This window comes from Leucopleurus acutus, assembly GCF_964270905.1.
Source record: "Leucopleurus acutus genome assembly, chromosome: 2".
Taxonomy (NCBI): Eukaryota; Metazoa; Chordata; class Mammalia; order Artiodactyla; family Delphinidae; genus Leucopleurus; species Leucopleurus acutus.
In genome coordinates, this window is record NC_139143.1 from 154,449,057 (window position 1) to 154,593,235 (window position 144,179).

A 144,179-nucleotide genomic window follows, 5' to 3' on the forward strand; every position below is an offset into this window, starting at 1 on the left:
CCGCCTGCCCCTGCCCCATGGTGCTCTCTCTTTCCCAAACTCTGGTTTCAGTTGGAATCTCCCCCACTGGCTCTCTCCTTGACTCCTTCCACCTCTTCTCCTCTTTCTTCTTAACTCCTCAGAGATGATGCTGGAACCGCAGACGTGGCATTCCAGGGTCAGGATTCCCAGCCGCCTCCTTTGTGGATACCCATCCTGGCCCAGCCTTTTCCAGAAGTACCTGCCTCAGTGATGCCCACTCGCCACAGTTTTCCACAATTGGGCCCTTGCCGGTCTTCATTTCTCAGGAATTTGCAGGGCTCCAGACTTCTGAGAAAGTCCAAAAAGAAATGGAAAAAGAAAAACAATTTCCCTATCCCCCAGCCACACATTTCTATAACCCACTCCAAACTCCTCTGCTATAAATGACTTAATTTTGACTGTTTTACAAGCAACTTGCCCTTAAAATGGTTGGGAGGAGATGGCATGTGAAGGGGTCTCTCCAGAGACTGAGCGAATCCTAAGCAGCAACATAGCCCACAGAGCCCCCCAGGCATAGCCCCTCCTCCCTCCCCTCCCACCATGCCCAGAATGCTCCAGGCTCTGAGAGCGTGTGGGGTGGGCAGAGTCCCTGCCTGGGTGTCAGAAGACCCAGACCTAGGCACATTTGCCTATGTTTCCTGAATCGGCCCTTCTCTGGATCTCAGTTTCTCCATCTATAGAATAGGGGTTTGGACTAGATGACCTTGAAGGACTAGTCCTACCCTGGACCACCTGATGTCTGGGCCTTAGGACCTGGACCTGAACGGAAATAAACAGAAGTCCATGCTGGGCATTGGATTGGCTGTGAAACACCCAGAGAAAAAGCACACGTGGCCTCAGGTCAGATTGGGGCTTACAGGAGGAGAGGATGGCCAATCAGCTGCCACTCTCCTACCTGAAAACTTTCCATGGCTCCCCATTGCCCTCAGGCAGAAGTGCAAACTCTTCACTCTGGCCCTAAAGTACCTTTCCAGCACCCTCCACCCATGCCTCACCTTGCACTTTATGAGCCTGAAACACCAAAGTGCTTGCTCTGATTTCATCACATGCCCGCTCCTCCCTGCACTCTTGCCCTCACTGCCCCCTTGGCCTGGAATACCCGCCCCCCACTGCCCTTCCCGTGAGTCCCAGTTCCCTTCTTAGCATCCATTCAGGCAGTACCATCTGTGGGAAGCGCTCGGGGTCCCCAGGATGCCCCACAGCCCAGCACTTATCTCCCAGCGCATGGCCTGGGAGAGAGTAAGTGTCCGGTGAACGACTGAAGGAGTGTGGGCACAGGAGGGAACGGGGAAAGCATTCCAGACCGGGTGTCCCACAGAGACAGGATGTTTGGAGAGAGTGACAAGGGGGATGGAAAGGTAGATTAAGATGAAGCTGGAGAAGACCCTCTACTCCTAAGAAGGCCCCCTTTTATAGATGCCTGAGGTGAATAACATCACACAGGGAGGAAAGTTCCAGAACTGGCATGCCCGCTCCAAAGCCCATATTCTTGCGCCTCCATTACAAGATAAAAAGTGAAGGTGGGAAGCAAAATCTCAGAGTTCTAGGATGTTTGAGCAAAAAGTGCTCTCTCTCTAACCCAAACAGACCCGTGCTGGGGACAGGACGGGACAGAGATAACCCCGGGCCCAGGGAAGTTAGGCCACTTGTCCCTGATCGCGCCGCACTCGGAGGTGGGGGGCAAAGGGAGGCGTTTGAAGGAGGAATGCTTTAAAATAATACTGGCAGCTAAAAATAGTGTAGGGCCTGGCCTGGCTGACTTAAAGGGGTCAGGTTTTATGGCTGCCCCCGTCTGCTTTTCTGGGATGGTACGGCTCAGCCTGCTCTGGTTATAGTTTTTCCATGAGCTCGGCTCGGATTTCCCCGTCCCAGCGGTGAGCCCGTGGGTCAGTGCCTAATTTTCCACCGTTTATCTTTCCCATTTACAATTTCCCCGCGTAAATGGCCAACCCCTTCAGTCCCCTGTGTTTCACACTCCAGGCCTAGAATTAGGGGTGACCAGGTATGCAGCCCTCCCACAGTTCTCCGAAAGCCCTAGAGCCATTTGTAAGGGCCATATGGTCAGGACAGGGCCCAAGGGACCTACTTTCTGTGTCCCACTGAGACACCCCCTCCACTGCTCCTGCAGCTTCAAGGATGCTGCCGCGTTCCCTCCTTCAGTCCCTCCTCTGCAGGCCAGCTCCACACCAAACCCTGTACCCTGAGCTAAGGAAACACATATGGCTATGGTACCACCCGCCCGCCCTCACAGCACCCACAGTCCAGGAGGAAGAGGCCGAGGAATGACAGCCCCTCCACACACAGAAGAGGCAGCAGGCACATGGGGACCGCAGTGGGCTCCGCTGGGGCCGTGTTAGCCTGGAGGGTCCGGCAGAGGTGTCTGCTCCGAAGCTTGCATGTGAGAGTCTGGGGCCCAGCAGAGAGGTGTGGGTTGGTATACCCTTGTCTCAGTCCACTGTTGACCCAAAGTCTGACCACAGGAGGGGTCCTGGTTGCACATTCCAGGTCTGGGCTCCATCTTCTCTTGGATCTGTTCCCAGTTGCTTCCTGTGTGACTGCCTCATCTCCCCAGAGCACAGAGGGTACAGGTACAGCACATGGCCTTGAGTTGAACAGCAACCCTAGCGACGTCTCTCTAGCCAACTCAGTCATCTTCAGGGAGGAAGGTGAAGGAGTGGAGAGAAAGTAAGGACCCTCAGGGCTGTGGGTTTAGCCCGCCTGTACATAAATGAGTGCAGACTGGGCAGATCAGAGGCTGGGTCACATGGACAGCTGCTCTGCAACCAGGCTGATCCCTGAGAGAGGCAGGAGTTGAGCTGCTCAAGCCCAGTTCCTGCCCCCCAAGTCCACAATCAGATATGTCCCTCCTTCCCCCACCCTACTCCCCAGGGAGCAGCCAGGAGAGGGGGCATCTTTGGGAGCTTAGAGAAAGTCTCAAAAGGAGGCCACTTGAGGATGGATTTGAAATTGATTAGAATCTACAGTAAACCTGGTTTATCGAAATCTTGAAAGAAACCAGTTTTGAAGATCAAAGTATCTGAACCGTCTTGCCTCCTTCCCAGGACATTCTAAAGCAAGAGCAGAGTGCCTCGCGTTCTTATTGTTTTCACAACCATTAACTCATCCCATTCTCTAGTGAACATTACTGTTCCATTGCACGGATAAATGAACTGAGGCTCAGTGAACAGCAGTCACTGTAGTTAGGAAATGACAGAAATAACAGAGCTGAGATCGAAACACTGATCTCCCTGGAAGCCCCTCTGCTTTCCGCACGGCTGCCCTGAAAGATCGACGTGAGGCCAAACTTGGAACTTGTTGGCTTGAAAGAGGACCCTGGCTGACCCACGGATGTGCATCTGGTTTCCCTGGGCTCATTTGAATTTTGCCCTCCACTCTCCCTCAGGTGATCTCAGCTGGTCTCTTGGCTTTAAATGTTGTCTATATGCTGATGACACCCAAATCTAAATCCACAGCCATGAACTTGAGGGCCATCGCCTTGGGTGTCTAACTGGCATCGCCCACTTCCCTATCCCACTCTTGATTGACACCCCCAACTCCTGCTCCTCCCCAGTCTTCTTGCATCTCAGGCAAAGTCTCCACCATTCAACTGGTTGCTCACCTGAAGATGGTCTTTCATTCCTCTGCCCCTCACACTCCTCATCCGATCCATCAGAAAGCTTTGCTCCTCAGAAACATATCCCCAATCTGTCTATGTCTCTTCTCCTCCACTGTGAACATCTCAGCCAAATCACCACCCTCTCTCTTCTGGACTCTGCAGTCGCCTCCCCATAGGGCTCCCTGCTGCTGTGATGGTGCACATCCTCCCCCAACGTGCTCCACTCCACGGCAGGAGCAGTCCTTACAAATGGAGATGGGCTCAAGCCGCACACTTGCTAAAAACCCTCCATTGGCTCCCACTGCAATTAAAACATAATCCAACCTCCTTGTGCTGGTCTCCCAGGCCCTATTGAATCCAGGCACCTGCTCCCTGACCTCATTTCCTTGCTTGCCCCCAACTCCCTTCTTTCTGATCCTCAAATGCACCAAGCCTGTTCCAACCCAGAGGACTTTGCAGTAGCTGCCCCTCTGCTTAGAATGCTCCTCCCCAAGATCATCCCATCGGCTCTATCTTTGTGAATGCCTTGTCATTCCTAAATGGACCTACCAAAATAGCCGCTCCCAGCCAGTCAGAGCTCTGCTGGTGTCTTGATTCAGGGGCTTGTTGTCTGTCTCTGCCACAGTCCCTGGCCAGAATGCACGTTGCCCATCTTCTTCTCTGCTCCAACTTTCTGCAGGTGTTCCCAGCACCTGCAGCAGGGCCGGGCCAAGGCAGGCATCAAGTGACCAAATGGATGAATGAATGCAGCAGCTCACACTTCACAGTGTGAGAACTCGATGCGCTGTTCTGAAGGAATGATCGCAATTCATACCTCCGTGCCACACACACACGTGCATATAACGTACGTAATATCCACAAAGAAACAAGGGCTTGTGAGTCAGAAATATTTACTAATGAAGTGACTCTGGAGGATTCTGTTATTCCTTCTGAACCTTAATTTCCTTATCTGAAAATGGGACTAATAATACTTACTGAAGTAGTGTGAGGATTTAATGTCTGTAAATCGCAATGTCAGTGCCCATAGAGGATGGGCTCACCAGATGGCATCTATCGTTATTATTTTTCGTTCTTATCGCACGCCTCTCGGATCCCTTGCCTCTTCAAACAAGCCCAGGGACTCTCTTACCTTCTCGCTCCTCTCATCATCCCTCACTGTGTGTTGCTTTCAAGTTAGAAAGGACCAGGATCAAGCCCTGACTCTACCACTTACAGCTTCACGCTCTTAGGCAAGTGTCTTGACATCTCTGACCTCCAGTCTCCTTTTTTGAAAATGGTGCTAATGATAGTCCTACCCCTAGTGGTGTGAGGACCAAATGAAATCAAGCAGGGAAGACGCCTAGCACTGGGACAGGTGCGTTGCTGGTGTTTGAAGAGTGACCACTGTCGTCATCTGTCCATACGTACCCGCGGGTGCACACACTCACACACGCACGCACACGACTCTGATCTTGGCTGGGCCAAGAGCTACCGATTTGAACTCTAGGGATGGAATCAATTAGAATTATTTTTAAAACCTCATCTGTTTTGATTTAACAGGAAGCTTCTGTTCAGTGAAATGCAGCATTAGTCAATGAAATATCAAAGGTCCTGGATTTCGGGGTCTGGCTGTCCATGAATGCTGAGCAGAGGCTCCCAGGTCCAGTTCTCATTTACTCAGTATTTCTCCCTAGAGCCGCTGCATCCTCGGTGAGCTCCAAGAGAAGAGGGGCTTGTCTGGCCCAGACCAGGGACCTCCGGCTGCTGACCCTGTGCCACACCCCTCTGAGCACTGAACATCCCTCCCCAGGGATATAATTACCAGTTACCTATGTTTGTCTCCCCTGATCCCTGCCCATATTGAGGACTAAAGCTATCTGATTTATATCTGTGACTCCAGTGGCCAACCTCATGCCTAACACAGGAAGGGCACTAGATGAAATATTTTATGGAAAACAAATGAGTGATGAGTGAACAAATGAGCAAATAATTTAGTTACACCAATAATAGTTACAACTAATATTTACTATGTCACCATACCATGTACCATGCACCATTTTAAGTGCTTTTTATATATTGACCCATCGAGTCTTCACAATAATTCCATGAATTAGGCACTCCTATTTAGCTCCATTTTGTAGATGAGACACTAAAGCACAGGAAGATTAGTAACTTGCCTACGGTCACACACAGGAAGTGCAGTAATTGGGATTCCAACCCAGGCAGTAGGGCCAGCACTCACTAACCTTACATTGTGCCACTCATGCATTCATTCATCACTCACTGGAGACCTCCATCCACTGTACCTGGCCCTGGGAGGAACTCTAAAAATGCACTGATGGATCAGATCCAGGTCTTCCAATGATGTCACAGCCTAGTGGAAGAATAACAGATGCAGAATGGGTAATTATGGCGGGGCAGGGACAAGGGTGAGTGTGGGAAATTTCCATGGCAGAGAGTCACACAGCCAACCCACCCTGGTCAGGTGAGGGAAGACTTCTTGGAGGAAGTGACCCTTAACTACATTGGTCAGACTTGGGAAGGGGAGAGGACGTTCCAAGCAGAGAGACTGTGTATGCAAAAGCGTAGAGGTAGGTAAGCATGGTGCAGTGTCCAGGGTTCTGCTGCAGGATTCTATCATTGGCTCTGTAGCCCAGCCGTCTCCCCCAGATTCTGCAAGTCTCTTTTTCAGACAATAATTCTAATACCATTCCCTTCCATGTGATTTCAGCATGAGGCATCATGGAATATAAGCAGAAAAAGCTAGTTTTGCAACCAGCTGTCTTTCGGTTCAAATCCTGACTCTGTCACCATCGGCCCCAAACACTCACTACATCTCCTTGCCAAGTTATTGGCAATACTTCACCTCTCAGAGCCTCACTTTCCTCATCTGTGTGATCTGGAATTAGTAATACCCACCTTGTAGAGTTGGTGTGAAGATTATCCACCACAGAATCTGGAACTCGGAAGGGAAAACAATGCCCTCTCCTACTTTCTGGTTTGTTCCCTGTCTTCCCCAGTGAGAGGCTGTCTGTTCCCCATCTACAATTCTGTTCCCTCAATAGGCGTGTGATATTTTCCATCGAGGAGTCTCCAACCTTATCCCCAGTTGCTGCTTTTCACTCCTGTGAGCACAGATGCGGCTGTGTGTGCCACACAGGTGAAATGGGCAGTGGGGTGCCTACAATGGCAGGGCAGAGAGCCCTCGCTAGGGCCTTGAGATCCTTGGTGACCATCCCCAAGTTGGGGACTCCCTCCACCCCCACTGATGATCCTGTTCTGTCGGGGCTCAGGTGAGGCCTGGGAAAGGTCCGTGCACTCGCCCCTCATCACACTCCCGGTATTCTCCTGCTGGAAACTCCCAGGGGGCTGACATTGTACTGGGGACCCCTTAGGACCTTGTGGTGTTCCATGAGAATGCAGAGAAATGTGATCAGAGTTGGAAGTGCTCAGCTGGACAAAAGACACAGCTGGCCTGGGAAAATGAAACAGTGCCATGAAGACGAACAAGTCAACTCCCCCAGAAGAGGAGATGGAGGTGTCGCCCACTGAGTGAGGAACAACAGATGCTCTCTGTACCCATCACGAGAGCCAGGAGACAGACGCAGACGGAGCCTCCCCCCTCACGCCTCACTATGCCTTCCCTTCCTCTCTCCTCTCCCCTCTTCTCTTTCTTCCTCACCTGTTCCTTTCACCACTTCCCTCCTTCTCTTTCTCAGCCCATCCCCAGCCGCTCACCTGCTGTGCACACTGGGTGAGAAGATTCCCCCTCTAGGTCCCATTTTCTCCTTTTGTAACTTGTAAATGAACACACACACATCCGATAAATAAGTGCTTTATTGTTTATTCCATTAACATTCACGGTATCTTGACCTTTCTCTTTTTTTTTTTGCGGTACGCGTGCCTCTCACTGTTGTGGCCTCTCCCGTTGCGGAGCACAGGCTCCAGACGCGCAGGCTCAGCGGCCATGGCTCACGGGCCCAGCCGCTCCGCGGCATGTGGGATCTTCCCGGACCGGGGCACGAACCCGTGTCCCCTGCACCGGCAGGCGGACTCTCAACCACTGCGCCACCAGGGAAGCCCTCTCTTTTTTTAAATATTTATTTATTTGGCTGCATCAGGTCTCCGTTGCCGCATGTGGGCTTCTCTCTAGTTGTGGCCCGTGGGCTTAGTTGCCCCACAGCATGTGGGATCTTAGTTCCCCGACCAGGGATCCAACCAGCGTCCCCTGCATTGCAAGGCAGATTCTTAATTATTGGACCACCAGGGAGGTCCCCGGTATCCTGATCTTTTAGAAGCCCCCAACAAAGTCAATGTTCGAGAGGCCTCATGGTGGGGTGGTGGATTGAACCATCCTAATTTATCCCATCTAACCCACGTTTGTGGGTCTGTGTGGAACACTGTGCCCAGCGCTTCACATGTTAACTCATAAAATTGAGAAAACGTCAATCGTCGTCATCAAAGAATAGGGTGAGGGTGAGGTGAGAAGGAAATTTTATTTGGTGCTACTTTGAGTTTATAGATAAATTTGGAGAGAATTAACAGCTATGTAATCCATCAACATGGTGTTTCTATTCTTTTATTAAGGTCTTCTTGTCTGGTCTTTTAGTAAAATTTAAATTTTTCTTCAAAAAGATCTTATACATTCTTAATAAATTAATTCCCAGATACATAATAGTTTTGCTGCTATTGTAAAAAAAAAAAAACTAAAGGTATCGTATACCCTATTATAGTTTCCAGTTAATTACCACCGTTGTTAAGGAACACTTTACCTTTTGCACTTATAACATAAAGCTGACATCAGAATGTGTAGAAAATAAGAAAAACGAACCTCCACATATTCACCATCCAGATTGGAAATAAAACAATACACATACAGTTGAAGATCTCTGGGCACCTCTCGCAACCCCGTTCCTCCCCCTCCCCACAGAGGTCATCCGATAGGATGAACGCCTACCATGCATTGTTATGAATGCGCTTACACATTATGCAGATATCCCCGCATGCATTATATAAAGTTCATATGAGGATAAACATTATAGTTTCATTTTGCCTGTCTTTAAACTTCATACAAATGTTATCATACTATCTATCCTTCTGCAATTGGCTTTTATGTTTTGCTTTGGTTTTGTTCAATACTGTGCTTGTAAGATTTACCCTCATTGATTTATGTAGCTCTGGTTCTTTTATCTTCACTGATATATAGTGCCTTCCAGTGTAAAGTTATACCACAACTTACTCATCAGTTCTGCTCTTGATGAACATTTAAGTTAAATCCAAATGTTTCTTACTCTTTCAGACAATGTTGTAAGAAATATTCCTGGGCATGCCTCCTTGTGTGAGAAATACACACACACACACACACACACACACACACACATATACACACATATATATACATATATATACATGTATATATATACATATATATACACATATATATACATATATATATGAAATGTGTGTATGTGTCTTTATCAGCTATTACCAGCTTGCACTCAAAGTAGTTTTACGAATTTACACTCCCATCTGCAGTGTATGAACGCTCCCATAGCTCTGTAATTTCTTCAGCACTCGAAATTATCGAGCTTCATGTTTTTGCAAATCTAATGTGTACATAATATATTCACAGTATGATTTTATTTTGCTTTTCACTAATTAGTAGTACCTATGAGCACCATTTCAAATATATATTAGCCATTCAGGTTTTCTTTTCTGTGAACTGACTCTTCCTATATTTTATTTTTCTGTAGGGTCCTTTGCATTATCTGATTGATTTGTAAGTCTTTTTATACACTCAGGATACTTTTTTGGTTATATGTGTTGCAAATATCCTTTCCCAGTCTGTAACTTCTCTTTTTACTTTGTTTATTGTGTCTTTTGAAGCACATAAATGTTTAAATTTTAATGTAGTCAAATCTATCTGTCTTTTTCCATCCTGTTTGTGTTTTTTTGTGAATTGTTTAAGAAATCCTTTTATATCCTGAGGTCATAAAGATATTCTCCTATATTTTCTTCTAAAAGTGTTAAGTTTTTGTTTGCCATATTTTCCCATATTGATTCTAAAATTAGTTTTTGTACAGAGTGAGAGGAGACAGTCCAATTTTAACTATTCTATGGAGACAACAATTTTCCCAGCACAATTGACAGAACTGTCCATCATTTTTCTACTGGCTTGAAACGCTCCCTCTATCATGTTAGTTTCCATATAATCAGGGGTCTGTTTCTAGTCTCTCTATTCTGACCCATTGTTCTATTATCTAAACCTGTGCCAAGTACTACATTTTTTCACTTATGAAATTTTTAAAATTTCATTATTTAATTATTTGAATAGGTAATACATTGATATAGGACAAAATTAAAAGGTGTAAAATAAAAGTTTCCCTCCCACATCCGTCCCCATCCCACTTCTAAACTTTTTATGTGTATTCAAGCAAATATAAATATGTAATCTTCCCTCCATCTTTTCATACAAGTGGTAATGTGCCAAATACACTAGATCTTTCACATAACACTAGATTCTGGAGATCTTTCCATGTCAGTACACTGAGAGTTTTCTTATTCTCTTTTACCATTTTATGGTTTCCTTTGTGTAGAAATAATGTGTGTACCATAGTTTTTAAAAACCATTCACCTAGAGCTTCCCTGGTGGTGCAGTGGTTGGGAGTCTGCCTGCCAATGCAGGGGACACGGGTTCGTGCCCCAGTCCAGGAGGATCCCACATGCCGCAGAGCGGCTGGGCCCGTGAGCCATGGCCGCTGAGCCTACGCGTCCGCCATTCACCTAGTGATGGATATTTAGGTTGCTTCCAATCTTCTATTACAACTAACTCTGCATGTGTCATTTCCTTTATGTACAAATCTGTTTTTAGAGTAGATTCTTAGAAATGGGATTGCTGGATCAGAGAATGTGATGGTTAATTTTATGTGTCAACTTGACTGGGCTGAGGGATGCCCAGATAACTGGAAAAACATTATTTCTGGGTGGTTTGTGAGAGTGTTTCTGGAACCCTGGAGATTAGCATTTGATTCAGTGACTGAGTAAAGAAGATGGCCCTCAGATGATCATGTGCAGGTGGGCATCACCCAATCCATTGAGGATCCAAATAAAATAAAAAGGTGAAGGAAGGGCAAATTCCCTCTCTCTCTTCTTGAGCTGAGATGTCCATCTTTTCCTGCCCCTGGTTCTTGGGCCTTGAGACACTGAGATTTAAACCAGTAGCCCCCTGGTTCATAGGCCTTCAGCCTCAGTCTGGGAATTATACCATCAACTCCACTGGTTCTCAGGCCTTTGGACTCACTGATTTCATACCACTGGCTTTCCTCGTTCTCCAGCTTGCAGAGGGCAGATTGTGGGGCTTCTCAGCTTCCATAAGCACGTGAGTCAATTCCTGTACTAATTCTCCTCTTATATATATGTCAATATATAAAAATATAAATATAAATATATATATAGGGGCTTCCCTGGTGGCGCAGTGGTTGAGAGTCCGCCTGCCGGTGCAGGGGACATGGGTTCGTGCCCTGGTCCGGGAAGATCCCACATGCCGTGGAGCAGCTGGGCCCGTGAGCCATGGCCGCTGAGCCTGTGCGTCCGGAGCCTGTGCTCCGCAATGGGAGAGGCCACAATGGTGAGAGGCCCGCGTACCGCAAAAAAAAAAAAAAAAAAAATATATATATATATATATATATATATAGCGAGAGAGAGAGAGAGAGAGAGAGAGTATTGGTTCTGTTTCTCTGGAGAACCCTAATACAGAGAATGTGTCCATTTGTAATTTGGATAAGTTCTTGACAGATTGCCCTCCATGAGGACTGTATCAATTTACACGTATGACTGTAGCTTCCTCTGTTTTGCCAACAGAGTATGTTTTCAGATTCCCGTATATTTATCACTCTGACAGGTTAAAAAAACAATACCTGGTGTAGTGTTAACCTGCATTTCTATTATTATGAGTAAGGTAGAACCTTTTCCTGGGACCCGCTTGTTCAGAGCCTTTGCCTATTTTTCTGTTGAGCATTTAGTTCTTTCTCAGTGATTTCTAGGACCACTTTATAAGTTGGGGAAATGAACCTTTGATAAAATATGAGTATCAAATGGTATTTCCCATTTAGTTATCTTTTTACTCTGTTTGCATTTGGGCATAAAGATCTCCTTAATGCAGTTTAATTTTTCTATTTTTTTCTCTAATCTCTTCTCTATTTTGAGTCACAATTTGAAAGATCTTCCCTATTTCAAGATTATAAAAGGATTCTCTCATGTTTACTTCTAGAATATTTGTGGCATTATTTTACTCTTAAATCTTTGATCCACTTAGAATTTATCATGGTATATGGTGCAAGGTATGAACCTAACTTTATGTTTTTTCCACATGGCCAACCGGTGACCCCAACTACAAGTATTGAATAGTTAATCATTTCCCCCACTGATTTTGGAGGCCAGTTTTTTCATGTACTAAACTCCCATATGTATATTCACTTCTATTTCTGGACTTTCTATTATGCTTGATTGGCCTGTCTTGCTATTCATCCATGCGTTCCTCACTATTCCAGTTACTGAGACTTTTAATATATTTTAATATCTGGCAGAATTAGTCCCTTGATATTACTCTTCTTTTCAGAGTTTTCCTGAATATTTTGTTTCTTTATTTTTTCACATGGACTTTGGAATCAGCTCGTTTGGATTTTTAAAAAAGACTGTTGGTATTTCATTGGGATGGCATTAAATCTAGAAATTAATTTCGAGAGAATGGACATCTTTATGATGATGAGTCTTCCTAGCTAAAAGCATGGTCTTTGCATTTATTCAAAAGTCTTCTTTGTTTCCTTGAAAGTGTTTCAACATTTTCCTTGTATAGGTCTTGCTCCTCCATGTTAACGTCATTACAAAGTAGTTGATTTCCTTGTTGTTGCTGTTGTGATTGTAATGACAATTGTAATCGTATTACAATATAATACAATTGTATTGTAATGTAATCTCCTTGTAAATGAGATCTTTTTATTCAGTGTATCTCCTTAATGGTTATATTTATACATGAAAGTAAATGATTCTTGCTTACTAACTTTACATATCCATCTTACTAAATCCTCTTACTCTTGGTAACAGTTTTTCAGTAGGTTCTTTAGGTTTTCCAGAACTACAATCATCTGCAAATAGTGATATCTTGACATGTTTTTACACCTCTATTTTTTCCAGCTTTTACACCTCTATATTTTTTCTTTTGTCCCATTGCATCATCTAGTGGTATTGGGGTCTTGGGGAAGCCCACCAAATAACACTTTTCTTTGCCCAAATTCTGAACCAATTGAAAGTAACACAGATGGAGGCCAAAATATCACTTTATTGCCTAGAACGTTTAGGTATTAGAAAATACGGCCTCTATCTGACTTACCCACTCATTTATAAGCAGCACTGGCCTGGGAGCATCACCAGCTGTATGCCATGGGCTTCGACATGTAGTGTTTTTATCAAAATTAAATTTCTAAATATTCTACAATTTTGGGGGTTTTTTTTCTCTTTGACCTAAGGCTTTGTTATTGTTGTTGTTGTCTGATTTAATTTCTAGGTGGAGGGACCCTTTGTTTGCTCATTTTAGAATTAAATTTCTAATTTAGACCTCTTGTAACCAGAGAATATTGTTCAAATTATTTTTACTTCTTGCAATTTTTCAAGGTTTTCTTTGTGGCTTAATATTAATTTTAATAAATATTTAATGGGCAATAGAATAAAATAGGTGGATTATCTATTTTAGAGTATACATTTAAAAATAATATTTAGTCTTCTCTATCCTTAATTATTTCTTATCCACTTGCCTCATCATGTACTAAGATTGCTACATTAAATCTCCTATTCCTGGTGTATTTATAGTTATTTCTCCTCATGTCCCCTATAGTTTCAGTTTTATAAATGTTGATGTTAATATTATCTTGTGCATAGATAGATCTTCCTAACTGTTATGGACAACACTTTCTGGTATTCACATGCTTCTGTAGTCCCCTCCCACTGTATACCGGGGTTGGACTTCATGACCAACAGAATACGGCAGAAGTGATGATACATGTCACTTCTGAGAATAGGTTATGAAAGATACCATGACTTTCACCTTGGGCTCTCTCTCTCTCTCTCTCTCTCTCTCTCTCTCTCTCTCTCTCTCTCTCTCTTTCTACCCCCACCTCACAGCCCCTCTCTCCACCCCACCCCCCTTCATCTCTCTGTCGTTTGCTATGTGGAAGCCAGCTGCCACGTTTGAACAGGCCCACGTGATGAGGAACTGAAGCTTCCTGCCAACAGCCAGGTGAATGAGCTTGGAAGCGGATCTGCCAGTACCGGGGAAGCCTTCAGCTGCCTGCAGCCCTGGGCCAACAGTTTGACTGTGGCTATTTCAGAGACTCTCAGCCAGAACCACCCAGCAAAGCTGCTCCAGATTTCCCAGTCTTCAGAAATTCTATGTAGTAATAAATGCTTATTGTTTTAAACTGCTAAGTTTTAGGGTAATCTGATATGCACCCATAGATAACTAATAAATATGTTCATTGTACATTGCAAACTTTACATGATCATTTGCTTGTCTTTGACTCATTTAATGCTTTTTGGCCTGAAGTCCTTCATGTCTGATTAGGTCTACTTCCTTTGTGCCTGCATTTGACTGATATATTTTTGCCAGAAATTTTGTTTTCAGCCTCTCTGAATGGCTTTGCTTTAGATGTGCCTCTCTTACACTGCATAGAATTCTTTTTCTTTGTGATTTAATCTGAAAATCTTTTTCTTTTAACAGATGACTTTGGCCTGTTCGCTAATGGATATGACCAATATGTTTAGTCTCGGTTTCTGCACATTGTCCAACATTAAAGTTATTCTCAAGTTCTTTACTATGTGATCTCTTAGCTTTATTTTGTGTGTGTGAAGTTATTCTGATAGCCAGAAAAAAAATTATTTTTGTGTTAGCAGTTACACTTATAACTTTATATAACTCCTTTGGTTCTCTATTTCTTTAAATAGCATCTACTAGCTGTCTCCTATGACAACATCTACTAGTTGTCTCCTATGACGACATCTACTAGTTGTATAATAGCATCTACTAGTTGTCTCCTATGAACAATGGTAAAAATTACTGTTGTGCTTTCTTCCACTTTTCCCTCCTCTCCTCCACCCCTCAATTTCTGTTAATACAATTATCATTTTAGTGTATACTCTGTGCAATTAAATATGCACATACTTCATTCGAATTTGTCAGCTTCAAAATATATGCTTTTACTGTCCGTTATAAAAGTTGAGACAAACAGCAAATACTCCAGCTCCAAACTTTTTACTCCTATTCCCCACACAGTTTATATCAGGTGTGTCATTTCTGTATTTTTAGAATGCAATGTATTTTGTTCTTCACAGTTTTTAGGTTTGTAGTCTTTTTGCTGTAATTTTCCTAACTTACTATTGATTGATCATCCTGAAATCATGCACATTTAAGTTGTTTGTTTATAGCCTTTAAAATTAAAGGGTTAATAATTGAAGTTCAGTTGGGATGGATATAAAAATCCTTAGGTTTCATTTTCTTTCTTTGAAGCTGTTATTTTCTTTCTTGCAGATGTTATTCCACTGTCTGATAACATTAAAAGTTAACTTGATTTACTACAAACAATAAATGCTGGAGAGGGTGTGGAGAAAAGGGAACCCTCTTGCACTGTTAGTGGGAATGTAAATTGATACAGCCACTATGGAGAACAGTATGGAGGTTCCTTAAAAAGCTAAAAATAGAACTACCATACAATAGAGCAATCCCACTACTGGGCATATGCCCTGAGAAAACCATCATTCAAAAAGAGTCATGTACCACAATGTTCATTGCAGCTCTATTTACAATAGCCAGGACATGGAAGCAACCTAAGTGTCCATCGACAGATGAATGGATAAAGAAGATGTGGCACATATATACAATGGGATATTACTCAGCCATAAAAAGAAATGAAACTGAGTTATTTGTAGTGAGGTGGATGGACCTAGAGTCTGTCATACAGAGTGAAGTAAGTCAGAAAGAGAAAAACAAATACTGTATGCTAACGCATATATATGGAATCTAAAAAAAAAAAAAAGGTCTGATGAAGCTAGGGGCAGGACAGGAATAAAGACGCAGATGTAGAGAATGGAATTGAGGACACGGGGAGGGGGTAGAATAAGCTGGGACGAAGTGAGAGAGTAGCTTTGACATATATACACTACCAAATGTAAAATAGATAGCTGGTGGGAAGCAGCTGCATCGCACCGGGAGATCAGCTCGGTGCTTTGTGACCACCTAGAGGGATGGGATAGGGAGGGTTGGAGTGAGATGCAAGAGGGAGGGGATACAGGGATATATGTATACATATAGCTGATTCAGTTTGTAGTACAGCAGAAACTAACACAACACTGTAAAGCAGTTATACTCCAATAAAGATGTTAAAAAATAAATGATTCTGAATGCAAAAAAAAAAGTTAACTTGATTTAGCCTGAGTCTATTCTAATCTTTCTCCCTCTTATGCATGACCCTGGGTTGCCAAAATATTCTTTATTGTTAAGCTAGAATAAACTTTCTAAGCTATGTGTGGTATTATCATTCTGGGTAAATATATAGAATCAAGTCAACTTTATTTCATGAAAAGCTTTCTTGAATTAAACCTTTAAATATTTATTAGGTGCTATTATTTTTGTTGCTTGCTTTGGGGACTCCAAAAGTACATAAGTTGAATCTTCATTATCTATTTTCTATATTAATCATTTTCTCTCAAATCCTTTTTTTAAATATCTTTATTTCTGTTTCATTTTGTGTGCTTTTCTCTTCTTTGTTCTCTGGGTCACTGTGTTTTTGTCAATGCCCATTCTCCTTTGTGCTCTTTCGAAGCCGTCTTCATTTCTGAATGACCTTTTTTTTTCTTCTACTCCTTCCTTGAATTTTGCCAGCTCATGTATTATTTTCTCCTATGACCTTGTTCTTTCTTCCCTGGGTTCTTTCGTCTTTGGTTTGTTGTTGTACTTCATAGAAACAATTGCTTTATTAAGATTTTTGAAATCCATGATGTTTGGTCACAATTTTCATCAGCTCTTTGGCAACCTTTCTCTGGGGAGAAGTCTTTGCCCTTTAATAAACTTTTGTGAGTATTTTTCTCTTAGTATTTTTGTATTGATGCTTTGTTAGATTCTTGTTACTACTCCTTATAATAGCACTAAAGATCCTTGTTAGCACTAAATGAGTTGGATTCAGCTTCTCCGGACTTTCCATTAACGGAAAGATGCGTTGCTCAGGGAAAAAAAGGGGTAGCAAGATAGAATTCCAGCGTGGCTGGTTTTCACAAGAACAGTCTTCCCTGCTGCCACAGAAACAAAATGCTTCCACAAAGGGGTTTATCCTTATGAATCTTTAGGTAGCACTGGATCCTCAGCTTTTCTCAACCAAATCACATCCAAGAAGGCTTTTCCCTTTAGCCCATTTCACTCCAGTCATTGCACCTGTTTTTGAAAACAGGAAATATAGTTTTTCTCTCTCTGGATATACCCCTTACCTTTAGGGAGAATATGTTTCCCTGGCTATCTCATCAAAGAAATCTTTCTCTGAGCTGCTTTCTCTTCATTTCCTCCTATTTATTTTCTTCCTAATCACAGCTTCTTTGGACTGTACTTACACATATTTGGGAGTCTTGGATAATACCTGTCCTCAAGTTTTGCCAAAAATAGAGTTTACTTTTTGATTCTTTTTGTTGCTTTTGGATGGTTTCTAGGAGAAGGAGAAAAATGCTGATTTACACAACCATATCTATTCCAGATGTACACAATGTCTTAATTACTAAGGTTTTAAAATGTCTTACTTTTTGCTAGGGAAAATTTAACTGCCTTATCCTTTTTCTTCGATTGTTTAACTGTTACTAAATCTTAACTTTCCATATACATTTTAGAATGACCTTTTTAAAAATTATACACACACACACACATGCTGTTGAGACTTTGATTTTAATTTCAACAAATGTATTATTAATTTAGAGAAAACTGATATTTTTATAGCATTGACTCTTCCTATCCATTAATATGATATGTCTCTTCATTTATTTATCTTATTTAATATTTTTAAATAAAAATTGGGGCTTTGGGGGTGGTTTATTTGTTTGCTTTACATTTTGTTCTTCCAAACATCTTTTTTTTTCAAATTGAGATATAATTGACATACAACATTATATTACTTTCAGGTACAATGATTCGATATTTGTACACATTGTGAAATGATCACCACAATAAGTCTAGTTAACATCGGTCAACATACATAGTTACAAAAAAATTTTTTTTCTTGCAATGAAAACTTTTAAGATCTATTCTCAGCAACTTTCAAATATGCGATATAGTATTATTAACTATAGTCACCATGATGTACATTACATCCCCATAACTTACTTGTTTTATAACTAGAAGTTTGTCTCTTTTAACCCTCTTCACCCATTGCATCCCCCCAGTCCCCACCTCCGGTAAACACCAACCTGTTCTCTGTATTTCTGAGTTTGCTTTTGTTTTGTTTAGACTACACATATAAATGAGATCATACAGTATTTGTCTTCTCTGTCTTATTTCACTTAGCATAATGCCATCCATGTTGTCACAATGGCAACATTTCTTGTTTTTTTAAATGGCTGACTATGTATATACATACACTACTTTTTATTTATCCATTCATCCATCACTGGGCCCTTGTTTCCATGTCTCTCCATTTATTTCGATTTTCTTTAATACCTTAAAATAAAGTTTCATAATTATCACCCTAAACATCTCTTACATCTTTTGTTAGATTTATTCCTAAGTACCTTATGTTTTCAGTTCACATTATAAATGCAGCTTTTTAAAAATTTCATTTTTAATACTTTGCTGTGGCATATAAGAACACAGCTGATTTTTGTATATTGATCTTATTTATATTCAGCAAATTTGCTGAGCTCCTGTTCATTTTAATAGTTTGTCTGCAGATGCTCTAGATTCCTGTATAGATCATTATATTCTATCATAATCGTAATCATCTGGTTTTTATTCTTTGTCTTGCCTTACTATTCTGGCTATGAATTCTAGTACAATGTCGAATAGAAGCAGCAAGAGCAGACATTCTTGACTAATTCCTAGTAGAAATCATTTTTCGGTTAAGAAATATCCTGTACAATAATAGTTTACTGAGAATCTTATCCTAAATAGGTACAAAATTTTACCAAACGCTTTTCCTAAGTCCATTGAGATAACTGTTTTTCTTTTTCTTTTTTTAATTAATTAATTTATTGTTTGGCTGCGTTGGGTCTTCGTCACTGCACACGGGCTTTCTCTAGTTGCGGTGAGCGGGGGCTACTCTTCATTGCGGAGTGTGGGCTTCTCATTGAAGTGGCTTCTCTTGTTGAGGAGCATGGGCTCTAGGCGTGTGGGCTCAGTAGTTTTGGCTCACGGGCTCTCGTGTGGGCTCAGTAGTTTTGGCTCACGGGCTCTAGAGCGCAGGCTCAGTAGTTGTGGTGCATGGACTTAGTTGCTCCGCGGCATGTGGGATCTTCCCGGAGCAGGGATCGAACCCACGTCCCCCGCATTGTCAGGCAGATTCTAAACCACTGTGCCACCGGGGCAGTCCCTTGCTTTTTCTTTTAATTTGCTAATATTTTAGATTGAGTTAGCGGATTTCAAAATGCTACATCATCTTTGCATTAATGAAATAAACATAACTGGTCACAATGTGTTATTAATAAATATTGCTTGATTTGGCAATTCAGGGATCATTCATCAATCTTATTTATGTTCACAATATCTTTTTAATACCTTTATTTTTGATATTTCTGAGTCCATATGTTTTATGGGTGTCTTGAGTAAATAGCACATAGCCAGGGTAAGGGCAGAGAATTGATTTTTTCATTTTTACCCAATATGACAATCCCTACCTTTTAACTGGAAATTTTAGTTCATTTACATTTACAGGGTTCCTGATATATTTGGATTTATGTCTACCACATTATTTTCTGCTTTCTGCCTTCCATGTTTCTCCTCTGCTTTTTCTTTTAAGATTTTTTTTGATGTGGACCATTTTTAAAGTCTTTATTGAATTTGATACAATATTGCTTCTGTTTTTATGTTTTGGTTTTGGGGCCATGAGGCATGTGGGATCTTAGCTTCCCTGACCAGGTATCGAACCCACACCCTTTGCATTGGAAGGCGAAGTCTTAACCACTGGACCACCACGGAAGTCCCCTCCTCTGCTTCTTTTTTAATATTCTCTTTCGGTCTTCTTTTGGATTAATCAAGGTTTTCCTTTAATTTGTTTTCTTCTTTACTGGTTAATAAGATATACATTTTATTTCTACTCTTTTTTTACTAGCTACCCTTAACTTTTTAATATGCATACTTTTAAAAAACTAAAATTTAAAAACAATTTTTAAATTAAAGTATTTTTCCCTCCCCTCCAACTACAGAAAGACTTCAGAATGCTTCCAATTAAATCACTCTTCCTCCCTTCTTAAATGACATTACTATACAGAATATGTGTTCTACCTTGATATTTTACCCCCAAATTGGTAATAATTCTTAACATTATACTATTATCGTTTGATACAGTCAGTGTATAAATTTATCTTCATATGTACTTTCCTTTTTCCAGCTTTTTTTTCATCACATTCCTTCCTTCTGGGTTCAATATCTTTCTTCCCAAATACGTGCTTTAGAAGGTCCTTCAGAAGATTTTTGGTGATAAACTCTCTCATATCTAGGATCTCCCCTTGTTTCTCCTCTAACAACTACTTGAACCTGACCCCATGCTCCCTATATCCCACTTTATCTCTTTGGGGACACTTACTATGTTTATTTTAAATTCTTGATCCTTCTGGTCCATTAACTGTCTTCCTCAGGTGCACTCATCTACATCTCAGAGTGAGGACTGGCAGGGGCTAGGGAGATGGAGTGCTCAGGGACCAAGCCATCCCCTGTACGTGTTATTATCACTGTCACTGGTGTTTTCTATCCTGCAGTGGCAACAGGATGGGCAGTGACCCATCAAGGACAATGTGAAGGAGACTCAAGTATGCCACGTAATCCTCTCCCCAGCCTGCCCCCCATCCATGGCTCCTGCACTCCCCTGCTGCAGTATTCTACCCATCCCTCACACCTCCAGGACCCTACCACCTTCTACATCCCCAGGGGGTCCTCACAGTTTTTATCATCTATAAGTAATCCATATCTTGCTGAATCTGTGGCAACTCCAAGGCTCAGTTTGGGGGAGGCATCCAGCATCTGGCCTTATTTTTTCATCTTGTCCGATATCAGGCTGTGTGTTTGGGTTTGTGTGTTCCCAGAATATCTATTCACACACATCTCCCCCAGTCAGTCAAGAGCTCCCTGAGAACAGAGGTCATGTCTGTTAAGCCCTTGAGCCGTCACATCTGACATAGACCTTGACACATCATAAGGAGATGGGGGAGCAACATTCTCAGGAGAGCCCCAGGTCTGCCACTTACTAACTCCAGGATTTCAGGAAGGTGAGTTTACTTCTCTATGTTTCAGATTTCTTGTGTATAAAATGAGAATTAGATGAGAACATGTATATAAAATAGTTAACTTAATGTTTGACCCCTAGGAAGCTCTCAACAAGTGATAGCTATTACTATACAATACTCAGAAACGTTTGTTAATTAAATAAATCGTGTATTGAGTGTCTACTACATGAAGAGAGCACCGCGAGGCCTTGGGGATGTTTAGAATATGTGTCAAGATTTCTGCCCTAAATAATTTGCAAGATTGTCAGAGACTAGGCTCATGACACGAGTAAGCAGTAATACACACACGGTTTCTAATAAAAGACTGAAACCCATTATCAATGGGTCCATGGGGTTGAGGAGGTAAGAGGCCTAAGTTCTCATCCCATCTGGTCACTCTCTTTCTCTGTGATATGACTTTGTCGTGTTCTACTTTGGGCCTCTTTTTCTCCCACTGGCAAAATGGGAAGCTGGATCCCAAGCATGACAATCTGAGCTCATACAAATCCACTGAATTAATCGCTCAACTCTTCTGCAGCTCCTTACAGGGATAAAGTACTAGATCAGACCAGAGTAAGTGATGAGTGAGTGTGTTCATTAGGTTCCCTACAGGAAGAACATGGCTCAACCAGAGGGTTAGTTGTTGGGAATTTAATGAAGGTCTATTTACAGAGGGGTGGGCAGGTGTAGAGGAACCAACATGGTATAGTGAAGTCTTGAGGGACAAGACTTTAGCATCCCTATCCCCTCAAGAGAGGTACTAGTGAGAGCTATAGCCATGGGAGAGGGGCTGCCTGACAGGAAGGGAAGCAATGAATACCCCAGCCTCCATCCCCAGCCCTCCGTTTCATGCTGGAGTCTTCCACTGGCTGAACACAAACTGAAGCCATGGGACAAGGGAGCCCAGGTGACGCAGTCCATAACGTCAGACTCCTGGGACACAGAGCAAGGCAGAGGATGGACTGGGGGGAGTCACGGAGAGGGTGGGGGATAAAATAACTAGCTCAGTGAGTGAGCATCTATTTATTAAATGCCTACTGTGTTCCAGCTGTACACACACTGGGTCTTTCATTCCCTTAGTAACCCTGTAAGACGATATCCTTGCCCAGCCTACAGATAGGAAACTAAGGCAGAGAACAAATACACCTGCCCAAAGGCACATAGTGAGTGAATGACAGAGCTGGGACTTGAACCTGCATCTATGTGGCACGAAGGCCCGTGCCCTTTCCAGCGCATCACGGCATCACCCCAAAGCCACGTGAGACCATGTGTGAGGGCTGCTGGGCTGAGAGACAGGAGCAGTGCCTGACTCCGGGACTAGGTCTGAGCTCTTTCTCCCTTGACAGAGATGCCCTCTGTGAAAGCCAGAACTTTCCCATCAATTGCACTGTCATTTGGGCCTTGTTTCTTTTTAAAGCAAAAACATGGATGAGAAATGGTCTCATGTGATGGTCTGCTTTCCAACTGTTGCCTTTTTAATCAACCCAAACCTCAGCTCTGGGGTCTTAAGAGGATCACATGTTTCTTGTATCTCTTTAGTGTCCTAATCAGGTCCCTGTTGGCTCTGCAACACATTCCCAACTCCCACAGCCCCCCACAAAGCCACAGCAAACCCCCCAAGAGGGCTGTCACCCACACAGAGCTGCACAACCCTCCAAAGTCAACCTTCCAAAGCAGGCTCCCAGGATCCACGTCATCCGACACACACCCAGCACGAAGTCCGACACACCCGACACTCCCATGCAGAGCACACACAGCCTGCACAAGCACGCGCAGGTATCACAGACACGCCTGCTCACACTGACCCACCCACACTCTGACTCACAGACACACAAGGCAACACCCACTCACACACATTCACCTTGAGTGATAAAACCCAGAAACCAGGGCCGCAGGCCCTGCAGCCAAACCTTCAAACTCCCTGGAGCGCAGCTCGGAGGCAGGCCTCGCCCATCTCTGAGCCCCGAGGACACACTCCACTGCCTGGCCTTTGAGGTAGAGAGACTTACAAGTTTAATGGCGGCTTTAATCACCTTTCGTTATAGACATTTTGGGGTCATGTGTTTCTGAACAAAAATGGAGTCTATTTCCTTTTGAAAATTCTAAATAAACATCCACGGGGGTTTCATAGCTTCCCAGAATAAAGGTTTTGCTCTGATGAGAAAAGCTGCAACGCCACCTCCATTCTCCAAGTGCCCCTGTGACCAGCGGTGCCCCACAGAGGGTCAGGGCTCAGCCTGTGCGCTGCCGGGATGATGGCACTCATCGCTCTGTGTCACGGATGAGCTCTTCAGGAGCGCGGTCCAGCACTTATTTGGTCAAAAAAGAGAAGGGGGCCCAGAGGGGGGACACGGCTGCCAAGGTCAGCCAGGCACTCTGTGAGGGCAGTGCTGTCAGATTGGGGGTGCAGGACCCTGGGGTGTGCCGAGATTTCCTGTTTGGGGAGGTGATGCTGGGTTGATGCTGAAGATTTCTCAGAGTGTCCTCATCTCTAAAACAGGGATCAGAACGGTGGTTATATCGGAGTGCAAATGTGATATATGTGCTGCATCAGGCGCATAAGGGCTCAGAAAGCGAGCGCGCACGCTCACATGCACAGCCCTCACTGCGGCAGTCACCACGCCCTGTGTCTTTGTGACATGCTTCACGTGGCTGCCACAAGTCTCCCACCAGACAGAGGACGCTGCCATCCCCACCATCCTGGGAGTGCAGGGGAAAGAGAAGGCCACCCGGGAGAGGGCCCCTGGCTCCAGCCCCCAGCCCCGCAAAGCGCACAAAGCACCGCCCTCGGTGACGGCAGCCGGTGTGACTTTTTCGTTTGAGAAGTAACGTGGCTTCCTGACGGATTTCAAGAGCAGGGGTCTGGGCTGTGGCCCCGCCCAGGCGTGACCACGGGGCCCAGGAAGAACGTCGGCGAGTGCCCAGGGAGGGTCGTCATGGGCCCGGGCTGGTCACTCGTCCCTGGGCTCCCCGCACGCCAGGCCTGGCTCCTCTGCACTTCTGGAGTCAAGCTGCTGAAATGACTGTCCATCCTGGGGCCTTATGGGCACTGTCAGGTTTATAATGACTCGATTTTAACGACCTCGGCTGTCGCGTCTACAGGCAGGGACTCTGGGGCTAGGAGAGTGTCTGTTGCCCACAGCGCAGCCAGGTAATATGGGCCAAGTCAGGAGGAAAGAGACAAACCAGGGTTCTGCCCCAAGGAGGGCAGGTGGGTGAGAGCATCAGACACTTGTCATGTGACACCGTAACCGCAACTATGACAGCGCTGGTCTGTGTTTTCTGTATCAGTGCCATTAAGGGCTGCACGGGCTGTGGACTAGTAAAATCAGCCATCACTTGGGAGTGGGTGAGAAATGCAAATGATTTACCCCAGACCTGCCAGATCAGGATTTGTGGGGCTGGGACACCGCAGTTTGTTTGAACAAGCCCTCCAGGGGATGCACACTAGCGGTTCAGGACCATTGTTCTATATTATCTCCTTTATCCCTATTTTCCAAAAGGAGAAACTGAGGCTTAAATAGATAAGGTCTTAAAGCGCGGAAGGAACAGAAACAACACTCCAATACAGATTTAACTGACTCCTCCCTCTCCCTTTGGTAATGTTGAGCTCCTTGGCTGAAAAGTGGGCAAGTGGGAGCCGGTCACCCTTGCCTGCGGTGGGCCCTCCTGCCTAAGCAGTCACCGGTGGCCTTGGTATCTGGCCTGTGGCTCAGAGTCTAAACCCTAAGCTTAACCAGGAGAGTCCACTGTTGGTGAGCTGGAAGGTGATGAGAACTGCGTGGACAGGCACGCGGAGGAGAGAAGTGGACCCACGGGGAGCCCCAAGCTGCACCTTCCCTGGTGCTCTTCTCCCTGGCAGATCTCCTGTTCTTCCTCAGATGCCAGGGGTGAAGCTCATCCCCTGGGCCAGCACACCAGAGCTACCCAGGAGCAGGGCTGTTCTGGCTCTTTTCTCTGTGCCCAGGGCGTAGCTCAGGGCCCAGCACCAAGCTGGTACTCCGTGAAGCTGCATGGTCAAGTAAAGCCGTGAGTGGCTAAATGGCTATGGAAGACATCATGGAAGGCCCTGCAGACCTCAAGTGGCATAACTATGTGGAGAAGTGGGAGGTAGTGGGAAAGGTGCTCCCGGTGAAGGCTGCAGCCTGGGGAACGGCAGTGTGAGACTGCAGGGGGTGTTGCTGCAGCTTCTCTCTGGGGCTTACAAGATAAGAAATTCAAAGGTAGGTTTGGCAGCCGTGGGGAAGGCCCGCACTACCGAAAGGTGGAGCAGGGCGGTGGGGTTGATTCTATAGGTGCTGGGGAGCCACGGAGGGCATTGGCACAGGGAAGTGGTGCGATCCCGTGGCGTCGTGGGCTGGAGAGGGGCGGGGCAGCGGCTCCTGTATCCCGAAGCCTATCTTGCACCACGCGCTGTGCCTGCTCCCTGCCCGAGGACCACCCATTTCATAGCTGAGGCTCAGGGTGCCCAGCCCAAGGGAGCACAGCTAGGAAGGGGTGGAGCAAAATTCACACCAGCTCTGCCCGACTCCGGAGCCCAGGCTCTCACTCCTCCCCTACTGCCCCATCGCTGAGCTGCCTCCAAGGGCGGGCTCCTCGTCACCCGGCTTGGAGATCATTGGGAAGCAGAGGTTTCATGCCTTCTGCCTGGAGTGTGAAGTCAGGGCTGGAACCCCAGCACTCATGGACACTCCCAGGCTGTGAGCCTCTTGGGGTGGGCGGTGGGGGGAGGGGCGGGTTGTATGGTGGAAGCAGGTGGTGCACATGCCCAGGAAAGGAAGGTCTGAGGCATGGAGGGGCGGAGGCGGGCTGAGAAGTGAAGCGTGTCCCCAGAGCCCTTGGCAGAACTGCGGGTGCAGGCGCTCTCCTGTCCTGACGCTGAGCTCTGAGGCCTGGACTTCCGGAGCCACTCTGTTCCTGGCGGGCAGAGCCACCTCTTCTTCTCTGCCAGGGAAGGGCCGGGCGGGCGTCCACTGCGGAGGAGCCAGCAGCGCGGGGTCAGGGGAAGCTGGTTTCCGCCTTTCAGAGGGACCAGAGACCTCAATGATTTCCTGGATTCCACGAGACAAAGAGACGTGAGAGAACGAGAGAGACAGACAGAGAGCCACGGAGACGGAGGACAAGCGAGGGGCCCGCAGAGACGGCCGGGAGAGGCTCGGAGGTACGCGCCGTCCGCACTGCGCCCCACGCCGCTCGGCTGCGCGGCAAACTGGAAACAGCTGCGGAGGTTTTGGGTTTCCGCCCGGCCTCCGCCCGGCCTCCCCCCGGCCCCTGGCGCGGGCCCACCCGAGCAGTTCCTCTTAATCCCGCTCTCTCTCGGGAAGCTGCGCTGTGAAAATCCTCGGCCCTGCCCGAGCAGGTCAGCCCTGGGCTTGCGGCGGCACGCCGGGTGGGAGGGCGCCGGCGGCTGCTGCTCCCCGGCCGCCCGGCCCTTCCGTGAGCTGCCGGCTCCACCGCGCTCCTGCCTGCGGGGCCTCCACTGCCTCATCCCATAGCCAGGCGGATCGTGCCTCCCACGCGGGGATCAGAGGGTCGTTGTGAGCGTTTAATGGAAAGTGCCCCAGGCGTTCCCTGGCACCTGGCGGGTGCTCCCAGAACCTTCACCGGTCCCTTTCTTGCAATGATGCGCCACCCCTAGGGGGCGCCTTTTTCTAATTGGCACAAAGATATCTTAAGGCTAGTGGTGGCTTTGCCTCCTCTTCTCGCTCACTCTCCCAGCTCAGTCCCCTGGAACACAGACCCAGCGGGCTTCCCCCAGAGGGCATGACTCACCACTCCAGCTCATCACGCACTTCTTGAGGCCCTACTGTGTGCCGTCCTGTGCTGGATCCCGCGCAGTACCTGCCCTCAGGAGCTCAGAGACATAATCTTGTTCAACTGGGTCACAGGGCTTTGCCTCTGGAGTTTGGAGGTCAGATAAGCCTCACTGTCCATTCTGAGCTCAAGATGAGAAGGCATCCAGGTTAATCCATCGTCCAGAGAGGGCAAGGGCCTTCCGCAAGGTCACACAGCAGGTCTGTGACAGAGCTGGGCCTCTGGGCCGTGCCTCCTGCCCTCCAGTCAAGGCTCTGTTTTGTTTTGTTTTGTTATGAGCACTGAGCCGTCTCCTTCACTCAGAGCCAAACTGGGATTGAAGTCCCTGCCCCAGCCAACAGCCAGGGCTGCCGCCAGCTCCAGAAGTCACTCACTCGGCGAGGCTTTCTGGAGTCCCTTTGCCCCCGCCCTGGACGCTGCTCCACGGCCGGAGCAGCACAGGTTGGGGCAGCACACGCGGCGGGCAGAGCCCCTGGCCAGGAGGCAGCACCACAGGGTCGACTAGGGCCCCCGTGTCCCTGCTGCGGACTGAGGTCAGCGTTAGTCTAGGAGGGAGGACCTCTGAGGGCCTTGGCAGCCCTGACACTCTGACCCCTCACCTCCGGCCCTCAACCCCCCAGCACCTTCCTGCCGCCCACATCAAATGAGTCTCTGCAGAACACTGCCTGTCAGAGAGAACGGGGTCACCAGAGAGCAGGTCCAGACCTCCCCGCCTCTGTATCACTCCTGGGTGTGCACACACAGCACAGAATCTCACAACACCCCACACGAGGTGACACACACGTGCACATTCACCTCACACACGCACACGCACAATCACTGCGTGCCTGTGCACGTGCGCTCTCACGCAATCTCCCACTCACCTATACTCAGTGTCACACACGTCCTCTCGTTCACACACACAACCTCACACTCTTACACACCTCTCCTGAGTACCCCCCGTTTGTCTCACTCTCCCTGGGTGCCCATGGCCAGCACGGCTAAGGGTGACCCTGGCAGCGTCTCCCTGCCATCCGCCCGGATTCCCAGCAGTGCCCGCGGCCTGCTCCTGCCTGGCCTTCTCCTCTCCGCAGGGGCCGGCCCTGGTGGGGATGGCTCGCGGGGACGTGTGGCAGCAGAGCGTGTGGCTAAGCAGGCCGGTCCCAGGCCAGATGCGGGCCCGCTGCTTCACAGCTCCCAGAACAGGAACTCATTGCTCCTCCACGGGCCGAAGGCTGGTGGCGTTCTTAGAGATGTCACCCACGCCACCCCCATCCCGCCCTGCCCAGCAACCTGCCAGTGACCCCCCAGCAGAAGAGAGGAATCACCCGCATACCTCCCCCCAGCCCTGCCTTAGACTCACACCGGCCAGTCCTCACTCATACCAGGGGGTCCCTCCCAAAACCTGCTCTGAGCATGTCACCCCTGGATCAAATGCCATTCCTGGCTTCCCTTCTGTTGCTGGGAAAACCCAACTCCTCTCTTGGATTCCATGCCTGACCCAGCCTCCTGCTTCTGCCTCAGCTGAGGCAGTCACCACCGCATTTCTCTCTCTCTCTCTCTCTCTCTCTCTCTCTCACACACACACACACACACACACACACACACACTTTCAAAAGCAGATTTATCATGAGGTTGGTGATGTCTAAGTCTCAGGACCCTGCACTCGCACCATCCTCTAAGATGCTCTTTTCTGGGGACACGGGAGGGAGGCAGCGGCGCCAGCCACACAGGAAGCGCTGGGCTCAGCGTCTCCACCTCAACACTGAGGATAACCCGCCGCGCGGCCTGCCTACCTTACAGAGCTGGTGTGAGGGCGTAGCGATGGCCTTTTGGAAACTGTAAAGTGCTGTGCGTGTGGAGGCATCACTTATTATGAGCAGCTGCTAGTAAGAACTTGTCCCTTAGACAGTCTCTCCCACGGACCCTGGGCCAGAGCAAGGACCCCGAAAGAGCCCAGGCTGTGCCGTTCCCTTGCTCAGTGACTTCAGGCGGGCTCGTCCTTTACACTCAGGGTGTCAGTTTCCTAACCAGTAGAGTAGCAGGATGGGCCTGGATGAGCTGTACTCTTCCTCCCATTCTCACCTTTGAGGGGTTCAGGGATCCATGTTGCAGGTAAGCGAGCCGTAGGAGCTCAGAGAATCCACTCACAAATTCACACCTCGCTTCCCGCGCGAGGCCCCTGAACTATTCAGCCGTAGACAGCAACTGTCCACCCCACGGCCCCTCCATGTGCAGGCTGGGGGCCAGGCACTGAAGCCGTAGCAAATGAACACGGTGGACACCATCCCTGCCCATGACAGCTTACAGTCTACCAGGCAAGAAGAGAAACTGAAGAAGTAAATTACCAGTGCACAGAGTATCATGAAAAAGGGCAGAAAGCGACTGGAGATTGTAACAGGCAGATCGCTCCCGTGTTGGGGGGGGTCAGGGGAGCCCCCCACCCCAGCCTCCCCGTGGCCCTGGAAAAATTACGCTCAAGGAGACCTGAAAGTGAATAGATGACTTAGGTAGGGGGAGAAGTAGGAGGGAAAAAATCCAGAAACCGCAGAGAAGGGCTGCGTGGCTGGAGATGGTGAGGATGAAGGAGTGGTGGAGGGGGTGCAACTGGACTCCTAGCTCTGGAGGTGGGAAGCTGAGGGAGAGCCTGTGCGCTGGGTTGTTTCTCCATAAACAGGAGGTCAGGGTGTCTGCTGGGACTGTTCAGGTTGGAACAGTCCGCTAGGACTGCAGCCTGCCTATGGGCCACTGAACCATGTAGAGTGCTCTGTTAAACTCTTTGCTTTCTACTCTCTCCCAGGCCCTGTACTGGGCACTGGAGCTCATGTGGGTTCTCTAAAGACTCCTCTCTGCTTGTTTGTTTTCTTTTGTGGGAGCAAGATTGGAGGTCTGGCCCCTTCAGGAACACAAGGCAGTAAAACGGTCCACCATGTGCAGTTGTACAGGTTGTTCACTGTCCAAGACACCCTGCCAAGGGGCTGAGTGGAGGCTGAAATTCAGCTCTTGTTCTGCTCCCCAAGCCATGTGCCCTGCCATGAGGCTGTGTCTTCTGCGGGGGAAAAAGAGGGCTCCTCTTTCTAATTTGCAAAGAGATACCATCCGCTCTCCATCAGCTGAACTATGAGTACCCTGGGCTGTGCCTGGGGCACTTTTTCTAATTCTCACAAGGTGTGTGGGCACCACCGGCTTTGGGAGCGAGTCAAGAAAGCTGAGATGTGCCTTCTTTTCAAAGATTCTAAGGAATGGGAAGGTTGGGCGTCAAGGCAGCTCAGCATCTCCCCCAGGAGAGAGGTGTAAGCACAGGCTGGAGGTTTTTCATAGAAAGCAAGCTAGTTGGTACCTAGGATGAAGGTCAAAGAAATATGAGCCTGAGAAATCCTCCAGTTTAGAGTTCTTGCTGTTAAAACTAGGAGGGACCACTAGGCCATCTTATTCCAGGCCCCCATTTTTCATGTGAGACATCACAGGACGAGAGGAGTCGTGTGGTTTCCCTGGAGTCACACAGCGGTATTCAAGACAGTGCTAGGCCTCCCAACTCCCAGAACTGAGTTTCTCCACCACACCCCCACCTGGCCCATCCCAGGGAATCCTCATGTGAGCCCCTCAGGGCAGGGGTGAGGCCCATCTCTTCCAGGGTCCCCAATACAGGCACACACACATTCATTAACACATAGGCATGCACACACACGCACACGCACACGCACGCGTGATTTTGGTGGCCTGGTGGTTGCCTCCAGCATAGGACAAGGGCCAGGCTCCCTGTTCACCAGACTGTAAATCTTGATGCCACTAAGTGGGCTCCAGAACCTTCTACACCACCCCCTAAGGAATTTCAACTTGATTTTGTTCTTATCTAAATATGTTCCTGTGCCTTATCTCACAGGAAACAAATTAGCACCCGTCCCAGGAGGCTGAGGGGCCCAGGGGACAGGCTGAGCTTCCCAAGGCAACACTTCCAAAACATGGGGGTCCCAAGGGATGGAAAGGATGAGACAGCCTCAGGCTTCTCACAGGCCACCAGCTCCCACCACCACCTCCTCCTTTCCCCAAACTGGACCCACACCAGTTCTCAACGGAAGTATGATTAATTGGGAAGGGATGCGTCAACTTAATGGGAGACCTGCAAGTTTGCAGATGGGCTTCTTTCTTGTTCTTGCTGTCACTGGTGTTTTTAAGCAATGATTTTTCTCCATCTCAGCCATTTTTCTCCATTCTCTTTATTTCTTTATCTCTACATTTCAGCATGTCTGGGAGGCTGGAAGAAAGAGGCCACTGCTAGTCAGGGTCACCTAACCCACAGCAGGTGAGACGCTGCCGACATACTGGCATGTAAGGAGGAATACCAAAATAGTGCATATGTGACTCATTCCTTTTCAACCTTTTTTTTGGTAAAATAACAGGAAACTACACAAAAACAGACCGTTCAGTGAATCATTATAAGGTGAACACACCTGTAAGATTAGCGAGATCAAGAAATAGAACAGTGCCGGCCGCCCCAGGAGCCCCTCTGGGTGTCTCATCCCAATCACAATCCTCTCTCTTCCCCAAAACTAACCACAATCCTAACTTTTATAACTATCACTTTCTTGTTTTTCCTTATAGTTTTATCACTCAAATGTACATCCCTAGACACTGTCATTTAGTTGTGCCCATTTTCTATATTTGGCATATCGCTTAGGTCTCTCCTAATCCCCAGCTTTCCACCTCCATCTCTTACTTTTCCTGACAATTCATCTGCTGAAGAATCCTGGCTCTTTGACCTACAGAAGGTCCACTCTGGAGTCTGCTGGTTGAATGCTCATGGTGCCATTCACCATGTGTATTTGTCCTTTGCCTTTCCTTCAAATCTGTGGCTGGATCCAGAGAGTAGATCAGGCTCCGGCTCCAACCTCTTTGGCAAGATGACAGGTGGGCTGTGCTGTTGCACCAGAAGCATATAAAGTCTGGCTGTGTCTCTTTCTGGAATTGTTAGCACCCATTGATGCTCAGTGCTGAGATCCATTCATTTGTTGGATATTACAAAATGGTGGGTGATACCAAACTCTGTCCTTTTATTGTAAATTCATTAGTTGGAACACTATTATTATGATCTATTAATAATTCCCGTCATTCAAGGTCATGGGTTTGGGTCCTTGAGGGGTGGGTGTTTCAGGGCTGGGGGAGGAGCAATGGTGTGACATGTTTAATCTCGAAATCTCTTTAGTAGCTTAGGATACGAGTCCTGGAAGTACCACAAAGGTGAAGTCCACTCCAACTACCCACCTAGAACAGGAATCCCGTCTACAGCCTCGCTAATAGTTGGCTGTTCAGCCCCTGCTTGCATACCTCATGGATCAGGAAGCTCACTACTCCCCAAGTCAAACCATCCCATCCTTGCCAAAATCTGGCTCTAAGAGGGTCCATCCTCCTGCTTTAGAACTGCCTCCGTGCACCCTCCCACAGTGGTCCCGCAGGGCAGGTCTGTTCCCTCTACCAGGGAATGGCCCTTCAAAGACTCCTCCTCCAGGAAGTCTTCCCAGCTGCTCCTCTCCCTCTTCCTCCTCTTCTGGCTGTAATTTCACATAAGATCCAAAGCTTTGGTGCTGTGATTGATGTTTGCTCGAAATTCCAAAGCAGGCTTATCTACAATTTTCAAAAGGCTGATGCTCATTTGGAGGCAATCAGGCCCAAGTGTCAAACACTAATGCTTCATCTCCCAGTCCGGTCTCACCACAACCTTGCTGCTGACCACAGCAAAAAAAAAAAAAAAAAAAAAAAAAAAGCTCATGGACCAGTCTTTCATTGTTTAACCCCCTCCACATCCACACCAAGAAGCCACATTTCACTGACACCCAGATATGAGACAGCAGAGATGGACAAGGCAGACAAACGACCTCTTCTCCCGGCGCTTGGCACAACCAGACAACACGAATCAAAAATAAAATTATCCCAACACACACACAAAAGGGGTCAAATTGTAAATGAAAGTTGCTTTTGAAAGGGAGGTCTTAAAGCCATCATCTTTCCTTATCCTCCCTTGCCCTCAGCCCCACATTCAGTTACTCACCAAATCCAGCCACTAGGTACGAGGAACGTCTCTGCAAACACCATCTAGTCTACACTTTTCCACTTGCTTTGCACCAGCTCTCCCACCAACATAGAATGCACTGTTGATCACCCATCAATACCTCTGTTAACACAAGCCTCCCCAGCCTTCAAAGCTCGGTCCACAGCCACCACCCAAGCACCTATCCTGGATCCTGACCCCCTTCAAAAGCAACCCTCTCTCCAGAAGACTCTCAGGGCTGGAGTTACGGAATAAATGAGCGGATTCACCAATTCTGGAAACATTTCTTACCCCCCCCCTTATGTGCCAGACACTATCCTAGGCACTGAGGGTCTAATAATAAAAGCAACAGACAAAAATCCCAGTTTATTATAGTCAGCAGTCAGACAGCGAGAGAACAAATTAGTAAGTTAGATGTAGCATATTAAGAAGGTGCTGTGGAGAAAAATAAAACAGGGAAAGGGCTTCTCCTGTGTTGGGGGAGAGAATGAGGGACCTGTCTACCAATGTGACATCAGAGAAATAGACTTGAAAGAGGGAAGGAAGTGGACCTCTGCAGGTATCTGGGCAAATGAATGAAAGAGGAAATGAATGAGTGAACAAATAATTCACTGAACACAGTGATTAATGAATGAGGGACTCACTGAATGAGTCAGTGAATGAGTGGACAAGAAGGTGGGGATTGTGTCTAGTTTATCTGTTATAACGAAGTGACACGAAGTGAAGTGGTCAAACTACACAGGCTGGAAAGAAACCACCAGCTATTTCTGTGACTTCCTAGAGCCCATTTAGGAGCTTGAAAATGTGTCTAATGAACTTGTAGAGTGGTTTCAAGGGCCTCCCTTCTTTTTAGAGGTCTCCAAGGGTTCTGCAAGCTACACTCAACGCGCTCACAGCCACGGGGGCTTGGCTAGGCTGACAGCGTGGGACGAGGGAGTACCTCCTTGGAGGAGAACACAGGGCAAGGCTGCAGACCTGGGTCCAGCTCCGGCTCCAGCTGGTCTCAGTGTCTATCTGAAAAATACTCCCAGCCCGCTCCTCCTCAGAATGCGGATGTAGGCCCCACGTGCCCTACCCGGGCAGCCACGCTCTAAGGCACACCAAGGACCAGGAAAGGGACGGTGCTGCGGGGCTCGTTTCTTCCATCCCAAGGTGAGGTGTGACAATGCACATCGGTGGGGCTCCCGATCGACTGCAGGAGGATTATTACTTAGGCTGGGCAGGGTCTAGAGTGAATATGAAGGATTCTGCCTCTGCACATCCCTGCCTGGTCAGAATTTTATCAGTAAGGACATAAAGGGCAGGCTGGAGACACTGAGGGAAGCCCAGAGTTGCAGAGAGATGAGCAGGGATGTGGGATGGCAGAATCAAAGGCACAGAGCAAGGACCAGGGTGTGGTGTGTCACGGGCTCAGCACGAGCCATACGAGGGCAGAGCAGGGCAGCACAGGACAGGGAGAGCATCCCCACCCCCAGGGAGGACAGTCACCTGGAGACAGGACAGCACATGGCTTACAACTGGGGGCTTTGAAGTCGGACAAACACAGATTCATATCCAAGCTTTGTGGCTTTTTTTTTTTTTTTACATCTTTATTGGAGTATAATTGCTTTACAATGGTGTGTTAGTTTCTGCTTTATAACAAAGTGAATCAGTTATACATATACATATGTTCCCATATCTCTTCCCTCTTGCGTCTCCCTCCCTCCCACCCTCCCTATCCCACCCCTCCAGGTGGTCACAAAGCACCGAGCTGATCTCCCTGTGCTATGCGGCTGCTTCCCACCAGCTATCTACCTTACGTTTGGTAGTGTATATATGTCCATGCCTCTCTCTCGCTTTGTCACAGCTTACCCTTCCCCCTCCCCATATCCTCAAGTCCATTCTCTAGTAGGTCTGTGTCTTTATTCCTGTCTTACCCCTAGGTTCTTCATGACATTTTTTTTTTGTTAGATTCCATATATATGTGTTAGCATACGGTATTTGTCTTTCTCTTTCTGACTTACTTCACTCTGTATGACAGACTCTAGGTCTATCCACCTCATTACAAATAACTCAATTTCGTTTCTTTTTATGGCTGAGTAATATTCCATTGTATATATGTGCCACATCTTCTTTATCCATTCATCCGATGATGGACACTTAAGTTGCTTCCATGTCCTGGCTATTGTAAATAGAGCTGCAATGAACATTGTGGTACATGACTCTTTTTGAATGATGGTTTTCTCAGGGTATATGCCCAGTAGTGGGATTGCTGGGTCACATGGTAGTTTGAATGAGCTACTTAACCTCTCCGAGCTTCAGCTTTCTCTAAAACGGGTACAGTGATGACTAACAGAAGATCAAATGAGACAACATTTATAAAGCACTGAGCATAATACTGGCACACAGCAAACATTCAGTAGATGATACTCATCATCATTAATATAGTCTAATATATTATTGATAGTGCTAACACATTGTTTGTTAATAAGTAACAAGATATACTATATTACAATGTTAATAATTATCTGAGTCAGCAATGTGTCGGGGCTGACTAAAAAGAGCTAATGTGAGCCCAGACTAAATTAACAGAGGTCAAGGGTGCAAAAGAAGGAGGGACTGGACTGGCTTTCCTTTGAGCTGGTTGGTTAGATCCCAGCTGATGGACTGTGTCCAATCCTGGCCTGCCTCTTGGCAGAACAGAGATAACTGGGATGGATGCAGAGGAAGCAGCTGGGATGTGAGGGGCTGGAAACCCATCCCGTGGGGAGTGGGTGCTGCTGAGCCAGCAGGAGAGGAAGCTGCAGCCATCCTCATCACCCCACAATCTCTAGGGCTGGCCCAGAGCAGATGAGACTGAAGCACCAGGTGGGGTCCCAGAGGGCAGATCTGGGGCTGGGAACAGAGAGGGAGCTACAAGGAGGCAAGTTTCAGCTCTGTGTGAGGAAGAACTTTCCTTCAGGTCAATGAGACCACTTCCCAGGGACCAGCTCTGTAGGGAGAGCGCTCCCCAACACCACAGCTACGTCAAAAGATGCTAAGAGGGCTTCCCTGGTGGCGCAGTGGTTGAGAGTCCGCCTGCTGATGCAGGGGACGCGGGTTCGTGCCCCGGTCCAGGAAGATCCCACGTGCCGCGGAGCGGCTGGGCCCGTGAGCCATGGCCGCTGGGCCTGTGCGTCCGGAGCCTGTGCTCCGCAGTGGGAGAGGCCACAATGGTGAGAGGCCCGCGTGCCGCAAAAAAAAAAAAAAAGATGCTAAGACAAGCCCTGCCTTACCAAGAGGGGGCTCTCCCCAGGAGAGAGGTTGGTCTCCATCAACACTTAGCCTGACCTGACAGTCTCTGACTCATGACACATCTGCCCTTGTTGGAATCTTGGGAGTATAGACATTACTCATCCATCCAACCATTCATGAATTCATCCATTTATTCATTCCTATATGTCTGTGGTCAGTGCCAAGGATATAGCAAGCATCAGCTCTGCCTTCCTGGGGTTTACATTCCAGAGCAGCAGCTCTCAAACTCTATATGCATTATTCAAGAAGGGACAATTTGAATAGCCACCTGCAAAAGAATAGAGTTGGATCCTTACTTCTCATCATATACAAAAATTAACTCAAATTGGATGAAAGGCCTAAATGTAAAAGCCAAAACTGTAAAACTCTTAGAAGAAAACATTAGGTAAATCTTCATGACCTTGGATTTGTCAGTGGTGAGAAAACTTGTCAGTGGTGTCTCAGATATGAAACCAAAAGCACAAGCAACAAAAGAAAAAATAAAAGACGTCATGAAAATATAAAACTTTTGTGCTTCAAAGGACACCAACAAAAGTGAAAAGACAACCCACAGAATGGGAGAAAATATTTGAAAATCATATGATTGATAAGGCACTTGTATCTAGAACACATGAAGAACACTTGAGGGAACTCCCCTGGCAGTCCAGTGGTTAGGACTCTGTGCTTTCAGCCACGGCCCACCCGGGTTCAATCCCTGGTCAAGGAACTTAGATCCCATAAGCCACATGGCACGGCCAAAAAAATAACAAACACACACTTGAAACTCAAAAATAAATAACCCATTTTAAAAGGAATGAAAGATCTGAAAAGATATTTCTCCTAATAACATATACAAATGGCTCACAAGCACTTAAAAAGACATTCAACATCATTAGTCAACAGGGAAATGCAAATCAAAACCATAATAAGATACCACTTCATACCCAATACCATGCCCACAATCAAAACGTCAGATGCTAACAAGTGTTAACAAGGATGTGGAAAAATCAGAACCCTCATGTACTCAGGTACGAATACAAAATAGTACAGCCACTATGGAAAGCAGTCTGGCATTTCTTCAAAACTTTAAACATAGGGTTATCATTTGACCCAACAAATCCACTCCTACGTATAGATCCAAGAAAAATGAAAACATACGTCCACACAAAAACTTAAACATGAATGTTCATAGCAGTATTACATCAAATATACATCAACAGATGAACAGATAAACAAAATGTGGTATATCTTTTCAGTGGAATATTATTTGGCCGTAAAAAGTAATGAAGTACTGATACATGCTACAACATAGATGAACCTTGAAAACTTTATGCAAAGTGAAAGAAGTCAGATACAAAAGACCGCATATTATAGGACTCCATGCATATGAAATGTCCGGAATAAGCAATCTATAGAGACAGAAATTAGATTCATGGTTGTTTAGGACTGTAGGAACGGGTGAGGTGTTCTGAAACAGATTGTGGTGATGGTTACATCACTCTGAATGTACTAAAAAGAACTGAATGGTATCCCGTAAGTGGGTGGATTACTTGATACATGAATTATATCTCAATAAAGCTGTTACCAAAAAGCAATCACCCAAGGTATATTCTGCCAGAGCTACAGGCCCATAGGATTGGATTTAAAGCTGCCTGGGGTGGGGTCTGAGCATCAGTGGTTTTAAAGCCCGCCCCCCAGGTGGTTCCAATATGTAGCCAAGGTTGAGAACCACTGGTCCAGGGGAACCAATACCTCCCATTTCCTGAAAGTCCACAAGCTGCCTTACCTTCACTACCTCGTGCCGTCTTTACAACCATATCCCACAGACGTGACAGGTGCAACAGTCTTTTATCCATAACTCTGAAATCCAAGAAGCTCTGAAAAAGGAGAACTCTTCCATAAATTGGCAGAAATTCATTTGGCGTCAAAAAACCCGAGCTGAACCTACATGAAGCTATTTATGGTCTTTATTAATCCTACTTAATGTGAATATCCATACATTTCACTGCAGAAATCATCACCTGTTTGCTTACAGGCCGCTCTCCTTACCCTGCTGGGGGTGTTTAATAAAGCATAATGTACACAACAGCACTTTCTAAAACGCTGAAAAATTCCAAACTCCAAACCAGATCTGGACCCAAGCATGTCAGATAAGGGACGGTGGACCTATACGTGTTCCCATTTTACAGAGAGAGGAAACTGAGTCTGAAAAAGGCAAAACAACCTGTGTGAAGTCCCAGATAGAGGACTCCTACCTGAATCCTTCCTTGCAGCCAGGAAGACCCTCGGTCCCTTGCCTGCATCCTTCCCTGCTCTCCTTCTTGGCCCACGGACACGTGGGGACTCCTGTTTGCCCAGACATGTGGGCGTCTGCTGCTCCAGGCCCATCTCCAGCCAGCTCCTGGCAGGGCCTCGCCCACCACACGAGGGGCCTGCCCCGCCCGAGCAGGAGCTGGAGCCGGAGCCTGCTTTGTAATTTGCTCTGCCAGCCCGCCCTCCCAGCTGCAAACGGAAAATCCGAGAAGGTGGTCTGCTTTTCTGGCAGATGTCAGCCGCAGCCGGCCAGGGACAGGGTAGCTGCTAGGTTGGAAACACATTTTAGTGGAATTAGCAGAAAGGAAAAATGTTAATTCTGCAACAATGAGACCCTGCCGGCAAGAAAGAAACAGAGAAGACAACAGATTGAGGGTTGCTCCTTCCATGCTTCTTCACCCACCAGTGGCATTTGTTAATGTAATTAATGACAATAATTTCAGAACCAAAACCAAGGCGCCAAGAGATGGTGTGAATTGCCTGAGGTCACACAGCAAGGACACAGCTAAGCAGGACTGGACCCAGCTCCTCCTGATTCTGAAGATCAGCTCTTTTCCCCCACCCCACACACAGAGGGTCTTTTTAGCCAAAAGTCTGTAAAGAAGCTGAACCACTTCTTTCCTCAAGTCAGAGTTATTCAGGGCAAGCAGTAGGGCAGCTTCAATTCAGTTTCCTGCCTTCCCTCCCCTTTTGTATTGGGACTGCCCCCCAGGCCATGTACTCCTCTGCAGCTTGTCTCTCAAGAAGCTTCAGAGATGGGTTAATTAGCCCATTTCACAGATGAGAAGACTGAGGCCTGCAGCACGAAAGTAGTTGCACCAGGCCACAACCCAGGTCTTCCTCCTCTCTGTGTGATCCTCTGTGTGGCTCTTAGCTGGATGCCAGTTTTCTGCAACTCCACAGTGGAGAAAAGCCTACTCTGGGAGAACCAAGATCCCTTTCTTTTTGTGGACAGAGGGACAGCCTAAGACCATAGGAGTCACGGGAGGGCACTGCTGTACATGGACTCACTCATCACTCATTCGTTCAAACACCCTGGACACACCCTTCTCTGAGCTCCAGCTAGACACTAGAGACACAGCAGAGGATCAAAAACATTCCCTGACTCCTGGGAGCTCAGAATCTACGTGAACAACCTGCAAACCCACCGTTCCATACCCAGTCCGGTGCAAGTTGCAGTGGTTCATCTAAGACCCAGAGGAAACCCAGAAGGAGCCCCCCAGGCTGCCAGCAGGAGTCAGGGAAGGCTTCACAGAGAAGGAAGCATTTGAGCTGAGAGTTGAGGGATGAGTTGACGTTGGTCAGGTGCACAAGCTGGAGAGAGGCTGCCCAGGCCCAGGACACAGCATGTGCCACAGCCCAGAGGCGGGAGAGGTGATGGGGACCCCTAGGCAGATTGTGGTGTCCAGAGCATAGAGTGAAACCCTGGGCCCAAGACAGAACCAAAGTCTGGGGACCATCTCCTCCCTCATTTGGCCATAGAGAGTCATGGCCACAAGGACCTTCCAGGAGGGGCAGGTTTTGAGGGGGTGGCTGTTCATTCTAGGGCACCAACATCCTAAGTAAATGGCCCCACCAAGGAGAAGACCCAACCCTGAGCCCCGAAGTCTGGGCAGCCTCTGTGGCTTTGGACCAGCCAGTGACGACTTCTCTTGGTCATTAATCGCAGCATGTGCTAATGTTTGATAAATTGCCCAACAGTTGCATTAGCTAATTAACTCCCCGAACAAAACCAGAGAGTTCATCTGTTTTTATAAGACGCCCAAGAGCATCCTGGGAACAGGCACGGTGGTCGTGAATAAAAGAGAAACATTCATTTATGGTAATTGGTTTCAGCTCCTCACTTGGCTGCTTGTCCTGACCTAAATGTATCCAGTTGTTCCCTCTGCCTTGCTCTGGTTTGGGGGTCACTCCTAATGGTTTAATTCAACAAAAAATGTCTGCCATTTCCTGTACCCTCTGTCTTTTTTCACCCTCCTCCCAAACGGTTTTCTTGCAAGCAGCCTCTCTGCAAGTCCCTCCCGGAGCTGTTTCCTTCTCAGGGAACAAAGTCAAGATTGTTGACAGAGAAAAAAGGTCTTAACTCCAGGCCAAGAAAAGAAGGTGGGGGAGGGGATAAATGAAGGTCATAATCATTTGTTTGTCTTCCACCCGGACTTCACAAAGCAGGTTTTGTCCAAGGCCGGTGGTCAGGGACTCTGACACAGAACATGGCCCTGGTGACCAGGGGCAATTTATGGGAGGGAATGAACACAAGTCCTCATTCATGGAGCCGCCTCGGAGGAAGTGACTGAGGAGGCACACTCGCGCGGGCAGCCGGGCCCTCCCTGGTCCCTCCTGCGGGCCTGAGGCTGTGGAGGGACAGGGAGAGGCTGGCGGGGTGCTGTGAGTTTTGGCCAAACTTCAAAACCCAAGTGCGGCCCTGCCTTCCTCTGGACGGCTTTTTTTTCCCCCCCAGTCCTGGGCACAGATTATCTCCCCACAGGGCAGTGCCTAGAGACCGTATGGGAGTGGCCGTCCCTCCAACCAACTGGGGGCTCTCCATCCCTCAGGTGGATGCCGGGAGTCTCTGCTAGCCTTTGGGACCCAGGGATGAGAGCAGCAGGAGGGTGGGGGCGGGCCGGGGCCGGGGAGAGGATCTGGAATACATTGCGCCATCAGCAGAAACAGCTTGTAAACTTGGTTGGGGTGCATCTGGTAGAAAGGCGTTGTATAAATATTAGATCATTATCAGCGTATTGTGTTTCCAACTTGGGCGGAGGAGGGGCTGGCGGGCCCCAGATGCCTTTCGTCAAGAAGACAAGGATGGCTTCAAGGAGTCCTCGGAAGGTTGCCGCCTGCCCTCGGGCAGTCCTCAGGTTCAGGGCTCAGATCCTGGGGAGGGCGGAGTGACCGCCAGCCTAGCCTGCCCAGGCTCTTCCCGGGAAGGACGCTGAGCATCGGGCTGGAAGGGAACGGGGCTCACTGGGTGGGTGGAACAGAGAAGGCCAGTTGGTCCAGGCCAGCAAGGGACACTTTGTCTCGCTGTGTGACCCTGTCCTTCTCTGTGGGTCCCTGTCTCCATCTGAATGGCCACGAGGGGAGCCGATTTTATGACATTTGTGAATACCTACTCGGGGCCACCTTGTGCTAGGCACAGGGGACACGGAGGTAGATACAGCACCGTGGTGGGGAGCTCAGCAACCTCAGGGCCCTTCCAGGCTGGAAGGCAGGGATGGGGCATCCTTGATTGTAGAGCGCATTCCCGCTGACCTAGAGCACTGAGCAGCATCACTTCCCAATGCCTGTACACCCTGGGACCTGAGGGAGCGTGTGCCAGCCCATCGCAAGCAGCAGTCTGTGGGGAGCAGGGCCTGAACAGTGCCACCTGCAACATCAAATCACTGTCACACCATCTTCAGCATCAGCATCGTCAATCAAAACCTGCCCCTCCTGGAAGGTCCTTGTGGCCATGACTCTCTATGGCCAACTGAGGGAGGAGATGGTCCCCAGACTTTGGTTCTGTCTTGGGCCCAGGGTTTCACTCTATGCTCTGGACACCACAATCTGCCTAGGGGTCCCCATCACCTCTCCCGCCTCTGGGCTGTGGCACATGCTGTGTCCTGGGCCTGGGCAGCCTCTCTCCAGCTTGTGCACCTGACCAACGTCAACTCATCCCTCAACTCTCAGCTCAAATGCTTCCTTCTCTGTGAAGCCTTCCCTGACTCCTGCTGGCAGCCTGGGGGGCTCCTTCTGGGTTTCCTCTGGGTCTTAGATGAGCCACTGCAACTTGCACCGGACTGGGTATGGAACGGTGGGTTTGCAGGTTGTTCACGTAGATTCTGAGCTCCCAGGAGTCGGGGACTGTTTGATCCTCTGCTGTATTTCTAGTGCCCAGCTGCAGCTCAGAGAAGGGTGTGTCCAGGGTTTCTGAACAAATGAAGGAAGGAACGAACGTCATCATCATCGTCATCGTCCCAATGGCTACCCTTTGTTTTGCACATCCTCGATGTTAAACCAAACACTTTATTCTCAGAGCAATCTATGAGGCTGACTCTGTCAGTGCCCATTTCACAGCTGAGAAAACAAAGGCAAGGTCATACAGCCAGTAAGGCGTTCCAACCCAAGTCTGTTTGTCTCCAACACAGTCACAAGAAGCTTTTCTGTCAGCAGGCATCACAAAGTGCAAGGGAGCCTGGGAGCCAGCTCTGCTCGTGGCTCAAGGAGAACTTCTAGAAGAGGCCCTTTTGAGCTAAGACCTGCAGGATGAGTGGGAATTCGACAAGGAGGCCCGCTGCAGGCCTTGTTCCCTCCCCTCTCCAAGAAGCCTTGCTGACTCCCCAGCCCCTCCCACTTCCCATCTCTGAGGGCTAGAGAACTTCCAGCCAGCTGTCCTGTGCCGCTTCCCACAGCCTGGGCCTTAGAGTCTGGCCCCCTCCCCATGTGATCACGTGCAATCCCCTCAGCAACTCTGTAAGGTGACGTCATAATGCAGCGGTGACGTTATAATGCACCGACAGGAAACTAAAGCCCAGAAGGGGCGTGGCTTGCCCCAAGCCTCACAGCCGGTTAGGGGCAAGACTCAAACTCGGCTTCATAATGGTAATATCAGACCCATTCGGGAGCTTGAGTATGCTCCAACGACAGCACTGGGCACCGAGGAAGAAGATTCTAGAGCTGCCTCTGCTGTGCTGCCTCATCTGCGGCCTCGAGCAGGTCTCCTCTCCCAAGACCCCAGCCTGCCCTCTCTAGAGAAGGAGAGTCACTGAAGGGGAATCGGACTTCGTGGTGTCTGAGGTGCCTGGGAATTGACATCATCTTGTCCCTGCTCAGCCCTGCCAAACTGCAGTGCCGAACATTAGCGCCTCCATTTGGCAGGTGGGGAAACTGAGGCCCTGGGGGATAACATGACCAGAGCACCAGAACATGCCCAGAAGAGGAAGCCCAGGTGTGGCAAGGACTGGACCCTGAGCCCTGAGGGGCAGGGAGGGTGCCGGGTTTAGTGTGGAGCAGTGCAGAGGGATCGGGGATAGAGTGTCTGCCTGAGATCTGGACAAGGCACCCCTGTGGCAGAGGGAGCAGGTGGACAGATGGCCAGACGCTGAGGGTCAGACAAAGTTCAGTAGCATCAAGTCTAAGTCACAGATGATCTCCCTGCCGGGTGTTGTCTGGCTCTGTCTTGCATACCTCCAGTGGCATAAAGCTCACTACCTCTCAGTACCGCTCATCTGATGGTTGTTGGACTGTTCTGATTTTAGTTCATTCAGAGGGAGCATTTTCTATGAAGAAGCAACAAGGAACATCTATGTGAAGAGGCTGGGAGCCACAGGAAGGCACTGGAAGCTGTGAACCTCATCACAGAGAGCTTAGGCTTGTCTGACACCCAGTGACTATCATGAAATCGGCACTCCCAGGGTCCCCTCCCTTTGGGCAGTAACCGCAGACACGTATGCAGCACTTGACGGTTTACATTTGTCCAAATGCATCCTCCTAACCAGCTTGCCAGGTGGCCAGGCAGGAATGACCAGGCAGCCAAGGCGGAGGAGAAGTAGGGGTCCAGAGAAGGGGAGGGCCTGCTCCGCCCAGGTTGCTCAGCCAGCGAGAGGCCATGCCAGGACCAGACTCCGCTCTCCGCTGCCCCGGTGCTGCTGCCACAGTGCTGAGAAGCCACCCATGTAGGGTGCCTGCCACAAAGAACATTCTGGGCCACTTCCAAATTTGGAGTGGGGCACCCCTGAGCCCCTTGGAATTCCAGGCTCTGCTATTTTTAGGCCGATCAGCTGTTCCACCCCTGCTCCCCTACCCTAGGCCCCCCAAGCAGATTTCCCAAGCAATCAAATCCATGTGTCGCCAGTTCCGGGCCCGGTGCTTTGCGAAGTGAGCACTGGATGCTCTGACGCCACCAAAGGGTGCAGGCCCCGCCCAGGCTGGAACAGTTCTGCTTTTCCTGATGGGCCGGACCCAGAATTGCCTGCCTCGCTAGCTCGTGGGGCCAGACTCTAGATACCCCAAAGCCCTTCCACGCCTCCCAGGAACCTCCAGAAACTAGCCTACTGGACAGAGAAGCTGACTGAGAACCACAGAGAGGTGCGGACACGTGCTGATGTCGTGGCCCAGGTTCTCCCAGGCCCCACAAAGCCCATCTAATTGCTTCCCGCCTGAGCTGAGCTGGGAAGGACCGGTGGAGGCTTCTGCTCTTCCTGCTTCCGCAGATCGTGGCCTGGTGCCGAGAGAGTAACACAGTCCCACACAGACCCGGAATCAAATCCCTGCTCAGCCACTTGTAGCTATAAGACCTCGAGCCAGGGCCTGCACCCCACCGAGTCCATCCCCTCATCTCTGTATCGTAGATAATAACAGGACCTCGTCCACATCATGGTTGTGAGGTTTCAACGACAACATGCATGTAAAAGGCTTCACACAGGATGCAGAAGGGGGCTGGCATCCTGGACATTTTTATCTATTATTACTTCTTAATGACGTAAAGAGAGGGGCAGAGGTCTTGTTGAATTATCACAAAAAGGGGAGGGAGGAGGCAAGTTTGTTCCTGGAGCTTTGCAGGTGGAGGAGAATCGACATGATCACCGTCGCCCTCAGCACTGTCCCTTGTCTTGTCCTTGTCTGAAGCCCCGCTCCCTGGCAGTACAGTCCTTAGGGACTCAGGCTGTGCCCACTCCTGCAGCCCCAGCTGCCCGGACCACTAACTCTTCCCTGGACCTCAGCTCCCCAGTTCAATGTGGGCAGGAACCTCGGCCCCAACCTACCCACAGCCCCACAGGATCAGGTATACAGCAGGCATTCCAGAACCGCAGAACACTGGACTTCTGGAAGGGCACAGAGAAGGTGAAAGGTCGCAGGCTTTGTAATACTACAGAGCTGGTTTCAATCTCAGCCCCACCACTTCCTAGCTACGTGACTTCCAGCATGTCCCTTAATCTCTCTGGGACTCTGTCTCCTTATCTGTAAAATGGGGGTGAGAATAGCACCTATGAGGATAGCTGTGCAGGTTAAAGAAAGCAGACATGAGGGCCTTCATAAACATGAAGATCTGCGTCCCAGGCAGTCAACTCAATGGCTTTGAGGACCATAGCAACCCCACAAGCAAATGGAAACGTGAAGAGGAAAGGGCTCCTCCAAGGTCACACAGAGAATGTCAAACTAAGACCCAAGAATAAGTGGAGCTTTTCCACACGCAATGAGCAGAACCTACAACAAATGCAATAAAAGAAAAATACCGGAGGGACTTCCCTGGTGGCACAGTGGTTAAGAATCCACCTGCCAATGCAGGGGACACGGATTCGAGCCCTGGTCCAGGAAGATCCCACATGCCTCAGAGCAACTAAGCCTGTGCACCACAACTACTGAGCCTGCGCTCTAGAGCCCATGAGCCACAACTACTGAGCCCACGTGCCATAACTACTGAAGCCCTTGCGCCTAGAGCCCGTGCTCTGCAACAAGAGAAGCCACCGCAATGAGAAGCCCATGCACCACAACGAAGAGTAGCCCCACTTGCTGCAACTAGAGAAAGCCCGAGGACAGGCTTTTTATAAATTTGTAGGTAAATTTATAAAAAGGAAAAAAATATTTCTAAGAAAAATACTGGAGGCTTCTCCATGATCCAAAAAGGTCCAAAGAGGCCAATCGGGGAAGAAGGCTTTCTGGGCAGGCTGTACACACAGAGTCCCCGGGACAGCATCTGCACAGCCAGGGCCCACTGCCCATGGCCAGCGCACATGCAGCGCCAACGTGTCAGGACTTAACCACAGCCCCCGCCATGAGAACCAGCCACCTCCCTCTACCAGACACCGCTAATTCTTCCAATGTGGCTGAGAGCTAATGAGACTCTTAGGGAGGGAGTGGGGAGGAATGCGACCACCTCTGCTGACAGCCTGCCCATCAAGGACACTCTCCTGGCGGGGACCTGGCCCCTGGGCCCAGAGAGGCTGTGCGGCCAGCTCACAGCTCCCAGTGACATGTTGCAGGCACTGGGGGGATGCCTGACCCCTGTCACTCAGAGGGGCGCTGGGAACCGCCACAGCGGGCCAGAACCAGGAAAGGATGGGCCAGCCCAGCCAGCCAGCAGAGGTCTGGTGACTCTGAAGTAGGCCTGAGCAGGAAAATAACAAACTCCCCACCGTCCAATCCCCACCCAACCCCAGTGTCCGGACAGCGCAGCCGATGGGCCTTGGTACAGCAGGGCTAGCTGGGCTGGCTGGGCAGGTTTGGGGAGGAAAAGATGGACAGGGAGGTCAGTGATTCAGAGCTGACGGCCCAGGTGGCAGGTCTCCACGGGCAGCTCCCCAGTGAGTGAGACCATGTGGATCACTAACTGGCGTGAGAAGATCAGACTCCTGTTTCAAGGCTGTCCCTCCATCCTCCTCTCCTCCATCCCCCTCCTTCATCTCTTCCCCCTCCCCCATCCCCCCACCCCCACGCCCACCGCCCCATGCCTGCTGTGTAATCCTGGGTTGGAGGCAATCTCTCTGGATCTCTGAAGAGGGAGCGAGAATAAGATTAAGATCCCAAAGGGAAGAAGGTATCAGAGGCAAATATTTGCCATGCGGGCTCTTTACTCTGGTTCCAACTGTCCCAGAAAGCTGAGGATGAATTACGATTTGAGTTGGGCTCAACAGCTGTGAACGCAGAGAGCAATCACTGATGCTGAGGGCTGGGTAATGCTGAGGACGCTCAGATGGATCAGCTGTAGTCATCACGTTTCAGGACCTCCCTGTCCAGCTAAGGACTCGTGACGAAAGGGACCGACATTGTCCAGGAAGAAATAGGGAGGGGAAGTCAGTTTCCACAAGGGAAGGGACCTGTAGGAGACGGCAGTTGAACCAGACCATAAAAGGTATGGTCATTCTCTTGTGCATGGCGTATAGCAGGGGCACAAAGGATGCATGGATGGGTAGATGGGCGGGAGGGATGGTGAATGGGGGAGTGGATGGAGGATGGATGGATGGATGAATGGATAAATGAGTGGAAGGATGGATAGAAGGAAGGAAAGATGATGGATAGATGGATGGATGGATGGATGTTGGATAGTCAGGTGAATGAGCAGATGTGAGAACAAAGTATTGCTTCGTTCAATTTATACTTACAACAAGCCTCCCAGGTATAAGGATGGAAGTGGCAGCCCCTTGCTCCGAGGCTGAGAGAGGGAAAGCGACTTGTTTAAGATGACAGAGTAAATTAGTGGCAAAGCCAAGACCAGAATTCAAGGCTCCTGCCTCCTATCCAGTACTCTTTCCACCCCATCACACCCACTTATTCTCTTCTCCTATTCCCCTCCTCCTCCACATAAATATTTGTGTAAAGAAGAAAGAAAAGGAGGAGAGAGGAGGGAGGGAGAGAGAGGGGGAGGCAGGGAACCATCATGATTTTGTGCTAAAGGTCCTGAGTTCTGGCTCGGGTCTTGGGCAAGTCATTGCATTTGTCTTGGCCTTTTTCGCGGGTAAAATGGGCTGTGAACATCTCCTTAGGTCACAGGCAGGAAAAGTGTTGTGAAAGCAGGAAAAGCCCCTACAGATGGGAGGGGAGGGAAGGGAGTCACTTTTTTCATGGCTCTTCACAGACTGAGCAGTGCCCCCTGGCTTCCAAACAGAAGTGAGTCCAAGGGCCAGGTCAGAAGAACAACCCCATTGACTCCCAGACCCCCACATCAGCGTGGAAGCTGAGAGGCTGGGGGTAGGGGGATGGGGTGTCAGATGAATAAGAATAAACACACTGGGCTCTGAGCTCTGAGGCAGCGAGGAGAGCAGGCAGAGCTGAGCAGACACCACCAGCTCGCAGCTGCCCAGGTCAGCAAGTGGGGCAGAGCAGGAAGTGTCCACAGCAGCAAGAAAGCTTCCACCCCGCAACTGCCCCATTTCTAGGTGACTTCTACGCTCATTCACTCATTCATTCATTCATTTCCTGAGGGAAGGAAAGGGAGTGTCCAGGTACTGAACAGGTGTCACGGGCAGACCTAGCACGAGATTTTGACAAAGGCTTTCCTATCCGATGCTCACCACGTAGCAGTGCCCGGAAACGGCAATGATGGGTATCCCCGTTGCTAAGGAGATGCTCTGGCCTTCGAGTCCAGAAGCTCAGCTTCAAGTTGCCCTTTTGGACACTGCCCAGTCCTTTACGCTCTCTCTCTGGGCCTCAATTCCTTCGCCTGCGAAATAAGGAGAAGAATGTTTCTTCTGCCTGCGATGGGCAGTTATCAGCATGAGGTGGTGCGAGCCCAGCCACTGCCCCCCAGACGAGGCCCCATTGCCCAGGCAGAGCAGGAGGTGCCTGGGTGGGCCCCACACAGAGAGGCCTTCCCTGCCCCGGGGTGAGTGGAGTCGAAGCAAGCGTCCCCGGGCCTGTGAGGGTCCGGAGGGCATGGCCTGTTCACTGGAGCGTGGAGATATGAAGGCACCAGTTCCACTTTGTGCATCTGAGTACAGTGATGCTTGCCCCAGAGTTGCAGTGGACCCACCCTCCGCTCCTATCGCTCTTCCTCTCCTCATAATGACACGGTGGTTTGAGTGTGGACGCTGGAGCCAAGTGCCTGGGGTAGAATCCAGACTTTGCCCCTTCTTAGCTGTGTGACCCCAAGCAAGTTGCCTAATCTCTCTGTGCCTCAATCTCTTAATGTGTAAAATGGGGATAATGACGGGGCCTGCCTCATAGAGCCGTCACAAGGATTCGATGACCTTACATGTGCAAAGGGCCTGGAGCAGCACCCCGCACAAAGGATGTACCACGTAAGGATTTGCTATTAATAAAAATATCACCGAGCTTCCCCCTTGATATGAAGTCCTCCAGGAAGCTTTCCGGACCCCACAGGCTGCTTATACTTCTCCTCTTAGCCCCCACAGGCTACTGTGCTTCCCCCTAGCAAGGCTTTTATTCTCCTATAGTTAGGCTTATTCTTGGCCCCATTTTACAGAAAAGGAAACTGAGGCCCATAGAGGTTAAGTCATTTGTCGCCCTGCCCTGATCTTCCATCCTTGGCTCAGACACCTCCAATAACAGGAAACTCCTTCCCACCCAGCCTGGGGAGGCGGTACCATCTGAGCTGCGTTTTGCAGGATAAGAGTTAACCAGGAGAAAGCTGGGAGCGGGAAAGGCACTGCAGGCAGAGATTCCGCGTGATGAAGCCATGGAGGTGAGAAACACCCTTGTGTGGGAGGAACTTCTAGCAGCTGCTAGTGCTGGAGCACAAAGTGGGGCAGGGGGCTAGCCGGGGACTGGGATGCAGAGGTGGGCTCCACCACATCACAGGGGCCTTGAATCCCAGGCTCAGATGTGATGCTACAGCAACGGGGAAGCCATTAGACCATTTCAGCAGACATGGAAATGGCCAGATTTCTATTTGGGGCCCTCCGTGAGCTATCAACACCATGCAAAGCTAGCTGTTATGGCTAATAACAGTTTATCACCTGAGCCACAATTGCCATTTTCACGTCTATTTCCCGCTAGATCAAGAAGCCAACGAGGGCAGGACCTGTGTGTCCTGTATCGCTGTGCTTGGCACAGAGCGGACACTCGGAAGATGCTGTCGAATTAATTAATTAAAATGAAGCACATGATGCCAACTACCGTGAACTGTTTTGCGGAAGAAAAACTTTGGCATCAGGAAGCCTTCAATGCAAACCCTGATGCCAGCTCTTCCTGCAGAATGGCCCTGGCAAGCTGAGTTACATCTCCGAGTGTCCTCCTCAAAATAAGTTCAATAATTCCTTCCCCACACTGTAGAGCACAGCGGTTAAAAGCAAGGGCTTTAGAGATTGCATTCTCAGGCTTGAACCCTTGGTTCTGCCACTTACTAGCTGTGTGGTCCTGGGTTTTTATTTCCCTCTCTGTGCTTCAATTTCCATCCCTTTAAAATAGTGATGGTGTGACCTGTATCATGGGGTTAGTGTGGGCATTCTGTAAAATCATGGGTGTCATCAATAAACATTTTTTTAGAAAGATTCCTTCCTCCCCGGTTATGGTGCCGTTCCAGACACAATGCCCAGCACACACAAAGCCCCTCAGTAAATAACAGCTAAAAGGAAAGCGTGAAGATCCTTGGGCACAAAGCGCCAGAACTGCTGCCTGGTACAGACGTCAGCAAGCGGGAGGGAGAGTGTCAGGGGGCAGAATTTTAAATCTGAGCATCTGGACTTGAATCCTGGCCCTGCTCTTTCCCAGCTGTGCAACCTTAGGGAAGTAAATTAACCCCTCTCGTTTCCTCATCTGCTCAATCTAAGTATTAACAATAATACCAACCTCAAGGACTTGTCGCATGCACTGAAGGAGATCACGGATGTGAAAGTGCTTCATGTATACAAATGTGGGTGACGATTATTATTATCGTGACAGCTCATAAAACCCGGGTGGAGCTTCCTGTTATAAACTAGCTCTCCCTTACTCCGCCCGCAGACCAGGCGCTGGCTCAGTGCTTTGTTCTGGGCATAGCTGGAGGGGCCAACTGGGCTGGGGCAGAGGCCAGGGCCGGCTCCCCGCTCCCACCATCTGCACCGCGGGGTCGGCCCATCTGTCCAGCAGTGGGCACACATGTGGCCTCATCTGAGGGTGTAGGGTCGTTGGGGTCAAGCAGGAGAAAATTGGGGGCAGATGAGGGGAAGGTTCCAGCTTATTTTTAGAAAAGGGGGAAAGAGGGGAAGACAGGAAGGCCCTTGTTCCTCGGCATTTCCACCATGTGGATGGCAGGCGGGAGGGCAGGCAGGCAGGGTTGGAGACAAAGATGCGTCTGCTCCTGGGGCTGCTGCCACGGCTGTTGCAGGACCTCAGAGGACTGTCGGCGCGGCGTTCTCACTCGCAGCCCTGCCCACGGGAACCCTTCAGGACCCTGAAGGAGACCGCACCATCCAGAGGGGCTGAGCCCGCAGGGCCCATCTGCGCTTTGGGAAGGATCCTCCAACTGCACTGTCAAGGATAGCTCGTGGGGGGGAGTCTGGTGCCAGGGAGGCCAGTGGGCACTCCCAGCACAGGGCCTGGCACACAGTAGACCCACGAAAGGTGCAAGTCCTCTCCTCCTGGCCCTCCCTAAGGTTCTGAGGTCCTGGCACCTCTCCAGGTTAACCTGCCTTGTGTCCCAAGGGGCAGCACAGTGGAGTGAATAAGACGGTGACTCTGGAGCCAGATCACTGGAATGTGAATCCCGGCTCTTCCACTTTCTGGCTGTGTAACTTAGGGCCAGTGGCTTAATCTCTCTGTGCCTCAGTTTTTTTGTCAGTAAGATGGATATAGCCGAGGTTCATACTGCATAGGTTTGTGGTGAAAATAAAGTAATATGTGTTAAACACGGAGAGCAGTCAGCTCGTACTCGGCGTCCACGGCTGTTACCGTCAGCCTACAGTAGGGCATGCACATCTGGGGTGGCCTGGTCTCCAGGAAGGAGTGAGCTGAGCGTGCACCGGGCTCTCCAGCAGGACCCCTCAATGGGGGAGAGGCAACCAGACTGTGGTGGGCTTGGTGTCAGAGCACAGGCTGGGCCGGGCCAGGGGAGGCGGCAGGCCTGCCCCGCGGCAGTGGGCCAGCCCAAGGCTGGAGGTCGGCAGACACCACCGTGGCTCCCATGGGTGTTTTTGAACAGAGCCCAAAAATGACAGGAATTTTCCAAATCGCCTGTTTTTCCACTCTCAGGGCTCCCAGCTCCCCACGCTCAGATCTAACTCTGAATAGAACTTTGAAATATGTCAAGAACAAGAGGGTGAAAGACCCCAGAGAAGACTGTTAATCCCAAGTCCAGGTGGCGGCACGCTGGCCAGAGCTGCCCGTGGAAAAGGATGAGAGAGGATGCACGTGTGGGAGGTGTGTCCTCATACCTGGACACGAGAGCTGATGTGCACGTCAAGCGGCTATGAGTGTTGGTGCGTGCGAGCGTCTGTGCACCTGATCGCACACTCGGGTCAGCGTGCGCATGCCTGCATCTACCATGGTTGGGTTCCCATGGGAACAGCTGCCCGGCTACAAGACGCACGAGAAATGGCATGGGTCAAGCATTTACCAGTCTGACACACAGTAGGTGTTCATTACCTGTACTCCCCATGTCCACTCCTCTATGCATGTAAATGCAGGGAGCACACCTGCCCACGTGTCTGCTTTGCCTGTGTGTGACAGAGGCGCCTTGGCAGTCACTGGACCTGGGGCAAGACGGGAAAGAGAACTGAGGCCTGCCCTGCTTCAGTCTACCCGGTCCTGGGCAGGAAGACCTGCCCCAAGGCATGAGATTCCCACGACGTCAGGGGACTAGGTGAGGCGTGGGGGTTTGCATAAGCGCATCCAGACCACCAGCTCAGCCCCAGCCGAGGTACCCTCAGATGGGCAGCAGGCTCAGCATCCCAAGAGACTGGAGAGCCCTGGGAGGCCACCCACAGCGGCCCAGGGGCATGGACCTGCCTGGGGCCCCACAGGTCCAGGGCTGGGACTGAAACCAGGTGTCTTGATGAAGAGCACAGACTTAGAAACCTGACAGGCCAGGGTCTGAACTGTGGTTCCCTCTTTGACTAGCTGGGTGACCTTGGGCAAGTCATTTCACCACTCCTAGTCTGTTTCCTCAGCGGGAAGTGAGTATTCTAAACCCCAGGGGTCAGTGCTGGGCTTGATGATCAGGCCCCTGACTCCCACTCCAGTGCTCTGGTTGGGTCCAAAGGAACCTCCCTCCCCTCAGGGGGCAGCTGAAGGCTAAGGGACAGGGTCCCAGGTGCCCCCCAGGAGACTTTCTTCTCTAGGTCACCCTGAGAGGGTGAGAGGGATCCAGAGCCCTGTCTTGGGAAGTTAGTGACCGAGCCTCTAGCCCCTGCCTGGCCTTAAGCAAGTGTCTGCTCCTCTCTGGGCCTCAGTTTCCCTACCTCTACCAGGAGGGGTAGCTAGGGGATCTCTTGGGAGCCTCCCCATTCCAAAGACCCCTGGCTCCACAGGAGAAGGTAATTGGGAGCAGCTGCCTCGAGAGCGAGCGTGGGAGCATTGGGGAGGGGGTCTCGAGGCTTCCCCAGCCGCCGGACACTGCCCCGTGGTTTATGTCAAATTGTCAGCCCCAATCCTGCTTTCCCCCTGGGCAGGGCCGCCTTCAGTGGGCCTCAGGAGAGGTGGCCTGTCCAGCCGCCGTGTTTACAGTGCTCAGACGCCGCCGGGAACCTGATCTGGGCAGACCAGGGTGGGCCGCCCCACGGGACCCAAGCCGCGTCCACACTCATTTCCCGGAGACTGAACATGGCCTGCCCGCCCGCCTTGCGGAGTCCAGCTGCCCGGCCACCCGCCCACGGAGGGCCCAGCTTCTTGCAGGCAAGCGCCATGGACAACTGCAGAACGCACAAGGGCCCGGGAGCCAGAGCAGGGCTGAGGGGAGGGGGGTGCAGAGGGAGAGAGGAAGCGGCGTCCCCCTTCCAGACAGGTTCATGCTGTGTCCCCCCAGGCAAGTGTGCTCTCTGCCCCCCTGCCCAGGTGTGTTTACCCTACCGACTTGCTGATGGACTAGCTCTTCCCCACACCCAGTCACCTGGGTCAGAGTCGGCACGCTACAGCCCACGGGCCAAATCCGGCACCGCCCGTGAGTGGAGATTGTCTTTTACATTTTTTTTTTCTTTTTTAAACTGCTTTATTAACTTCACAATATATAAAGAACATCTCTCCATGCAATAGGTAAAACTCTCCTGCTGACAGAAACTTACAGATTGGGTCAGAAACACAACATTCAATTAGAAGCTGGTAACAGGAGATCCACAAGAAACAAGTAACACCAAAAGGTTTACAACAAAGGTACGTCACAAACATGTAAGTTTAGGAAGCAGGTGTGTCTCCCTACTAACTTCAGGGAAAACATCAGGTTTCAGGCATAAGGCAAAACTCATCATGACGGTCACGGTGAGGGGGGTCAGTGCTAACCGCCCGCAGACTATGACTCAACTGCTTTTCCCTCAGCTTTTCCATCAGCTGCCTCCCCTCCTCCCCAACCCTTTCCATATTCTCTTCTCTCATCCTTGCCTGTGGCTCTTCAAGCCTCTGAGTCATGTCCCATCTGCACTGCAGGACGGGCTGCCTAACACGGAACCACCTACGATTTCCTCTAGGTACACAATATTCACCAGCTTCCAAAGGGAGGGCGGAAGGCTCTCCTTTATTAGCATCTCGCCCCTTTTCATCAGTGTTTTCATTCTCCTGGTTGGCATTTTCCATGTAGGGATTTCTTACTGCTTGTTCCTCTTTGGACACCATCGCTCCTGGGCCCATCCTCGCTGTCTCCGGCTCCTCCTGATTTTTGCCGCAAGTGCGCCGCGCGACACTCCCACTCGCAGAGCTGCTGCCCCCGCGCCTCGTACTCTTGGGGGCCGACCCCGGCCTGCACTCCCTCAGGGCCACCGGGAGCAGGGACCGCCGAGAAGGGAGCGAGCGACGGCCGGGTCTAACACGAGCGCGGGACATGCGCGAGTTGGCGCGGGCCGGTTACGTGTGCCCTCTTTTACATTTTTTAATGGTTGGGGAAAAAAATCAAAAGAAGAATATTTTAAGACACATGAAAATTACATGAAATTCCAATTTGTGTCCATAAATGAGGTTTTAGTGGAACACAGCGCGTTGTTCATGTGCGTATGCCTGTGCTTGCTTTCTCCCTGCAATGGCAGAGTTACACAGTTGTGAAGGAGGCCGTGTGGCCGGCAGAGCTGAGATTATTTACTATATGGCGCTCCACACAAAACACTTGCCCACCTCTGATCTGAATCATTCGTGAGTGGCAAGTATAAACCTCAGGTGTCAATCTCGGGAACCAGCCTGGGAGTAAAGGGGGCAAGAAACGTCACTTTCTTTGTTTCCTATAACCTAATTTCTTACCCCACGTTTCTGGGGTCAGTCCACGTTTCGGGGATCACATGACGTCAAGCTGCGGGGTGGGGGCAAGGCATTGGCCCACACTGATTGCATCTGAGGCCCCCCCGACATGACCCTGCATGTCTGGCCACCTCCAGGGCACTGTGTCCTGGCTGCACCCCACAGCCCTTCCTCCTGAGGCTCTTACCACCTCCCAGCAAAGCCGCTTAGGACATACAGGACTGGCTGTGCTTCTCCTCTACTCCCCTTTATGTTTCTTCAAGATACTCTGTTGATCCCTCTTCTCCCCTTTACTTCGTCTGTAAACTCTCTCAATTCCACAAGCTCAGAGACTTGGAGAACAAAGGCCAGGAAGGCTTGCAGGCCTTCTGTGTTCTGCCTGTCACATACCTCCCCTGGGGCAATGAGCACAGGGAGGAAGAGGAGATCCCAGGGGAAGAGCAGGGAGACATAGACGGGAACTCCAATCCAGCCAGACATGCATTCATTCACTGCTCTATCCCACTACCCAAACACGCACCCATTCATTCCCCCCCTCACTCAGGCCATTAGTCATCCTTTGTGGAAGAGCCGATGCCCCGCCAGACCCTATAGGAAGGCAGAGGTGAGCACGGCACACCTGGCCCTCACGTTGTCCGTACTCCAGGGCAGTGGCTGATGGCGAGTGTTTGCTGCCTCTGCGGGAGGAAACTAGTGCTTATTTGTAGCATTTATTACTTTCTGTGATGTAAATACTCCAACCTGGCCAAGTTCAAGTTGCCCACATGATGTCCCTGACCATGGAGCTGGGAAGAGGTGCATGCTATCAACTCTCAGGAGCCGGCTGCTGCCTGGAGATTCACACACATTAACAGACATCACACACAGCATGATTGGTATGGAATGAGAAAAACAAAAGGGCATGGGGGAACAGAAGAAGAGCACCAATCCTGACTCGGAGGGTCAATCCCGGGGGGCTTCTTAGAGGAGGTGACTTTTAGACTTGGACTCTGAAATAAGACAGCTCCCTGGAAGGGAGCTGGCTTGAGTCCCCAGGATGGTTCTGACCTGCAATAGATTGTGTTCTTGCTCCTGATTGGCTTCCAGTGCCTCCCATGGGAAGTTTACATTAGACTCAGCTGTTGTCCTGCTCTGGCCAGTGGAATGTGAGTGAAGAGCTATGGTGTGGTTCGGCCCTTTCTCTTTTTTTCTCTCTGTACTGAGCATGTCATGTCCCAAGTAGGGACAGCTCCTTCACAAGGATCCTGGAATAAAAAGGATGCATGGAACAGAGCCACAGTCAACCCACAGCCACCACAGACAAAATATAATGTGGGCGAAAGATAAACTTATTATTGGAGAGCCCCTATTTGGGGCATGCTATAGTGTGTCTGTTACCACAACATAACAGAAAAAAACTGACTGATGTTCAGTCCATCCCCATCCAGAACTGGCTCATGCCCAAGCATCCCTCCATGAGCCACCAGTTTGGAGCAAAGATTTACCAAACCCAGGCTGCTAAGGCTAGTGCAGGGTCCCTAAAATGTCCAGAATTCTCTACAGTGCCAGCATCATCCCCTGGTCCTGGGAAAAGCAAACGAAACCACTTCATAGCAGTACCTCCAGTTCAGTTCTCCCATCTCACAGCAGCTTTTTGGAAGTGTCTCTCTTGACACCAAAAAGACAAAAACAAAACCACAAACCTCTTAATTTCAACACAAAGTCATTCCAGACATTGAAATTTCTCTCTTTGAGGAACAGACCAAATTCTGTGCAAAAGAAGAGTCAGGATGAGGTGGACAGGAAGACAGAATCTGCTGGGCAATGCCAAGAACAGAAAGAAAGAGACCACTCCTGCCCCCAGGGAGCACCCAGGCCGGCGGATCAACAGACACATGAACAAGTACGTGCAGTCAAGTGTGGTGGTGCTCACCTGTTGGACGAAGTGCTGTGGAACCACAAAGGAGGCAGCCACTAACTCTACCCAGAAGGCCAGAAATCTTTCCGGAACAAGTCAAGAGATAAAGGGATGGATGGGGGAGGATGGATGGATGATGGATGGATAGACAAAGTAAAATAAAATCTACCTGGAAGGATCAAAGAAACTTTCACATAGGACCCAGACCTGAAAAAAATGAGAATATCACCAGGTAAGGAATATGGACAGAAGAGATGATGTTCTAGACCGAAGTACAGCACGTGAAGGGAGGGAGGGATGTGGTTCACCGCACCTAGGAAAGGAGGGAAGCGAGAAACGCAAAGAGCTTCCCTGGTGGCACAGTGGTTGAGAGTCCGCCTGCCGATGCAGGGGACACGGGCTCGTGCCCCGGTCTGGGAAGATCCCACGTGCCGCGGAGAGGCTGGGCCCGTGAGCCATGGCCGCTGAGCCTGCGCGTCCGGAGCCTGTGCTCCGCAACGGGAGAGGCCACAACAGTGAGAGGCCCGCGTAAAAAAAAAAAAAAAAGAAATGCAAAGAGTCACAGTGGCTTACCACAAAGAGAAGCGACTGGGGAGTCAGACACACTGAGGTCTTATACCAACGGCACCACCTTGCACCACCTTCTGACTGTGTGACCTCCGGGAACTTGCTTAAGCTCTCTGCGCTTGCGCCACTATTATCAAACCCAGCCCCAATATGGGGGCGTGACCCTCCCTCACAAGGTGATTGGAGCGTTCTATGAGACAATGTGAGCAAAGCTCCGGCCCACTGGAATCAGGCAGCTAATGAGGCCTCCCTCGTGTCTCCCTTCCACCAGGACCTCTTCTCCCGCGGTCCGGGCCCTCCACTCGCCCTGCACTCGTAGGGCTCTGCCTCTTGGCTGAGACATCACCTCCTCCCTGTTCTGGGACTCTCCTTCACACAGCTCTTGCCCCAAGGGTCCTCTCTGCCCTGCGGCCCCTTCAGCCACTCCCCTCCAGCCTCTGCCCTCAGCCAGCCCAGGCACGCCTGAGAACAGCCCTGGCTCCAGACCTACAAACACCTTCCCCTCAGGAGCAAACATGTCCAGACGTGGGACCAACCTCAGAGACTGGTGAAGAGGGTAGCTCTGGGCAGACTGAGGCTGCTGGACCTCGTGCCCTTAGCAAGACACAGGCAGCCAAGGAGAGAGAGCAAAGGCCAGATGGAGAGGCCAGCTGTCCAGGACACGTCCTTGGCTCCCACCCTTGTTATTTCACCTGTCCTGGACTGCACTGTCCCTGGGGCTAGTCCCAGTCCTGAGGCCAGTTTCCTGTCCCAACTCCTTCTGGTGCAGCTATCCCCAAGGGGAGACGGAGGAAACCAAACATAATTAACTAAATTTAGAAACAAATTCTTATCATAACTGTTAGGGGCACACAGGCCAGGGCCCAGGAAGGGAAATTTGGGATTTGGGAATGTCATTCAAGGCCTTTCACAATTTAGCCTGGTGTTCAGTAGTCAATAAATACTTTTGAGCAAAGGAATGCTTGTCCCTGCTCACCTCCCCTGCAGCTCACGCCCACAGGTCCCATCTCCAGTCCACAACACCACCCTGTTCTCGACCTGCGATTCACCCTGCCTCCTACAATTGGGCCTTTGCTTGTGCTGTCCCCTCTACCAGGAGCACGTACCCCCCCTTCCCTGCCCTTTTTGCCAAAGTCTGCCTCATCCTTCAGGATTAGGCTCAGACGTCCCTCTTTCCAGGAAGACTTACCAGGAAGGTTCCCTTGCACTCCCATGGGACGTCCATACCCCAGTCACAGCACTTGCTGCTTTGGGGTGGGCCTCCGTACATTTCCACACCCCCCCTCCACTGGACTGTGAGTGCCTCCACAGATAGAAATAGGGTTCCTAGTACTCGGCAAGGGGCCTGGTCCAGAGGAGGGACTCAAAGGGTATTTGGTGAGTGAATACACGTGTTTTCAGACCAGATGGTCCCCAGGAGCCGAGTACCCCAGGAGGACACAGGAAGCAAGTCAGGAATTGCAGTTACCCTCCAGGCCACCAGGGGGAGTCAGTACAGAAGTTAAGCACGAATCATGCAGAATGCTCCCTCTCCCCCTTGGTGGCCTGACTCAACCCAAGGAGCAGTAGAGTCTTGAGAGAATCTGAGTTGAATCTGGGGGCACAAAACCCTGTAATATTACAGCCAGAGGATTTTACGTCTAGGGAGGTTGAGCACCACGCCTGCCCTCATGTAACAGATGGAAATTTTGAGGTCCAGAGACAGGATGTAGGCTGCCAAAGGAAAGAGTTGGAAGCAGAACCCAGATGTTCTGAGGAAGATGGAAAATATTTTGAGGATGAGAGTGTCCAAAGTGATGGACTTCCAGCCTGCATTGCTGCCCGACTGGTCCCCAGATTCTGTTTTATCTCTTCATCCAGACTCCGTGCACTCGAAGCTGGCATGCGCTCTTACTTCTCAGACAGATGCCCGTTAATCCATTCTGTCTTCTCTCTTAACCTCATCGCGTGCTCTGGGCGGCGGGCTCGGATCTTCTGTCCATGACTGGCTGTGTTGCCTCTCCCTTCCTATGCTCTCCGTGTTCTCAACTGCAACCTAGAAGGTGGGCTAGTTCAAGAGGAGCAAATAGGCTTCCTTTCGGTGCCAGCATTCATGGCCTGCTAGCGACTGCTTGAGAAGGACTGTAGGGGCAGGAGTGCTGTGACTGACGTGTGATGCTTATCACAGGCCGGGAGGCAGCCTGGCAGACAGCGGAGGTCCGGAAACCCAGAGCCAGGCTGCTACGGCCCCTGACCCCTTTCCACTTCTAGCCATCTAGGTTTCCTGTTTTTCCTGTCTGTGCCGTGAACACTGATAGCAGTACCAAGCTCTGTGCTGAGTACAAAGTATCCAGAGATAATCGGACAAGATCCCTGCCCTTGGGAAGCTCACGGTTGGTGAAACACAGTTGCCCAAATTCACACGCAAACAACCGGAGAAGTCTGAGCTACAGTCTCAGGGACAAAGGGGTTTTAGAGGTCAGGGCTCTGATGCTTCCGCGGCGGCAAGAGCCCTCCTGACCAGCAGTTCATCATCCCCTCCCCTCCCCACCGCTCACAGGCACTCCCATTAGGGAGACTCGCATTTCTTGTGGGCCCAAGCATCACCCAGTGGTTGGTGGTTAAGATTTCAGGCCCCGCAGGCTCTGCCACTTCCCAGTCACGTAATCCCAGGCAAGTTAACCTGGGCAACTTAACCTTGCCGGCTCTCCATTTCTACCTGCACTGTCTCTGGTGGGACTGTTGTGAGGAGAAAATGAGTACAGGTAAGTCACCTGGCACGTAGTAGGCCCCCTTTAAAGGTGAGCTGGCAGGATGACTCCAAGCCAAAGTCTGCCTCCGAAGCTTTCCCCTGGCTTTGCTCTCTGGGAGACACAGACAGTTCTCCTAGGGAATTGGGGACGCCAACAGGGCCCCACCAGGTCTTCCCCTGTGGGGACCCCACGTTGGCACCTCCACCTGCTGCTCCCATGAACACTGACTGGCCACGGTGCCCTACTGGGAAGCCAGTGCCCTGAGCCAGTCCCTCAGGGATGGGCCAGCTCCCCAGAGAGAGGAGGATGTGCGGTGCCCCCTGCCTCCCGGCCCGGGCTGCTACCAGCACTCACAGAGGTCCCTTTCCTCCTTGCAGCCAACCTGTGCCCACCCCATTCTGTCTGAATATTCACTCCCACCTCCCCCGGAATCATTAAACATTCTGCAGTGGAAATGCAGCCGGTCACGTGGCGAGCACGGCCCGCCAACCTTGGCACTTCTCCTCTGATCTGTTTGTTTTTCTAACATAAAACTAATATGACATAATGGATAATCTAATTTGGAAATTACCATTTGCTTGGCTGGCCCACACTGCCAGCCAATACCAACAGCAAGAGAAATTATTTAAGAATGTTTCTTTTCCTTCAGAACACGGCTGATAATTTATTTTTCCGTCAGAAGATTACTTTTCTCTTTACGACATTTCCTGCCCCGGTGATCTGCGTTAGCGTTCCATCAAATGGTCTGTGCCGAATGTGGGGAGTGAGTCAACGCCAATGGTTCCCTGAATGAAGGGAGGGCTTCTATTACGGTCAGTGGGGGCGCAGACCCGCGGCCGGTCCAGGAGGCAGGCGCCTAGGGGGCTTTTAGTGGCGAGGATTGGGCAGAGCTCAGGAAGTCGCCTGTCCCCTGGTCCTGGAAGCCAGACCTCGAGGCCGCCTGTAGCTCCAGGTACCTCAGAGCCCACTGGCCTTTGGGGGAATGAGTAACGCCCGTTTGGCTTTCCTAGGCAAGAGGGCTTAGCACCAGGGTGGAAGCTAAGCTGAGAGCGTGCTTTACTGAAATTCAGGCTTCCAACCTGTCTACACCTGAGTCTCCCCCAGAATGAAGTACCTCTTGTCTTATAGCCACCACAGACCAGGCACACACAGAGGCTCCTTATGCACCGTTGCACCGGGGCCCTGCAGTTCAGGCCAATTCGTTTCTTCATCCCTTCTTTCAATAATTATTTTGAAGGCACAGCTGGCTCCTAAGGTTAGAGCCGGTTTCGAACCCTGGCCCTGCCACTTAACAGCTCTGTGACCTTAGATAACTCTCTTCACCTCTGTGAGCCCCCATAAACTTCACCTATTAAAGGGGGGTAACAATAGTGCTGACCTCATTGAGTTTTGAAAGATAACGTGTGATGAAGTAGAAAAGGGCTTCTTAGCCCAGTCCTTGGCACGCACTAAAGGCTCAATAAGGTCACTGTCCTTATTGAGCTCCAAACAATGGTGCTCTGGGGGTGGCCAGAGCTCCTGCACTTGGGGAGAGTTCTAGTCCCAGTGAGGGCCTCGGGCCTTGGAAATCGGGCTCGTGCTGTGGGGCTAGTGCCTTACTCTGAGAACTAACTAACCCAACACATTGAGTTCAGTAGGCTTACCACTAGGTCACTACAGGTATAGAGCAGCCTCACCCCTCACAGTCCGGTCACTGGAGAAAAGTGTCCCCATTCCAAATACTCTGCAATGAGGGACACTGGAGGGGTCATCTTCCCACCCTACCTCAGGCTGGGGCAAGGGACAGAAACAGCTCTCACAGGTCTTCTCCCCCTCCACCCATGACCATTCTCTCCAAGAAACCCAATCTCCAAGTCAGAGAGTTTATTTATCCAATCGAGTGACAGGTCTGCTTTCTTTCTGGATGTCTGAGACTGAACCGATGGGTGTTCCGGTGAAGCATAAAGAAGCGAACAGTTCTCTTAGCTGCGTCGACCACCTCTTCTGGCGAAGGCTGGACAGAGCAGAGGTGCTCTCTAAGCACTTGGCTCTGTCATTAATTCAACCCAGTTAAGTGGTTGTTTTGGTTTCATGGTATCGAGGCAACTGGCTCTTCATAGACTTGACTGAATGTTTAGACACAGCCTCTCCTGCTTGAGAGGTTGTTTGACAGAACGGAGTGGGTGTTTTGTTACGGCTTGGTGACCAGGGTGACCTGTGGCTTTTGCTTAGTTTGATCGGGTTGACTGCTTATTTGGCTGTGGTGATTGGTGGTTTCACCAGGTTGACCAGTTGTTCCATCACGGTTAGACCCATTTGACTGGCTATTTAAGTTGGGTGGGTGTTTTGGCATTCGTTAACGGAGCTGGCTGGGTTTGATTGAACTGACTGGATGTTTGAGTGAATTAACCCAAATATTTTGACATTGTTTGAGGCAGTCGATTGGCTGTTTACAACAGACTGGGTGTGTTGCTATCATCTGACCCAGCTGACCCGTTGTTCTGGCATTGTCTGACCTAATGGCTAGTTGTTGAGTTGGTTCGGTGTTTTGGCTTTGTTTAACTCTAAAGACAGGTTGTTTGTGAATTGTTTGATCAAGCTGATTGCTTGTTTGGCTAAGTTGAACAATTGCTTTCCTATTATTTGACCAAGTTGAGTCGTGATTCACACCGAGGCAATGCATTGTTAAGGTTGGACCCAGTTGTTTTGAAGATGCCCATTTCCTGGGCCACGTTCATGGCTCGTTTGGCACTGTTTGGCCCAGCGACTCATATTTAACTGAGTTCACCGGGCGTTTGGGCTCTGCTTGCCTGTTTCAGCTGTCGTTTGGCCAACTTGACTTTGCGTCTCACTGAATTAGGCATTCAGACAGGGTTTCCAAAGATGACCAGGTTTTCACCAAGCTGCCCAGCTGTTTGGTCTCAGACAGGAGCAGCAGTGGCCAGCACAGACCTGCATTTGCAGAGAAGCCACTCTGGAAGGCTCCCTCATGTGGGAGTGGGAAGAAAAGGGAGTTGGAGGACCCCGAGTCTCGAGGTTGGGCTCAGGCAGGTGAGAACAGACAGGCTGGTGGCAGTGCAGCTGCTGCGTGCAAGAGCGCTCAGCAGCTCTGGTCTCCCAGGCCAGGAGATGAATGCATTTGGCAGAACACTTCAAGAATGCAACCTCTGGGTTAAGTGGTTGAAATTAGGCCCTATGGGGCTGTTTTCCTGAGAATTTACAGTCGCTCAGCCCCATCAAGGAAGAGTCCCTCCTGCCAAGATAGAGATTTGCTCTCAGAACAAGGGGCTTCACTGACAAAAGCACACATCTCCCTGACTCTGCTTAGCCCTAATCTGTGTACCTCTGAGTGGTGACCCCACGGATGCTAATGTCTGTTCTCCCTGTGGGTGGGGGCCTCTCCCCGATATGCACAGGTGACTGGGGGAGGACTTGTCTCCCCATTGGCTTCCTGAAAGAGGCTTCAGCTGAACTGCCTACGCCGTGTGTGATGCGAGTGGCACCACCAAAGCCTTGATCTTGCTGGCGGGTCATGGGAGCGGAAGTGCTCACATCGTGCACCAGCACGTGAGATATCAGGGCTGTAGGGGGCTGGAGAAGGGAGCTGGACTGATCTCCTCATTTCACACAGGGGAAACTGAGTCCTAGAGAAAGAAAGGGACTTTCTAAGCTGGACGGTAGGGCACTCCAAATAATTAACCCTTCTCAGTGTAGACAGGTTGAAATTGGAAAGCCCTGATCAGGGAGTTTAGGGGAAGTGTCAGTTCTGGTGCAACAGTAAGGAGGAGGAGGGAAAGGAAAGGCTGCAGCCAGGATGGGGCTGAAACGGGAGTCCAGCTCTCGAACTTACTGTGTGACTTAATGCAAGTCCTTTCAGGAGACAATGAGTGAACCATGGCTGAAGAAACATCCAAGGTCACAAACTCTGGTCAAAGAGGCTTAAGGGTGCACAGTACCAGGCCTCCCATCTCTGGTTGCATCAATAGGAGTACCACCATCAGAACAAGGGAGTGATGGTCTCACCAGGCCCCACATGGAATTCAAGACCAAGGTTAATGGGCAAATGATAAAGTGGGTCACAACCAAGAAGGAAAGGTTCTCAAAGCCATGTCCTGGGAAAAACTGATGAAGGAGGAAGGGCTGTCTCCCCCAGAGAAGGGAAGGCATGAAAGATGGGGTTAATGTCTGGAAAATGCAGAAGACTTTCAGAGGTTAGGAGAGCAGATAGGCTTAATGAGTGTCAGAGAACAGAGATAAAAACATTACGGCACCCAACAGGTACTTGACAGATATTACTGAATAAAATCCCGAGGAGACAGAATATAAGAAAGAACTTTCTAACAGACAGAGCCACCTCAAGAGAGAGAGAACTCCTTGTCACTGGAGGCTTATAGGCAGAATTCCCATGTTTGATGAACAGGAAGTCAGATGAGTCAGAAACAACAGACTTGTTACCTCCTTGCTCAGGAAGCCATACCTTCATTAATACAGCCTCAATTATGTTTCCTTGCTCTGGCATTGTCAGCTTATACTGAGCTTGGGTACCACTATGACCGCCAGATTCTTTTTATACAAAGAACTCTGAAACAGACCCCATCACCGTACACTCAGGCAGTCACTTTACAAACTCATGTTTTCAAACACTGAACCTGTAAATTCTGGTTGTGTCAACCAGCACCTCCACTATCCCTTCCAGCTCCATGAAGTTAACGGCTGAGAGTAGCCTACACAGCCCCAGCTGAGGGCAGAGGCTTGCAGCACTGGAGACCTTCCCTGGATACAGCCTTTCAAGCCCTGAAAGACAAAGAGGGAGAGAACCACTCTGCAACAATCTGACAACTGCAAATTGTTGGTTTTAGAAAGCTGCTGTCCATTTGGCACTGAGTGGCCTGAGTCCCCGAGGCTGGCTCTCAGAAGACATTGGAGGCAGACAGGAAGGGAAGTCAGAAAGACAGCCAGGGCACCGAGCCTCCCACTAGGGACCCCAAGAAAATATTGGTGGGGCATGTGATCAGTCTCCACGGTCCTCAGAAGTCCTGGCCAGACAAAGACATATTGTGGCTCTGTACAGTGGGATCAAGGGCTGTGGGCCACCCAGGCCTTCCATCCAGGCAGCCTGGGGAGGCAGTGCTGGAACGCACAGGGTACCAGCGGGGCCTTACTCACTGCTCCCTCCTTCAGGAAGCTGCGTTTGCAAACAGCTAGGGCCTCATCACACCACGTGTGCGTGCGCACACACAACACCAAGGCCATCCAGGGTCTGGAAAGACAACCTCAGAGGAGAAGGTCAGGCTCACCGTGGACTCTGCTAAGAGGTATTGAGGGCAAAGGCCCCATCACCATGCGAGAGGCAAAGGCTGAGCTCCCAGGCCCACTCCCGGTTAACACGTTGGGAGACCCCAGTTGGGCCATCTGACCTCACTGGGCCTCCTCTTCACTGCTCCGCAAGGAGGGAAAGTCGAGGCTGGGAGGGACCCCACACATCTTGGAGTCCCATGCCCTTGACTCATAGGCAGGAAGACTGAGCCCAACAAGTCAATGGCAGATGTGGGACTGGAGCTCGGTTCCTATCCCCAGCCCTGGCCCACTCTTTCCACCACACTGTGCTGCCTCTCCAAGCCTGCACACAGTAGGTCATCACCTCTAAAACTCTAGAATCCTGCAGCCCAGAGAGGGTTTGTTAGCTTCCTCGGGCTGCCATAACGGAATACCACTAACTGGGAGGAGGCTTAAGCGACAGAAATTTATTGTCTCACACCTCTGGAGGCTGCAAGTCCAAGGTCAAGGTGTCACAGGGTTGGTCCCTTCTCAGGGCTGTGCGCAAGAAGGCGTTCATGCCTCCCTCCTAGCTTCTGGGGGTCTGCTCACAACCTGGGACATTCCTTGGCTTGTAGAAGCCAATCCTCCAGTCTCTGCCTTCACCTTCACATGGCATTCTCCCTGCATGAGTGTCCACCTCCTAGTGTCCCCTTTTATAAGGATGTCAGTCATGATGGATTAGAGCCCACCCTAAAGACTTCATTTTCACTTAATTACCCCCATAAAGACCCTATCTCCAAATCACATCACATGCTGAAGTCTGACATGGTGGGAAAAGGAGACACTTTGAGGCAGGGAAGCAAGGGCCCCAAATCAAAACCTGCAGGCGCCGCCCTGGGGGGCAGAGGAGGTGCATCTGTGCTGACCTCCATCAGGAGGGTGGGGTCTGTCACAGTGCTACACCGCATCCCCCCATAGAGTTCCAGGACTGGCTGTTCCAGCCCCCGACACACACACAGACACACACAGACACACACACACACAGACACACACAGACACACACAGACACACACACACACACACACACACACACACACACAAGGACCCCCCCTCACCTCCTGGGTTCCAAAATGCCACTGTCCTGCCGCCAAGGGGACAGAAACACCGGCTTCCTCACTGACTCTTCACACAAGCCCAGTTGCTCATTCTTGGAGTCATTCACCTCCTCCTTCCTTCCTTCCCTCACACATCTACACATTCATTCATTCGTCACACATTTGCCCAATTCATTCATCTTCAAATTAATTCAGATTATTTACTTGCCAATCCATGCATTCACTCATTCATGCTGCTCACTGATTTGAACATGAAATCCATTTTATTTATAAATTCAGTAAACATTGGTAGTAAGTGCCTACTATGTGCCAGACACTATCCGAGGTTCAAGGGACACAGAAGGAAACAAGACAGATAAAGTCTCTTCTCTCCGAGCTTCCGTTCCAGAGGAGGAATACAGACAAACATTTCAAACACCGCGAGTACAATGAAGAAAAGTCTTCCGGATAAAAGGGATTGAGACTGACCAGCGTGAGAAGCCTCCTTTGGCTGGAGGAGGCCCCTCTCTGGGAAAGCTTCTCTGAGAGGTACGAGTCAGCAAAGTACTGTACTTGCCCATGTAAAAACCTGGGGGGAGAGCATATCTGGCAGTGAGAACAGCAAGTATGGAGGCCCTGAGATGGGTGGTGCATCTGTCAGCATCCCAACAGGAAATAGGTAGCACACTCAAAACAGGGGGATTCAAGTAGGGTTTCTTTGCAGAGGAGCTACCGTGAAAGGGGAGGATGTAGGGAAACACAGGAACAGAGCAGAAGCCGGAGCCAGGAGCAGCAGAACTGTTAACCACTCTAAGAGGAAGAAGGGTCAGTGGTGCTGGAGCTTAGAGGCAGCTCCCTGAGACAAGGGATGGCTTTTGGTCAGGGACACAGCCAGCCCAGGCAGAGAGCTTGTAGGGAGAGAGCCTCAGGCATAAACACCCTGCCCCTGCTCTGCTCGGTCTTCTGATCTCCTGCAGGTGCCTCCCAGGGACCAAACCCAGCTGGAGGCCAGAATGCAAGGAGAGCGCTGATGGACCGCACACAGGTCAGCCTCGGACACAGAGAGCATCTGGAGGAGCGTGCAGAGGACAGCGGCCCAGCGGTCAGAGCCAGCCAGTGTGGCTGGGCTGAGGGAAGGAACTGGGATTTTCTTCTGCCACTGGAGGGCTTCAGCAGGGGCATGGTAGGGGCTGGCTACTCTTTTAGGAGCTCTCCTGGCAACTATATGGGAAGGTCACCCATTCATTCAGGAGATGCTCCCACGCAGTCACACACCTGCTTGCTCACTCTCTCCTTCCTTCTTCTGTCCCCCTCTCCCAGCCCTCCACCATTTCAGCAAACCCGGCCCTGCTCAGGCCCCCGTGCTAGGCCCAGACCAGGCCCCACCTGTCCGCTGAGGTAGATGTAGAGAGGCACAGACCTGGCTTCACCCTCCAGACGCTGCCATCTGACAGCAACAACCAGGCCCCTGGTGACCTCTAACACATGGTAGAGACTGGAAAGCACCTGAAGGGACCCCCGGCCGTGGAGGGGTTGGGGGAAGGGCTGAGATGGCTGGGCTGCTTCCTGCTGGGAGGCACTGGCTCTAAGCCAGGGTTTCTGCTGCCCACTTGCTGTGTGACCCTGGGCAAGGTGGACAGCACCTCTGAGCCTTTGAAACGAGGGTGTTAAATTCTACCCTCCCATCCCTCAGGCCTGCACCAGAAAACCCACCTTGCACTCTCTCTCCTCCGTGCCTCTGCCCCCATCAGCCAGCTGAGTGCAGAGGAATCTAGCCCCCTAGGGGAGGGCTCCTCTGCTCCCCCATTCTTGGGTGGTGTCTCAGTTTGGGCTGCTATAACAAATTACCGTAGACTGGGTGGCTGAAACAACAGAAATGGATCTCACAGTTCTGGACGCTGGGAAGTCCAAGATTAGGGTGCCAGCCCGGTCGGGTTCTGTGAGAACCCTCTTCCTGGCTTGCAGACAGGACCTTTTCCCAGTGTCCTCACATGGCGGGAGTGGGGCAGGGAAGCCAGCTCCCTGGTGTCTCTTAGAAGAGCACTAATCCCATCATGAGGGCTCCACCCTCATGACCAAATCATCTCCCAAAGGCCCCAACGCCTGATACCATCCCCTTGGGGGTTAGGGTTTCAACATATGATCTGGGGGGGGACACAAACATGCAGTCCATAACAGGTGGGGAGGTGACAGTTGTAGGAAATGTTCCACCTGACTCTGTCCCAGAAAGCCTGTGCAGCCCCTCTTCCTCCCTAGAATTCTGATGGTGCTGCTGGACAAACCTGGGCCAGTGCCCTCCCGACTCTGGGCTAAAACTCCTACTTAAAGTGCAGGGCAGGTGATGGATAACCTCTAAAGGCCACACCAGCTCTGCTCCTCCCTGTCTGGCATCCACTAACCATTCCCTGAGCACCAACTCTCTGCTTGCTCTGGGTGGCAGTGATATGGAGACACCACAGGCTGGTGAGGTGAGAATTCAATACAGGACACAAGGATGAGGTACCGTTAGAGCAAAGAAGACATACTGACAGACTGCTTAGGGATTAGTGAAGCCTTCCCAGAGGAGGGACATTTAGGCAGGGCCTTGAAGGATGAGTAGAAGTTTTCCAACATCATGGAAAAAATAAGAATTTTTCTATTGCACTTTGTTCACTTCCAGTGTCTCATTTGGCCTTCCGGACTCCTGACTCAGCAAGCAGGGATTTAGAATACGTAAATGTTTAGCTCTAGAAGTCTCTTTAGATATTATTCTCATTTTCTGATTGAGATGATTGGGGCCCAGAGAGGGAAATGGACTTTCCCAAGGTCACACAGCAGGGGATAAGTGAGCAGATCCTGAAATCTGAGTCTCTGGCGTTGTTCCTGCCAGGACAACTCACTCACCCCCTTTTCTTTTTCCAACTGCCATCTGGCCTGACCAACTGTCCCGTCCCTCCCAGCCAGACTCAAGACAAGTTTTATAGGGAGGTAAACGATTGGGGGTGGGGGGTGGGGAGTAGATGGGACAGTTTAACCCCACAATGTTTTCATACTTGAGATCTGAAAACACGATTTCCCCGGCAAAGAAGCTTAGCGTTAAGCGGAAAATCGGCTTGGAAGGATGTGATATCATTTATAACAGTACATTAAATGCAAGCTGAGAACCTGATATATTTTAGGAACATTCAGCACACTCTAGACTAATAAACATTTTACAATATTATTGCACATGTTCATTTTGCTTTGTACAAATAATCATTCCCTTCACATCTAATAAGTCTGTTTGACACATAAGTGGTCTTGGGCAAACACCTCGGAGGGTCTTGTTTTTCTGTGCATTGATCATGCATTTGTGTAGCCCGCCGGGACAGTGACTAATGATTTTGAGGGCTTAAACGTCCACACACATCGTCTTTGTCTCCCTGCCTGTTGTCATATAAATGTAAAATAATTTCATTTTGGCCCTAGAATGTATTGTTTTTCATGTATGAAAAATGCCTGCCCCTTCCCTGCCTGGCGTGGCATCAATCAGTTTAAAACAATATTTGGAGGAGCCCTGGTCTGCAGGTCCTTCAGCGAGCTCTTGTGTCCCCGGGTGACGGGCCCAAGAGCACCACTTACTGGGGAATTTCCAAACAAACCTGCCGCCACCACTGCGTCAACCCAGAAGCCTCCTCTCTCTGCGAGGTGGGCTTGAGTCCTGCCCCTCTGAGGCTCAGAGAACCAAAATTTGCTACTGACAGCCTTCTCTTTTCTCCTTCTTTCTCCTCAAGAGCCTTCACGGAGGTCTCTGGTGCTGCTGTGCTAGGAGCTGAGGGATGAACACAACGTGGTCCAGGCCTCCAAGAACTTAGAATCAGGGCAGGGCCACCACTAGCTCGAATAACTCCTGTGTGGGAAATGGAAAAAGGGGCCCCCTCTGGGTGGGCTCAGCCACTTGACCCTATCACTTGAAGCTGGTGCCTTCATATGAATTAGAAAAAAAAACACTCTTTCCTCTGGGCAGAGGCAGCCCCCATCAGGGTACATCCCTCAGCTGGATATTCTTGTGCAGTGTGCAACCTAAACAACTGTACTTAGAGGCCACCCTGGTGGAGTGGAGGTGGTCAGTGGGCAACAGATACCCCAAAACAATGCTATGAATACATGTCCCATAGAAAGACAAGATATTGGGAGTGGAAGCCCAGAAGGAGGACAGTGGACAGGGTAGGAAGCTTCATGGAGGAAGTGACCTTTGAGTTTGGCCTTGAAGAAAAAATAGGAAGTGACAGGCAAAGAAGGAGAGTAACGGCCCCCACCCTTGAACAGAGGGAAGAGACCAAGGAAGCTGGCCAACAGACATGAGGCCAAGGAAGCTGGCCATTTTGAGAGACTGGGCATAAGGAGAAAAAAAAGAAGTAGGGGAGGGCAAGACAAGAAATGAGTGTTTGTTGAGTGAATAAGTGGCTGGATGAAGGGATGTATAGACAGACAGATGGATGGGTGGATGGATGGAGAGGAGACAGAGATTATATTAAGAAGTCTGGGATTTCCGGGCTGACCTGCTAAGAAATTTATGCTTTATTCCACAAGCACTGAGACTGAGGAGCTCCTAATGGCTCTTTGGGAGCAGATGACACATTCAGAACTGTATTTCAGACAATCCCTCTGACCAAAATGAACTGGGGAAAATAAGTCTGGGTACTGAAGGGGATCTCCCTGGCGCTCAACTAGAACGACAATTTGGAGTCATCTTGCAAAGAAAAGGGAAGGAAGAAAAGTAATGTTTATTGAGCACCGGCATCCTTTATATAAAGGATATAATATCCCCAACGAGCCACGGGAAAGCGAGGCTCAGAAAAGTGCTTTGTCCGAGGTTACTTGTCTGTGAAGAGTCAAGAGTTGGCCCCACTTGCCCACCTCCACGGTTTGTGCCTCACGCACATCTGGCTGGTGGGATGGGCTGAAATTGAGCCTCCTCGGCCCCCTGGCCCAAGGAGCCCAGCCTCTGTGAGCACTCAATCACATCTGGTGCCAGCCACGAAGTACAGGCCACACTGGCTCTGCGGGGCCTCCATCTGCACTTCCTCCCTGTCTCCTGCCCACTTTTTCCAGAAGAACCTGGAACAGATTCACAGGTCCAGACATCTGGCCTGGGCTCTAGCTCTGACCTCTCTCCTACCCGCCTCTACCATCCCTACCACACAGAGTTGGCAAAACTATGGGCCTTTGCACATGCTCTTCCTTCTGCATGACTCTTTCACTCTTTCTCTGACTAGCTAAGGCTCCTTGTCCTTGAAGGCCGGCTTTAGTGTCCTCTCTTCCAGGAAGCCTTCTCTGAGTCCCATGGCTGGTTTAGGGCCTGCTCTGTGTTCCTACAACTTCTGAATTCTCTCAAGATGGCGCTTAGATGTTTACATTTTATGGTCTGTTTGCATCGTCTCTGTCTATCCTCTTGTGGGCTGTTGGGGAGCAGGGAATATATTTGATTCATCCCTGGGTCCTCAGCTCCCAGCACAGGGCTTGGCCCAGAGTAGAATCAGAGTGCTTTGGAAAGACAGATAAGAGGTTGGATAGATGGATGGATGGATAGATGGATGGACAGACAAACAGCTTCTCTCCCTTAAGGGAAATAAACTTTGGAACTTGACTGCCCCACCGCTAGGAAGAATCTCCTGAACTGGAAAAAAAAAGTTCAGTTTTAACAACTGAGGCTCTTGATGGCCCAGAATAACTGAAGATAACAAATTATAGGTGCATAGACCTGCAAATCTTGACTCATTCAACTTCACTGAGGTGAAGGCCAGATGAGGTACATTATTATGCAGGCTGGGGTTCTAGGAGAACTCCAGCTGGCAGTAATCAGGTCACAGAGAGTCTTGCGCACAGATTTAAGAGGTTTGACCTCTATCATGAGGCTGATGGGGAGTGGGTGGAGGGTTCTCTGGCATCAGAAGGAGCCATCAGGGCTTCCCTGGTGGCGCAGTGGTTGGGAGTCCGCCTGCCGGTGCAGGGGACGCGGGTTCGTGCCCCGGTCCGGGAGGATCCCACATGCCGTGGAGCGGCTGGGCCCGTGAGCCATGGCCGCTGAGCTTGCGCGTCCGGAGCCTGTGCTCCGCAACGGGAGAGGCCACAACAGTGAGAGGCCCGCGTACCGCAAAAAAAAAAAAAAAAAAAAAGCCATCAACATCTCTTGAGTCCTCTAAGTGAAGATGAGATTGAAGAGCCAGAGGCGTTGAGCTTAGGTATCCCTCCCTGTCTATTCTGCAAAGGCTGATCAGAAAAAAACAGAACGTTCCCTAGAATGCAGGTCCCCGTTCTGAGGCAGAGATGAGTATTGTCAGGTGACCGGGACCAGCATCCAGGCCACCCAAAAAATGACCCCAAATTCCCATCTTCTATTCTCCTCCAGCTCCCTGTAGTTCTCTAGCCCCTCTAACTCCACTTGGACACAGACGGACATGCTGTGTCCACGAGGGCCGGGAAACATATGGTCTTAGAGATAGATCCTTCCCCCACCTGCTCCAGCCTCCAAGCAGGTAGAGATGGATGGCCATTAGCAGGCACCACATAACTGAGGGCCAATCATATAAGCCCTTTCTAAGTATTTATTGAATATCCATGGATCAATCAGGATTTGATCAGAGAAGCAGAACCAGCAGATGATGCATAGAATGAGAAGTTTATTATAGGGATTTGATCTTATGCAATTGTGGGAATGGTTAGATATATTGCAGGCTTCCGTTTCTGGTCTTGAACCTGAAGTTCACAAGGCAGGCAGTGAGGAAAGGTAGATAATGTGAGACAGAAGGAAGGGACAAACTGGAACCACAAGGATTCTCACCACTCTGAGCCTCTAACTTTGAGGACTAGATGTTCTCCAGGAGAAGCTGGTACCCTTTGTTATGGAGCTGCATACGCACCGGGCCCAGGACTCAGGGAAGCTGACGGAGGAGATGGGGTAAGAGCTTGGGGCCTTGGCGCTGCCCCACGCCAACAGGGTGAGCCAGCAGAGGAGCGGCAAAGGGCGTGACCTCAGGCCCATCACTGGCCTTCCCAGCACAAAAGGAACATGGCTGTTGCTTTACTGCCACATTCCAGCTCTCAAGCAGGAGATTTCTGCCTGCAGCCCTTGCTAACCTAGAACTACGCAGGGAAGGGAATTCTGGGAAACAGAGTTCCAGCTTAGCTGAGCTGACACAATAGAAACCACCAAACCTGCTGGGAACTAGTCAGTGGAGGCCTAGCAGAGAGGAATCGGGGCCCCTGCCATCACACAGCTTAATCTCACGACAAAGACAAGCTTTAAAACGCCACGGTCTGATCGATGTCATGGTAAGGCACACAGTTATTGATAGTCTACCATGGAGAAGCCGTGCATTCCTTAGGATTACGTTCATACCCAAAATAACGGTGGCTGAATCAGATTAAAGTTTCTATCTGACTTCCAGAACCGGCTGATATGATGGCTCCTACACGGTCTGGGACCTGGGTTCCTTCCGTCTGGTTGCTACACCGTGTATGGCTTCGTTCTCCTGCTGTCACTTCATGATCCAAGACGTCTGCTGACTGCTGCTATGGCTATTAGGTCACAATCCCAAGCATCAGAGAGGAGGAGGAGAAGGGGATGCACATGCCCACCCTCTTTCAGGACACTTCCTGGTAGTTCCACATGTAACTGCAGTTACTTGACCAGAACTTGGTTACACAGCCATACCTAGCTGCAAGGGAGACTGGAAAATGTAGTCTATTCTAGCTGGCCGTGTGGTCAACTAAAAATTGGAAGTTGTGTTCCTTGGACATTGGGAGAAAGTGGGTGCAGTGGGTCAACCAGCAATTTCTACCTCAGGTGATATACAACAGTGGTCAATATCTCAGATTCTGGAGTCAGACAACCCTGAATTCCATTCCTAGCTCTGCCACTTTCTAGCTGTGTGATACTGAACAAAGCAATCGCCTTCACTGAGTCTCCCTTTCTAAAAACATGGGATCCTTATCATCACATACAAGCCAGTATCCTAAGCACTTTTCATGGATTGTTATTCTTAATCCTTACGATGAACCTATGAGTTAAGTAGTAACATTATCCCCCTTTTACAGATGAGGAAACTGAGGCTCAGAGAACTGAAATAACTTGCCTGAGGTTATGTTCAATCATAAGCACATACTTAGCGGTTGCCTGCTAGTGCCAGGCTCTGTGCTGGACTCTGCAGACACAGGCAGAAGTCAGAATGGTCCCAGCTCCTCTAGGGCTCCCAGCTGGGGAGAGGTGGAGCCTGCCCTTCACTCCTCCTTCCACTCCCCCAGACTGCCCCCACGGCACACCTGCAAGGTTTGGGGGCCAGCTATAGGGAAAGGATAGCAAAATATTTCTTTGTTTTGCCTCTTCCCAGAGCTCCCAGCCTGTGCCCACAATTGTTCAAGAGCATCTTTCAAGCCCAAACTGAGGCATAAACTGCTCACAGAGGGGCTGGCTGGAGCACGAAGAAGCCAGTCAGTCCAACAGTCACTCAACAGCAGCTCCTGGGCCGACTTAGAACAGCATGCCGAAAACAGCATTAGCGACAGCAAGCCCACAGACACCAGCCTGGACTTGTGGTCACAGAGCACTTTCACATCCACTACCGCATAAGATCCTCCTTTTGTAGATGAGAAAACTGAACTCACTTGCCCAAGATGACACAGGAAGTGTTCTAGAAAGCAGAGCCAGAAGTATGGGAATGCCGGGTCTGTGTGAGGAACGGCACACAGCTTAAGTGGCCGTGCACTGGCTGGGGCAAGGAGGTGCACACACAGGCCATTAAAGAGTTTGATTCCTTCCGGACGGCAGCAGAGAGCCGACCTCAGGGGTGGGTAACGCCTGCTGGGCACCCTGCCGTGGGGACCTCACGTAAGGGGGGCTTTGGCAAAAACAAGCAAAATGTTTGAGCCCCACTTCTTAGCACCTCAGCAGACTGGCTTGAGCCCTCCCACTCACAGGCCTCAGCGTGCCCACCTATGGCCAGATGGCCCCTCGGTGACCATGAGAAGTTGAGATGCCACTCCCCAGGACTCAGTGTCCCCTTCTGGAGAGTACTTCCTTCCCCTTGGTCCCATCATGGGCAAAGGCAGTCACACCACACTCTGCACACAGTAGCCCCGCCACCCAGGCCTGCCACCCAGCCTAGTGCCGAAGCATCGCCAGGAGGTACCAGGAGCCGGGAGGAGGGGGCTCGACAGACCTGGCATTCCAGTCCTGGCCCTGGAGTTCTCACCTGCAGAAAGGGCTAACAGCAAGAACCACTGAGCGTGGCTATGGCGAGCAAATGAGATCATCTCCAAAAAATGCCAAGCCTAGTGCCAGGCACACGGAATGCCCTCCGCAAATGGGGCTTCCCTCCTCTCCCCCTGCTTTCCCCAGGAGAAGAGTCGAGCGGGCAGCATTCAGCAGGGATCAGCCCCAGTGGTGGTCCCACAATGGTTGAAGCCAGAGCAAAGGGACTTTTCCAAGCTCGCAGAGAGTGATGCAGGCCCACCCAGACCTAGCACTCAGGTCCTCTGACACCCATTCAGGGACCCCTGTCCTGACCATGATTCGGGGACCAGGGAGGTTGTGGGGAGCTGGGACCTACAAAGTGGGGGTTAGGGTCTCATTCTGCCCCATGAGCCGCCGAGAAAGCCACCCGGCCTCGTCCCGGCACATCTCCACCGCCTGTTGCTTTGAGGAGTAACTGTACTATTTGTGATTTCCGACCTTCGCCCTCCCCAAGTCCCCACCCCTTTCCTGTTTGGCCTGTGAATTGGAAAGGGCTATAAACGGGGCGAGAGCCGGGCTCCTCGCCCCGGGGCGGGCCTGTCAGCCAGTCAAGGGAAAGGTAGGACCCAGGGGAGCCCCGCTCCCACCCTCCCCACACAGCCCAGCTGAGCAGCTTGTAAAGATAGGATTTGTTTGTTTTTTTGGATCTGCCTCAGGATCTGGCTGAGGCCGGACCCTTTGGGGAAAAGCAACTTTTAAATAAATGCTTCAAGATTGTGCAAACATTTCAGTAGTATTGGAGGCCTGGCGTTCTGGGTCAGGGAGGGAAAAAAATACCCGTCAATCACTTTAGAGATGAAAACCTGATAGCAGAGCAGTTGGTGAGGACTGGGGCTTGGGTTGCAAATCTCAGCTGTGGCTGGCTGGGACCAACTACACTTAAGCCCTCTCTCCAAAAATCATTTGCATGTTAATCAATAGAGCAGCCTGTCTGACAGGCACAGAGGACACGAGCAGCTCACGACACGATGTGTGTGATGCGTGCAGAAAGGACGGGACTCAGAGGCACACAGAATTGGACGTAAGCCCTGGCTCTGCCGCTGATTAGCTCTGTAGTCTTGGGTTAGTTATTTAGCTTGACTGAGCCTCGGTTTTCTCGGTGGTAAAATGGGCTTATAACATCAATCTCATCAAGATGCTGTGAGAATTAAATAAAAATACAGATTGCGACATAAAACCTGACTCAGAGCATAGAGCCCAGGGATAAATCATGACAATATCACGAGCGGCCGTTTATCGAGCGTTTTCTATGAGTGGAGACTTGCAGGCATTTTCAGCCCTCCTCGAAGCATGCCCCGCTTGGCCAGGCATTCGCAAGCCTATTCTCTGCGCCCATTCCCAGACGGTTCTCTCCTGGCCAAGAGCGGGGCTCAATCCCTGACCTCAGGAGTTCAGGGTCCTGAAACAAAGACGCTCCGAGCTGACAGCCCATAAGAGAAATGTGTACACAGCCTGGAACAGGGAGAGAGAGAGATGGTCCTGGGCAGAGAATCCAGCCAGCTTCTGTGGAGAGGGGAGATTTGATCCAGGTTTCGAAGGATGAGTAGAAGACCCACAGGCAGGCACTGGCGAAAAGCTTTCCAGATGGAGACGGGCTCAAGCGAGGGCTCTGAAGCAAGCCTTGTATGCAGAAAGTTAGGCTGCACAGAAGGGGGGCATTTGGGAAGCGACACTGGCAAAGTCACGTTGAAGTCAAAGTGTGAAGAATTCTGCACTGAGAGGGCCCAGCTCGGTTTCCGGGGCCATGGGATGTCTCTTCCTCCTCCCTGGGTCTCCTCCTTACAGCTGTGTAACTAAGGCAGTCACCCAATCTCTCTGTATCTATATATCCCTATCACCCCTTCCAGACCTGCCTCAAAAGGCTCCCTCCTGGAGGTGAGAAAGTTCTGAGAAGGTTAACATGCTCCACCAACACTGGGTACCATTGTTTTACACGTGCACACACATACACATCCATGTAAGTGCATATGCGTACACATACACACACGTGCACAGGCTCACGTATCGGAGAGTCTTGGCTTCAAATCCCAGCTTTTCCATTTGCTGCTGCAGGGACTCTGAGCTAGGCAAGTATCTATCGCATATAAAGAGCCAGTTCGATGCCTGCCCTGTAGTAGGCACACGTGACACGGTTATCATCCATCACATCGACAGACTCAAACTGCTTCTACTTTAAGAAGAAACTACCACCCAACAGGGTCAATTCAAGAGACTGTGAGGCCCAGGGATCAGCCCCCTAGCCCCTCATCGTACATATGGGGAAACTGAGGTTCAGAAAGGAAGTGAGCATAACCAGCTTGGAAGCAGGGGGCAGAGGAGCTCTTGGAGAAAAGCTTTCCTGGAATGCTCAGCCACTGCGCTGAGCCTCGCTTGGAGAGTCAGCAGGACTCCATGGGCAGGTGCAGGCGGCAGGGGCGCACCAAGCAGAGGGAACAGCATGAGCGAGAGCCAGACGTCACTGATGAACCTGGAGAAAGACAAGCCGCCTGGTCTGTCAGGGTCTGTGCTGGAGTGTGGCAGAGATGGAGCTGGGAGCTGGGGGCAGGTCCTCGAGTCCAGGCAGGGAGGGTCGTGGGGGGCGTGTTTGGGAAGCTGGATGTTCTGGAGAGCAACAGGGAGCCCTGAAGGGCAGCAGCGTCAGGTCAGCATTTTAGGAAGAGGCCTACAGGGCAAGAAGCAAGACTGTGGGCTTAACCCAGGGCCAGGCCAGGAGGCACGGGGAGAAGTGGGTGGATCTGAGACACACTGAGGAGATACAACAAGACTCCTCAAAGAGCATTTACTTTCTAGAGGAGAAGAAAGAGATGGAGACAAAGTAGACATAGAAGTAGCCACTTTTGATGATTTGGAATCTGTCTAACCCAAGCACAAAGAGCCACCTTTAACTCAGCGGACCGTAGCTATGGGATTTTCAGCAGAGGAGAGTACTCAGAAGAGAGGGGGCTTCCTGACGCCCCACCCTCACACCCAGCTGCTGCCCCACCTACAAAGCCCTCCAAAACGTCCCATCCCCATAAGCCTGCCCACCCTCCCCTCCATCCCAGTGAGTAAGGCAAAGGCCACAGGCCCAGTCAAGGAGACCCACAAGCCAGGGTGGAGGAGAAAGCCCAGCTGCCTTGGCGGGGAGGGGGTTAGACGAATCATATGGCAGTGGCCCAACGTTCTCCATCTTTATCTCCTTCCCCCTTTCTTCCTGTCTCCTCTGGCTCCATGCCCAGGGCTGCCCTCAGCCTCTTACTAAGTGCCTTGGAGCCAGTCCCTCACCTCTCTGACCCTCAGTCTCCTCCTCTGTGAAGGGGAGGTAATAGTACTTAGCAAGCAAGGCTGCTGAAATTATTGGCGGGTGCCATGCCCAGAGCGGCTGCTCAAAGGTCATCAGATCCTTTCTCAATAAATGTTTCCATTTTTTCCATGTGTGTGATGCTGCCCTTTCCAATTTACAAATCCCTTTCATTCATTTCAGCACAACAACACTGGGATATGAATATTATGGGGCAAAGGGCTCTCTCGCACTGACAGTCAGGGGCCAGTCAGGATTTGAACCCGGGGCCCCAGCACTCTCCAGCCTACCTCTCCCCAGTCAGTCTGTTCTTCCGCATCCCGCTGTCTCCGCCTTCCCTGGCTTCCTCCCCGGCCTCCAGCCCCAAGCCCCACTGCCCCCTACCCCGACCCCTACCCTTCTCCTCCCTCCTCCCCTCCTCCCCTCCTCCCCTCCTCCCCCACCTTCTTCCCCTCCCCTTCCTCCTCGGCGCCGCCCCCTCCTCCTCAGCGTCCTCGGAGCCCAAATACGCGACACCTGGAGCAATAGCAGCCGCCCCGCGGCCTGGGCCTCATTACGGGCCGGCCCTTATCGCGGCGTGCATCACATTATTTCATTTCAAAGAATCCGCAGAGAAACCCGTCCCCGGCCGACAACAGAAAGTAAAAACACAGCTGACTCCCATTAGGGCCCTCTCACAGGCTCCGCGTGAGGTAATGAAATATGGAAGCGGTGAGATATGTAATGCTTTATTAAGCGGTCTCAGCTACAACGGCGTGCATGCCAATTACGCCTGCAGGCTACCGCCCGCCCCCGGCCGCCGGACCACCCAGCGCGCGCCCGGCCCGCGCCCCGGCCGCCGGATCGTGGGGAAGGAGGGAGGGAGGAGCGAGGGGAGGAAAGGGGAAGAGGCACGGAAGAAGGGTAGGACGACGGGGGAAGGCGGGGGCGGGTGGCGAGGAAAAAGAGGAATAGAGAGGAAGGGCCGGGACAGCGGCCGGTGCCCAGCGCCATCTCTGGTTAATGGCAAGTAGCGAGGCATCCTTTGGGCCCTGAGAGAGCCAGGCCTGTTCTCTCCGCCAGACCAGTGGGGCCCTGGGAATCTTGGAGTGACCGGAGGAAAATTGAGAGGTCTCAGATTCCTAGAGGACAGGAAAGGGAATGGCCAAAACTAGGCTCAGAGAGGGAAAGACACTTAAGAGGGTCACACAGATGAATCCTGGGCAAGATTGGAGGGAGGCCCAGCCTCCTGTTTCCTGAAGTAAGTAGATTCCATTCTACCAAACTGCCTTTTCTTTTCCCTCTAATGATGTCTAAATGGCAAAGTCAGGCTTCATTGTGTGCATAAGAAATATGTTCTATTTTTACATCTGACTCTCTAACATCCCTGAAATCCTCTGCTCTAACTGGCCCTATATTTTACAACCTTTGCACAGTTTTCTGAGCCTGCCACTGCCATGACTAGGCTGTCTACCCTCTCTGAGAATCAGTTTCCTCATCTGTATAATGGGGATAACAAACTCCATCTCCCTAGGTTATGGTACAGGTGAAATGAGAAAATGAAGGGTGCGTAGTCCAGTCTGCAATGACACCTGCAGTATTCAGTACTACAATGAGCTTGTCCTGTCAGTCATTCAACAAATGGTTCCCGAGTACCCGCCTGGTGCCAGGGAATGTGCTCGCTGATGTCCTTCCATGGAAAAGGCAAGCAAGGTAATCCGACCCCCTTCAGGAAGCTCTGGTAAAGGTTCAGCTGCAGAGAGGGAAATGAAAATTACTGGCTAATATGGAATTTGGGATTACCTGGGGATTTGCATTATCCATTCCAGGAGTTCTCAGCCATTATTCTACCTCAGTACAAACAAAGCAATGGTTCACTGCCTCAGGAGGGTCCAGAGTGAGGGGCTGCAGCAGGTAACCCAGGCTACATGCCCTGGTGCACACTCAAGGCCCCAGGCCTATTCCAGACGCCCAGGGAAACACTGCACAAGGCAGGGAGTGGAGAGCATTATTTTGGAGAGGTGACGTGGAATTCCCCTGGGTTTCTTAAAAAGAAAAAGAAAAATCATTTGCAAACTTGGGTTCTTTCATTGGCTTTTAGCAGCAAATTCCATGTGAATCCAGCATACAGATTCCCAAGTTCAGATCTGATGGAGGGAGTTTGCCATCAGTGCCCCTAACTACCATTTGACCTCACTCTCTACGGCCTCCCATCTTCTCAGATGCCTGGTGCTTTCCTGCCACCTACCTCCCTCTACCAGGAGAGAGGGAGAATACACTGACACATACTTAGGCAGTGGTCCCCTCATGCCAGGCACTAGAGTAAGTTTTATATATATAAAATATAATATATTGTAGATATTATAGATATAATATAGATATATATAATATAATATATAGTCGATATTATAGATAATGAAATATTAGAAATATCATAAATAAAATAATGCTTATTTAATCTTTACAGAAACCCTTTAAGGTCAGTGCTTATCATTTTTCAGATGAGGAAACTGGACCCCAGAGAAGTGAACTGACTTGTTGAAGGTCAACAGCTAGGAAATGGCGGGCAATCAGGCAGTTTGGTTCAAAACTCCACACTGTTGATCACCATACAATCTGGAATTCACGGACTTCCCTGGTGGCGCGGTGGTTAAGAATCCGCCTGCCAATGCAGGGGACACGGATTAAATCCCTGGTCCGGGAAGATCCCACGTGCCGCAGAGCAAATAAGCCCGTGTGCCACAACGGCTGAGCCTGCACTCTAGAACCCACGAGCCACAACTACTGAGCCCGCGTGCCACAACTACTGAAGCCTGCGCCCCTAGAGCCCGTGCCCCACAGCAAGAGAAGCCACTGCAATGAGAAGCCTGATCACCGCAACGAAGAGTAGCCCCCTCTCGCCTCAGTTAGAGAAAGCCCGCACACAGCAACGAAGACCCAACGCAGCCAAAAATAAATTAATTAAATAATTTTTTAAAAATCTGGAACTCACAGGGAGAAGGCAAGGATGAGGGCAACTTAACGGAAGTGATTAATAGCACTAATATTTCTACAAAAACCTACGAGCTGCTATTACACACTTACTTAATTCTCGCAACACTATTGTGAGATACGTTTCATTGCCTCCTTTTACAACTGAGGAAACTGAACCCCAGAGGAAAAGGCCCTTGCCCAAGTTTATCCAGCAGGTCAGTGCAGAGCCGTAGTTAGAACCTCAGTCTGACGACCAAGTTAGTATTCCCTCACTCTTCCAAACCACCTCTTAGACTCCCCACCAGCAGACTCCTCACCGCCAGAAAATAGCATTTTAAGAATACCAGAAGAAGGAATAACAATGCCTAAATGGCAAAGCTCAGACATTACTGTGCAGATGAGAAACATGTTCTCTTTTTTACATCTGACTTTCTAACATCCCTTAAATCTGCCCCCACAACTGACCCTGCATATTTACCCAAGAACACCTCATTTATTCAGTGAATATGAACAGAGCTCCTACTCTGGCTGGGTGCTGAGGAAACAAAAATGAAACACTCATGTTCCCTGCCCTGGGAGAGCTCACAATCTGGCAAGGGGAAAACGGCAGCTGAACCAATAAAAAGGGTATAAAGCCGTGACGGAGATGCCTGTTACACACAGAACATCAGGCAGATCTCCCCAGAAGGTCAAGGTAGGTCTCAGTAGATGTGATGTTTGTGCAGAGTCTTGTGAGGTGGATAAAAGGAGTTACCTTGGAGGAGAAAGAACTGAGAAACCTGCCTATGAAAAGTATGGAGCACTGGATATCCAGAACTCCTTCAAGGAACTGCTAATAGTTTTTAGGGCCCACTGAGCAGGACAGGTGTTAACTAGAGTGATAAGAGAGCACCAGAGGTTTTGTTAAGTTAAATTATTTAAATCAGTGAGAGGGCAGGGTACTCATTCATCCCTTGGTAATTGTTTTTTATTTAAATCTTGCTTCTAATACAATTTCTCCACATTATTCATACTCTCTTAGAACAGAAAGGTCCAGACCTCTGTTTTCATCCTACAGGTGACATTACCCCCATTTTATAGCTGAGGCTCTGAGAAGTCATTTATGTCAGGTGGGAAAAAAGATGACTTTCACTTAGCAAGCACTTAGGATGTGCTCGGTACTGTACTAAGCACTTTATGTACATTTATACATTGATCCTCAGAAATACCCTTGAGATGGTTTCCTAAAACTTGCTGACTTCTTTCACATTTCACGTTTTTGGACATGCTATTTCTTCTGCCCTATAAATATTCCTCTGTTTTTATCTGCTACACTGTTTAGGCTCCAGACTAATACGCTTTAGGTAAGAGAGCCAGCAATACAGTGGTTCCAACAGGATAGAAGTTTATGTCTCTCTCATGCAATGGTTTGAAGATAGGCATGTGATCCAAGGTGCATGAGGCAGCTGTGCTCTCCAAGGTCATCCAGGGACCCAGGTTCCTTCTGTTTCGTTGCTCTGCCATCCCTTCATGGCCCAAACTCGTCCACCCACACCATGTCCCGATTCCAGCCATGGGAAGCAATTCACTGGGAGGGGTATTTCTATGATTAAGAGGAAGAGGAGAAAAACAGAACTGGGAAAACAAGCAGCATACTCTGCCATCCCTACTTGTCCTTCATCATCCAGTTTGCACGGCGCCGCCTCTGCAAAGCCTTCCTGAATCTCTTCCCAAGAAGAATTCATCATCCCCTCCTCTGTGCTTCTACAGCCCCTTGTATCAATACTTTGTTGCTTCATACGCCCCATTTTACAAGCCTGATCCCCTCACTTGTAAATAATAAGCACTATAAGTACTGAGCACTTGCTATGTCCTAGGCACTGTGCTAGCAAGTTTTATGCGTTAAGTCATTTAATCTTCCCACAACCCTGGGGATTTCCTCCTCTGTGAAATGGGCATAACAGGAATACTAAACTCATAGGGTTGCTGTGAGGATTAAAAGAACAGGTATTGAGTACATGCTCAATAAAGAGTAGCTACTACTATTGTGTAAATACGGATTGATACATGTACCAATGTAAGGGGTTAGTCCAGTTATAAATTATGCTCCCTGCCCTACACAGCTCACAGCTGAGCTGGGAACGTTAACCTCATGCCAGCGTGTGTAGGCACCTAGAGGTACACAGTCCGAGGGTTCTTGTTAGGTGAGAAGTGCTCTACAGATATTAAATGCCTAAGTCATGGAAGGCACTGCTTTATCCCCCTCCCCTCAAGTGAGAAAGCTAACTTACCCCAGGCCACACAGCTAGTAAGTGCCAGAACCATGACTCAAACCAGACTTATTTTAGTGGGTGAAGGGGGAGCAGTGTTTGGCTAGGTAAGTGCCATGAATCTGTGACACCTGATAGACCACGTGGAGAAAGTCCAGACGCTTAGGCCATACACGACTCTACCACTACCTAGTGGCAGCAATGAGTATTGCAGTCATAGCATCTCATTCTCTCAAATGAGGCAGAAGTATCCCAAGTATCAATTTTGAACTGTTTTAATATATTAGATATAGTCAAGATCTTTTCAAAACATTTGGTTTTCTCTCTCTTATCAACAAACTATATCAGGTCATTTCCATTGTTCTTAGCCACTCACATTTCCTAGATTTGTTCTTCTTTACCCTTTAGAATTTCTGAAATCAGAATGTGTGTTATATTAATGGGTCAGCCTCCAGGAGGAGGAACAAGTTGTCAGGTAGTTGTCAGGTTTATGCAGTGTTACTTCAGATGTGTGATTTACAATGAAAGAGTTGGTTATTAACTTAAATTTGGATCCCTAATTACTGCTTTAAATGTCTTCAAAAAGATTTCATAGTGATACAAAGAAAAAGTTACTGTTTATGCAAGAAATGGCCTGCCACCCACCAGTCAGTGCAGTTACTGGCAGTAACAATTGCCCAGTCTTCCCAAATACATCAGAGAATTTTCTGAGTGGCGTGAGGTGGGTCTGACAAATTGATCCATCAAGTCCTATAACGCAGACACTAAACACCTACCTGTCAGAAGCTTCCAGCTAACTTTCAAGAAAAGCTGTTTCACCTCCAGCAATATGCAGTGCAGTTTGTGGAGAGAGGAGGGGCACTGTGCGTTTATCCGGAGCAGAAATCCACATGAAACACCCAATAGTCTTCAATATGTCTTAAGATAACACTGTTAATCTTTTAAAAATTAAGTTCACTTACATGAGATGCAAAAAGGCAGCACCATCACCATGACATTCTGCATAATTATTGATGACCTAAAGGGGAGCCACAGCATATCGTATAGACGCCCCAGGGCACACTCAAACATTGACTGTGATCCTGAAAAACAAAGGGAGCGCTCGTAGGAAGAACTGTGTGCTCTCAGTTGTTTTTCTTAATTATGTGCCTATAATGTGGCATTTCTCCCCCCACCCCAAAGTGGACTTAAGTCAGTCGGGCATCTCACGTGGAGCAGTGTCTTAGAATCAGGAAGCTCCAGTTTTCCCTTGACTCTACGCCACTCATTACAGAGGTGTGACATGTGTCGCCTGTTCTGACACCCTTTTCTAGCATTACGTTGTCCCACCATGACATGAGAATGGTAACATTGGGTTGGCCAAAAAGTTCGTTCGTGTTTTCATAAGATGGTATAGAAAACCCCGAGCGAACTTTTTGGCCAACCCAAACTGTCAGTGATAGCAATGTAGGTTTGTATAGCGCTTTAGAGTTTCCAAAGTCCTCACGTGTATTTGCTCAGGTCATTCTCACAACTGCTCCAGAAGGCAGTCCTTTTTCACTGATGGGGAAATGGGGCTCAGAGAGCTGACCTGACCTAGGTCACACAGCATGACTGAACCCTCCTCCTCCCCTCTCATCCCTTCTCCTTCATCCACCACCCTGGTAACTTCCTTTCTCTCTCTCCCTTCAGCCTTTCTCTGTTTCCTTTCTCTGTCCACACATCTCTGCTTCCCTGTCTCTGTTTCTCTCCATCCCTGTCTTAGTTTATTTTTCTTTCCTTCCCTCTCTTTTTTTCTCTTTATCCCCATATCTCTCTGTCTTTTGTCTCATTATCTCTTTCATTTTCTGTCTTTTTCTTAGTTTCCCTCTGTTTTTAACCCTCTTATTGCCTCTCTCTTCTCCCTCCTCCTTCTGTTTTCTCTCCTTCTCTCCCCTCTCTCCCACTCCTTTTCCTCCTCCCCTCCCTCCCCTGGTTTCTTAGAGCCTGAAGATGACAGTTTTCTCTCCTACAGGCCAGCATCTCTCTCCTCTGAGGAAGAAGTGGATGGAGCATAGGGTAGCAATGAGAAGGCGTCTTGGCCTTTGTCGCCCCCTAGAGTCTGTTCATTTTGCCCGAACTTCCTGCCCCAGACTGATCCCCTTCAGCCCCAGCCAGCTGTCCCAGAACTGGGATTCCTGGGGAGAACCCAGCCAGGACCAGTCTCCACATATCTTGCCTGTGTCTGTCTGAAAAGACCAAGTTAAATGGAAAGTTCTGGGCATCTTGACAGGGAAAGTAAAACTAATGCCAAACTTGGAATTCCTAGATGTGGATTGGATCCTGGCTCTGCCAGTTACCAGCTTTAGGACTTTAGGCCACCGCCTTGTCTTTCTGAACCTGCGTTCCTCACCCACGAGGTGGGTTACCTTGCAAGGGCTGTTGTCAGGGATTCATTAAGGCCATGATGGTGAAAACACCTGCCACGTCACAGGTGCTCAGTTAAGTGTTGATTTAGACTCAGAGTCTCACAAAAGGGAGGCTGCTCACGAGTGAGGAAGCGGAGAAGGAAGGGGTGTTTAGTACGGGAGCCCCATGTTCTGTAATTGCAGAAAGTGGCCACACATTCTTCCCCAGCCTTCAGGAGATGGAGTCTGTTTCCTCGCCCTCTGAACACGAGTCGGCTTTGTGATTTACTTTGGCCAAAGGCTGTTAGCAAATGTGATGCAAGCAGAGGCTTAAAAGGCACTTACACATCGGGACTTGGCCCCTCTTGCTGCTCTGGGAAGCCTGGGACAGCCCCCAAGTGAAGAATCCCCGGCCATCAGCCAACCAGCTACCCACCCACCAGGCATGGAAGCAAGGCCATCTCTGCCATGTGATCACAGATGCGTGAGTGTTTTCATCATTTATTGCTGCATAACCAGTTACCCCCAAAGAAGCTTAAAACCACATTTATTATCTCACTCAGTCTCTGAGGGTCGGGAGTCTGGGAGCAGCTTCGCTGGAATGGGAATCTGGGGGCTGGCAAGAGCAGGGGAAACCGAGTCAACACCGGCCACACCCTGCCTGCCACGGAGCCCCCTGGTGCAGCCCCGGCTCGACACACAGGCAAGCCTGCTTCCCTCCCAGGGAACTGAACATCAGGACCCAGAGGTCCTCGGCCGTGAGCCTCCCCAGGCCCTCATTAAACAAATGGGGAAGCTTGCCCCAATCACACCACGAACCTGCAGCAGCAGCAGGATTAGAGCCGGCACTTCTGCTCCCCGCCCTGGGCTTGATTCTTTGCAACATATAAAGAGCACATTGCAACCCTGGTGACACTTTTGTTCAAAACTGAATGGATTTTAAAATATTGCCCTTCTGGGACTCCAAGACCAGCCCAGGGCAACAAGGAAAAACTAGCAAGAACAGGAAGGAGAGAGAACTTATTACCTGATTACTTCTCCCTCACCCCGCCCTCCTGCCCCTTCTCCCTGCCCCTGGCAACCCCAGATGCCTGCCTCCGTATGACCAGACCTCACTGAGGCACCTGCCCCAACGCTGCTTCCCAAGAGATGCATGTCAGTTAGAGAAAATCCAAATCAGAACCTAAACCTAGTCCTAGGATCTTAGCGTCTCAGTACCGGAAGGAAACTTCTCCTGGACTGTGTTCTCTACATGACAGGTGGCTATTCAACCTCTGCTTACATGCTTCCAGAGACCAGGAACTCACTACCTCCTGGACTGGTTGGAAAGAATTGGTTGAAAAGCGCTTTGGAGACAGATCTACCTACATTCAATCTGTGACAAACAGCTGTGCAACCTTTGATAAGTCATTTGACGTCTCTACTCCTCAAATTTCTCCTCTGCAACACGGGAATAAAGCCTCCTGAGCAGGGTTGTTGTGATAATTAAATGAGGTTATAAATGTGTGCAAAATTCCCAGAAAGTAATCAGCACACGACAGTTTTTATTACATAAGCAGGTGAGAACAAGAGGGAACACGGGGATCTGCCTCTTAGAGTGACTACTTCCCTCCTGAACATCCCCGTTCCCACGTCCCAGTCAGGGATGCAAGAGATGAGGATCTCCTGAGGTTTCTCCCCAGACATAGGAAGTCAGAATTCACCCATCAACTCAGGGATGCAGGAAGGCACTGGGCAGCTGAGTGTCAGAGGGTGAGCTGTGCTCTCAGATGGATGTGCTGGGCCTAGAATATTCAAGGATGGAGGAAGAAAATGAGAGGAGAAAGAGGAGGAGAAAGAAAACAAGTGCGTATATACGGAGGTGATGGAGAGGTTTTGGCGAGAAGTCAGTCATGTTGGCGTAGCTAAGACGCCACAGCCCAGGCATAGGTGAGGGGAGTTAGGAAATACCTCCTCTCCTCTGCTTGTTCTTTCTCCAACATCCAAGTTACTCTGCATCTCTGGGAGGGTGGAGGACGGGGCAGGGAGAAGTTGGCAAGGCTGCTGCTGTAAAATCAGAGAGGCGCAGGCTGGATCGGAGTGAAGAATCCGACACTGGGGGGCAGGGGTGCACCTCTCATCATGCAAATCATCTTCCACAAAGCAAAACAAATTTGCAAGCAAATCACTGAGTGAGCCAAGCTGCTAGGGAGCATTGGAAAGGAAAAGGAAACTCATTACACCTTCCCATTGTCATTCTCCTACAATATACAAACTGCCACAGGAGCCTTTCGATGTAGTCGCTGCCTCTGTGGTTTATCTTAGTGTCTCTATAAACTGCTCAGAGGCTTTCCTTGGGCTTTCTTTGAGCTCAGTATCTCCCGTAGCTTCTCCACCCCCTCCCTCCGCCCTTTTCCTGAGCCCCTACGGGCGCTCCCAGCCTTCGCCTCTCTGGGACGTAACAGTGCCCTGAGTTACCAGCCCCAGGCCACCGCCCATAGCCGGTCGCTTTCCCTAAACCCTACCCACACCTTTGTAAACAGTCCCTTTTAAAAACTCACCTCCTTACCTAGAATAGGCAAATGCATAGAGACAAAAAGTAGAACGGGGGTTGCCAGGGGCTGAAGGGAGTGGGGAGAGGCATTAGTGTTTAAGGGATACAGAGATTCAGTTGCGGAAGATGAAAAAGTTCTGGAGAGGGCTTCCCTGGTGGCGCAGTGGTTGGGAGTCCGCCTGCCGATGCAGGGGACGCAGGTTCGTGCCCCGGTCTGGGAAGATCCCACATGTCGCGAAGCGGCTGGGCCCGTGAGCCATGGCCGCTGAGCCTGCACGTCCGGAGCCTGTGCTCCGCAACGGGAGAGGCCACAGCAGTGAGAGGCCCGCGTACCGCAAAAAAAAAAAAAAAAAGTCCTGGAGATCCATGGTGGTGATGTTTGCACAACAGTGTGAATGTACTTCTACAGCTAGAGCAATTAAAGTCAGAAAGGATTAACTAACTGGGGCAGTTATTCCTCCTCGTCCTCCCAGCCCATCATCCATCCATTCACCCATCTACCCTCCTACCCTTCCAGCCACCCATCTCCGTCATTCATTCATAATCTCATGTACCCATTCAGTTAGTCATCAAACATTCTCAGGTGCACGATCCTGTGCTCGAGCCCCAGAGTTGGATCAGCAGCTCTGGCCCTCGGGGAGCTCACAGTCCAGTGAAACACACACCTAACTTTATTGTTTGTTTTTTGAGGGGTTTTTTGTTTTTTGGGTTTTTTTTGCGGTACACGGGCCTCTCAATGTTGTGGCCTCTCCCATTGCGGAGCACAGCCTCCGGACGCGCAGTCTCAGTGGCCATGGCCCACAGGCCCAGCCGCTCTGCGGCATGTGGGATCTTCCCAGACCGGGGCACGAACCCACGTCCCCTGCATCGGCAGGCAGACCCTCAACAACTGCGCCACCAGGGAAGCCCCACACCTAACTTTTGAGACCACAACGCTGAGCAGCACAATGCTGTGGACAAAGACCTGGGTCACCGTCCTGACTCTACCCTTAGATAACGTCTCTGGGTACCACTATCCCCTTCTTATCATTTCCTACATACAGGCCAGTTTCTGCCACCAGATCCAGAGACTCTGAAAAACACAGGGACCGAGTCTTCTTCTTCATCATCGTAGCCTGCAGCCATTAAGCTGAGACTCCACGGGAGCAGTCACTAAGCACCGTCCAAGCTCAGCTAACCACTTAACACGGTGCTGTGGACTGAGCTGTGTCCCCGCCAAACTCCTACGTTGAAGCCCCAACACCCAATGTGACAGTATTTGGAGACAGGACTTTTAAGGAGGTAATTAAGGTTAAATGAGGTCATAAGGGCAGAGCTCTCATCGGACAGAACTGATGCACAAAGGAAAGACCATGTGAGGACACAGCCAGAACAGAGTCATCTACAAGCCAAGGAAACAGGCCTCACCAGAAACCAGCTCTGCTGGCACCCTGATCTCGGGCCTCCAGCCTCTAGAACTGAAAACACACATTTCTGTTGTTTAAGCCACCCAGTATGTGGTATTTTGTTATTGCAGCCCAAGCAGACGAATACGTGGGTTATCCCCATTCATCTTCACAGCGATCCCTTCTTGCGGATGTGGGATGTAGAGTTCAGGAGGGGAGATCAGTTGCCAGGTTACAGTCTGAAAGTGGCAGGATCCAGACTCACACTTTGGTCAGGGAAACACCAAAACTGCTGCTCTTAAGCCTCTGCTATGCCGTCTCCCTCAGTGTCCCAGTACCAGCAAAGGGCCTGGCCGGAGTATGCGCTTCATGAATGAATGGATGGATGGACGGTTGCCCGTCATCCTGACACTTGAAGATGTGTCTTCTATCCCGGGCCCTTTAAAGACGTTCACCCAATACCCGCCCTGTAGCCCTGGGGAAGAGCCAAAGCACCCAGGCCATCCGGGTCTCAGGAGGGAACATCTAAGGCCATCCGGGTCTCAGGAGGGAACATCTAAACCAAAAGGAGAAGTTAGAGAAAGCTGACTGGACAGTGAGGAGGAGGTGCTCCAGACAGAGTGTGAGTGTGAGCAAAGGCTGGGAGGCAGGAGAGCAAGTAGGGTCACACCCAGGGGACAGAGACGGGAGGAGGAGGGAGGGAGGTAAGCTGTTGACGGAGAGGCTGGAGAAGAAAGCGGGGGCCTGAGAACCTTGGAATCAGAGAACCAGAGAATCAAACAACTTTGAGGCCCCAGGCTCCTGGTCCCAAATCCAGGAGCCACTGACCAGAAGGCAGCCAACAGCCCATCTGTAGCTCCAGAAAGACCTAGAGGCACATGGAGTGTAATTGGAACTGCAGAAGGACCTGCAAACCCTAGGTGGATAGACAGCTATATAAGGATGGGATGAGGGTGAGATACCATTGTAGGGATGGCCATCATCCTCCAAACACTCCTGTGGGCCAATTGTTTTACATCCCTGAGAGACGGGGGCATCATGCCTATTTTACACGAGGAAATTGGAAACCAAGGTTTGGAGGGATTAAGCCATTTGTGTCAAGGCACCTGGCTGGTAGGTGGTAAGGCTGGGATATGGCCTCAGCCTGCCTGATCCCAGAGCTTGGGCCCTTATGTACACATTGTGCACATTCGAATGAGCTTGGAAACTGTAACCCAGAGACCCACTATTGGTCAGAAGACGGGGCAACTGGAGACCACTGCCCAGCACCGTGTTTATTGCACGTGGTGCCCAGTCAGTCAGCACTGAGGGACCAAACGGCCTCCCAGTGGCTTCCCTGGCCTTCCTGCGACTCACGTCTGTTCCTCCATCATCTCCAGGTACCTCTACCCTAGGAATTCTTCCAGGAAACACCATAGGATCATCCTCCAGTGAGGTGGTGAGGGCTTGTCACTGAAAGCAGAGGCAAGTGCCTCGGGAGAGGCTTGGAGACATGGCTAGTGAAGTTCCTTCCTGGGCCGCCTTCGGAATCTCCGTCACTCTGCCACCCAAGAACCCACTCTGGATCCCCACTGCCTCTCTCGCCAAGACTCAGTGCTTTTCCAGCTGTGGCTTATGGCTCCCAGTCTTCAGCATCAAGGGGCTCTACTTCAGCTGAACAGGCCTCCCTATGGCTTCTTTAGGTTCCCTCTTCCTACCCCGATGCTGCCTCTGATTTCTCCTCTTAATGCCATTTTTCAAGGCAGAGGTCAGCGCCCATCTTCCAGGAAGCTGTCCTAAGTGTTCAGGGACAACAGAGACCAGAAACACCCTGGACACTCACCACCTGGGCCCTTCCCTGGGGCCCTTAAATTATTCCACCTTAATGGCCTCATAATCCCTAAATTAACCCAACTTTCACTGGGCGCTTTCTTTGGGGCACAGCTCAGGGAGGAGGGTGGGAGTCCTGCCCTTGAAGAGCTGACAGGCAGTGGGGGCAGAGGTATAGGTGAAAAAGTAAAAGGCAGCATGAGCAAGAACCGTGTCCTTGAAGACGGGTGACCTTTAGGAAAGTGGGAATCCAGCAGCTTGGGTGTGGGTGGTGAAGCCAGGCAGACCCAGGTATGAATCTCTTCTCTGGAACTTTCTGGGTATGTGACCTCAGGCAGGTAACTTTACCTCTCAGGGTTTCAATTTCCTTATCTATCAAAGAGGAATATTGTGAGAATTAAATAAGAGGTTGCTAGAGTACAGCAGGGTGACTCTAATTAACAATACTCTATTGTGTATTTGAAAGTGACTAAGAGCAGATCTTAAAAGTTCTCATCACAAGAAAGAAAATTTGTACCTGTGTGGTGATCAATATTAACTAGACTTACTATGGTGATCATTTCACAATATATCCATATATCAAATCATTATGTCATACACATGAAATTAATATATGCCAACTATATCTCATAAAAAAGGGAAAAAAGAAAATGAGCAGTGAAAGGAGTTATAACTAAATATGCTGCAAACATTGAAAGATAAAAGGATATTATGACAAATGTTTGCACATAAATATAAAAATGTGGATGAAATGAGCAAATTACAATTTGCCCAAACTGACTCAAAAAAATTAAAATATCTAGGTAGCTCTACAGTCATAGACTATTTTAAATCTGTACTTTAAAAATTCTCTTCCCGTAAAAGAGACTCCAGACCCAGAGTCTTTACTGAAGGAATAAGTAATTTCAGTCTTACAGGGCTGTTTCAAAATAGAGAAGAAGAGGGAATATTCCCAACTTATCATATGAAGCTATCATAAACACGGTATCAAAACCTGAAGCAAACAGTATGAGAAAGGATAATTATAGGCCAATTTAACATAGAGGTAAAAATCCTAAACAATAATAAAAAGCTGAACAGCAATGTATAAAAAGGATAATCCATTATGAGCAGGTTGGATTTATCCTAGTCGTGCAAAGATGATCTGACGTACAAAAATGTTTCATGTAATTTGCCATATAAGCAGATTAAAGAACAGTGTGCTCATCTCATTAGATGCAGAAAAGGTATTTGATAAGATTTAACAGCTGTTCATGATTGAAAAGTGAAAAGCTTTTTAGCAAATTAGGAAGAAAAGAACACTTCCTTAACCTGAAAAAGATGACCTGTCATTCTATTAAGACTGAGAACAGTTCTATTCACAAGTGCTAATTGGCTTACTTTTTCTCAGTTAATTGATATATTTAACTAGAACCACCTGGAAGCAGTGACTTACTCCAGAGGAGTGAGTCTAACGATAGGAATTTCTAGGACTACTGTCGTGAGGCAGAGGAAATGTTTTTGGCAAGCCTTGCAGCGCTCTTCAGATCTCCTTAATATGCATAGACTGTTGCTTATGTATTTTCATTCGTCCAATGAATACTTATTAGATGTAGAAAAACACAACAAAATGTCAAACATATTGTACATTGATGCCTTATGTACATTGTACAATGCATATGTACATTGTACATGTACAATGTATATTGATCATAGATCATATGTACATTGATCATAGATCATTGATCTATGATCCTCAAAATGATGATAAAAAGTTTATCCTTCCATTAGAAAAAAAAATCTAAAGGATGAATTTCCAGAATCTCTATGTGGTAGGATTACAGGTTAATTTTACTTTCTTATTAGAGCTGCTCCTTCACTTAGTAAACAAATATTTATTGAACAACATACCTATTAGGCGCAAGACACTATGCTAGATCCTGGAATGAAAAAGGAATATAGAAAATAAGAGTGTGGATTATGGTGCCAGACCATGGCTCTGCTAGGCTCTGCTACCCATTAGCTGTGCAGCCTTGGGTAAATTGCTTAACTTCTTTGCTCCTCAGTTTGCCCATCTGTAAAATGGGGATTTTAAAAAAAGGAAAAGAAAAGAAGATGCATGTCAATTACCTGGCCTATAGTATCTGAACAAAAATAGCAACTATTATTATTACCTGGAAGGGAAAGGCAACATGTAGCAAAAGAGAGAGACAGGTGAAATGCTCTCAGTGCTCAGAGAAGCGGGTGAGAGGATATCAGAGACAGGAGAAGGATGAAGGAAGGCTTCCTGGAGGAGGAGGATTCAGAGCTGTGCCTTGAAAGCTAAGTATTTCCACAGGCAAATAATAGGTGGAAGGCATTCCAGGTAGAGTGCACAGCCTGAGCAAAGGCCCAGAGATGAGAGTGTTTGGGTTAAAGGCACTAACTACTCTGGTGGAGATGAAGCACAGGGTCCATTCCAGAGGCTTTGCTGTGCTCCACACTAAATGTTGTGAGGCAGCCACTCTTCTCCCCTCAGTTTCGCCATCTGTAGAATGAGGCTGCTGGAGTCAGTCACCCCTGGACCCCCAGGCCCTCCAGCACATTTCATTCTACAGTGTCCAATCTCCTGGACTCCTAAACGCTTCCACATGTCAACCCTGACCTGGCTCTTATCTTTGCCTGCAGAACACAGCCAGCCAGCCCTGCTTCCGGGCCTTGGACGGCGTCCCCACAGTCCCGGAGCAAACAGCTATTCTAGGGCCACCAGTCATGGGGCCCCCGTTCCAACAGAAACACAACACCCAGGGTGGTGGGCCCTATGCAAACATTCGCCTCACTTCCCTCCTCGGGCCTCGGTAGTGCCTGAGGATGATGTGGGTTTATTTGGGGTCTGCAGAATGCAAAGAATGTTGTCATTCCCAGGGAACTCCGAGTCCCGCTCGCACTGCTTGTTCTGGCTCCTCTCCGTGGATGCTGCAGACGTTGTTGTCTCTTACTCCCAAAGGCTCCCAGTTCCAAGAGAGGTTTTATGTTTCAGAGAAATGAAGTAAGTGCCTAAAGGGGCAGTGGCATCTTTAACTGCTGGAGCAGAGGGCTGAGCAGGGCTGAAGGTTTAAGCTGTGTCATTCCCCCTCATGGCCCCGGGCCCCCACTCCCGCAGATGTCAGGCATTTGCTTTTTCAACCTGGAATCTGAGAATTCTATGATCTTCAAACTAATGGAATTTGGGGCTACCAGGACCTTAAGAATTGTAGAATCTTAGACAGCCTAGAACCATGAAATTCTAGAATCTCAGAGTCAGAATCATTGTGCCCAGGGAAGATACAGGTTCCACCACTGCCTAGCTGTGTAACTTTGGGCAAGTTATTTAACATCTCTGTACCTCCATTTCCTCATCTATGAAGTGGAGTAATAATGGTACCTACTTCCCAGGGTTATTGTGTTGAGTTAATATGTTAATATGTCATATGTTAATATGCGTAAAGCACCATAGAAGTGAGGCCTATAGTTCTAAGATCACACTGCAGGGCAACAGTTGGTGCTACTGTCCAGATCCCTGGGCTTCCCTTCTAGAAGTTTCCCCACTCCACCACACCACCTCTCAAGATAACTAAGAAGGGACCAGCCTTGGGACCAGATACACCCTTCAGTGATGGTACCACCCTCACAACAGGTACTCTGCTGTGGAGAATTTCTACGCAACAGACAGGTTTCCCATGACCCCAAAAATACAATGGGCAGAACCATGTTTCCTCCTAGAACAAGGAGTATTTGGCAGGTGGAATCAGTGAAAAGATCATTTTCTATGCTCAGTGGGTTGACTGGGCTCAGCTGGGTGGTTCTTCTACCCCACATGATGTCAGCTGGGGCTGCAGACTTCAGGGGCTCAACTGGGCTCGCATATCCAAGATGGCTCACTTGTATGTCTGGCATTTTGGCAGGGATGGCTGGAAGGCTAGGCCCAGCTGAGACACTCGGGCATCTGGGCCTCTCTCATCCCATGTAGTTTCAGGGCCTCTCCCTCCCCAGGTGGCTTCTCCACGTAGTATTTCTATCAGGGTAGCCAGACTTCTTAGATCACAGCTCAGGGAGCTCAAAAGGACATGAGCGGAAGTTGCCAGGACTTCTTAAAGCTTGGGCCAGTGAAATAGGGAGAATTCTAAGATGGCCCCCAAGATTCCCACCCACAAGTGCACATGCTCTATATTATCCCTTCCCCTTAAGTGTGAGCGGGACCTGAAAATAGGGGAAAGTCACTCTGTTGATTAGGTTACATTATATGGCAAATGCAATGGCATAGATTATGTTATACTATGTAAGATGCCATCATGCAAACTGGAGAGAGAATCTCCTGCTGCCGCCCGGAGATGGAAACAACCTAAGTGTCCATCATCGGGTGAATGGATAAAGAAGATGTGACACATATATACAATGGAATATTATTCAGCCATAAAAAGAAATGAAATTGAGCTATTTGTAATGAGGTGGATAGACCTAGAGTCTGTCATACAGAGTGAAGTAAGTCAGAAAGAGAAAGACAAATACTGTATGCTAACACATATATATGGAATTTAAAAAAAACAAAATGTCATGAAGAACCTAGGGGTAAGACAGGAATAAAGACACAGACCTACTAGAGAATGGACATGAGGATATGGGGAGGGGGAAGGGTAAGCTGTGACAATGCGAGAGAGAGGCATGGACATATATACACTACCAAACGTAAGGTAGATAGCTAGTGGGAAGCAGCCGCATAGCACAGGGAGATCAGCTCGGTGCTTTGTGACCGCCTGGAGGTGTGGGATAGGGAGAGTGGGAGATGCAAGAGGGAAGAGATATGGGAACATATGTATATGTATAACTGATTCACTTTGTTATAAAGCAGAAACTAACACACCCTTGTAAAGAATTATACTTCAATAAAGATGTAAAAAAAAAAAAAAAAAGAAGAATCTCCTGCTGCCTTTGAAGAACCGAGCTGCCACACTGAGAGAGGGCCATGCTGCTAGGACTTGAGAGCAGCCTCTAGGGGCTTAGACAGACCCCTGGCCGAGAGCCAGCAAGACAATGAGGACCTCAGGCCTACAGCCACAAAGACCTGAATGCTCCCAAGAGAATTCAGGAAGAGGACCACCCCCAAGCCTCAGATGAGATCACAGCCCCAGCCAACACCTTGCTTTCAGCCTGGTGAGACCGTGAGCAGAGAACCCAGCGACACCATGCCTGGACCTACAGAAATGTGAGCTAATGGACGGGTTTTGTCTGAAGCCTCCAAGTCTGTGGTAATTGGTTACACAGCTGTAGACCTTCTAGCCAGAGCTGGCAGAGCATCACTTCCACTACTCTATGGGTCAGAGGAGTCACAGGGCCAGCCCGGGTCATTGTGAATGGGGGCCACACAGGCTGTGAATATCAGGAAGCGTGCTTCATCTGGGGATATCTTTGGATATAAATGAGTATATCAGTTATAATCAAGTATAATCAATACTTGTATAATCAGTTATACAAGTATAATCAATTCCCTGAGGCCTAGATCCCACCCAGGCCCAGAACAGATCCCTGTGTCTGCCTACCAAGTTTCTGGAAGGCAAGGTGTACTCCCATGGTGGGTAAACTGTTTTAGTGGAAGTGGCATTTGATATCTCACCTGCCTCCATCTTGATGAAATGTCAGCCTGTTTTATATCAATGCAAATCAAGCATGTTCTAACTAGAAGGGTTCACAACAGTCATCTGGTTTAAACCCGTCAATTTACAGTGAGGGTCTCTAGAGGGAAGGGATTTTCCTAGGTCCCACAGCAAACCAGAGACTAGGGCCAGAAACCAGGTGTCTGGACTCCCAGCCTATGACTGCCTCCATTCAGCTTTCATTTTGATGCTGAGTACATCATTCTCTCCTCTCTCCCCAAAGGAAAGGCACAGATTTCGCCTTGGCCCTCCACCTCTCCTGGGCCCCACACTGTCCTGGCCCCTTGGGGCTTCTGAGACTCATCTTTTTTACTCCCCTGGATCTGTTAAGAAGAGAACACAAGAGTCACCAGGAACTGAATCCCACCAGGCCTTCCCCTCCAGAAGAGGACCAATGGGGTGGGAAACCTCCCCACACATCCCACCAAGGACCAGAGTTTTGGAGGGCAGGGTGTGCAGCAGGGGCTGGCTTCCACGCCATGAACTGGTGTGAATCCTCCCCTGGCCCACTCTGAGATCTTAGGCAAGTCATAGTCTGTCCCCATTCTGTTTCCTCACTGTAAATGAGGACAGTGCCCTGCCAGGTGAGGGGAGCTAAGTGAATGCCCTTTGAGGACCACAGGGGTTGACTTCCTGGGCAGAGCTTTTCCAAAAGAAACCTCAGCTCTGCTTTTTTTTTTTTTTTGCGGTACGCGGGCCTCTCACTGTTGTGGCCTCTCCCGTTACGGAGCACAGGCTCCGGACGCGCAGGCTCAGCGGCCATGGCTCACGGGCCCAGCCGCTCCGCGGCATGTGGGATCTTCCCGGACCGGGGCACGAACCCGTGTCCCCTGCATCGGCAGGTGGACTCTCAACCACTGCGCCACCAGGGAAGCCCTCAGCTCTGCTTCTTGATGAGCCATCCTTCTTTCTCCAGCTAAGGGCCCCAGCCTCCCATGACTCCAGTCCTGGTCCATATCTTTCCCTTTCTCCAGTGGAAACAGGAAGCCAAGGGCCAGGGCCTCCAACCCTAGGAATCCGCAAGAATTCCTATCCTTGCCCAAATGGCACCTCCTCAGAGAAGTCTTCCCAATGTCCCCATCTAAAATAGCATCTTCCTTCCTGCTCTGTCCTCTTCTGAGTTTTTTTCTTTTTAATGGTACTTATTACTATCTGAAATTATATTGGGCATTTATTTGTTTATCATCTGTTTCCCACACTAAATGATAAATAAGGATCTGTTATTCACCACCATATCTGGAGAGTTAGACAGATAGTAATGCTCAAAAAGCATTTCTTGAACCAAAGAATGAATGAATGGAATCAGTACAGAACTTCAGTGTTGGTCCAGTGGGGGGAATCACGTCTAAGAAACCAGTCTGTAAAGTGAAGAAAATGATATGCAGGAAGCCCAACCTGAACAGCACACCCACACTGGCCCCTCTCTCCTCTGGCCCCTGGTGGCACTTAGAGCCTGAACCCCTCGCCCAACACTGATGTACAAATGGCTGAGCCAGTGCCTTCATTGTTGATGTCTTGGAATGGGTAAACTCTGTAGATGTAAGTCTAGTCTCTCTCCCAAGCTCATTGAGAGCATATTCATCTTTGTGTCCCTCAGAGTGTCTAAAAAGTGCCATTGGGGTGAACATCCCTCGATGAATTAATGAATGAGCGAATAAGTGAATGAGTCAACTAAATGGGTGGATGAATAGGTGAATGATGGATGGCTATTAGGTGGTGGTGGATGGATGGAGAGATGAAGAAATAGGAAAAAAGGAGGGAAGAGTGGATGTATTGATTGATGGATGGATGATGAGTGGAGAATAGGTGAAAGAATAGATGAATGATGAAGAAATGGATAGATGGATGAGTGTATGGTTAACGGATGATAGTGGGAATGGGTGGACGGATGGATGGATGACGGATAAGTTAGTAGACAAATTTGACTCACTGTGTCTCAGAATCTCCAAAGTCATGGAACAGAGGAAGCAGATTTGCTTGTGGACCTATAGGAAAGAGTTCAGATCCCTAAATCGAAGCTACAGAAAAACAGGTTTCAGCTCATTCGGAGGTAGAATCTTCCTGTCCTAGAGATATGCAAATAGAAAATAGGCACCCCACCCCCATCAGGGGGCTGGGGCAGGCAAGAATCTAGATCCTAATTGGGAGGTTGGGCTAGTGACTCCTTCCTTCAGATGGAAAAATGATATGATTCTAGAGAAATCAGAAGTGAACTCCTCCATCATCCAGATTTGGTGAGGGCGGGTCCCTCATTCTCTAACCCGAACCTTGGGGATTCTCTATCTTGATACCTCTCCTAGGGCTGAGGACAGAGTCAATAACAGCTGGGCTAACTGGGCACTTATAAGGCACACTCCTAACAACACCCATGAGGTTGGAATTGCTTCTCACCCTACCTCTGTCTGCTTTTTCCACTTGTCTTGGCTGGCTTATAGGCAAGAATACTAAAGTCTCAGAATCTTAAAACACAAGAGACCAACTGTGTATCCTTGAACAAGTTATTATCCTCTCTGATCTTCAATGGTATCATGTGTAAAACAGAGACAACAATGTCTTCCTACAGAGTTGCTGGGAAAATTAAATGAAAGAATTACATACTGTGCAGTGCTAGGCACATTGAAAGCCCTTGATAAATAATATTGGAACTGGTATTGGTTTTTGCATTGATGTCAGTATTCAAATCCACATCTACATTTGTATTCGTATTTATGAGAAATATTATCATAGTATATCATAGTATTACGTGTATTATTTACTATTGCCAGAGACTCATAAATCTAGGACCACAGATTCATAGATTGAAATAACAGATTATCAGAATCTGACCATCTCAGAAGTTTAGAACTTTAGAATTACTAAACCTCAGAGCCATGGACAATTCATTTAAGCAACTCTCAGAAAAGGCAGGACCTGGGACTTCCCAGATCTACAGTGGTTAAGAATCTGCCTGCCAATGCAGGGGACATGGGTTCAAGCACTGGTCCGGGAAGATCCCGCATGCCGTAGAGCAACTAAGCCCGTGCGCCACAGCTACTGAGCCTGCGCTCTAGAGCCCGCGAGCCACAACTACGGAGCCCGCGTGCCACAACTACTGAAGCCTGCACGCCTAGAGCCCATGCTTCACAAGAGAAGCCATCGCAATGAGAAGCGCGTGCAACTGCAACGAAGAGTAGCCCCTGCTCGCCACAACTAGAGAAAGCCCGCACGCAGCAACGAAGACCCAACGCAGCCAAAAATAAATAAATAACAAAGAAAAGGCAGGACCTCTGAGGTCATGAGACCAGCCACCCCAACCTGCCTCTACCCAGGGCAGATGCCTCTCTCTGGTGTCCACCCCACATCTCCAAGTCAAAATACCTTCTGAGCCCACCTTGGGGTGCCTGGCTGGACTCCTTGGCCCTGTACTCCTATTCTTGGACAACTCAGAATCCCAGGAATTTGCGGCCACAGTAGTGGGGGCCTGAGATTGGGCCCGGGGGATGATGAAATATGGAAGCTCCCAGAGTTGGGCCTGGTGGAGAAGGCCACATTTTCTGTGTCATGTTCTATTGCACGCCAATCAATTACAGTGCGCCCTATATAAACACATCACGAGGGCTTTGACAGGGGGCCGGGGTGAAGTTGGGTGTCAGGGTAAAACAGGGGATAATAAAATCACTGGAGATTTATTTCTCTAAATTGGAAACTTCATGCTTACACCTGACTAAATCATCAGGCTGAAATTGGAGCCGACTCCCACGGAAAACACATGTAACCTTATCCCATCTTTGTTTAACGGCGACCCATCAAGCTGCCTGATGGATTCTGCAGATGCGGCCAGCGTCCTCCTCTGGCTCCATGAATTCTGGGGGTCTCCATCAGACCTGTCTTCACTGTGCCCACCCTGGTCTTGTTGCTCTTCCAGGGCTGGCCTCTCCTACAGGCGAGTGTCCACGTGGGTCTTCTTTGCTCCCGTGTCTGTGAGTGCCCCATCTGTGTACCTAAAATCCCTCTACCTAAGACCCTCCTTTTCCATGAAGCCATTCTCCCTGAGAAGAGAAGCAATGTTGAATAAGAGGAGAGGCAGCCGTGACATCAAGGAGAGTGCTCTAGGCTAGAAGTTGTTCAAATTATGGTTCTATGCTAAAATCCGACAGATAAATGTTGGGGTCCAATGACTTTGCTCCTTCCTTTTATCCTGTCTCTTCTCTCACAGAACTTTTAGGAGGATTTGATGAGCTAATGTGTTAAAAGTGCTGTATGATTTACAAACTGAACGGTCTGTATTAGTATCTAATTTTCCATGTGACTCACGAAGCACTGCACATGGTACCAGCAGGCTGTGAGTCACCCTCCCGCCGTGTTAAAGAGACTCCCCTTTACCAGGAGTGACCAGTCCGGGCTGGGACGAAGAATCGAGAGGGTATCTACTCAGGAAGCACCCTCTGTGTGCTGGACACTGGGTTAGTGCCACTCATACAGTATTTCACATGATTCCCACATCCTAGATCAGAGTTATACCCACTCCAAAGATGATGAAAATCAGGAATCAGAGGGGGCTAGCTACCTTCCCAAACTTTACTGTCTCAGCTGAGACAGTTACCAGCATGTCTGTCTAGGTTCGCCTGACTCCAGAGCTCATCAAAATGTATGACAAGTGCTCTGCGAGCCCCGAGGGAGAAAAGATGGGCAGTGTGTTTCAGGGCTCAATATGGGCCCTCCCTCTCTCCCAGCCCCTCCCTTCAAGTCCATAAATTCTTCCACACACAAACACACTCACCGGAGTGCACACCGCAGGTGGTCAGTGGCTGGGAGGCTGAGGGCTGAGGCTCCCTGCTCAGAACGGGACTCCAGGCTCACACCTCCACCATGGCCCTTTTGGTGGAGCTGGGGAGGTGGGGGGCAGGAGGAGACCCTGTGTGTCATTTTCGGCGGCAGTCAGCAGAGCCCTGCAAAGTGCAAGATGGCTTTTTTAGCCCAGCATAAGGATCTAGTTAAAAACCAATAAATCAGCAGTGAAATGTGCATAGCAGCCTTCTCCGTAAAATCAACATGGCTTGCTCCTCTGCAGGGAGCCCTCTGACCGCCAGGACTGAAGCCTGGGCCTCAGGCAGAGCCCTCCTTCGTCCCACAGGGCTCTTTGGGGAGAGGGGTCTCCAGTCTCCCCTGAGAAGAAGAGAGCCAGGCAACCTGGGTCCTGCCTGGGAGGCGCCTACACTTGACACATCCCCTTTCTAGACGCAGAGATCAAGAAAGTGATCAAGAAAGTGATCAGAGCCGGCCCCAGACAGCCCTCCGCCTCCTCCACACGGCTCCCGCCCTGACACAGAAAATCGAATTATGAGATGAATGGGCTGGGGAGTGGATGAGAAGGGCGAGCCCCAGGGCGTCTCCCCAGCGCAAAATACAGAAAGCCATCTGCAGGGAGGGGCTCGCGACCTCTCGGGAAGCCGTACCCCGGCGACCTCCGCGAGGATGGGCGCCCCGGCCTCCCCGCGCCCAGGCCAGCCCCAGGCGGGGCGTGGGGATTGCGGGAGGCCCCAGATCGCCCTCAGGACGGTATTTAATATCTGTAAAACTGCCACTCGGGCAGCCAAGGTAAACAGCGTCCCTGGCAGTTCAAAGGTGAGCGAGTTTGAATGTTTCCCCTTTGCCTGAAAGGAATCCGTGCCGGGCCTGTGGCAGCGGGCCCCCGGGAGGCCCGGCCCCCCGCGCCGCCAGCCCACGGCATCTGTGCACACAGAGGCGGCGTCTCCCACGCAAATACTCACAATTTCTCATTAAAACTTACGACTGTGTCAACAGCGCGGGCTGGGCCCCTAATCTGGAAAAGACATTTCGCCACCCCGCCAGCCGGCCAGCCGCCCGTCCCACGCCCGGAGCCCGAGCCCGGCCGCAGCCAGCTCCGCTCATCTCTCCGCGCACCCCCCGCCCGGCCGACAGCGCTGCCCATGGGGACCCCGCGCCCCGGCTTCCAGCCCAGGGCATAGCGCTGGCCCTGACACTTCCGCCTGGCTTGGGCTCGGAAAGAGCTTTCTCCCAGCGGGGGTTCGCTTTGGAGTCAGTTAAGTAACGCAGCCCCCAGCTGCACCCCGCACCGCATCTCCCCAGACCTGTTCCCGGGGGTTCCCTCCTGCTCCTGCCGGGAAGATTTAGCTCAGCCCCCGCCCCATGCCACGGCAGAACTGGCACACCTGAGATGTGAACACAGGGACCTCAAGGCCCTCGGCCAGGGAGGTGGGAAGCCCCTGGGCAGGGGTGCAGGATAAGGAAGGATGAACTCCAGTCTCGATGGGTCCAGTGCAAGAGGGAAATCAGAGAAACACTTGGGAGTAGAAAGAGTCCACCCTGGGTTCAAATCCCAGCTCTGACACTTGGGATATCTCCCTTTCCTCCACTATGAAATGCGGTCAATAATAGAAAGTTAATACCTGTTCCCACATACTCCAGCTCCTGGCACAGCTAAGCACTCCACACACAGTAGTTATTCATTCAGGCAACCTATGTTTGTTAAGGCCCTCCCATGTACAGTCATGAACGAAACAGCTGACAGTCTGGGGAAAACAGGCAAGCAGTTAGAACAAAAGAGCCTGAGTGTTCTGAAAGGGGGCATAGAAAATGCCAAGTGGGTGCCCAAGGCAGGGGTCACAGAGGGAAGGATAGATACACTGTGACTGAAAGGTGAGGAGGGGCAAAGGCAGCAGTGGAAGATATTCTAGAAGAAACAGTCTGTGCAAAGGCCAGGAGGCAAGAGACAGCATATGATCACTGGTGAAGGCACCGAGACAGAAATGAGGCTGATGGAGCGGGGCTGGGGGAGTGTAATACGCAGTGTACAACTTTCAGTGAGCACTTTTAGATTTGATTCTTTGTTGTGTGTGTGTCTGTGCCTGTGCGTGCGTGCGTACGCGCACTTGCTTACACACATGTGAATATACACCTAAGGTATGTGAGTTTAAATACGCCTCCAAATGTGCACCGTGCATGTGCTTGTTCCAAACGTGTGTGTCCTCTTGGATGTGTGTGTGTGTGTAAATGGGTAAGCATTTAGATGCGAATATGAGTGTATTTGTGGGTGTACCTATACCTGCGACTATACATCCATGCTTGTGAGTCTGAATAAGGACGCGTATATCCATGTTTGCGCAAGCATCTGTACCTCTTGATGTGTGTCTTTAACAAATACTGATTCCCCACTTCCCACACCATCTTCTCTGGTGTCCGTATGGGGGAGCTGGGTGGGCTGGGTCCTGAACACACACACCCTTATTTTCCACGAGGGCACACATTCCCCCAGAGAGGCCATTCGACAACTGGTACTCATTGGCCTGATGGACCCACTTCCTTTTGAGGCAATGCAGACATTCTGTTTGCTCTACTTTGGGGAAACAAGAAAAAAAAAAAAGCATCTTAAGATTTCCCTCCAGAAAACCGAGATCCAAGCATCCACCTCCCACCCCAGCCTCCTACCTAAGTCAAGGTTTGTGGAGGCAGTACCGTGTGGAGAGCAGGAATAACTCCTCAGCATTGGGAGTGGGAAACTCAGCCTCAAGCCATGTCAGCTGCTCTGCTGATGTGCTGTGTCCTGGAACAAGTCGCTTTGGCTCTCTGAGCTGGTGCAAATGAAGACCATGTTTCCCGACTCCTTCGTCTTGGGCTGAAATAGAACACAAACAGGGATGTGGCAGCATAACGGCCATGCCTCCAAATGTGTCACAGGACTGGGCTAGCCACCTTTAAAAGAAAGAAGGAAGGAAGGAAGGAAGGAAGGAAGGAAGGAAGCAAGGAAGGAAGCAAGGAAGGAAAGAAAGAAAGCAAGGGAAAGAGGAAGGAAGGGAGCAAGCCTCAGAAAAGCCTCATGAAGTCCAAAGGCTCTGATGCACGTTTTGCTTCCAAAGGGGCAAGAACTTTGCCTTGTCACGTCTGTGTTGCCCTCCTAGAACAGTACCTGGCACATAGTGGGCACTCACCACATATTTGTTGAATTGTAAATGTGTTCATTGAGCTGTTTGCTCATTCATTCACTCAGCTAAGAATTCCTGGCCCTTGTTCCATAGCAGGACTTACCTGTCCCCAATCAAAGAAGGAACTCTCTTGCGTAGGCTTCACTAAAATTCCAGGAACATCGGTACCACTTTAAATCCGTGGCTGCCCACGTCCATCAAGCCTCAAAGCCGTTGCCCCGCTCCTTCTACTCCTCCCTGTGGCTGTTCAAATCTTCCCCCTTCTCAGAACCTCTAACCTTTTTCTTCCTTCCCCTGACCTTTTAACAGGTGACCTTCATGGAGAAAACAAAAGCCATCAACTTTTAGCCACAAAACCTGCATATTTCCCTGTGCCTCCTCCAACTTTCATCTCCTCTTCTCCTATTGGAATGATAGATGCGGTCCCTCCCCAGAGGAAGCCCGCCCCACCCCCGGATCCCAGCACTCACCACCAGAGAGATCACCCCCTCCACGCACCCGACTCTCTCCTCATCCCTTCCACCTCAGCGTTTCTCAAACTGACCATGGTGAACCATTCAAGGTTCACAAATTCAATCAGGGGTGCTGTGACCAGCAGTTTATAAAAAGTAAAACAGGAAAGGAAATATCAGCGTGTCACACTCAGTAAAGGTGAGTACACGTCATGAAACTTTGTTTCTGGTGTATGTCTGTGTGCAGGCGTCCTGGGTCTGGAAGACGATGTAGGTCTGACCTGGTTGCAGGAGGGAAAGAGTGAAAGGCATCCTTCTGCCTCTCTTTTTCTACTTCCTCCTTCCCATCAGCGGTTAAACATCCTTTAGAATCTCAGAAACAGTCTCTCCTTTAAGCCCACATTTTCCTCCAGTGACCGCACCCCTTCTGCCAAACCACGCCCCCAGATCTCTACACAACCAACCTTCTCTAGAGAGCTGTCTACACTCAGTATCTACACACCCTCACCTCCCATTCTTCGGCAAATCAGCATACGCCCCGCCCCCAGAGCCAACATGAGCCAACGGCTCAATCCAATGAAGGCTCTGCCTGCGGGGCTCTCGGGGGCACTGACTGTTTCCTTGGCTCCCACGACCTCCCCTTGTCTGGTTTTCCTCCTACCCGTGTGGCCTACCTTCTCCCCTGTGGGTTCCTCTGCTTCTACCCAGCCCTTCCTGTTGGCGTTCCTGGGGTCTCACTCCTAGACCCTCTTCTCTTTTCATTCTCCCCTCAGTAATAGTTTCAAGGTCCAAAGGCTAAGGATGCCCAACTTGATCTCCACATCCAAGCTCTCTTCCCAGACCCCAGGCTCACAGCCACCTTCTGGCATCTCTGCTGGGTGCCGCACAGGCCCCTCCTACTCAGCACACCCAAGGGAACCCAGCTTCTTCCTGCACCTTCTCTGAGGTTCCTTGCCTTTGTGGCAGCACCTCCGCCCACCGCATCACCCAAACCGGAAAGCTGGCCTCATTCTGGACTCCCCCATGGCCCAGCTGTCCTATCACTACATCTCAGTGGTATCCTTTCACTCCTCTCCACCAGCCACCAGTCTCAGAGTCAGAGCTGTCATCATTCTGTCTGAATTACTTCCAGAGTCTTCTAACTAAGGGGTCTCCAAGCCATCTTTCTATTAGGACCATGTTGCTCTCTGCTTTAAATCTTCCAGTATCTCTTCTCAACCGCTGGACTAAAGCCCAGGCTCCTCATACACACTTGGAAAGACGTGTCCACACTGACCCTCCATCTTCAGCCCTCTCATTTTATATTCTCAGCCTACTGGTGCTCCTTGGGCTGGGGGGCCTGTGACTGGCTGGGCCCTCAACTTGCTCGGCCTCCCTAGATCCCCTCACTCTCAGGTTCCTCTGGCCAAAGCTAGGCTGACCCAGAGCGCCCCAAGCTCACGTTCAAAGACTTGGGCCGGGCCCAGCTGCTTGGCCCCATAAATGGGGATTAGGCGACCCCCTTTGAGGCGGGCGGGTGGGCTGTGAGAAGAGTTGGTTTGGTGTAGATTTTATGGCAGGATCACATTTCGTCATCAGACCCCCCTCTGAAGCTGGCCAAGGGCAGGTCAGGCGCAGGGGAGTGGGAACTCGAGCCGCCCCATCAGCCCAGAGCACAGAGCTGCTGGCACAGGAGGGAGCCATGGCTGGAATCAGGAGCCCGAGTTCCAGCCTGCCCTTGCCGCCCCCCACCGCCCCCCACTGTGTGAACGTGGGCACATCCTTCCAAGCTCTGGTTAGCGGTCTGTAAAGTGGGGGCCCTAGACTAGTGGGCACTCAGGCCGATTCCATTTCCAGGTCCCCAGGCCCCCGGCCCGTCTAAGCCGCAACAAAAGCATCACCTTCCCCAGAAGGTTTCAGAGCTATTACATGCTTACAAACTCATGGACTAGGGTTGCCCGATAAAATAGAATATTCAGTTAAACTCGAATTTCACATAAACAACAAATAATTTTCTGTATAGGTATATCCCAAATATTGCATGGACATATTTATATTAAAAACCACTCATTGTTTATCTGAAATTTAATTTAACTGTGTACCCCCTACTCTTATTTGCTAAATCTGGCACCCCTACCTTGGATGCACTGAGGTTTAAGGGCCATGGCCTCATGGTCCATCAAACCAGAACAAGCTAGGTTTTGACAGGTTAAGTGGTCTTGGGAAAATCATCAAGCTGGGTAGAGATCTGTGGTCAAGAGCCAGTAGGGATTTTGTGGAAGGGTGGTCCAGGCAAAAGGAACAGCATAGGCAGAGGCCTAGAGGTTGGATGGTATTGAGCATGTTCCAGGAAAGGCTAATAGGAGACGGAGGTGTGGGATGCAGGCTGTAAGAGGCAGAGATGCGTGGAAAGTCCGCTGGATCACAGATCACACCACATCCGATCTGTGCTGCTGCTGATACTGGGGGTGGGGGTCTGGTGGAGGTCTGCACTGAAGCAGGATCACAGCCAGACACCGGGGTACAGGGGGCAGGACCCAGCCACCTGGAGATTAGGGGAAGGAAAACTGGCATGCCCTAGGAGAAGGGACCTCCAGGATCCAGCCGGAGAATTTGGGCTCAAATCTCTTCTGTGTACAAAATAAATAATAAAAGCAGTCAGTAAATGGTAGCTGTTTAGTTGTCATTATTCTCAGGTGCTTAGTATACGCTGTGGTTTGGAACAAGCTGACCTCACCACCAGCCTGTCCCCATGGAACCAAGGCCATTTCTTACCCACTAGGAGCCCAGATGATAGAACAATGGCAGCTGGAAGATTCCATACTCTACCCAGCTATGCCACCCCTCTGTCTCTCCTTTGTCCAATATCAGTGAGAGGTAAGCCATCAGGGAGACTATTATGGATGCAAGGTTGTTTCAGGGACCCAATGAAAATTATCTAAGGAAAGCAGCTGCTTTATTAGAGACCCTACAAGATCTACTTACATGAATCTCTCATGCCATTTTCACAGCAACACTAGGAAGTATTTCAGCCCCATTTTAGAGATGTGAAAACCAAGGTCCAGAGACAGAAACTCTCTTGCCCAAGGTCCTTAACTAACAGTAGGGAAAAGCTGGGTTTAAAACTCAAAAGCTCTTTCCTTTACATAAGACTGAGCCTGTAGATCGAAACAACAAAACCTGAAGCCAGTGCCCATGTCAGCCTGTGCAGGCACCCTCACCCCTAACGGGCCCATCCAGCTCGACAGACACCAAACTTCCCACCACCTGGTCCATGAGGCCTTGAAACCTATCTTGCCTCCAGGTCACACACAGGCTTCTTTCCTTGGTGCTATGAAAAGCCTGGAGAATTCAAAAACCGTGAATCCAGTCTAGATTCCCCAGTTCTTGGTTACATGGTTTCAACTTTCTGAGCTTGCACTTCTTCATCTGGAAAAAGGGGTTAACAGTGCCTTCCTCCCAGGAGTGTTGTGAAGATCCAACGTGACGACATAGGAAAGTGCTTTCAAAACTGGAAACCATGGTGTAGACTTGTTTCATTGCCCAAATCACAGACAAACAACATCATCCTACAGACTGAAGTGCTTTTTCTAGTTCAAGTCTCCCGGATTCATGAGGAGTCCTTTGCTCTAACAAACAAGTCTAGCTCAGGGCTGATTTGCAAGACAGGGGTGGTTGATGACACTTCATTTATCTATTTTCAAACATTTGCTAATCTCTCCTTCTCAGGCCCTATACTGGGCAGTGGTGAATAGAGACAGAGTCCTGGCTCTTGGGCAGGTGGTCAGTGGGAGAGAAAGACACAGACAATAATGCTACAGTTATAACCAGTGACAAAGTATAAGCAAGTATAAAAACATTATAAAGAAGTGGGGTGAACTTGTCTGGGAATTGGAGAAGGCTGTCAAGTAAGACTTCTGTGATGGGGATATTTGCACAGGGTCTTAAATAATGTATTTATGCCTTCATTCAACAAATATTTTCAAATCTCTTCTAAAGTATTGGGCTACATCAGTGAACCAAATAAATAGTCCCTGCCTTGAAGGAGTTTAGCAGGGAAGACAGATAATAAAAAGATGAATAAATAAATTATAACATAAAATCATACCCTATATATTATATGTATGTAATATGTAACTATAGTGTAATATAGCAGGTGTTATGAAAAAAATATTTCAGGGTAAGGGATAGTGACTGGTAGGGGTGAATTGGATTATATAGACTGATCATGAAAAGACTGAGAAACTGACAGTTGAGCACAGACCTAGTGGAGAGAGAGCATGGACACTGAATGATAACGAAAATAAAACATAAAATTTGTAGAATGTAGCTAAATCAGTGCTTAGAGAAAATTTTATAACTTTAAATGTTATTTGAAAAGAAGAGTGATTTGAAATCAATGATCTAAGTTTTCATCTTGAGAATCTAGAAAAAGAAGAGCAAAGTAAGTAGAGGAAAGAAATATTATAGATAAGAATGGAATACATTGAAATAGAAGACAAACAATAAAGAAAAAACAATGAAATAAAAATCTTGCTCTTTGAAGGGATTAATAAAATTGATGAGCTCCTAGCTAGACTGATCGAGAAGAAAAGAAGATACAAATTGCCGATATCAGAAATAAAAGGGCTTCCCTGGTGGTTCAGTGGTTAAGAATCTGCCTGCCAATGCAAGAGACACAGGTTCGTGCCCTGGCCCGGGAAGATCCCACATGCTGTGGAGCAACTAAGCCCATGTGCCACAACTACTGAGCCTGAGCTCTAGAGCCCGCAAGCCACAACTACTGAGCCCACGTGCCACAACTACTGAAGCCTGTGCACCAAGAGCCCATGCTCCACAACAAGAGAAGCCACGAAAATGAGAAGCCTGCTCACAGCAACAAAGAGTAGCCCCCGCTCACCGCAACTAGAGAAAGCCCACGCACAGCAACAAAGACCCAACACAGCCAAAAATAAATAAATAAATAAATAAATTTATTTTTTAAGAAAAAAGAAATAAAAGACATCACTATAGATCCTACAGACATTAAAATGATATAAGGGAATATTACGAACAACTTAATGCTAATTAATCCAACAACTTAGATGAAATGAACAAATTCCTTAAAAGACACAAATTGCCGGTACTAACACGAGAAGAAGTAGAAAATCTTAATACAGCCTCGTATATCTTTAAAGAAACTGAACTCATAATTCTTTTGAAATTCCCACAAATGAAGCTTCAGATGTTTCCAATGGTGAAGGCTCCTAAATGTTTAATGAATAAATAATACAAAACTGTTCCAGAAAATGTAGGAGGGAACTCCTCCAACTCGTCATATGAGATAAGTGTAATCCTGATACCAAAACCAGACAAGGACATTATAAGAAAAGAAATTATAGACCAATATCCCTCACAAAAATCCTTAACAAATTATTGTCAAATCAAATTATCAAATTCATATATATATATGGCAAGTTGACAGATATAATTCTCCACATTAACACAATAAAGCAGAAAATCATCGCAGTAAATGCTGGAAAACCATTTGATGAGATTCACCCATTCATCATAAAAACTCTCAGAAATCTAGGAATAAAAGAAAACTTTCTCAATCTGATAAAAAGACATTTGTGAAAAATCTACAACTAACGTCATACTTAATAATGAAATATTAAATCCTTTTCCCCCTTGAGATCAAGAACAAGGCAAGGATGCCACTCGCAGCATTTCTCTTCAACGTTGTACTAGTGATCTCAGTCAGTGCAATAAGCCAAGAAAAAGAAACAAAAGGCATAAATATTGCAAAGGCAGAAGTACAATTTTCTGTATTCACAGATGACATAATTGTGAACATCAAAAATCCTAAAGACTCTATAAAAAATGTATTAGAACCAATACATTACTTTAGCAAGAATGTTAGATACAAGGTAAATATTAAAAAGTCAATTATATATAATATATATGCAATGAACCATTAGAAAATGAAAAAATTTTTAATTACATTTAAAATAGCATCAAAAACAAAAACTTAGAGGTAAATTTAGCAAAATATGTGCAAGACCTCTACGCAGAAAACTAAAACGCGTTGCTGAAAGAAATTAAAGAAGTCCTAAAGAAATGGAGAGGTACACCATTTTCATGGATTGGTCCGCTTATTATTGTTAAGCTGTCTCCCACATAAACTGATATATTCAATACAATACCAGTCAAAATCACAACAGCTTGTGTGAAGAATTTTTACGGAAAAACAAATAACCTAGAATAGCCAAAACAATCTTGTAAAAAAGAACAGAGTTAGAAGATTTAAGACTGCTTCATTTCAAAGGTTACCAAAAAGCTACAGTAATCAAAAAAAGTTGGAACTGGCATAAGGATAGACAAATAGATTGATGGAATAGCATAGAATCTGAGATAGATCCATACGTACATCAACTGATTTTTTTTTTTTTTTTTTTTCCGGTACACAGGCCTCTCACTGTTGTGGCCACTCCCATCGTGGAGTACAGGCTCTGGACGCACAGGTTCAGCGGCCATGGCTCATGGGCCCAGCCGCTCCGTGGCATGTGGGATCTTACCAGACCGGGTCACGAACCCGTGTCCCCTGCATCAGCAGGCGGACTCTCAACCACTGCACCACCAGGGAAGCCCCCATCAATTGATTTTTGATCAAGTCAATTCAATAGGGAAATGAAAGTCTCTTCAACAAATAGTCTTAGAACAACTGGATATCCATACGGGAAAAACTGAACTTCAACCACTACCTCACCTCATATCAATTAAAAAAAAAAATTCAGAATTGATTCTAGACCTAAATTTAAAAGCTAAAACTACAAAACTTCTAGAAGAAAACATGGAATATAATTGTGACTTTGGAGTAGGTAAAAATTTCTTAGGACACAAAAAGCACCAACCATAAAGTAAAAAATTGACAAATTGGACTTTTGTCCACCAAAGATATTACTAAGAAACTCAGCATAGCTTGCCTATTACTTGTATTCAGAATATATAAGGAATTCTTAATAATAAAATAACAAACCATTAAAAACTGGGCATATACTGAAGAGTCACTTCACAAAGAAAGATATACAAATAGCCAATAAGTGCATAAAAAAGTACTCAATATCCTTAATCATGCAAGCTAAAATTATAAAGTGTTACAAGTACACACCCCATAGAATGGCTAAAATGAAAAAAGATTGACAATAGCAAGTGTTGACAGAAGCAACCAAAATGCTCATATATTGCTGGAGGGACTGTAAAATGGTACAACCATGCTGGAAAACTCTGGCAGATTCATATAAAGTTAAAAATGTATCTACTCTATGACCCAGCAATTCAACCCTTATGTATTTACCCAAGAAAAATGAAGACATATGCCCATTTCTCTTATACAAAAGATGTTTATAGCAGTTTTATTCATAATGGCTTCAAACTATAGTCCACCGAAATAAATGAATAAACAAAAAGTGGTATCTCCATACAATGAACTACAACCCAGCAATCACAAAGAATAAACCACTGGGAATTCCCTGGCGATCCAGTGGTTAGGACTCTGCACTCTCACTGCCGAGGTCCCGGGGCTCAGTCCCTGCTAGGTGAGGAACTAAAATCCCACAAGCCGAGCAGCGTGGCCAAAAAAAAAAAAAGAACAAACCACTCTACCAACAACAACGTGGATGAAGCTAAAAAGCATTATGCTGAGCAAGAGAAGCCAGACATAAAAGAATACATATTGTTTGACTCCATTTATATGAAGTTCAGACAAAAACTCATCGAATAGTGTTAAAATTGAGAAAATTGGTTGCCTCTGGATAGTGGAATTGATTGGGAACAGTCCTGAGGGAGCTTTCTGGGGTGATGAAAATGTTCTATGTACGATTTGGGTGGTGGTCACATAGGGATACGCATACTCATCCAATCACACTTAAGATCTGTACATTTCACTGTGTCTTAAATCAGCTTTAATTTTAAAAGTTCTAAAACTTGTGATGAGATCCATGAAAGGGGGGCACAGGGAGTACCAAAGAAGTCTAGGGAAAGGTGTGACCAGGGGAGGCTTCAAGGAGGAGGTGGCATTTTCACTGAGCATTGAAGAATCTGAATAGGAGTACTGCGAGAACCAGACGAGATGCCAGATATGAAGGAACTTAGGGAACTGCTAAATATAAAGGATTGCTCAGCTCAACCACTGATGCCTCTCAACCACTGACGCCTCTTCTGAACAAAAGAAGAAAGACCAGAATAAGCATTTGGGGTGGGGGTTTCCACATGGAGCTCTGAGTTGCTGAAGAGAGATTGATCAGGGCCAGGTCCTGGAGACTGGGTATGTGTACTCCTGGGGGTGTGCAGCAATGTGCCAGGGGTAGACTCGGCACCTAGTCAATTGCTGGGCACATGGAAAGTACTCGATAAATGTTTTTCAAATGAATGAAATATAAATAAAGGCACTGCTGACAGATCTGAGCTCGAACAATGGCTTGGAGCCCCAGAGAGGACCCAGGGCTGGCTCTGGTTCACCCTGCAGAGAAGCCAAGCACAGTCCTGGAGTGCTGAACTTGGACACATTCTATCACGCAGCTCAAGCCGCCCTGGGGGCGCCATATAACTTTATTGTAAGCTCGTGCAATAACACAGGCAAATGGAATAACAATGTAAAGTTGGCTTTAATTAAAATGAAGGGTGTTTGCCTCTCCCTCCTTTTCCTACTAAGCCAGGGCAGCCTGCTGAGCCGTGCAGAGCAATCAGAGGAATGTTTCCAAAGCGGGAGGCAGCCCCCCACCACCCCCCTTACGAGGTTCACCAATATTCGAGTGGCCCTTCCCCCTCCCCAAACCCCACCACTCTCCCTTCTTACATGATCTGCATGGCAGAAGGGCATGAAGAAGGAGAACAGGAGAGATGATGCCTTTCTAAGGGCATCAGGAAGGGAGAGAGGATGCTGTTAAGCAGTGTGGGGAAGGAAATCTCATCCACTTAGCCATTCTACAAATGTCTGAGGCACTACCATGGGCTAGACCTTGTGCTGGGTGCTGGGGCCATCCTCAGACGACTCACTGTCTGGTCGGAACTCATCAGTGCAGAAGAGGTATCCACCTAGAGACACATAAACAAGCCACGAATCCAGGGATTCAGTTCTGACATGTGTCCTGACATCTGGAGAATAAAGACGATGCTAAGAATCTGCTAACTGGGGAGAAGGACCTCATGCAAAAGGACCAGCAGAGATGGCACAGTGCTAGGCACACTGAATACCTCCTACCCTGTGTTCTAGCCTGTGCTGTGCTGGTGAGTGTTAACCACATGAAGTTGCTGTTTCTAGGGAAAAGGGAGTCCCGATTTGTAGCCTTTGCCAATTTCCATGGTGTAACTTCTCCCACAGTGGTGAATTTCTAGTTACCATTGTTATATTAACCAGCTTGTAAAATTCCCAACAAGTTAACAATCAGCTAGTATAGGTCAGTTCCAACACACCACAGATCCTACCTGTCTGCAGTGCTCTGGGCTGGCGAGAGGAATTCTGAACACTAGCATCTCAGCCCAGGGTTTGCATTCAACCGACTTTTTTTTTTTTTTTTTTTTTTGGCTGCATTGTGTCTTCATTGCTGTGTGTGGGCTTTCTCTAGTTGCAGCGAGCGGAGGCTACTGTTTGTTGCAGTGCGTGGGCTTCTCATTGCGGTGGCTTCTCTTGTTGCAGAGCATGGGCTCTAGGCGTGCGGGCTCAGTAGTTGTGGCTCTCGAGCACGGGCTCGGTAGTTGTGGCACACGGGCTTAGTTGCTCTGCAGCACGTGGGATCTTCCCAGACCAGGGCTTGAACCCGTGTCCCCTGCATTGGCAGGTGGATTCTTAACCGCTGTGCCACCAGGAAAGCCCTCAACTGACATTTAAAGAGTATCTTCTCTGTGCTAGGCCTTGGGCCAAGAAGTCTCGGAGCATTAATAATAAGATAATAATAATTCTAGCTAGCACCTATAAAGAGTTTACTATATGTCAGGTTCTCTTCTAAGAGCTTTTTCACAATTCAGTGCATTTAATCCTCACCACAACCCTATGAAGTAGAGATTAGTATTATCCCCATTTTGCAGATGAAAAATCTGAGGCTCAGAGAGAACAAGTTACCTGCCTGAGATCACATAGCTAGTAAGAAGCAGTAGCAAATAGCTGTCATCGCTGAATGTCCTCCTTACATTTTAGCTATTGCCTGCATTTTGAGTCCAATATTCTCCAAGTAGGAGCCAGAAAAGCCTCATCCTCAGACCCCTTTGTGGCTCAGATGCAGACACGTGACCCAGATGCACACCAATGTGAAACCTGGATAGAGAGAGGATCGATCATGTGGCCGGGGCAGTGGCAGAGGCATCCAGTGCTTGGGGAATGGCAGCGATGGAGCCTCTGGCTTCCAGCCCAGAACGCCATAGGGACTGAGTGACGGGGTAGTGATGTTTTCACTCAAAATGCTCCCATGGTTTAGTTAGGCCTCATTCCTGGGGTCCTCCAGAGATTCTGCGAGCTGGCCAACATCCTGTAATAAATTCCCCTCTGCTTAAACTAGCTATAATGAACTCTGTTCCTTGTAATTGGGAACCCCGATAAGACGGTGGATCCAGGGTTCAAACTTGGCTCCGGAACTTAAGCTTTTACTCACAATTCCACACTTCATTTTCTCCTCCCCCCGACCCTCCCATTTCACAGATGAAGAAACTAAGCCTGAAAGAGATCAGACCAGCTGCCTGAGCACACATATTAAATTGAGCCACATGAAACTGTTTTCTATTCAATAGTTTGGGGCTAAGACACGGCAATTTCATGTGGTTCAACCTGACAGAAATAGGCTTTTAGTCTAGATTTGTCTCACTCCAAAACCCTTGCTATTTCCACTGCCTGCTCTCTCACAATCAAACTTGCTCATAGGATCTAGTGGGTGAGAACCTGCGCTCAGGTGGTACAAGCAGAGGTAGCGAGGAATGGGGCGGGAGGTTGGGGTGCCTCCCAAGAGAACCTGAAAGTCCAGGAGAGCTGGAGATGGCAGACGGGGGCTTCGGCTGACTCGGTACACCTTCACATGCATCTCTTGCACCAGCCCTGAGCTGAACACTTCTGGGGAGAGCACTGAAAAAGAGGACCCGGTCCCTGCCTACATGCAGCTGACGTCAAGGATCCTTGCACGGGCAGTATTGGAGGAGAAATAGCACAGGACAGCAAGGAAAACAAGGGCTATGCAACCTGTTAGGAGGGAGACCTCTTGGCAAGTGGAGGCCAGAGCAGAGCCTCGAGGAATCTATAGGTCGTGGATGAGTGAGGAGAAGGGGCAGGGCGTCAGGCTGGAACACCAGCAAGGGCAGAGGCACAGAGGCTGCCGTGAGTGTGGCTACGTGAAGGGGAAGAAGGGAAGCAGCTTAGGTGAAGCGTGACGCGTATGAAGGGGAGCAACAAGGGACACCTTGGAAAGAAAGGTTGAGAATGTCATTCGCTTGCTCTTCAGCATTTACTGGGTGCCCACGATGTGTCAGGTGCTATGCTAGGAATACAGCTGGGAACCACAGAGGCCCAGGCCCTGCCCCACGGGCCTTCTGACCTTTCAGGGAAGCCACATGCTCAACAAGGAAGGACCCAGACAGTTAGCTAATTGCAGCGGACGTAGATGTCGTCAACGTGAAGTTCAGGGAGCCGTGATCATCTAACGGGGTGGTGAGGTCTGAAAAAGTCAAAGAAGGCTTCCTGAGGACATGACGTTTAAACTGAAACCTGAAGAACGATCGCAAAGCCAGGATGAGGCTGGCTGAGGGAGCCTCAGGAGGGAGCACCCTGGGCAAAGGAAGTGGCAAGTGGCAGGGACCTGAGTGGGAAGGGGTTTGTCATATTTAAGGACCCGAGAGCAGACTGGGGGGTTGGTGTGAGCTGCGTGAGGGCCGGGGGACAAGGCAGGAGGGGCAGCCGGGAGCCATCCTGGACACAGCCCGGCAGGTCATGGTAAGGAGTTTGGATTTTACCTAAGAACTGTGGAAAGTGACATCATCAGTTCTGTATTTTCTTAATCACTAAGGCTGCTCTGGGGAGAAGAGACTGGAGAGAAGGAGAGTGGAGACCAGTTAGGAAACTATAGGAACAATTGGAACTGGTTGGGGTTATGGCAGAGGAGATGGAGGGATGTGGAGCTTCCGGGTAGATTCTGGATGTGGAATTGACTCATTAAAGCAGTTTAGTACAAGTGTTATGTGACATAACCTCCCCCTTCCTGGTTCCCTCGTCTGTAAAACGGGGCTGTAACAGGGCCTTACCCTTAAGGCTGCTGAAAGTACGCAGGTGAGTTGATGCACTATGAAGGGTGTGGAACGGTGAAAGGTAGCTATGACTGACAGGCAGATTTGGGGGAGGAGGGGGGTCCTGTTTTGCATGCATTCAGCTGAAGAGGTTTATGGGACATCCCGGCAGGGGTGTCAGGTAGACTGCTGGACGTCAGGAGAGTGGTCTGAGGAACTCAGGGAATTACTGGGGTGCAGATGGTATCCAGAGCCACAGAGAAGGAGGGGCTGTCCTGGGGAAGAGAACAGAGTGGGCCCCATGAGTGCCCAGCTGAGCCCTGAGGCCCCGCTCAGCTCTGCATGCCAGGCTACGGCATTAGGCTGCTCCTGGATCCCAGGAAGAATGTTGGGAGCGCCAGTGGCTTTGGCAGTGCCCCTGGAGACGCCAAGCGATTCCTTCTGACTCTGACCCAGGCCATCTCAGCTGGTGGCCTTTCCTTGATTCCCTGGGGAGCCAGGCCTGAGTCACCTCCTCCAGGCCCTGAACCTGTCTGAGCCTTCAGACCCACGGCTTAGGCCGCTAAGCCCCAGCTCGTGCTGACAAATCCCTTCTAATAGGGAGATCAACCTTTCAATACTACTGCTGCTTCTCAAGAGACATGTCGCAGGGCAGCGGGAGAGTGGGCATCCCAGCTCTCGCTGGGCTCTCGCTGCCTCTCTGGCTTGTCACCACCCACCCCAGCAACTGCAGGGGCTCCCAGGGCCCCGGCTTACCAAAGCCACATGCTGGGAGCCCCGTGGGGAGATGGAGAGAGCAGATGAACAGAGAATCTTGTGCCTGAAGGGCTGAGAAGACCAGACTCACATCAAAAGGAGCTCTAGAGCCCCTGGGAAGCAGGGGGGCTCCAGCACACTCCCACCTCCAGGCGTTTGCTCTTCCTCTGCCTGGAACATTCTTCCTCCAGATATATGCATAGCTGGCTCCATCACCTCCTTCAAGTCTTTATTCAAAACTTGTCTTCTCGGGGAAGCAGTCCTTAACCACTCCACTTAACATTACAAACACAACCCCTCTGTGCTCCCCATCCCCCTTCCCAGGTTCATTTTTGTCCATAAGATCATCACCTGCCATACTATATGTCATCTTATATTTCTAACTGTCTGTCTCCCCCCACTAAAGAGACAGCTCCATGAGGGCAAAGCCTAGACCAGAGCCTGGCGCACAGTAGACAGTTGATAAGTATCTGTTGATTGATTGATTGATTGATTAAAAGGCCGCCGCTTAAGCAAGTCACTGGACCCAGGATGAGAGTCCTGAGTTTGAGACTAATTGCCCCTTATGTCCTTGGTCAAACACTCCCTCTCTCAAAGTTTTAGTCTTAGTCTCCACATCCATAAAATGGGGATTATGTCACCTGCTCTGGTTCCCATATAAAAAGAGGCTTTGAAAACCTCTTTAATATATTAAATTATTATTATATTAGTATGAAAGTATTGTATTATTTTTTAATTTATTTATTTTATTTACTATTTTTTATTTTCGAATTTTATTTTATTTTTTATACAGAAGCTTCTCATTAGTTATCCATTTATATGTATTAGTGTAGATATGTCAGTCCCAACCTTCCAATTCATCCCACCACCACCACCATCCCCACGTTTTTTATTTATTTATTTTTGGCTGCATTAGGTCTTTGTTGCTGCACGCGGGCTTTCTCTAGTTGCGGGGAGCGGGGGCTACTCTTCGTTGCAGTGCACGGGCTTCTCATTGGGTTGGCTTCTCTTGTTGTGGAGCACGGACGGGCTCTAGGAGCACAGGCTCAGCAGTTGTGGCTCGCGGGCTTAGTTGCTCTGTGGCATGTGGGATCCTCCTGGACCAGGGCTCGAACCTCTGTCCCCTGCACTGGCAGGTGGATTCTTAACCACTGCACCACCAGGGAAGCCCATTGTATTATTACTTAAATAATATTAAACATGTAAAGGTGGAACAGAGAGAAAGAGAAGGTGGCAGGAGATGGGGCCAGAGGCTGTGCTATCAGAGTGCAGAGGTGGGGGGCACCTGGTGGCCAACACTGTCAAGCAGGGAAGTCAACTGGCCTGAGACTAAATTGGGGAGGGCTTGATGGGAGATCCTGGAGGGTCATCCGATTCATCCCTGAGGCCCCGGTGTCCAACACTGGGGAGGTCCCTTCCTGGGTCTGAGCCTACTCTGAACACAGTATGCTCAAGCAGGCCTGAATCATCCTCCAAGAGGAGCCCCTTCACCTTGTGAAGAGAGGACTTCCTAGGGAGCTGGGAGAACCCTGACATCACATCCAAATGGCCAGACACCTTAGAGAAGGGGAGTTTCAGGTGAGTGGCCCAGCATCCTGAATGAAGGACAGACTCGCCAGCTCCCTGCGCTAAGGCAGCTGTGGGGTTAAGCAGGAGTCCCTGCTCCAGGCCTGCCTGCTCCTCTTCACCAACTGCCTAGCAAACACCCATGATCTTTACTACTTGGCTCCAATATCACCTCCCCTGGGAAGCCTTCCTTGATGGCTCCTCCCCACCTCATTGCACCTTAAGTAGACTGACTGCTCCCTTATTTGCGCCTCCTGTGCCCTGTTCAGTCATTCATTCCCAGAAAAAAAAATATATTTATGAAGTGTTCACTATGCCCCGGGACGTCCACTGGCCAAGGACTGGGGATATAACAGTGAAGGGGACAGATGAATGCAGTGGCCTGCCCTAGAGGAGTTTACAAACACAATGCTCTCCCGACCTCGTGGATCCACGTTGGCTCTCCCACTGCACTGGGTGCCCATCAGGGCCAGAAGCTCTGCCTGATACTTTTCTGTATAATTGCCCAGGGCTCTTATATAACTGGTACTAATTATTGAGAGGCTTCTGACCTGAGCCCCCCACCCCCGAATACCCCCTGAATTCCCTTGGCCAGCCACACTCTCCCCTGAGACCCTCTGGACCTGCCTCCATCCGCCACTGAAGCGTTAATGCCCTGTGCCATAGCTGGTGACCTGATGATCTGACTGGTCAGCGCCTGTGCCCATGGTCAGGTATTTTAACTATCACTCTCTCCTGCACCTAGAACCACATCAAGCACACAGTAAGCACTTGGCTGGTACTTGCTGAAAGAAGAAAGAAAGGAATCAGTTCTGGCTCTCACACCATTTATCTATGTGAACTTTGAGTTACTCATTCTCATTTTTCAAGGGTGGTCCAAGGATCTACAGCATGGGTGTCACGTGGGGTCTTGTTAGAAATGCAGAAGCTCAGGCCAACCCCAGACCTATTGAATTAGGATCTGCAGTTTAACAAATCCCCGGGTGATCCCTGTGCACGTTCACGTTTGAGAAACACAGTTCTAAGCTACAGAAAAATAATGTCAGCCCTGTTGCCCTATCAGGAGAGTTAAGAGTGTCAGATGGGATGACTAATGTGAAAACGTCTTGAACACTGGAACATGCGGCCAAATGAAATAGACTGCTATGATTATTCTTATGATTAATAATAGTCCTTGCAGAAAAACCACTTTATAGTTCTGTCATTAAATTCTGTTCAAATGTGCTATTAAAAGTTATATTCTAGTCCGCTTAGTTTTGTAAACCCCAAGGCTTTTAAAACAGAACGGAGTCTGGGCTCCAGGACAGGAACATGGGCCCTGCTTATGATGGTTGCCATGGGCATGATTGAATGCAAATTTCTTTCCCACAACACCCTGCCAACTGATTGATCCTGGGGAAGGAGGAGATGTTGGGAACCCAGTTCCTCAGAGAAAGGAAAAACTAAGTAGAGGCAGAGGGTGGAAAAAGACAACCATGGGGTTTCACGCTGGTTTGCGGGGTTGTACTGCATGCCTGTAATCTTCTGCCTTTCAGCCTCTGCCAAACCACGTGGAAGGAAAAGAAGGGAGCTGCGGAGAAGGGAGCCGACTCTGGCGGGGAATTACCTCAGCCGCGGGCCAGGGCAGCGGGCTCCACGGAAAGAGCCCTTCAGCTGGAGCAAGCCACGGTTGCAGCTGCAAGTCACTGCAGGGGCTTTTGACGCCAGGCTGGCCAAAGCCCAAGACCCTGCCAACAGCCCTCGCGGCAGCTTTGGCCCCAAGACAACGGCTAAGAGCGAGTTAGGAAGATGCAGCTCGGACTAATGTTTGGGCGGGGGCACAAGAGAACCAGGATGACGTTAGGTGGAGATTGATAATGGGTCAGGACTGGTGAGAAAAGCAATAACTACCAGGTGTGAGAGGCTCTCTCGGCTATCTCCCTGCCCCCAGCCATGGTCCCACACTCAGCCTAGGCTGGCCCCTCCGATGACAGACAGCGAACGAAAGCCCCAAAGTGGGGGGAACTTTCCGGCTGGGTCTTGAGCCTACGGCTCAGCCTATGAACGCTGATCCAGCTTTACAGTCTCCTTCTCAGCTTTTCCCTTGTCTTTCCAGTTATAAAGCTCCCAGCCCTCTGCCTGGTGCACACTGCCCCCTGCCAGCATGACCTCTCAACCCTTCAAAACCACCACCCTGATTCTCTCCATCAGTCAGTCAGTCATCAAACATTCCCCGGCACTTTCATCAGACCAGGTCCTGTGCCAAGTGCCAGAGACAAGGAGATGAATTAAACCTGGAGGCGACCCCCAAGGACCCCCCAGTCTAGTGGCAGAGACAGATGATTACCATACATTAGGACATGTTCTATTGTGATGGAGAGCACAGAGGGTTAAGGAAACAAATGGGAGGCCGGAAACGCAATGAGGGGGCACAGTCAGGGCAGGCTTCGCGGAGGAGTGCGCTTGCACTGAGACCTGCAGCACCAGCATGACTTGGCCCAGGTAAAGAGGGAGGGGAAAGCCAAAGGGCAGCAGGTATGGGAGTGATGCCCAACCTCACCCTAATCAGAGGTATGCAAATCAAAACTGTGAGGTTGCATTTTATACCCATCAGATTGCAAGTGTGAAAGTTGAATAATACCAAATGCTGGCAAAGACTTAGGGAAACCTGAGCCGTTGGGCACTGTGGGATACAATGCAAGAGTTGGGAAAATTAAATCCAGGTCTGGGCCCTCCGGCAATGCTCCTCCTGGATATTCACCACAAAGAAACTCACACCCTGCCCCTGAAGGGAAAGGTACCAGAATGTTCATTAGAGCACTGCTTGTGGCCAAGGCGCAAGGAGTCACGAGGGAGTGGGTAACAAAAATGCGGTGAATGCACACAGCGTGTAGGCAGTTAGACGCAAGGAACTAGACTCTAGGGGGACATACAATGATACGGATAGATCTTAGAAACATTGTTAAGTGGAAAAAAATAAGAAACAGAAGGCGCTCGAAAGCAAAATACCATTTATATAAATTAAAAACATACACAAAGAAAACAACACCATGTATTTTTTCAAAGAAATGTGCATTTCCAAGCTCATACACCAAACACATTAGAGTTGGGACCTATGAGGAACAGGGAACTGAGAGGAGGAATTGGGAATAAATGGGGTAGGAAAATCATAAACACAACAAAACAAGAGCAGGGCCTTGCAGGAAACATGAGAAGGATGCTTTGCCATGTGGAGAAGGGTCATCAACTAAACTTGCTGCACCTACCTGAGATTTAAAAAGAAAAACGAAAGGCAGGAAGGAATTGGAGTTAGGCAGAGAGAACCACAGGTGCAGAGACCCAGAGACAGTAGAGAGGCCTGGGGGAGGACACCCAGGACAGCAAGCATTCAGGCAGAGGGCCTGGAGGTCAGGGGAGGCTGCAGTGGGCAGTGGGTCACGGTGAGGACTTTGAACTTCATCTCACATCCACCAGGCATCCCTGGGCGGGTTTTAAACTTTGGAGGGACTTGCTCAGCTTTGGGTCTTAGATACTCTCATAGAATGACAGATTCGTGGAATGTCATACAGAGAAGGGATCAGAGAGATCACACAATCTGCCCGCCCCCCTGGAGTCACACACCTCCAAGGTCAGGAAGGTCACCCGAGCACTTGATTGCCTGCAAAGCACTTTCACACTCACAATCTCACTAATTCTCACAATACCCACAAAAGAGGAAAGGCAGATGTTACTGTTCCCCTTTACTAGATGAGTTCACTGAGGCTTAGGAAAGTTAAGAGAATCTTACAGTCTTCAAATTCTAGAATTGCAGCCCACTTGTCCAAAGGTTGCAAGGTCCAAAAAAGTCTTGTCAAAGTCCAACTGAATTGAAGTGCATTGAGTTAAATATGCTAATTAGGGTTAAATCAATTTGCATTACACTCAGTTGAATCCATTCATTCAAAAATTTGTTTCTAAGTGGCTACTGTGTGTCAGCACATGACAGAAGCAGGGAATGCAGCCACATACAAGACAGTCCCAACCCTCTCAAAGCTAACAGACTAGCAGGAGAAAAATCTCTTGGATCTCACACTGCTCTAGCTGCACTGGCCTTCCTGTCTCTTGAACAAACGTAGTTCATTTCTGCCTCAGGGCCTTTGCACTTGCTGTGTCCTGATCCTGGAAAACACTTGCCCCAGATAACCAAAGGGCTTGCTCTTTTGTTCAGGTCTCTGCTCAAATATCATCTCCTCAGAGGGGCTTTCTATGACCACCGTATTTCTTCATAGCATGAAGACCACTGTTCCACCTCCATCATTCTGTACCCCTTTACTCTGCTGTATTTGTCTTCACTGTACTTATCACTACATAACATTATAACGTACACACACACACGTATATGTGTTTATACATTTTTATTTTATTTTTGTCATTCCACCTCATGTAAGCTCAAGGAAAGACTTTGTCAGCCTTTTTACTGTGATACTCACAGCACCGGAACCTGAATAAATAGCTGAATAAATACATGAAATTTTTACAAGTTGGATGTTTGATATAAGAGGCTGTAGAATCCGATTCAAACTAAGAATGAAAAGTGGAGTTAAATGGAGTCGGTTTAAGTTGGGTCAGGAAGGGTTCATTCAACAAAGATTTATTGAGCATCTACTATGTGTCAGATGCTGTTTTATGTCTTTGGGAAACCTGGGTGACTAAAACATACAAAATCTCTGCCCTCAGAGTTCATATTCTAAGGAGTTACTGAAGGGTTGAGATCAATTAACTCACATCTAGAAAACTTTAGTTGAACCTAATTGAGTCAGATTGGGTTGATTCAATATGGACTGAGTTGTTTTGAACTGGGTTGGGATAACTGGGCAGTGCAGGGCTAGTCTTGGCTCAGCTGACTTGGACTGGGCTGGATAAAGCTGAGCTAAGGTCAACTCAGTTTTGTTGCGTTGAATTAGGTTGGGTTGTTTGATTAGGTCAGGCTGAGCTGAGGGGAGAGGGGTGAGTTGAGTCAAGTTGAAAGTGTCATTTGTGCTGAATAAAGTTCTTGTGCTGAACTGAGTCAAGCTCCTAGTTGAATAGATGTGGGGTAGGTGAGCTGAGTTTGGTGGTTGGGATGGATTGTCCAGAACAAGGTTGGATGAAACAGACCTTCAATGAATTGGGTAGAAGGGAGAGAGTTTGTGCTGAGTTTCTGAGCTGTGTCTAGTTGAGTCATATTGAGTCAACTTTCCTTGAGCAGAGCTAGGTGGAGCTCAGACTGGAGGAGGTATGTGTAGCTGGCCTGAGCTGAGCTTACCTGCTGAGTCGAATGGACCAGTGCTGAGTTAGACTGGCCCGCAAGGACCTGAAATAAAGCAGCCACCAAAAGCACAGATGCAGATGGCCTGCAGAAGAGTTACTCAACCTCTCCACGCAGTGTGCTCCCAAACCAGCCACAGCCCTCGGAGGACCGCCTGCCTTCCCCGCAGGCTAGTGGAGCCCAAGTCCTTCAGCCCCTCAACCTCAAACCATGCTGACAACTTTCTCAGACATTCATTTAAGACAAGTCTCTTAGAGGTCCCCAAGTGCAGATCCATGGACCATCCCCTACCCAGACCCTCTTTCTGCAGACTCCGGCAGACAGTAACAGGCTGTGTGTGCACTGACTCCTCCCTGCTCTTTCAGCCTCCCCATGAGCTCCCTAACTGTTGTTTGCTTGCAGCCCTGAGCCATCGGGAGACTCGGCTGCAGGGTGTGCTCAGCTCTCTTGGCCACGTACAGCACACAGTAGGGCTTCAGGCAGCAGTCCCCAGGCCCTCAGGTGCTGTCAGGGGCCTGATGGAGCAGTTTGTCCTCAGTGACTCTAGGGCACCAGCAGCAGTGCCTTGTAACTAGCCAGCCCAAGACAATACCCTGCTCCCCTCCCAGCAGAGCCCTGAGCGAAATCATAGCCATGCCTGGCCAAGGGGACTTCAAGGTTGGGAGGGTCTCTTCTTACCCCCTTCTCCTGTCACCCACAAGCTAGTCCCAAAGCCTGAGCAGGGCTGAGGGCTGAGTTCTCCAACCTGCAGCCTCCTGACGGCGACCACCAGCACCCACTCTTACCACTGCCTTTGGTGTGGTTCCCCCATCAACTCTCAGAACCGGGTAGGACTTCCCTGGGCCCTTGTGGAGGCCATGACTTCATGAAAGAGGTATGCGTGTGCATGTACACACACACTTCCTCTGGGTCACCTACAGTGAGAATGAGTCAGTTTGACACAGATAACAAAAATTCTACATTTTTCTCCGCCCAACAGACACTGATAGGAAGCAGGGAGAAAGAGTCAGAAGCAGAGGAGAATAAATAAGAAATAAGAAAATCTCGACTGTCATCTGTCATTTCAAGATTGAGAAAACAGGAAAGAGAACCCAAGATACAAGGAATGTCTTGATGAGGCTTGAAGGAGGAATGCAGCTTCCCTCCTCCAGCTTCCTCCCTGCCTCTTCCACTCTTTGGGCCCACAGAGAACAGAGGAAAGGAAGGCCTAGTCTGAACATCCCATCTACTGTGAGAGGCACTTCCCATGGATCATATGAGAAAAAGGGTGCGTGTCAAGGACCCTCAGGTGGCTGAGCTGAAATAGTCCTTGTAAATCATTCGTGCTCTCTCTGCCCCATGACCTTTGTACATACTGTTTCCTCTGCCTAGACCTCTCTCTTGCCCTTATGCACACACCTCTTTCTTCGCTTTGCATAACCAACTCCCACATATCCTTCGGGCCTGGCTTAGATGTCACCTTCTCAGGAATGCCTTCCCTGACTCTCCCCCACCATCACTAACAATCTTAGAGCACTCTGCTCATCTCCTCGAGCATTTATCACAGTTCTAATTACTTATTTTGTCTCTCCCATTAGAATGGAACTTCTACAAGGCCTGGGACCTTGTCTTTATTGCTCACCACTATATCCCAGCACCCAGTACATAGTAAGTATCCAACAAAGATTGACGAATTAATAAATGAATCCAATACGCGCACACACACACACACACACACACGTGCATGCACGCTCATGCACAATTTACAAATGAGGAAAGTAGTCTGGGAGCCAGGGAATGACACCCTGGGTCACACCCGGAGCGGGCAGCTGAGCAGGGCAAGACCTCAGACCCCCCAACTCCAAGCCAGGGGACCAACCCCTTTCCCACATGTGGACAAGCTGGTATGTTCTCCAAGCACGGGGTGGGGTAAGCCCCAAGCAGAGGCTGATGTGAATTAGGGCTCCCCGCCTCCCCATTCCCACCCTCAGCTCTGAAATTCTCTCCTCTCCACAGTCACTGCCAAGGGCTGGGCCTGGAAACCCCTCCCAGCCCTAATCCACTGCATCCACCATCAAAGTCCCACTTGATTACCCACCGCAGAATGACAGGCTTGGAGTGGAAAGTCATAAGCCTTCTGTGTATCAGAAACAACTGTGCTGACAATTAGTTCCTGAGCTCAACCTGCCGGGTGGGGGGTTCAGCATCCCAGCCTGCGGACCCCCTCCCTGCTCTCCTCACTCCACTGGCAGATATCCATCTATTATGTACCAAACCTGCAAGGCCATTACCACATTTCAACTTCACAGGATCACACAGGGCTAGATGCTATTAGTATCCCATTTCACAGATTAGGAAACCAAAGTTTAAAGAGGTTAAGTAACTTGTCCAGGACCACAGAACCAACAGGAAGCGGGGTAGGGTTTGGAAGCCAGCTCTACATGACTTCAAAGCCAGTGGGCTACACCACCTCCAATCCCCCCTCCCTGGGCCTAGCATTAGACTCAACACTGTAAATCTCACGGATGTTTGCGGGGTTCAGCTTGCTTGGATCAGCAGAGCCCCCAAGACTCTATGAAAATTTCTTGGAGGCACTCTGGAGCAGAGGAGCAGTGCCTGGAGCTGGAGCTTCAGAACCCAAGCCCAAGAACACAGCTGCACGGGCACACATACATGCACACACAGATGTACACACACATGTGCACATACACACGCCTCCTTCAATAGGAGCAGGGCCAGTCTCCATCACTTTTCCATGTATGATGTATCTGAATGGAAGATTCTGCTACTAAAAATCTCAGGAGCAAACCCTTGCCTCCTGAGCCTCTCCAGGCGAAGGGTCCCTGATGCCCTCATGTCTTCCGAGTGGGCAGGACAGGGTGGCCTCTCCACTCCAGTCCCTTAGTGCCGGAGCAGGTCTTCTCGCTGACCCAGCACCTAGGGCTGGGAATGGGGCTGGGCATGGGTGGGATGATCCAGAGAGAGAGAGAGGCTGGGGGCAGGGAGAACAGTATTCCTGCCAAAAACGGTTAACCTGAATCTAATCATAAGGAAACACTGAGACAAATACAAATCGGGTGACGTTTCACTAAAGCACCAATCTAGACTCCTCAAAAATGTCTATGTCGGGACTTCCCTGGTGGCTCAGTGGTTAAGAATCTGCCTGCCAGGGCTTCCCTGGTGGCGCAGTGGTTGAGAATAGGCCTGCCGATGCAGGGGACACGGGTTCGTGCCCCGGTCCGGGAAGATCCCACATGCCGCGTAGCGGCTGGGCCCGTGAGCCATGGCCGCTGAGCCTGTGTGTCCGGAGCCTGTGCTCCGCAGCGGGAGAGGCCACGACAGTGAGAGGCCCGCGTATCGCAAAAAAAAAAAAAAAAAAAAGAATCTGCCTGCCAATGCAGGGGACACGGGTTTGATCCCTGGTCCTGGAAGATCCCACATGCCGCAAAGCAACTAAGCCCACGAGCCACAACTACTGAAGCCCGCGCGCCTAGAGTCCATGCTGTGAAAGCAGAGAAGCCCCCGCAATGAGAAGCCTGCGCACCGCAACAAAGAGTAGCCCCCACTCACCACACCTAAAGAAAGCCCCCGCGCAGCAACGAAGACCCAACGCAGCCAAAAATTAATTAATTCTTTTTAAAGTTATTCTTTAAAAAAATAAAATAAAAGTCCATGTCATGAAAGATGACCAAAAAGGCTAGGAAACTACTCTAGATTAAAGGAGACCGAAGAGACATGACAACTAAAATAAAATGTTCTAGAGGACATTATTTAGAAAATTGGGAAAATTTGAATGTGGACTACGTATTAGATAATAATAGAGTTTCCAAGTTAAACTCTTCGGGCAATAATTGTACTGTGGTTATGTAGGAGAATGTCCTTTTTTAAGAGATACGTACTGAAGTTTGAGGGGCGGTCTGTTATTCACTCACAAATGCTGAGAGAGAGAGAAAGAGAAGGAGGGAGAGAGGAAAAGAGGTGGGGAGGATGGAGGGAGGGAGGAAGGGGAGAAGTATTCAGACGGGTGAATCTAGGGAAAGGGTATGGGAGTATTTGTTGTATGATTCTTACAGATTCTCTATTCTTCAAATTTTTTTCAAAATAAAAGGGGATGACTGCAGGGTTGGTGGGGTAAACAGTGGGCCCGGCCTTCATTACAGGAGAAAGGGAGGGAGCGGAGGTGGGCTTCCTGAGCCAGATACCACGGAGCTTAGAAATCCAGAAGGGGCTTAGTCCTGGTCCCACAGAGCTCTGGGCAAAGAGAGGAGGGAGATGAGGTCTAAGGGCAATGTGTGGGCAGCAAGCTGGGTGGTGAGCCAAAAAGAGAGACAGAGACAGACAGACACAGAGACAGAGGGTGAAGCTGGAAGCAGGAGATGAGTGAGGGGACTGGCCAAGTGCCATGGGGCGAGATGGACCGAGACGAATCTGCGAGCTCGTGCACGGGCCGTCCTGGTAACAGGTGGGAGGGCCAGGAGGGGAGGAGGTGGTGGAGGCTCACGAGCTTGGACACCAGCTCACCGCACAGCTGGCCTTCTGTGGTACACGCACGCACGCACTCGGGGTTGGACGCAGCCTGGTGAGGCAGCCAGGACCCAGCCCTGTGCCACTTGGGGCCTCCTTTCTTTCGTCCGTGAGAGAGGGCAATAGAGATGCCCACCTTATGGACTGGTTGTGGTGAGCATTTGACGAGCTTGTGTACGTAAAGTGCCCAGAAAGCATATAATAAATCATTGGCTATTACACTAACAACCCATCAACTCTCATCTACAAAGCAGGGAGTCACGCATTCACTCCACAGACGGTCGGGCCCTTTGCTGTGGGACAGTGCTGTTCTAGGTGTGAACGATGCAGCTGCAAATGAAACAGACAAAAATCGCTGCCCTCAGGAGAGACAGCCAATAAACAAAATCAATGATTCAAATACATGGTGTAGGACTTCCCTGGTGGCGCAGTGGTTAGGAATCCACCTGCCAGTGCAGGGGACACGGGTTCGAGCCCTGGTCCGGGAAGATCCCACACGCCGCAGAGCAACTAAGCCTGTGAGCCACAACTGCTGAGCCTGCACTCTACAGCCTGCAAGCCACAACTATTGAGCCCACGTGCCGCAACTACTGAAACCCACATGCCTAGAGCCCGTGCTCCGCAACAAGAGAAGCCACCGCAATGAGAAGCCCGCGCACCGCAACGAAGAGTAGCCCCCGCTCGCCGCAACTAGAGAAAGCCCGCGCACAGCAACGAAGACCCAACACAGCCAAAATATAAATAAAATTGTTTTAAAAATTAAAATACACAGTGTCTTAGCTGTCGGGAAGGGCTATGGAGAAGGATAAAGTAGGAGGGGACACAGAGTGCTAGGGGGAGGGCAGGGAGTGCTGCCCAGGAAAGGGCTCACTGAGAAGGTGACATCTGAGCAAAAAACAACAAAGAAGTAGGGGAAAGGGAGACCCGTCCAGACAGAGGGAACAGTGAGCGCGAAGTTTCTCAGGCTGAGGCGCAACCAGGAGGCCAGTGAGGCTGGAGCATAGAGGCCAGGAGTGAGCAAGGAGGGCGGTCAGGGAAGGAAGGCAGGGACAGATGATGGAGGACTTTTAAGCCACTGTAAGAATTTTACTTTTCCTCTGAGTGTCTGGGAGGCCACTGGAGGGCTGGGAGCACAGGAGTGGCAGGATCTGACGACCATTTAATGGACCACTCTGGCTCCAACGTTTGAGAAGAGCCTGAAGGGAAGAGGGAAGGAGCAGAGAGACCAGTTAGGAGGTTAATAATCCAGGAGCAGTATGATGGTTCTTGGACACAGATGGTAGGTAGCAGGGGAGGCTGAGAAGTGGCTGGACTGTGGGTAGGATTTTGAAGGTAGAGTCAGCAGGGTTTTCTAACAGAGGATCACACAACTCCCCCGCTCGGTATTGTGAAGCCAGGAGGAAGGTGTCTGGAGGGTCTCCATGTGGATGCCACGCTGCAGGGACCAGATGGGAGGCACCTGACCGGTCCATGAAAGCCTCGTGAATACCGCCCAAGGGGTGTCCCCAGGGCCTGCGAGCCCCTCCCCACCGCTCCCTGCCCAGACAGGACCGCAGAGGCCACAGGTTACGGAGAGGGAGCTCACACCCCGGCAAAGATTGATGCCTTTTAAACAGACCCAGAGTGAGAAGGACAGAGAAAGTCAATATTTGTCCGAGCAAGCCAAACAGGCAGGCTCACCCAGGAATGTGAGGGAGGGAGGGAGGCCCAGCGCCCAGAGAACATTATTTCAACAGACAGATATTTGGAAACCGTCACTGTCCTGGTGTGGGGGAAGGGAGCAGTTCATCCAGCCCTTGTTTCTGCCCAGAGATGGATGGGACCAGGCCAGGCAATGAGTGGGCAGGGAGACTCACCCAGTCACAGCAGAAGAGCTGGCCCACCATTTCCCTCGACTGGAAATCAAGGGTCAGAGAGGGGAAGGGATTGGACCCAGGACCTACAGGTAATCCCAGCCCCACCCCGTGTATCTTCACGTCTTTCAGGCTGAACTGTGGGCATCTCAGCCCACTCTCTGCAGCTCCAGAATCCAGGCCCTACGCACCTGCTCCCTGTCACCCACGCCACACTCCAGCCATTCTGAGCAATTTATGGCCCCAAAACACAGCGGATGCTAAGCTTATGTTCACCACTATGACGTGGCCCACACCATTCCTCCACCTGCCACACCTTTTGTTAACTCCAATTCTTTCTTCAAAACCTGGTTCAAGGTTCACCTCCACCAGCAGCTTTCTTGTTTTAGGGCTAAGAGCTTGAGGCCTAAAACCAGGGAGCGCTGGATTTGCCAGTTACTGGCTAAATGACTCAGGAAATTCCTTAACCTTCATATGCCCTAGTTTCCTCACCTGTAAGATGGCGCGGTAGGCTGAATCCCCCCCCCCCCCCAAAGATGTCCACATCCTAATCCCCTGGAACCTGTGAAATGCATTACCCTTATGTAGTAAAAGGGACTTTGCAGGTGTGATTAAATTAAGGGTTTTAAGATGCGGAGATTATCCTGGATTATCTGGGCGGATCCAATGTAATCACAAGGGTCCCTATAAGAGGGAGGCAGAGGGTCGGAGTGAGAGAAGGGGATATGGGGACAGAAGCAGAGATTGGAGTGATGCAAGCTGACAGCTGAGAAACACAGGCAGCCTCTAGCAGCTGAAGAGGCGGGGAAGTGGATTTTGCCCTCGTTGCCTCCAGAAAGCACCAGCCTTTGCCAACACTTTGACTTTAGTCCAGCGAAACTGATTCTGGACTTCTGGCTCCAGAACCGTAAGATTATAGTTCTGTGTTGTTTTAAGCCACTAAGTTTGGTGGGAATTTGTTACAGCAGCAACAGAAAACACATTCAGATGAGTTCAACGTTCATGCCTAACTGCTGGGCTCTTGAAAGACCAAACGGCATTCCACATAGAGGCCACTTAGCGTGGTACCTGGGACAGAGAAAGGGCTCAGGAGTGTCAGGTGTCCGAGTTGGGGCTCCCATGGCCCCCCGACCCCTTCGCAGTCCCCGACAGCTTGGTCTTTAATGGCTCATTTACATCTCTGCCCCTCCAGGCTGGGAGCAATTTGAGTGCAGGCTCACGGTACCCTATCAGTCTTGGTATCCGCAACTCCAGCCACAGAGTAAGTCCTCAGTAAGTGTGGAATGAATAAATGAATGCATGCTAGCTTTGGCCCATACACGGTGTGGCTTTCATCGTACAGTAGGATCTCAGATAGAGTAAGACAATTTCAAATTCTAGAATCCAGGGGACCAAACCTTAGAATCCAAATGCCAGAAGAGATCTCTGGAAGTGGCCGGGTCCTGCAGGGCCGCCGGTGGAGGTCTGATCACCGAGCTGGTCCTCTTTCCACTTAGATTCCCAGGTGGCCCCTCCTTGCTGACGGTGTGAAAGGCAGTGCCCAGAGATGGTTTACTACCTCTGAATGCAGTTCACACACTGGCTGCCGCCTCCAGGTTAGAGGTTGTGGCTATAAAGACAGCACGGGTGATAGGCAACTTTAGGCATGGATCGTGACGACGGAGAAGCAGACAGTCACCATTTAACGGCCTTTACTATGTGCCCCATATGGTATAAAGCACTTTAAGTCATTATTTCATTTCATGCTTAGTGTGTATTTTTATTCCCATTTATCAGGTAGAAATTGAAGTTCAGGCAGGTTACACAATTTGCCCAAAGTCACAGAGCTCACAAGAAGCTGGGCCAAGATTCAAACCCCAGTCTGTCTGTCTGCAGAGCCTGTTCCATAACCACCAGCCTCCACTGCCCATCAAGCTGCCGTGTTCTCAGATTGTGTTGTCTCGTCTATAGAAGCCAGATAGGACCTCAGGGCAGTTAGCTTGGGGTACTTGTCTGAGTTCCCCTCTAGATTTGTTCAACAAACGCTTGTCAAAACTCCTCCGGGCCAGGACTTGCTCTGTGCACGGGGTACAGAGAGGCGATCCAGCCCAATGGCGGAGACAGACCCTGAGCAATCACAACTCAGTGGCAAGTGCTGGGATAGTGGGACACAGAGGCCATGAGGACGCAGGCGTAGGTATCAAAATCCGATGGGCCTCAGAAATAAGCTTCCTTGGCAACAGCCAAAAACACAGGGTGTGGGGGAAGGCACATCCTTTGAAGGGGAAACTCCAAGACAAGGAAACTGCATATGCAAAGGCCCAGAGGGAAGAGTATGGAACATTCAGGAAAACACAAGTCATCCAGGGTGGCTGCAAGGGAGTGGATCAGGGAGTGACAGCTGAAGCATGAGCAGGGGCCACATGCAGACCACAGCGCTGAGAATGCGCTGGAGCCCGAGGGCAATGGGACACGCTGGAAAGGTTTTAAGCAAGGAAGGGACTTGGCCAAATTTTATTATCTTTCTAAAGTAATAATAACAACAACAACATCTATCACTTGTCCAGTACTTGTTATGTCTCAGCCCTTCTTCTAATCCTTCTACATGGATTAATTCACTTACTCCTCAGTATAGCATCATCACTAACATATAACATCCCAGTTTACAGATGAGGAAACTGTAGCACAGAGAGGTTGAGTAACTTGTCCAAGGTCACACAGCTAGTAAAGTGGCAGAAATTAGATTTGAACCCAAATGATCTGGCTTTAGAGCCCAGGTCCTCACTCTCCTGAACTCTTCTTCTAGGAGGCAGGGTTTAGACGTGTCTGGATGACACCAGGACCCAACACAGAGCAAAGTAAAGAGGAGGAGGTATGCAGGAACTCTGTGCTAGGCTGTCCAGCAAGTGGGTCTGGCTCAGGGAGAGGGACCCTGCTCTCCAAGCTGCTCTTGGCCCAAAGCAGTCGGTTAACTACACACATCCCAGCCTGCCTTGGACTCACTGCCCGGCGCCCGCCCACAGTGCAGTGAGTTCTCAGGGCAGTGCCTTATCTTCCCAGATTTCTCTGGGTTTTCTCCCAACTCCACTCTTCTGGAAGGCCTTTCCGCTTTGCTGCAGATCCTATCTCCCCGCGTGCTTCCCATTAGGAAAGCGATTAGCACTCATCCATTTGCATAAGCACATGCTCACCCCCCTCCTCCCCACCCCGGACCCAATTGAGCCACGGCCTCTGCTTGGCTGGAAAGGGGATCCCTCTGCAAAACCCGCCTGGTGCCTTGTCGGAAGCCACTTGCCTTCTTAAGGTGCCTCATTTTCCTCATCTTTAAAGTGGGGATAATGGATTGGACGTTTCTGGGAGTCTGGGGAAGAATGGGTACATGTAAATGTATGGCTGAGTCACTTCGCTGTGCACTTGAAACTATTACAATACTGTTAACTGGATATACTCCAATATAAAATTAAAAGTTTTTAAAAAACTATGACATGCAAAAAAATTTAAAAGTGCGGATAATGATACCATGTACTTCACGGGGCTATTGTGAGGATTACACGTGATGATATATATGAATAATGTGTAATCAATAAACAACAGTATGGGGGATATATTACTATTATGAATGTTATTATCACTGCCAATCAAATAATCGTTGCAATTAAAGAGATACACATAGAGTAAAAGTTCAGCTCTGTTGTAGCCATTCTGAAAATCAAAAAGGAACAAACCACATTAATCACTGACAGGCTACTACTTGGCAGGCAGTGAGCTGGGAGATTTCATATGTCCTCTCATCTAATTTTCACAATTTCTCTATGAGATAAGAACTGTCCCCATTTTACAGATGGGAAAACTGAGGTACAGAGATCTGAGGTCACTTAACCAAGGTTACATACCTTATAAGTAGCTTTGAACCCAGGTCTACCTGGCTGCATAAGCCTGGACTTGCTCTACTGGACCATGCTGCTCCCCAGATCCAGGTCTCCTCTGAAATGCAGAGAAAGCAGTGACCATCTGTGGAGCTGCTGCCAACCCCAGTCCTAAGACTCATAAGAGAGACTGACAGGAAGTGTTGTTGTGCAAAATAATACAAATGACTCTTACTAGATGCCAGTGTTCATGAAGTCAATCTCACAACAACCCTATAAGGTAGGTTATCCCCATTTTCTTGATGAGGAAACTGAGACACAGAGAGGTGGAGTGACTTGCCTAAGGTCATACAACTAGTAAGTGGCAGAGTCAGGATTTGAACCTGGGTACTGTAGCTCCAGACCTTGTGCCCTTAAGCTTAACCTCTACACACAATACTGGAGATGCTGAGAGGTGAAACATGTCCCTGTACACACACACGCACACGCACACGCACACACACACACACGGCATTCCCAATGACCCAGGCCACTATACCTCCTATGGCCCCACCCCACCTTTCACTACGTTATATCCAGATGTCCCTAGATAAGAATATGTGGGTGGAGGTACATACCTGGCTTCCAAGACACCAGGTTCCCAAGGCCCACTACGGAAGGAGCCATCCCGGTGCACAGGCAGCCTCGGGGCACCACTTCCCTGTCAGGCCTTGCTGCTAGTCAAATACCACGGGCCTCAGACTGTGATCATGATATGAGGACTTGGCGCTGCTTTCCAGTGCCCGCACTGCGGTCCATCTGTTACCCTTTAGAAGGGACTCAGCAGTCCTGGCTGAGTTGCTGGAGAAGCAGATGTGTGGGGCACAGCTCTCCCTGCACACATCCCCAGCTTTCAGTTGTCTTCGGGGAGAGAAAAGTGCTCCAGACCTCACAACTTCCTCCTTTCCCCACAGGTCCTGGGTATCTGAGCCCTGCTCCTCTTTTCCAGGGACAATCTGGGAACCCAGCAGTCCTAGGAAATGCCCAGCACACCATCCATCCAGTGCCCACACCCCAGACCCTTCCCCTCCATCCTCAGCATCCCAGGACCCAGGCTCCTCCCAGACTCTAGGGGTCACCCGGGAACCCCAGCGCAGCAGCTCCAGCACTAGCAACCTTTGTAGATGACAAAGGACTCCTCCAAGAACTTCACTAACTGGCAGAACCAAACAACAGACAGAGGCTCTGTCCACAAAAGGAGCACAGTTTGAAACAAAGAAGGAAAAAAAAAAAAACTTTTCTGCAGGTGGAAACACAACTGCTGAGAAAATAGCCTACTGAGTGATGAGCCCAGAAGCCCAGGCCTCCATCATCTCATTCATCTACTGCTTGCTCAGATCAATGCCCACTGGACAAGGAAGTCAATGAACTAAACTCAGCACAAGCTCAGAATTCTAGCATCCGAGTTCTGTCACTGCCTTTTTGTGTGACGTTAAGAAGAGCCTTCCATCCCTGGGCCCCTGTAAAATGAGGGGTTGGTCTCTCACCCTCTAAGACTGAAGGATACAGATGTCGACGGCTCTGGTCCAGCATATCTCTGCTATTACTAGCTCCAGATTCTTGGAGAAGCACTCACTAGTGTCCAGACAGGATCATAGAAGGTGGTTGCTCCCCCATCTCTCATCCCAATTTGCCCACATCTTGTCTCTTCAGTAAGAAAAAGGAAAGAGGGCTGACTCTGAGACAGGCTGCGAGAAGATTCGCAGGATGGAGTGTATCTGCCAGGGGGTGGACCTGTTGGCTAGAGCCAAGCAATTGTCCCCTTAATTAAAGACATGCCCTGGATCACGGAGCAGCCTGTGGGGACTGACTCATTCACACTGGGACCAAGAGCCAGCCTCCGCTAAGGAGCCTGCTCTCTGGCTCAGGGGAGGAGGTGGACCTGTTTATGGAAATGACTTGAACTTTTCTTCCCTCGGGAAAAACAACCTTTTTTTTTTTTTTTTTTTGGTGGAGTAAACAAAACAGGATTCTGCCACACTCCAAACCAAGAATTTCAAGTCTCATTCCAGCCTCCTTCCCTGGGTCTCCCTCCTCTGTGGGAGCATGGGCTATGGGGACAGTGAGGTATAAAGGGACAGAATTCCTCTGGTAAAGTTGAGACAGTTGTGCAGAAGGATCTCTCCCCATATACATCCTCTCAGGATTTAGCCAGGGTTGAGATAAGCTGACCTCAGCATTCCTGCCCCTACTTTCCCTCAGGGACTCCCCAGTCTGACAGGGGAGATACAAGCCAGCCCACCCCTAAGGAGAGGGGGATAGGAAGCCCTAGCCCCACACACTCATGACAAAAGCATTGGCTGTAGCTATAGTCACAGATAGAGATGATGGGTCTTGTGGGAGGAGGGAAGGAGAATAAATGGAAGCGGGGGGGGGTTCCCTGCTCATCCTGTTCCCAGTGACCCAGGCAAGAGGCTTGCCAAGGGTCCCCTCCCACTGAAAGAAGCAATCAGGAGAACCACATGTATATTTGCATAATATTTGCATGCCATTTGCTTCTGATTTACATAAGTCCCTTAGCCTGGGCCCATCCTCTTGGACAGTTCTCTTGGTGAACATGTCCCTCCTATCCTGGAAAGGGTCAGCTTTGTCTCAGCACCTCTGAAGGCTCCTCTCTTAGCCTGCCTAGGTCACCTGGGACATGGGGTAGGGGGTGTGGGGGAAGCTGGATTCCCAAGGATCAAGCATGCCAGACTGGCCAGGGGCCTGTATAAGGACACACAGCTAAGACAGAGGAGAAGTGGGAGGAGAAGAGAGGCGCCATCAGTCTCCACATGCTTCCCACTCCCTCCCCCCCATCTCCCCTTCAACAAAGCACTGGGACAATTAGAACAGGGAGTGGAAATTCTGACTGGGGCAGTGAAATCAAGGAAGAGTTCATGAAGCATGTATTTGAGCAAAGCTTTCAAGGAAAAGTGGGGTGTGACTAGGTAAATGGAGACCACAGCGGTGAGGGACAGAGACCATTTACCCACAGAGTGAGTTAGTTATTCATTCCATAGATAGATAGATAGATTGATTGATATTAGACAGGAAATAGATAACATAGAGGTGATAAATGATTGATAGAAAATAAACAGATAAATGACTGATTGATGATAAATAATTGATAGATAATAGATACACAGATGACAAATGATGGATAGGTGATGATGATGGTGATGATGATCACGATAGATAGATAGATGCTACTACTAGCCCAGCTCTGTGCCAGGTACCAGAGTGCAGTGATGGGTTAAGCATGCTCCCTCCAGCCAGTGAGACAGACAAGCAAGCAATTAATTAAAATTCAGAGTGGCGAGTGCTGTGCTAGAGAGATGTACAAATTGTTGAGGGAGCACAGAGGAAGAGACGGTTAATTCAGCTGGAAAAGGTGATGTGGAAAGATGCAAAAGAGAGAGTGTCACAAAAGAGTGACATTTGAACTAAGCGTCCTGGAGGATAAATAGACAGTCACCAGCAGGAAAGGGCGTAAGGAAGAGCGCTCCAGGCAAAGGAAATGATCTGGGACAAGGCACAAAAGTCTGGATGAAATACAAAAAGACCAGGCAAATGGGGAGAATTCAATAAGGAGACAATACGACTGAAATTCTGGAAACAAACCAGGCCAAGGTGGTCCCTGGTGGAAGGACAACTGAAGAGTCCAGAAGAACCCCTCTGAGCTAGAAAAGGTGGTTACAGATACTCTGTAGAAGGTACCTACAATTTCAAACGGACATTTCTAAATTGGAAGGCTGAGAGATTGGGGAGGCCATTCAGAGAACTGAGGGAGTTGAGGTGAAGAAACGTGAGAGGTATAAAGAAAATGGTGAAGGATGGATGGATGGATGGAGGTATGGATGGATGGATGGAAAATTAAATCAATTATCTAGCATACCATCTTTATAATAGTGGGTAAATTAAGAGGTCTTGGAGATTTTTTTTTTTAATCTGACACCAAAATCAAAAACAACAAAAGCAAAAATAAACAAGTGAGACTACACCAAACTAAAAGTTTCTGCATAGCAAAGGAAACCATCAACAAAATGAATAGGTGACCTACCCTACCAAATGGGAGAAACTATTTGCAAATCATATATCTGATAAGGGGCTAATATCCAAAATATATAAAGAACTCATACAACTCAATAGCAATAAAACAGTCTGATTAAAAACTGGGCAACATGGCTTCCCTGGTGGCGCAGTGGTTGAGAGTCCGCCTGCCGATGCAGGGGACACGGGTTCGTGCCCCAGTCTGGGAAGATCCCACATGCCGCGGAGCGGCTGGGCCCGTGAGCCATGGCCGCTGAGCCTGTGCATCCGGAGCCTGTGCTCCACAACGGGAGAGGCCACAACAGTGAGAGGCCCGCGTACCGCAAAAAAAAAAAAAAAAAAAAAAAAAAACTGGGCAAAAGATCTGAATAGATATTTTTCCAAAGAAGACAGACAGATGGCCAACAGGTACATAAAAAGATGCTCTGCATCACTGGGAAAATGCAAGTCAGGACCACAATGAGCTATCACCTCATACCTGTCAGAATGGCTATTGTCAAAAAGACTAAAAATAACACGTGTTGGTGAGGATGTGGAGAAAAAGAACCCCCTGCACTGCTGGTGGGAATGTAAATTGGTGTAGCCACTATGGAAAACAGTACGGAGGGTCCTCAAAAACTTAAAAATAAAATTACCATTTGATCCTGTAATTTCACTTCTGGGTATTTACCCAAAGAAAACGACAACACTAACCAATCTGCATCCCCATGTTCATTGTAGCAATATTTACAATAACCATGATATGGAAACAACTTAAGTGCCCACCAATGGATACAGAAACTGTGAGATATATAGACATAGATATAGATATAGATAATGCAATATTATTCAGCCATAAAAAGAATGAAATCTTGCCACTTGCAGCAACATGGACAGCCCTCGAGGGCATTATGCTAAATGAAATAAGTCAGACTGAAAAAGACAAATACCATATAATCTCTCTTATTATGTGGAATATAAATAAATAACCAAGCTTATAGATACAGAGAACAGATTGGTGGTTGTCAGAGGCGGGGGCTAGGCGTGGGAAAAATGGATGAACTGTTTTCGGGGAGGGTTATTTTAAATAAGTTGAAAAAAATGGTGAGTGGATGGTCGTTGGTGGATAGATCAGCATACATGATGGAGGAAAGGCAAGAAGGAAGGAAAGGAAGGAGGGAGGGAGGGAAGAAACTGATTGCATAAGCAGTTGAATGTGGATGAATGGATGACCCAGGTGCAGGAGCAGAGTCTACTTGTCTATAAGGAGATCTAAGAAAAGTGAAGCTTGATAGAGAAGGTAATTTCTCACCTTGAGAGAGATAGAGAGACCTTATTGATAATAGTAATGGTAATGATGAAAGTTTACCTCTGAAGACGACACTTAAATTTGCAAAGAATGCCTACATATTTTTGTCTCATTAAAAATTTTCAAAGCTGTGAAGCTCAGGTTTGACATCCTAGTACTCCCTCAGCTGAGGTTGCACAGCCATAGCAACAGGATTTTCTGAACTGAAATTCAGCACACCTGGCCAACTCTAGCCTCTAGGGAACAGAGTGACAGCAGAATGGAATGTATGACAGGTATCGTCCTGGGGAATCTGGGAGTGTTGTTCTGGTCCACAACTGGTCAGTGAGAGCAAAGGTCTGACCCACAGGCAACCTCTGGGTCTGGAGGTGGGTAGGAGTGATGAGGGTACATGAAAGGACAAGTGGGGGCACACACACACCCTAGACCAAGGCCACTCAAGAGATGTCAGTCCAGGTAAGTCTGACACGACCAGAGGTTGGCAGAGCGAACGGGGGAGGCTTCCTGGAAGAGGTAACACCTAAGCTAAGGTGAAGGATGGTGTCATTTGCTGAGACAGGGACACCAGAGGAGGAGCACTTTGGTGGATGGGAGAGGGGACATGAAGTTGGGAAATATAAATTCATTTAGGGACCAGTTGATCCTTAAGTTTTTCTGTCCGTGCTTTCGCTTGTGCAGATCTCACCACCTAATGGACCCGCCCCTGTCCCCTTCTTTCCATCTCCTCCATCTACCTAAAAATCTTCCCATCCTTGGAGCGTTCCAAGGGTGAGGATGGCCCGGTAAGGGGTGACCAGGAATTGTGCCCGGGAAAAGCAAACCCACAGCTGGAGAGGGTAGGCTCCACACACATCAAGGCTCCTGCCTGAGCTCGCGTGTCTTCTTGCACGTCTGGGGCTGGCCCAGTTGCCTTCCCCTCTCCCTCTTCCCCAGTCAGTAGCCCAGCTGCCCACACTGCCCAGCTCTCCTGGCTTAGTTGGAAACGATTCCTCTCTCCTCCATCCAGAAGAAACAAAGTTAGCTGTGTGGCTTTAATCAAGTCAGGAACCTCTCTGGGCCTCAATTTCTTTGCCTATAAAACAAAATTAATAATCCCAGCCCTGCCTGCCCCCCAGGACTCTGAGAAGAATGAAGTGAAATGCAAATGGTCACCTCCTGAACATCTGTTAAAGGTAAACAGGTTTTCAATGTTTCAGGAGAAACCAAATACATAATTACATTAAGCTGATTTTTAATTTTCTTCTCTTTGCTCATGGTAGTTTTTAATGTTGTTACAGTAAACAAGAATTACTTATTTAATAACGTGGGAAAACTAAAGTTTGAAAAAGTAAATTCTACTTAGGAATGGAGAAAAGTTTAGCATTTTGAAATTATACACAGGCATTTCCTGTTTTGCTATTTCTTGTGATGATTCTCATTTATAGGTATTGTTATTGTTACCATCATGATCATCATTGATAATGAATTTTTATCCTCATCTTACAGATGAGGAAATCGAGTCTCAGGAAGACATACTTGCCTAGACACATAGCCAGTTACTGGCTGAGCCAGCACCCAAATCTTTGGTCTCCAAGTCTAGCGATCTTTACATTACAAAACAAAACACTTTTATATGACATCTTCCCGATGTTGGCAGTGCTTACATTCAATTTTTAATTATCATGTGTGTCCAACTGCCACATATCTAAATACACATATGGTGAAACTTCAGCTATCTAGAAGCTTTGATTAATGCATTATTCCAGATACCTGAGCTTTTGGACAGCTACAGATTTAAACATCAACTTTGTTTTTAATTTTAATAATTCTTAAAAATTGTTCTTTAAAATATGTACTCTTTCCCTGACTTCTTAATCAGCATATACAGAAAGTAAGGTAACCTTCCTTAAAGCCCAAAGGCAGCCATTCTAATCCCAGATGGAACTGAGTGTATATAACCTCATTATGTCCTTTCTCTGACCTCCATTTTCTCAATAATAATAATAATAATAGGGGCTTCCCTGGTGGCGCGGTGGTTGAGAGTCCGCCTGCCGATGCAGGGGACACGGGTTCGTGCCCCGGTCCGGGAGGATCCCACACGCCGCGTAGCGGCTGGGCCCGTGAGCCATGG

General features: G+C 49.2%; 1 protein-coding gene across 1 annotated transcript; it reads right to left on the reverse strand.

Moving 5' to 3' along the window:
• Nucleotides 1-54,299: 54,299 nt before the first annotated feature.
• On the reverse strand, nucleotides 54,300-54,695 carry LOC309974719 (protein BEX1-like; the record flags this gene model as incomplete). The annotated part of the gene is made up of 1 exon (XM_082859424.1): nucleotides 54,300-54,695. The coding sequence occupies exon 1, from the start codon at nucleotides 54,690-54,692 to the stop codon at nucleotides 54,300-54,302; it is 393 nt and encodes a 130-aa protein (XP_082715550.1). The 5' UTR covers nucleotides 54,693-54,695.
• Between the last annotated feature and the right edge of the window lie 89,484 nt (nucleotides 54,696-144,179).